The following is a 144179-nucleotide window of genomic DNA, read 5'->3' as shown; positions in this document are numbered from 1 at the left end:
GGAAAGAGTCCCTCAAAATTTCTGCAATAATAAAAAAGTCATAAAACCCTGAATAACCTGCAGTTCTAAAACTGCATTGTGTTCTATATCATTATAGGCGCCGACTACACGGGGCAAGAGGACGCGTGACCCGAGAAACTCACCGCTGAGTGAGTCAGCTGCCTGACGCATGATAAAATTATCATCCTTAGAAGTAGTAACCCTAGGGCCTGTTACAGTCTCCAGCCATCTTTTATGAGGTCTTCCAATGAGTCTTTTTCCCTCGTGGTGTATCGAGAAGCATCTGTCTGGGTCAGCCGTGGCGAAAATGTGACTCACGAGCACATTGTGGCTCGCAATGATAGCTGTGCAGTTCTCTTGCTTTCTACTTCCCACAACCCCCTCTCACTCACTGGAGTCGAACTCCGTTCCATTTGTTTTTGTCTCTGACTTGCGAGTACCGTATCGTCGCAATGTCTCTCTCGAATACATGTACATCTACAAAAACGAAATTTTCAAGTAGGATGGGAGGACGCATTTTTTTTTGCCAATATGGTGAGAATATTAAATGTATGATTTGTTCACAATTATTACGAGGAAAACGGTTGTATAACATAAAACGGCATTATACTATATGTTACTCATGAAAAAATAAAATATTAAGTGTTGTTATTATTATTATTATTATTATTATTATTATTATTATTATTATTATTATTATTATTATTATCTCCTCTGTACGTCGATCCTTTTTCAGCAGATGTACGAATAATGTGGTTAGATCTTCAATTTAAACTCACAGATTTACAATGGGATGTTAAATGAAAGCTAGATGAAAGGAATTGACAAATGTTGAACTTTTCAAATCTTTGCCAGAAAATAAATATCCGAAGCTTCGTTCTTTCGCTTGCTCTTTTGAAGCCATGTTCGCTACAAATTATGTTTGTGAAAAATTGTTTTCAACAATGAAAATAGTAAAAACCAAAATTAGATCACAACTTATAGACAAATACCTTCGTGATCAACTACGACTGGCAGTAAGTGACATTATTCCTGATTTTGAAACTTTGTTGCACAGACTTTCTGAAGACAGTTAATTTTAGGTTGTGATAATGTGTCCTATGTTTCATTGCTCATTTCTTTCTTCGTTATACGTACTAAAAATTAGTTTGTAGTCTTGTACTGTATAAAACTGTATTTATGTACTTGACGTAAGGAAAATGAAAATCCTTTAATAAGTCAGACAGTTGCTTCACTTCCCCTTCGGGTGTCCGCCTCCCTCCACATGTGCTACGCACGTTGCAGGTTACACAGTGGCTCGGCGCACGATGCCATTTTCGCCACGGCTGGTCTAGGTAGTCCGGTGCGCTACATTTTTTGCACATGCTGAAGTCAGTCTTGTCCGCATTGTTATAGCTATTGTACTGTAGGTGATATTTCTAATTCGTCTGCAATGCCAGTGTTTGTCTTGTGATCTAGAAGGCTATAGCCAGCAGTTCTTCGTAGAAATTTTATTACTGCAGCTGTGAATCGTTGGTCATCTTGGAGTCGAATAATCCAGGCTTCACTACCATAGCAGATAACTGGTTTTGACAATTTTTTTACAATTTAAGTATTGTTTATCTTTGTACTTTTGTGACTGAAAAGACTTTGTTCATGATTCTCAAAGATTTATTATAATTTTTGGTTTTTATTAGAAATATCACACTCTTCAAGTATCTTAGGGTGTAACAAATATCTGAAGGAGTTGGTTGACCTGATCCAGTATGAAATTATCGATGTAAATCTTACTTCTCACGGGTTGTTTACTCTCAAAAGCCATTTTTTTTTCTTGTTTAAATTTCTAAATTGTAAGTTTTTGTATAATATATAGGTGATTAATAGAGTATTGCAATTCATCTTCGGTATCGCCAAAAAGAACTTGATTAGCATATAACAGAGTATCTAGAGCAGGTCTGGGCACTAATAACTCATTTGATACACTGCAGATTTCCCCTTAAGTCTCCACTCCACCTTCTCCGGCTGAGACGAGTACACAGGAAAGTAAGCATTGCTCAATGACGGATTGTATAAGGCTTTCAAGAAATTTCGGCTTTCGCTGGTCGCCTGAAATCCTTCATGATTCACAGTGCCTGCTGCCCGTTTGTTTATAAGGCAGTGTAATCGAAAAGCACATATGCCGGGTTTCTGAGTTACTTTTCACTTCTCCGTTGTGTCCAGGGCTGATATAGAGTGTTATTTCCTTGGAGTGTGATGGATCCATGTACTGTCAAACGCTAGCGTCGAATGATTCAACTGATGTATAATAGGGGTGACAGAGACCAACTTTGTCGGATACCACGATAATTAAAACATTTTTCTTACGTAAATATGTAAAGCTACTCTATATGAAAAGAACGCGGATTAATGACCATTTCATATTATAATCGGAGTCATGTTCACTCTGCCCGTATTAGGCTTATGAGTGCACAGGACAGAGGAAACAAACCGTCTGTAGCTGCATAACAATCTAGAGACATTAAACGAACCTTAATACGTATGAATTTATCTAAATTAATACATGAATGTAACATATTCATAACGTAAATAGAATAGCAAGATTATATACTTAATTTCAGAATGATTGAATTAATTTGAATTTTCGCATGACGTAACTATGATTGTTGGCCTCTCGCATTTCCACTTAACTCGCCAGCTGCTGGGGGCGCTCGAGTTGGCTAGGGGACTCTGCGGACAGCAATGCAGTTGTTCCAAAACTGTGTACCGGTGTAGTAGTGCGTTGCGTGTTGAGTGTCGTTTGCCGATAGATACTTTCAGTGATGCATAGTATTTTCTAAAACTCCAAAAACGTGTTGCAGTCATGAAGCTCTGGTGGGAATTCAACAGGTATGTCCAGTGTTTTTTTTTATTTTTATTTCAGTAGGTTATTTTACGACGCTTTATCAACATCTTAGGTTATTTAGCGTCTGAATGAGATGAAGGTGATAATGCCGGTGAAATAAATCCGGGGTTCAACGCCTAAAGTTACCTAGCATTTGCTCATATTGGGTTGAGGGAAAACCCCGGAAAAAACCTCAACCAGGAAACTTGCCCAGACCGGGAATCGAATCCGGGCCACCTGGTGTCCAGTGCTTCAGTGACCACAGGTAGTCTACTGTGTAACTCACCTTCTCCACTCTGCGCCGTCATAGAACTTTATTCTTTGAATATACTCCGTTCCATAATGTCTGACAATAGATGTAAAAGTTACCGGCAGAGGTGGAGAGAGGTATAATTGCTATTCAACCAATGGCATAGGTCTGATTCCATTGGTTGTGTAACAATATACGTCCCTCCTGCTCTGTTGGCAATGTTTACTTCTCCTGTCAGGCATTATGGAACGAAGTATAGGCGCAATACATCATTCTGTCGTGTGATACAATAGGCATAGACTCCATTCCCAAATTTAATTCGTTAGCAGCATCGCAAAAAGAATGGTTGTAGTGCATGTGTGTGTTTATATGTCAATTTATAGCTTTAGAATGGAACGCCTTTATTACATCCTAGTGAACACTCTTATTTAAGTATGTCCATATGCTTTCAGTTTGTTTTGTCACTGTGCTAAGTTTTACTTATTGTTAGATTAACATAGTACAGGGAATTCATTTTATTTTTACTTCAATTTTTATTGTACCTGAGGTTTTGAATGTACTTCACTCCCACCCCTTCTACTAATGAAGATCAGCCTCCTCCACACAGATCCAAGACCGCATAGTAGCCTTACGGTCATAGTAAACAGGACGTTCCAAAAATATGTTCGCGCTTTTCAGTGACGAAAGAGCTTTCAATATTGAATCATTTTCGCACAGGTACTGTCGTCCATTTGCCTACGTCGTATCCCGGTTTCCCAAACAGCTTTTATTCGCCAGCTAGTGGCTGGGCTGTCTTCGCTCTTTTCTGAGAACATTAATTTCTGTTAGGTTTTGGACGTCTACGTAATATTATACAACTGTTTAAAATTACTGAAATAAAAGGGCCTCGTTAAGTAATTAACTGTCACGTGATTTCCTCCCTTTCTACGACCCTACGACATAACTTGGACGGACAGTAGATAGTATGTCTGAGTAATTTTGTCTTTTCGGATCGGGCAGAAGTGAAGATTGAATTTACAGTACGTACGGTACTCTTTTATAGAATAGGTACAGAATTATTTCAACATGAGTTACTAGTACGAAGAACGAAACTGGTAATTGGGATTAGGTGCAATAGTCTATAGTGCGATAATATGCACATTATAACTGAAGCCTGTATCGAAATGAACGGCCACCATTTTCAAAAATGTGTTTAAATATCCACATTATGATTATTTTTCAATTTAACTTCATTCTCTATATTGTACGCTAATGTGCTGTAGACAGTATAATATACACTGCATAATGAATACGTCCACATGGAAAACTCAGTTCGTAAGTAAAAGCACTCATTGTTAATACTGTACTGTAGTTTGATTAAACAAAAACCAAATGAAAGTGATCAAACTCAAAAGCGCAATATTTCCTAGTTTACGTAAATGGATGCACTGCTTTTCTTCCCTCCTATACTTAGTAAAGTGATTTGTTTGTATATTACGCCAGTATCATCGAACTCCAATCGTGGAAGGGGGTAACAAACGGCATTGATCCAGAAGTATAGACAAGTTAATATTAAAAATGTTAGTAAAAATAAAATGATGTCCCTGTACAAAAAATCAAAGCAACTTTTTCAGTCTAAGAATATTGCAACAAATTATAATAATTAATGAGCCATTCAATGTGATGTTAAGGCACGTAGGTTCCATAGCTTAGGCTAATTTTGATTAATATTCGCAGCGTCTGTCGACAGAAAACTTGCTGTAATTTATCGAAGGGTATAAACACACCATAAGCTTGGGTTTCCAATATCAGCTATAATAGTTGTAGTTGTTGTTACTTGGGTAACTGTCCGAAGACAGGTCTGAACCTCATGAGTGACACCGATCAGGAATCACTCAAGAGGAAACTAAGCCAGGAGATAATGGGGTAGGTATATAAACTATAGGAGGGTCAATAATGTAATTTTTTATATTTTCCTTTTAATACCAGCAATACTAATTTTGCCTCTGATTGAGGTTCTGGCTGATAGGCTATGTACATCTATTAACAGGCAGTACATCTCACTTGACGATTTCAGTCAGAGAAATAAAAATTGCTTGTATGCATCTGAAGTCTGATTAGTGTACTAGACTTGTAGCTAATCGGTGATGTACTGTATGTAATGGAGGGGGAAGGGAACTGACCATCGTACCACAGTCTGGTACAGGCCTGCGCAAGGTTTCCGCTCTCCGAGCCGGCTCACAGCTCATGAGCAGAATGCAGATATTAGCTGCGTTCAGTATAGGGTGGACTGGAAGAAGTGGTGATCTCGTACAAAATATACACAAAAGGGAAGTACTAGTACGAGTGTTTATGAAATGAATTCCCGTTCAGTGTTTGCAAAACTATTTTGGACTTATTAATTAATACAGAAATATTTATTTTACAGAAATAATAGACATTTTATACATACTTAAATGTACAATATCATTTTGTTATATTTTTATTTATCAGTACATGAAAACGAGGTTTTATGCTGTTGGCAGCTGAAAGGAACAGTAGCCTACTGATCATAATGAAACGTCAATTACAGATGTTCGATGTCTGCCTTTATTAAAGTTGACTAGCTGTACCCGTACGCTCCGCTGCACTTATTAGAAATAAATATAAAGTAATTACATAATTAAAATAAAACACTGGGTCCAGGGAACATTCGTGTTTGATAGAAGAATAAATCGTTTAATATGCTACTTGATTTAAATTGTATTTAAATAATTAAAATGCTATCATTTTGGTCCAGAGACCACTCATTTGGTGCAAAGATAATTCGTTTAACATGTTTTTAAATTAGTCTTGAATGCATCCTTTAATAAATCACTCCAAGTTAATAGAGTTGATTGTGTATGAAGATCATTTTTGTGTTAACCTTACTGTACATCTTTTTTTTTTTTTTTTTTTGTTAAGTTTATTTTATTCACGCTTAACATCTGTGGTCATGTCGCGTGTTTAGAATGAGTGGGTATATCAGCAGGCCGTTTTTACTCTTGTTGAGTTTCTGTTTCTATTGTGTGTTGTAGATTTCTTGTGTTCATGTAACTGATTATAAACTTTGATTAATGTTTTTGGTATTGGTAATTGAGGCGGTGATGAATAATGGCATGTATCTTTCCAATCCGGCATTTGCCTTTATGACTAAGGGAAATCATGAAAAACCCCAGTCAAATTGGTCGGCCACGGGATTTGAACCCGGGACCCCCGAATGCGTGTCTCAAATGCTACCGCCTGAGCCAATTCGCTCGGTTGTATATCATTGTTTATGCAAATAAAAAAAATGAGGTACCCTACATTAATATTATTTAAAAAAAACACAGGAAATGAATATGGGTAAATTATGAGCGCAGGAACGCCATTTCATGACACCTTTTAAAATAACTCAGCTCCAGTGATCTCTATGGTAAAATGAGCGTATAAAATTAGAGTATTTTATGTGGACCAAATAAAGTTGCAATAATCAAGTTATACAATATTTCGACACAATATCAAGTTTTCTGTGCGTACAGATTTCTTTTCATCTTACCTCAATCCTCATTTGTAGCATTACATCAATCTAGAGAAACTACAAATTTCAAATAGTGACGATTAATTAGCTTCTGAGATTACATCATACAAACACACAAAATCTTCTCTGTATATTAATATTGATAAACGTCAAGGCCGCCTTAAAAAGACGGAGTCATTTGTTTTGATTTCATTGTAGCCATCGTCGTCGTTCCTGCAATAACTCCTATGTCACATATCGATTTTCAGATTTTTGCTCTATTAAATAACTTAAATAGTGATGCACCAAATAATACAATCTACTATATATAACTTAATTATATTTTTTTCTTTCGAAAATGTAAGAGTTCACGATCTCCTATGCACTACTGCTATAGAATGAATAAATTTGTTTTTCTTCCTACTAAAAATGTAATATTTTGCACATAGAAGTTACGGAACAAGGACACTGTAATCTGAGGCGGCGCGCGGTGGAAATGTATTGTATTGTTATTTTAAAACTCTTGTATATCCTTAAAGATCAGTCCTATCAAACTTTTGCCTGGGATAAAGAAACTTTTGTTATGTAACATTTTTCACAGAAATCAATAATAAGCGAGATATTTCGGTTTATTTAATTCAGACCCCCTTATAACTCCCCTTTTGAATAAAATATTTTGAATGCCATATAGCCTAAAATCTAAGTTACAACGAACTTAATTTATATTCCAATTTTTCATCGAAATCCGCTCAGCCATTATCGCGTGAAAAGGTAACAAATATCCAGACAGACAGACTTAAATATCAGTCCTATCAAAATTTTGCCTGGGATAAAACTTATCAGAAATCATTTTTAAAGAAACTTTTGTCATGTATCATTTTTCAAAAAAATAAATAATAAGCGAGATATTTCGATTTAATTCAGGCCCCCTTATAATCCCCCCCCCCTTTTAAATAAAGTATTTTGAATGCCATATATAATAAAATCTAAGTTACGACGAACTTAGTTTATGTTCCAATTTTCATCGAAATCCGTTCAGCCATTATCGCGTGAAAAGGTAACAAACAAACAGACAGACAGACAGACAGACATACAAACAAAAATTTCAAAAAAGCGATTTTCGGTTTCAGGATTATTAATTATACATGTTAACACTAATTATTTTTGGAAAAGCGAAAATTACCAGAAAAATTTCGCTTATATATTTATTATTAGTATAGATTATATTATATTATATTATATTATATTGTATTATATTATATTATATTATATTATATTATATTATATTATATTATATTATATTATATTATATTATATTATATTACATTACATTATATTATATTACTAGCCGTACCCGTGCGTTCCGCTGCACCCGTTAGAAATAAATATAAATTAATTACATAATTAAAATAGGACATTTGATCCAGGGAACATTCGTGTTTGATAAAATGAATGTCTACATAAACATTATTTTAAGAAATACAGGAAACGAATGTACAGAATAGCCTATCAAGTTTTCTCTGCATAAGAAGCTATTTTAATCTTACCTGTCCTCGATTCACTCAGAAGTTACTGTAATAACATTATAGTATTATGTCCATCTAGAGAAACTACACTTTCAAATGGTGAAATAATAATTAATTATACAAATCGGTTAATTTAGCTTCCGATATTACTTCATGCAAACACAGAAACATTCTCTGTAGGCTTTGTTTCATAACTTTCGATTGTTGTTGTCCAAGGCCCCTTATAGACGAAGTCATTTGTTTTCATTTCATTACACCGCCTTAGATTGCATTGTATTTTAATTTTAAAACTCATTTATCTCATTAAATATCAGTCCTATCAAAATTTTGCAAAGAATAAAACTTATCGGAAATCATTTTCAAAGAAACTTGTGTTATGTAACACATTTCACAAAAATCAATAATAAGCGAGATATTTCGATTTATTTAATTCAGGCCCCCTTATAATCCCCTTTTAAATAACGTATTTTGAATGTCATATAGTCTAAAGTCTAAGTTACAACGAACTTAATTTATATTCCAATTTTCATCGAAATTCGTTCAGCCATTATCGCGTGAAAAGGTAACAAACATCCAGACAGACAGACACACTGACAGACATACAAACAAAAAAATTTCAAAAAAGCGATTTTAGGTTTCAGGGTGGTTAATTCTATATGTTAGGACCAATTATTTTTGGAAAATCGAAAATGACAAAAAAATTTCGGCTACAGATTTATTATTAGTATAGATATATTATATTATATTATATTATATTATATTATATTATATTATATTATATTATATTATATTATATTATATTATATTATATTATATATCAGAAGTTACTGTAATAACATTATAGCATTATGTCCATCTAGAGAATCTACACTTCGCAATGGTGAAATAATAATTAATTATACAAATCGGTTAATTTAGCTTCTGATATTATTTCATACAAACACAGAAACATTCTCTGTAGGCTATCTTTCTTAGCTTTCGATTGTTGCTGTCCAAGGCCCCCTATAGACGAAGTCATTTGTTTATTTCATTATACGGCCTTAGATGGCAGTTATTTTAATTTTAAAACTCATTTATCTCATTAAATATCAGTTCTATCAAAATTTTTCAAAGGATAAAACTTATCAGAAATCAATTTTAAAGAAATTATTGTTATGTAACATTTTTCACAGAAATCAATAATAAGCGAGATATTTCGATTTATTTAATTCAGGCCCCCTTATAACCCCCCTTTTAAATAAAGTATTTTGAATGCCATATAGCCTAAATCTAAGTCACAACGAACTTAATTTATATTCTAATTTTTATATAAATCGGTTCAGCTATTATCGCGTGAAAAGGTAACAGACAGACAGACAGACAGACATACAAACAAAAATTTCAAAAAAGCGATTTTCGGTTTCAGGGTGCTTAATTATTTATGTTAGGAGCAATTATTTTTGGAAAATCGAAAATTACTAGACAAATTTCGGCTACAGACTTATTTTTTTTATTTATTTTAGTAGGTTATTTTACGACACTTTATCAACAGCTTTGATTATTTAGCGTCTGAATGAGATGAAGGTGATAATGCCGGTGAAATGAGTCCGGGGTCCAACACCGTAAGTTACCCAGCATTTGCTCATATTGGGTTGAGGGGAAAACCCCGGAAAAAACCTCAACCAGGTAACTTGTCCCTACCGGGAATCGAATCCGGTCCACCTGGTTTCGCGGCTAGACGTGCTAACCGCTACTCCACAGGCGTGGACTACAGATTTATTATTAGTATAGATATTATATTATATTATATTATATTATATTATATTATATTATATTATATTATATTATATTATATTATATTATATTATATTATATTATATTATGTATCAGAAGTTACTGTAATAACAATATAGCATTATGTCCATCAGAGAAATTACACTTTCAAATGGTGAAATAATAATTAATTATACAAATCGGTTAATTTAGCTTCCGATATTATTTCATACAAACACAGAAACATTCTCTGTAGGCTATCTTTCATAGCTTTCGATTGTTGCTGTCCAAGGCCCCTTATAGACGAAGTCATTTGTTTTTTAATTCATTACACGGCCTTAGATGGCAGTTATTTTAATTTTAAAACTCATTTATCTCATTAAAAATCAGTCCTATCAAAATTTTTCAAGGAATAAAACTTATCGCAAATTATTTTTAAAGAAACGTTTGTTATGTAACATTTTTCACAAAAATTAATAATAAGCGAGATATTTCGATTTATTTAATTCATGTCCCCTTATAACCCCCCTTTTAAATAATGCATTTTGAATGTCATATAGCCTAAAATCTAAGTTACAACGAACTTAATTTATATTCCAATTTTCATCGAAATCCGTTCAGCCATTATAGCGTGAAAAGGTAACAAACATCCAGACAGGCCGACAGACAGACAGACATACAAACAAAAATGTCAAAAAATTGATTTTCGGTCTCAGGGTGGTTAATTATATATGTTAGGACCATATATTTTTAGAAAATCGAAAATTACCAGAAAAATTTCGGCCACATTTATTATTGGTATAGATTATAGAAAACAGTTGCTCACAAATATAAATGTTGAGCCAAACATAGCAATCATTTTCACAGCCAGCCTGTGTAGTCGTGGATATTATTGCTAATGTTTAGTTTGGTAAAACTCAACCAGGCTAGTAGTATTATTCAAACGATCTTTAGCCCTTAGGCCACATTGAAGATCATTAAGTCCGAGCTGTAAATCGTTAAATGTTATGTTTTATTTAACGACGCTCACAACAGCCGAGGTTATATGAGCACGCTTAAATGCAATCGACCTGGCCCGGAATCGAACCCGCAACCTCGAGCATAAAGGCCAGCGCTATACCCACTGCGCCAACCAGGCCCACCTGTAACTTATTGGCATTGTTTCAACTGGTGTTGAAGAATTTATTATGATAACTTTAAACTTCTTTCAAATTAAGACAAGATTTTTAGTAGATTATTTTACGACGCTTTATCAACAGCTTATGTTATTTAGCGTCTGAATGAGAAGAAGGTGATAATGCCGGTGAAATGAGTCCGGAGTCCAACACCGAAAGTTACTCAGCGTTTGCTCATACTGAGTTGAGGGAAAACCCCGGAAAAAACTCAACCACGTAACTTAACCCGGGAATCGAACCCGGGTCACCTGGTTTCGCGGTTAGACGCGCTAACCGTTACTCCACAGGTGTGGACCTTAAGACAAGATCTTGGAACCTAGAATTAAATTCATTTTTAATTTCAATTAATATTTGCACATAATCGTTTAACATGGCTTCATCACGAGCAGTTTCTATCGTTCGAAAGTAAGCCATAGGCTTTTACCTTCCCGAAACTGACTTACGAAAAGTGTAAGTTTACGACTGAAATCCCGTAATTTATTCAACATATCAACACTGAGCTGGCCTTTTCCCTGAAGAGAGATATTTAAATTGTTGAAGATTAATATCTTTAGTATCTTTATGTCTGGACTCGTAATGACGCATTATGTTACGTTTCTTTCTACATTTCAAAATATTATGGCAGATAAAGCACTGAGTATTTACTCCAGCAGCCATAAAAATAAGCATTTTCCCATGCAACATTGAAAGAATTTGCCTGATCACTACTTTTCCGTCTTTCAGATTCCTCCATCCGTACTGTAGCAGTAGGTAAGCAACGTGAAACAGTTACTGATAATACGCACTGCACTCCACTAGATAGCTGAGTGGTCGTTTCCCTCTCCTCTATCTGTAGCAGTTATGTCATTCTGATGTATCTTCCTCTCCGATTCGGCGAGCGGTAAACACAGCTCTCCCGGTCGGAAGGAGCGCGCGCGCTCGTTGAGCGCTGTTTGTGCAGATATGGTCTAGTACAGCGGTTCCCAAACTTTTTCAGCCACGGAGCCCTTTTTGAAGCAAAAGTTTCTCGTGGAGCCCCAAGAAACGTTTACTTTTTAGCTTTATCTTGTTACGTTCTATGAAGCATATTTCAAACGATACATAAACGGAAGTATGAATAGATATACTATATGGGCACCTTAGTACTATTTCGGGTACAATATCTCTCGGTTTTTTCTAATAATTAATTTTACAGCTGGGATATGTTCTTAACAATTTAGCTATATTATATAAGAATCCTGACTGCTTACTCCTAAACGTATGCAAGTAAAACTGCAAAATGCAAGTTAATGTGTTTTGCCCGTATTCCCCTGAGTGTGGGGGTAAAATGGGCATTAACGATGTGAATCACAATCAACTGAAAGAAGTGAAAAAACACTTAAAATACTTCAAAATATAACTATTAACTATATTATATATTGTATATGCAATTTGTGATGGTTACTGCGTCAGGCCATTGGCAGATGAATGACGTTTGGAGATTCTAAGACATTTGAATCAGTGGAAGGAATTGTATGAACTGTAGGTTTGTCACCTGATGCTGCAGTGCCAATGTAAGCATAATCAGGAATGACACTCATGTGCAGTGGAAAAGGGCCTGAAGCTCGGAAGGCATTTACAGCCAGACATACATTGACAGATCTGTTCCATGCTTCTTTGACAATGGAAGCAAACTCGACCTTCGTAAAAGGTCTCCTATTTTGCCTGAAAAAATTTGTAGCACCACTGTTGTAAGCTTTCTTCAGAGAACCAGACAGACCACTATCTGCTGATTGAAGCCAGGCTTGGTGTGTGGAGGAAGACAAAACATGCATAATCCGTTTTCTACTGCAAAGTTAAGAGTGTCAGGATTACAACTATGTGAATCACGTCCACCTACTATCATAATTGCAGGTGCATGGCTTACTGATGTTGAAATAAACAACTAAATTCTTGATTATTAAGAAAAATGTACGAGGTATGATCACTAAATTACGAGATTGTGTCTGCTGTGGGCGAAGGGATCACGTGATTGACACGCGTGCGCAGCAGTGACACTAGACGACCTTGAAGAGATACGACACAAAGTTTCGAAGCGCTATCTTCATTGAGACCTGTGTTACACAAGATTTTGTTAGCACGTGCATCCGCTCATTTGCGAAATCACGAAACTGGAGCAGAGAGTCAACGTCAAATTCTTTGGGAAATCTGAAGCCGTAACCCATGGAATGTTGAAGCAAGCCTACGGGAACGAAGCAGTGAGTCAGGCGAGGTGTATTGAGTGGCATCCGCATTTCAGAAATGGGAGAACATCGCTGAAGGACGACGAGAGGCCAGGTCGACCACACACGTGCAACACTGCCGAAAATGTCAAAAAATTATACAAATTGTGCATAATGATCCTCACGGCCATTTTTAATATGAACGACCACAACTCTGGACAAAAAGAACGATGACACTGCGCCAGCTCACGGAGCTCTCGCAACACTCCAGTTTTACACCCGTAATAAGATAGTCGTCGTTCCTCACCCCCTTATTCACCAGCTTTGGCCACCTGCGACTGTTTTGTTTCCGACGATGAAATTCAAGCTAAAGGTCACAGTTTTGGCATTGTGAAGGAGATCCAACGCGAATCGCAGAAGGTGCTTGACAGACTTCAAGAACGCGACTTCCAGGAGACATTCCAAAAATGGCAGGCACGTTGGGATCAGTGTATAGCTGCCCAAATGGACTACCTTGAAGGGGATGGCAGCCAAATTTAAATGAGGTAATTTTATTTCCACTTATGGGGCAGGACTCGGAATTTAACGATCACACCTCGTATCTCCGTTAATGTAGGCAGAGTGCTTGTTGAAGTACACCTTACTGACAGCAGGCGGCTGTTCTTTTAGTCATGATTGTCCTCGCTCCTTTTATAATGATACTTGGAGGAAAGTTGTTCCCTGCTGCATTGAAGCCGGCCAGAAGGGTAATGGGTTCTCCTTTTTCTTTAGGGTAAATGCAACGCACCACTTTGTGTTCTTTGGTTGCAATGACATCTTTCGCTCTTGTAATCATTTGTAGGCCATTTTCATCAAGATTGAAGAGTCATTTTTATGAAGTGTAATGCTTGCCCATATTCCCCCGAACATTAGCGCCCATATTACCCTGACATGTAGGGTTTATTTTCAACAGTTGGCTCTACCGTAAACTATTCACAAAACAACGTCTGACGGAATAGAACGGCAGTTAAAGATGTGTATTCTGTATGTATACTACTAGATTTTTAACTATTTTCTAAAGTTCATGTGTAATCTATTGCATATAACATAGCTAAAATAAGTATTGTGAAATTTTAGTATACTTTGAAGTCAATACTCACGTTTTAGATGGCTGTTTTAACAACAATACGAGACAATACTGCACAGCGCACTTCCCACAACAACCATTACGATACTCTCACTTTATACTAACCGTTATTAGCGAAGAAACATAATTCGTTGCAAGAGTTTCGACATGAAAACGTAATATTGCTCATATTCCCCACGTGCCCATACTCCCCCGAATTCCCCTATATATTAATAAAGGAAACAATAGTAAAAAAGTACTGGATATAATTTATTTAAATCTACAAAATGATATTCACATGTAGTTGAGATATTCAAAAAATGTTACAATATTACATGTAAACCCGAAGTTAACGTGAAGAATGTGCCTGTTTCTTGCGACAGAGTTTGACAATGTCCGGTGTCTTAGAAGTCAATTGAAGAAGTATATCGTCTTCTGTGTCCAAACAAGTTCGATATTTTGTTCTTGTAACCGTGTACCTCGGAAACGTCGTTTCACTGAGGTACACAGTAGGCTACCAAAAAGCAGTGAGAGAAATTTAGCTTTTGAACTTAATATCAAAAGATCCTCCCCTAACTTAACTCAAAATTCGGGAAATGGTTTGCTTTTAAATTATGCCCGACAGTGGCTGTTCGAAACCATATCTGAAGCAGTGAGGGCTGCTGGTTTTGACATCACTGGAAATGGATCTACAATCCACTCATATTTCTTTAGAATCGATTCCTGAGTGTCCCTTGGAAAGTATGAATTGATATTTTGAAGCAAATTGTCAAGGTGTTCTTTCATTATTGTTATGAATGAGACATTCATTGTTATGTTACGTTCTTCTATAAAGTTTGAAGTCAATGAGAAACGTAAGATCCTTATTGTTGACGCTTTCTATGTAGAACGCTATCTTTTTCTTCAGGGCGACAATTTCGTCATCAGCATCGGATATAGTCTTCCGTTTACCTTGTATGTATGTGCTGAATTTATTTTTGAAAAATGTCTGCCAAGTAACATAATTTTTACAACCATTCCTGATTATTCAAATAATCTGCTAACAAACTGTTCTGGTAATTTAAAAGTGAAGAAACTTCGGTTGGAAGTTCATGTAATCGGGACAAAGCTTTACCGCGCGACAACCATCGCACTTCTGTGTGTAATATTACTAACAATGACTTGTGTATACTACCCATTTCTTCACACAGGATTTTAAATAGCCCACACTGCGAAGGTCGTGCCTTAACAAAGTTGATCATTTTGACGGCGTTGTCTAGTACCTGCTTTAATAACGCTGGTATTTTTTCGTTGCGAGGGCGTGTCGGTGTAGTACACAGTGACTACTTGTCCAGTTTTTAAAACTTTCTTGATCCTTGTAACAGCGCCAGCAACAGGCCTTTGCGCCATCTGTGCACACGTCAATGCAATTGTCCCACGGTATCGAGTTTTCAATGAAGACGAAAAAATTTGAGTAGGCCTACCGCTTGTAGAGGATGGCAATGGCTGCAGAACAAAATATTTCATGAGAGAACCTGAAAATTCATACCGCACAAACATCATTAACATAGCTAATCCGGCAAAGACCATGGATTTGTCAAGTTGTAACGAAAATTTCGTTTAACTGATACGGGAAACCATGATATTTTTTACGTCTTTTCATAGATTCTGGGTTCGATTATGCAGTGTTATTTGATAAGGACACACTGGAAATCAAGTCTGCAGTTTTCCCGTCCACCATGCACTTCACTACCTTCACTAATAGTGGTTTCATAAGAGTTTCAGCAAGGATGAGGTTTACCACCAAGAGTCTGGTCATGCCAACGTTTTCAGTGTTTTCTCGTTGTTTGTTTTACACGAGGTAAAATTTTGTCTGAACTGCATAGAGTTCGTCACTTTTTCTTTCGAAGTAGTCTGCAGTTTTATTTGTGAATTTTTGAATTGAGAAATGCCGTCTAAGCTTGGCAGGGAACATAGAATTATTGGGAAAAAACTGTTACATATCACACATTGTGGACGTTCATCAGCAAATTCAGTGAATCCCATGTCCAAATATATATCGTAAAGAAATATATTAAAGGTGATATGTTACAGTTGTATGAACACTAATAAGTAGTGTTCAAACAACTGTAACATATCACCTTTAATGTATTTCATAAAATCAATGAACACTGTATTATTAACCTAACATGTGTGTTTTATCATTAAATATAAATCACAATATTTTCGTTTGTTACTTTCAATACCTCTACACTGGGCATCGCAGACTCTGAGACAGGATCATGTTCAACATATTCCGAACTCAATTCCCAGGAATTCGCACTATCTTCTTTGAAAGTAAGGTTATTATAGCTGTTGTTATCTCCCTTTGACTGAGCACTGGTTGATGGCTAATGACTCTTACGTCTTAGGGACCCCGTCTTAAGCGACAGTTCCGGTTCAACGAAAGTTTAGCTAACACATCTGCTATCAAATTAACATGCAGGTATACAGTATATATATTTTTTTGAGGTAACTTAACAGTTAATAGATTGTAGATTCCACGAATAACAAACGCTGCCTGCCCAGTATATAAAAAATAAAATAAATTTCGAGAATCATTGAGTACTTGGCAAGCAAGAAAGATCGAGATAGTTCCAGTGACGAGTAGATTTATTATTAATGCTTCCATGTAGCAAGAAGAACGCAAACTACTTTCCCAGAAAGTATTTTTCGCTTGATGGAAGAAGTTTCCGTTTTCCCCGCTAGAGACTAGATGGAATTAGCAATTTTTGTCATCTTCATAACTTCCGCGGACGGAGCCCCTGAGAATCATTCGCGGAGCCCTAAGGGCTCCGCGGAGCACACTTTGGGAACCGCTGCTCTAGAGCAAAGTTAAAAGGTTAAGGTGCTCTCCTTGCTTAGCCCACAGTGAATTGGAAACGCATCTGACAGAAACTGACCTATACGGACTCTGCTGTACGTTTCACTGAGACACATTTTAATTAATCGAACTAGTTTCTTGGAAATACCAAATTAAATAAGAATATAATATAAAACTTCTCTCTTATTAAATTGAATTCAATTACAAATAATTTTACGTCATTGAGGTGTTTGATTCTATTGTCACTGTTTACTGTAGTGGTAAACAGCCCGCTTAAGGAAATTAAAGCGAGTTATTAATCCCAGTTGATAGAGTTGGACAATTTTATTAAGGAAATTCTGTCTTTTGAGGTGTTTAGGATTTTTTTATTGTCTTTTTTGCTAGCTGTTGCTGTTGATTGATATATATGTTATATCGATAAAAACATATTTGGATGTGAATTATTAAACTGCTTAGTTAAGCAGTACTGTGGAAAGCTTCGCAGGCATTTGTTGTCCGATCTGATGATAAGTCCTGTGTTGTCCACATGGCCGGTGGAAAAAGCCCTTCGGAGTCGATATAATTCTCCACTAAATAATCGGCGACTGGAGTAGCCGCTTCAGATAGTTCTGGCCTTCTGCGAATGCAACTTGTTTCTCGCTGGGAGGCAACAAACACAATCCGAAACATAAACGCAGCCATTTTCCGCATTCTGAATCTTTGTCCTTGTAAATACGAGGCTAACCCGATATGCTGTATGTGCCAGTGGCGGCTCCTGCATATTTCTTAAGAGGAGGAAAGAAGTTAACAGCACAAAATGACATATTCTTGAGAGAAACATGCTACAAATTAGCCTACATGCACACATGTAAGACCAGGTAGTGTTCGGGTTGGCCTTCCCTTTTGTATGGCAATAATCTGTTTTTGTAAACTGAGTTTCCTAAATTGTCCAAAATATATTATGTTTTCACTTCCATTCATTGTTGAATAATTACAGAAATTAACAATTACAAGGAAATTCACAACTTCGCAGCATTTTTCACGCACACTACAGCATCACGCGCGTTGGAAGAGACCAGCTACTAACACGTAACCGGAACCGTTTTACGGAAATGGAAATGGGAAATAATCTGAGGAAAGCGAGAACACTGCACCCACTCACGTGGTCTGTGTTGCCACATGTACATTTTACAAGGTCAGTATCACATGCTTTTGAAGAATGTCAGTTCTTGTAAAGTCATACTACCATTATTGTTCAAAGCTGCCGGTGGCCGATTAATTTTTTTATGTTAAAAATAATATAGTTTGCAGTACTTTCAATTTCAAATATATTTGTACAAAACTGACAACTTGGCTGTTGTCCTGTCTAGTAGATAATGAATGGAAGTGAATTTCAGGGGCCAAAAATATCTGCGATACTAACGTAGAACTACTTCCTCTTTGTTTTATATAAATCTAACTTCAGCTTTCAGATATCCTCGAAAGTTTCAAACCATGAATAGTAGCTTATATAAAGTGCAATGAATAATCTTATTTTGATTTATGATTTTTAAAAAGTTTATATTATGGTGTCTTATATAGCTTTGCATTAAAACTGTTTTTATTGTGTCTCCTCCTAGATGTGTTATAGTCTGGTTGAATGCAGCATCGTTAGATGGCAGCGATAGCGAGCTTGCTGCAAGACCAGTTGGTTTCTATTTCCCGCCCATGCGCTGATTCAGAGGAGGATCTCCTCCCTATCCGTTCATTTACTAGTACTTGCTTTAAAACTCTGCTTCTTTCTCTAGCCGCTAGCGCGCTGTTGTCTATGTGTGTTAACTGCAGTAAAGGAGGAAAGGATTGGCTCTCCTCCACACAAACAATCTCGTATCTTTCTCACAGTTTTCTAGCAACACATGAGTGTGCGTCGTTTAAAACTCGATCAACCGAGGTTTTCTTATAGCTGTGAACTTAAGAATTATCGAATCTTCCTCGAATTTCAAGCATATATTTCATTTGGTATTTACTTTCAAAAGAAGAAAAATGTGAGGAGGACGTTCCTCCCTTCCCTCCATCAATGTGCCTCCAGCAAGCTTGGGTTAAATGGAACCTGCACGTCACGATGGTCGCGTTTATCCACATTTGTTTCACTGCATTGAGCACGGCTATTTAAAAAACAACCACCACCTTTTTAGGACTTAATGTTTCGTCAGCTAGGAGACACAAATTACATGACATAGGTGATTTTTGTCGGACAACAAACAAAATATCAACGGTGTGTTGTTACCATTCTCAATCCCGTGAATTGTGAATAGGCCTAGCTGTAAGAAATTTCTGGCACAAAATTGAAATGTTCCATCCATAAAAATACTTTTGCTTTGCACTAAATATCTTAGATTTGTTTCACAGCCAAATATTATAACATTATCTGTGCAATCGTTCACCAATAAAAACTGTTCGGATTTATTTGTGACAATAGAAATTTCATTGATCGCAGCATGTACAGCTGTCAAAAAAAAAAAAAAAAAAGTGGCCGCACTCGTGAACAGCGAATATTTTCAAAGTCCACTTCGGGTCGCGGCGATGTTACACGATGCATGTGCTTGTACAAGCAGTTCCGGAACTATGAAAGTGTTCCATATCTGCGCCTCGTAGACCAGCGGTAGAGTGCTTGTTTAATGATTCAAAGGTCGTGGGTTCGGGCCTTCTTCAAGTTTTCATTTTATTTTTTAATCGTTCTTTAGCGATGTAAATGATATTCAAATTATCATTTATATCCAGTTATCGTTGTTTATGGATATCACGTTATTTATATTTTGTTATCGTTCTTTAGAGATATGAATAAAATTCAGGTCATCATTTGTATTCTGTTATCGTATTATAACGATATGAATAATAATCATTATTGTATCTCCAATGGGGGTTACCCCTATTTTACATATGTATGTTAGGGCTATAGCTTTATACACTAAAAAGATAAGCATAAAGAGAAATGGAAAAGAAAATTAAATTAGCTTACGCGATGTAAACAAAACATAAACAATCCGTAAATTAGGCATTGAGATTGCAAAACAAATATCAGGTATCAATTTGAAACATACAAAAACATTAACAACACACATACGTAACACTTCTATAACACAAATATGCAGCTTTCCGTACCATACATCATAAATTAATACACAATAGTCACCCAAACACAATCAAACTATAATTACGACATTGCGACATCAAGCATCCCATAACTGACTCACATACATAACAAATCAAGCATCCGTTACAACACATACACTTCAACATAGTAACCACACTTTTGAAAGTTACAAATTTGGCTCCAAGAAGAATAAATAGGACACTGTTACTAATTAATATTCTTCTACAATTTCTTAAATACATCTGTAATAAATCTGTGAAATTCCTATATGAATAATATTCACGTTTTTTATATTGTTATCGTTCTTTAGCGATTTAAATAATATTCAAGTTATCATTTATATTCTGTTTTCCTTCATTAGCATTATGAAACAATATTCAAGTTATTTATATTGTTATTGTTCTTTCGTAATATATTAATTAAACAAACCGATATTTATCATTTATATTCTGTTATCGTTCTTTAGTGATACTGTATAAATAATATTCAAGTTATTTATATTGTAATCGTTCTTTAGCGATATAAATAACATAAATTTAATATTATGTTTGGAAAAATCCAGTTGCATAATACTGGTATTAGTTTTTCTTTTTGTATTATTACATTATACTATCTTCAACCACAATAAAATGAAAAGGAGTAACGAGGAATTGAACCTGAGACGTTGACATCTAAATTCCGACGTTCGTCCGCTGAGCTACGAGAGCAAAAGTGTGGAAACATTTTCGGAAAATTGGCCCAATCACACTCTAAGATTTTCTGATGATTCGTAGAAGCTAGTCCAGGATGCGGGGGGGCAAAGGCTAATTGAGATTTCCCGGTCTCTGACCGGGTCAAACATCCTGATAGAATTAATATTTAACCCTTGCCGTGACTTTCGGTGAAGTCCGGAGGGCCCAATTAGTCAAATCCACTCTCCTCATCTCCACGCTTGGGCCCCCTGGAATTTAATAAGATGCGAAAGAGATAGAGGTGTGCGGAAAGCAACGGGATGTTACCGCATTTAGGCCTATCCTTCCCAAGAAAACTGCAAACATGAACAAAGGAAGCTTTTAATAGAAGAAGAAGGATCTTCTGCGGACCTCTGGAAAAAGAACTAAGGAAGAGACTAGTGAAGTGCTTTGTGTGGAGTGTGGCATTGTATGGGGAAAGAACATGGACATTACGAAACGAATTGAAGAGAAACGAATTGAAGCATTTGAAATGTGGATGTGGAGAAGAACGGTGCGTGTAAAGTGGACAGACAGAATAAGAAATAAAATTGTGTTTGAAAAAGTGAGTGAAGAAAGGATGATGCTGAAACTGATTAGGAAGAGAAAAAGGAATTGGTTGGGTCTCTGTTGAAAAGAATAATAGACGACATTAGGATACGTGGATCATAAGCGGAGACTAAGAGGAAGGCAGAAAATAGGAAAGATTGGAGATTGCTGGGTTTGCAATGAAAGACCTGCCCATGGACAGAACATCTATGTGTGTATGTTCAGAATGCCTGGAATATCGTGTCTAAGAACAGTCACTATTTGCAAAGACTAGTCAATTCCATGCCCACTCGACTGCAAGATGATCGAGATAAGAGGAAGATAGACTAAATATTGAATTGTGGCTTTTTGTTTTGTTTTTTGAACGCTTAATTGTTTGAATGTTTTAAGGCCGACGCCAGTAAATTTGTTATGTTTATGCCACGAAAGATATTTTATTGAGAATAAAATCTTTTTTCTTTCCATTTGCAGCCACAATATCATAATGATAATGATAAAGTCATGGCATAATATATTAATGAACCTGATGTTAATTACTAAAATAATCATAAAAGAGAAAGGAGCCACTATGTCTAGTTTGTCTCTCTCAAAAACAGAACAAAAAAGGACATAAAAAGCACGAGGTTGTAGTCGAACGCAGGACCTCATGAATAAGAGGCTTGAACGCTACCATTATGCTATCGAATAACACACAGCATACTTCAATTATAACTGTAGATATCAGGCAACGTGGTCCAACAACATGTAACATCGCCTGTCTCCGAATTGTAGCGAAGATACCCGAAGGGAACATTGTTTCAGGAGAGCGGCCACTTTTTCTTTTGACAGCTGTACAATAAGGTTAAAAATAATGGACGGCGACAAATGTCTTAAGTTCTAGAAACAGAATAGTGCGCATGTCCGTCTCTTCAAGCTCAGTTCACAAGATGACACAATCAAACCATGTAAATGTGCTGTATTTTGTTCTAAAATATGTTATAAAATAAAACGAAGGGTTGATTCTAGCTGCATCAGGAACTCTGAAGAGTGAAATAGCAATAAAATTGATAAATACTAAATCTATCGAAACGGAGTTCAACGAGAAAGCTACGTAATAAGGTGGATTAAAAATTGCTTTGAAAATGCTTTCCATCACCCTCACCTGGGACTCCATTTAATTCGTCTGACATAACAGCAGCTCCGTCGTAAGTTTGGGCAATGAGTTTATTTCTGCAATCAAATCGGTCCAAAATGTTAATTAAAAATTCGCAAAATTTGCTGCACTTCTGTCAGAACTAACGTCACTGAACCTTAGAAATTTTTCAACGAGTGTCATTATGTTTGTATCGCAACACAGTAGATAATTGTGATAAGTTAGTAATATCTGACGTTTCATCCAACAAAATTGAAACAAATTTTGTGGTTATAATTTGTGATTTTGTTTCCTCTAGCATGACTGCACCAATGGATTGAATCAAGTCATTTTGGATCGAAGGTGACGTACCCGTAAAAACACTTGAAATAGCTAAATGAATTCTCAATTTACGTCATATTTGACAAGTAATTTTAATAGTTACACATAGTTGCCGCGATTATTTTAATCTTCCCTTTCTTTATGACCGTGGAAAGCTAGTTTCTGTTTGTCTTAATAACACGTTATAGATGCCAATGTTTTCAGAATTTGGTGTTCTTTAACTTTTCCATTGTGTCCAATAACGCTCTCCCGTTTCTGTTGATTAAAATTAAATTATGGTTTATTTAACGACGCTCGCAACTGCCGAGGTTATTTCAGCGTCGCCGGTGTGCCGGAAGTTTGTCCCGCAGGAGTTCTTTTAACATGCCAGTAAATCTACTGATATAAGCCTGTCGCATTTAAACACACTTAAATGTCATCGACCTGGGCCGGGATCGAACCCGTAACCTCGAGCACAGAAGGCCAGCGCTATGCCAACTGCACTACCCAGGCCGATGTTTCTATTGATAAATTTGTAAGTCCATTCTTGTTATTCCGAATGTTCTCAGAGTTATGAGCGCATGCATATGAGAGTCAGATTTCTCGTGCCTTGAAATCGCAGTATTGAGGTCTGAATAACCGCTCCAAATAAAAGGCGGGGCCAGCAAAATAATTTACACAATACTTCAGAATCGCAAAGTCAAACAGTTTTGTTATACAGATCGGGATTAAAACTTCGCACGAAAGTTTTATTTCCTGATTTTAAGTCGCATTCGATAAGTAATGGCAACAATATTGTAAATCAGTGAGCCTAGCGGTGACACTGAAATCTTATACTACATAATAGAGCAGCGATTGTTTCATAAATCTTCAATATTGAAAGTCTCGAAATAGCCATATTTTGTAAATACAGTGGCTGTTTCTGATCTGTAGTAAACAACACAGTCCTAAAGGTACGAAAAAAGGTGCCTAATAAAAATCCAAGTTGCAAGAGAAAAACATGCAACTCAGTGCTTTAGGGCATTACAAGAAGCCTGTGGGAGAGAAGTCCTAGCATACTGAACTATTGCAAGTTAGGTGGAAGCGAGGCATTCGCTTTCAATCGAGAGTTGATATCCGAAGAGCTTTAGATTGATCAGTGAGACAGATATCCAGAAATGCTGCTGTAGATGGAGTTCCAAGAATTTCACAACGTATTGTTGACATGACAGGAGACTATTTGAAGTATATAATGTCAAAAGTAACCTAAATAAATAAGTAAATAAATAAATAAACAAATAAATAAATTATTTATACTCTTAAATAGACAATATGCTACTTCATTGGAAACCCTCTTCGCCATACCTTCGTCAGCAATAACAACAAACTTCATTTACCACTTAAGTTAAATTTTCCTCTAGCAAGCAAATTGAACTTAACTGCACTCTGCTTACAACAATGGAAATATAGATTGGACAAGAAAAATAATGCAGATGCCAGCTGCATAATCTACTGCTTACAACAATGGAAATAGATTGGACAAGAAAAACAATGCAGATGCCAGCTGCATAATCTATTAATAAAACACGCGAAACTGTAATATGTTAATGACAGAATAGCTAATATTTTTGTGAGCTATCTCAATCCTTTCTTTTAGAAGCAATATAGCGTAACTTTAAATGCGATAGGAAGGCTCCAACAGAAACACAATAAACTCAGTTACGCTGCAGGCTCATTTTAAAAAATATTTATCATACACTTACACTATTTTGACAGTAAACGTAATGCAATCCAAAGAGTCTAGAACAATCATGTCAATTGATGCCCATAGGAGCAAGCGCGCGCTTTAGAGCTCAGGAGAGCCTGAGCGCTTTACAGCGAAAAGGAACAAGACAGACGAAAGAGGTAGTATTCGCCGCTTGGTCGAGCTATATTCAGGGATGGCCAGCACTGATTCAATAGGTTAAGGGAAGAGAACTTATTAAAACTGTATCCATGTTAATTTTTAGATTTATCTGAGAAGTATAAGTGCATTATAAGAATGCAAGTTTTAGTTTTAATGCTCATTTTTCACAAGTTTGAATTTTTTTATTCAAAAGAAATATTTTCTCAACTTTTTTTTATTGAAAAATGAAATTTTCAGATATAGGTCTATTTATTTAGTAGCCTTACAGAATGTTTTCGTAACTCTAATATACCGTAAATACGTATACTGAAGATAGTGTATTGAACATTTTGAAAATATTCGCATGGAAATTCTTTGTAAGGAAATGGATTAACAAAGCAACTACTGTTACATCTTAAGCAAAAGTATACGCGCCCATGTGTTGTAAAAATGTCAGCTCTATAGCTTCAGCACATTTCGAGAAAATAATTTAATATTCTGATGATAGAAAGTTGCTCACCAATATCACCTTAAAAGCATAATGCGGTAAGAGTTTTGTTATGGAATATTAGTTACTTTTAAAACATATACAGCACCGAGGTAACTTTGTTTTGTACTGTAATATTGTTTTGATTAGTTTATTGATTACTTTTATAAGGCCGAAGGTATCATCAATATAAATTCCAACTTATTATGCCATACTCAATCTCTTTCTTTGGGATATCACTTTCTTTATGAATGATGTGTTTCATCCACTTAGTACAGTATAGTTGTACTACTATGGAATTTATGTGAATATTCCTTCATAACTCTTTATTATGTTATTAACATTTAAAACACAACTGCAATATTAAGAAATTGGTATTAGTACTTTTGTTTTATAGACAATATGGATAATATCAAACAGAAAGAAGCCATATAAAAATAACGACATAACATTTCACATTCCGATTGAAGTTTGTGCACCACTGTTTTCTTAATCCAATAGGCTGCTTATTCATATACACAACCCTTCCTCTTTCCGTACTAAGCGCTTGATGCCCGCTCACGACGTCAAGGTCAGAAAAATGCGCTTGCTTTGACATCACTGGTCTAGAACGTTAAATAGCCTACGCTATTTTAGCCATTTTTGTAGATACGCTATTCTGATCCTAAGCCGGCGCCTAATTTACGATACAGAATAAGGCAGAAAATAGGAACGATTGGAGAATGCTGGATTTGCAGTGAAAGACTTGATCTTGGACAGAAAATAATATATGAATTAAATCTATTCCCTCGTGTTACATATTATCAGGGAAATTCGAGCTAATGATTTTAAAATCTTCGTCCTCGGTCTTGTTAGAGGTTCCGAACCTTCAACTTACTAATAGGAAACGTATTAAGTATAAAACCATACCAGACCAAGAGTGACGTAGGTACGCTGTCTTTACCTTCAAAACAGTTTTTCAAACAATACAAGTTCCGGGAAGTAGGTAACCTCCTCATTTTTTCTTTGTGCGTTTTAAAATGTCTATAATATGACAATGTGACAGGGAAGAGTAATGGATACACAGTATAGGCTATTTCCGAAATCCGATCACAGAAATCAACGAGAAAATAGTAGCGTAGCATTTCGGATTGCTAAATAATCCTTCTATTGTTGCTGGAATAAAATAATTACTTAAAAACAATAAAGTTACATACGCATGTGTAGTAAAGTACGGTGAAAATTCGGTGGACATCAATGTTTTGTGAAACCTTTAAACAATTAATTAAAATTAATTAAATACTGCAATGTTTAAGGCTACATCTTACACATCTGAAACATTTCCGTGTTTTTATTAATTATTTTTGGTTCCTGTATATTTAACAGTTTTCACTTCAAATTTTTAAAGAATATTGGAAGGGAAACTACATTAAGTTATTCATCAACCTCTTTTTGGTTCCTGTATATTTAACAGCTTTCGCTTCAAATCTTTAAGAATAACAGAAGGGAAACTCCATTATTCATCAACCTCAAACGTCAGCAGTAATAACAAAGACATCTCTTTGCATAGTTCCAGAAAAACGATTCGAGCCGCCTAATTTTACAAAGTTCCAGACAAAATGCATTGCACATGTGCAGTAAACAAGAGCGTCTGTATATATGCTACTTGTGGACAGTCTTGTGAAACTTGTTGTCCACATAGAGGAGGACTGCCATCAAGACTCTGCCAATTACTTTTTTCTGGTACTGTACAATACAGGGATGCAGTGGAGGTGGAGCGACGCTCCGGCACTGTGTTCGAAGGTGGAGCGGAGCTCCGGCACTGATTTGGAATTTTAAAATCTGTTTTGACATCACAGTACTTTCCCAGCTAACGATATCTCAATTAATGTCAGAATATTTAGTGATTATATTATCTGTGCTTCCTTTAGAAAATCGGAACAAATTTGGAAGTAGAAGGTCGCGAGACTACTAGAAGCGTAGACGGGGTGTGTGATAAAATGGAAGAAGAATCAGTGACAGGACAACTACCAAACTAAACTTTAGTACGCCTGCGCGAAATGATCCCATTCCTAATTCACTTTAATTTCGTATCGTATTTCGTTAGTTTTCGCGTCTTTGTACGATACAAGAGATTGTCTATGGTGTTACTTACCGAAATGTGTTGCATTTGCTTCCCAATTATTTTACGAAGTGAATTTTAAACAGTTAATTTACTGCCTATAACGTGACTAAAAGATTGCTTGAAACTTTTGTTTTTATCTATTGCCCTTCAGTAAATATGTAACAAAATAAACATAGACAAAAAAAAACATTAAATTCTTTCTTTTCTCGTGCCATTGCTGTTACCAGTGGAGTTACAAAAGCTTCCTCTTCTAATATTGTTGATATCTAAGCCCATCGCTTCTATTTGATGAACCTAGTAATTCAACCAGAGATACTGTTATAGAAGATACAGTTCCAGTATGACTGCAAAGAATATTCAACGTCATAATGTTCAAAATAGTGAAAGACAAAAAGTCGGCCTGCAAAGTGAGTGGCCGAATGTATGGAATGAAGAAAATATGACGTGATCAAGAAAAAAAGAAGCTTATCCGGGATTGATTGTAAGCAATGTAATAAGCTAGGCTGTAAGTGTGCAATGAAGTAACTACATTAGGTGCATTAAAAAAAGAGTGTATTTCTGTATCTAATGAATGGCGCTCATATTTAGTAAATTACTACGGATCGAACAGATCAGCTTAAGTCACTGCGAAAAAAAAGTCATTGAACACAAGAAATCCAATGCTCATAATATAGCACAAAAATTATTGATACGTCTGAAAAGCAATCAATTGAAAATGTTGGCGAATAAACGAGTGCCCACCGTGAAGCAACAAAAGCGAAATTTAGATCAGTTTATTACACTGCGCAGAATGATCACCCTTACAGTGACCATTTCGGTTTACTTGAGCTTCAGAAGCTAACTGGAGTAGGTATTGATTGGTGTTGCCTTGCATTCTCCTTACAGTCTTACTTTATGGCATTTCTTTCTCTGTCTTATTTTTTTTTGCATCCAAAACTTCCCCCTTCCCCAAAGGTTAAAAAACAGAGCTCCGGCACTGTAAAGTTTGGGAATACAACCCAACCGCGAAACCACCGATATAGCCTATTCAACGGTTTTGAAATATTGTCGTAATTTTGCCATCTTTATATGACAAGTCTAACTTATATCGAGTTATTTCGTATTTAAATTATAATTTCTATTCGAATATTATACAAGATATTGGATAGTTCATATAAATAATGGGATCAGAAGCACTCTTCTTCATATCACAGCCACTTGAACATGGACAATTTAATTCTATTAATTCAGACGTATTCGGTACAAAATATGCAAATAAAAATGGAAACTTCTCACACTTAAAAAAAGGGGCGCCATTAAAATGCATGCGTGCAACTTTGATAATAATTTATTATAATGTTTACATGAAATATATTTTTAAACATAACACTCATTCATGTGGAAATTGATTAATATAGTTAAAATGTATTATAAAAAATCAATAAAATACTTTGCATCTCTTGTTCACATTTCACTTGAACGAAATTCAGCGGTAGCTTCAAAAGCAGGTCTACCTACAAATGTGATGATTCGGGTCTATCTTTAAGTGTACAGGTAGGCCTACGGACATAAAATTTGGAGCTCCCTTATTGTATAACTTTCGCTTACAACACACTGCGCATGTGCAGTAAACAAGAGCCCCTGCATATGCTACTTGTGGACAGTCGTGCGAAATTGTTGCCTACATACTGGCGGACTCCCGTCAAGACTCGCTCCAAGTTTTAATTCCATATCTATAGGTCTGCAACATCTTGAGAGTTGAGAGATGAGTCTCATTTGTCTATGTTCTTAGGCCCTAATATAGTAATGTCACAATTAAAACTCAATAATAATAATAATAATAATAATAATAATAATAATAATAATAATAATAATAATAATAATAATAATAATAATCACTGCCGTAGCTTTGGCGGCAGTGACTTTGCCTGCTGATCCGGAACTGAGTTGAGGAATGGGTTCGATTCCCGCTTGGGCCGATTACCTGGTTGGGTTTTTCCTGAGGTTTTAGCTCAACTGTAAAGCGAATATCAGGTAGCCCTTGGCGAATTCTCGATCTCATCTCGTCAAATACATCTCGCTATTACTAATTTAATAAAATGTACACAACCCAGTTGTTGATACAGCGTCGTTAAACAAACGACTAAAATAATAATAATAATAATAATAATAATAATAATAATAATAATAATAATAATAAGATATCCATTATAGCTATATTATACACCCATGTTTCCAATTATCGAACTACAATCTCAACTTGATTGTCCCAGACCAGACACATCTACTATGGAAGTAGCGGTTGATATTAATCTCAGGGTAGAGTGGAAGGAACTCCGCATATTTTTTCCGCTTCAAAATGGAGATCAGAAATATATTTTAACGGACGTCTAGTGAAAGGCGTAATACTATGATAAAGGCTTCCGTTAAAAAGGGCTGACAGTACCTATTTCAAATAAGAAGCATTTTTAATTGATTATTTTTACCAATTTTCCCATCGATAATGACTGAGATAATTTATAAGAGATTTTATTATTATTTCATGTATTAAATTTTTAGCTATGCGGTCTGATCCTCCCTCGGGCTTGGATGGGTGTCCTTCTTTAATATTCTGTCCTGTGCGTATCTCTGTGGAGGTCTCTATGCTCTGCTGACCTCAGGCTTAGGGAGGCCCACATGAGTCGATGACTAGTGTGTGGTACAGAGAAAATCATTCCCTCCCCTGTAGACATTGGCGTGTAAGTCCTACAATAGGAGGTTAAACGGGAGAGAGGGAAGGGAAAGAGGCCAGAAATTGGTCTGCCTTGTCGCTATGCGCTGGGTATACGTGAAACGAGTATTAGGACTAAGGACTAAATTAAATCTTTTCGTATGAAGTAACATGGTCAAATTAAGGCCTCTTGGGGTTTCATGCATACAACCTCTACACGTCTACAAAACAGATGTTCAATACATTAGTAGCCTAAGCTTATTCGAACTGTACCTTTTAAACCAGTTCTATCTTTGAAGTAGTGTATTATTTGTATTCCAACATTGTAACAGGAACAAACTGTGCATTGTAAGCTTATAATAATTATCGTCACTTATACACGAATGTTAAAACAATAATTGTAACATAGTAGGCCTATACAACAGTGGCGTGCAGTGAAAGTTTTCAGCTGTAAGGGGACTGTTATGCACTTATGAGTATGACACTTTTTAACAAATCTGCACAGAGAACAAATTATAAAAACGTTAACCCTTACCACTTAGTAGGTCATATACAGGGCCGCCGACAGAATTTATGGGCCCCTATGCAATACTGTACTCGGACCCCTTGAAAAAAGTAACAGTTACAAGTTACCAGTTATTCTAACCATAATAATTATTGCAAAATAAATAAAAAATAACCTCATACACAGATACGAACTTAAAAGTATACACTTCTATTATGTTGAAAACGTTTAGCAAAACTTCATATTAGGACAATAACATTATTCTTAAACACCTGTATTTTCTAACTTGCAGTCCAACATCAACAAACAACTCCCCTTGACTTCACTGATGAAAAATCATCAACTACGGTTATGTCATCAAAATTTAAAGACCTAGCAAGATCGCTCTCCAGACTAAGAAGACAAGGTTACTCAGTAATTCTTGACACATTGTTTATCTGAATAAAATTTTTATTTCCTTCATTTTGCTGAAGGATCTTTCAGCATCAGCAACTGTCACAGGAATTGTATAGAATATTCTAATGGTTATGCAAATATTTGGAAATAAATTATCAAGTTTTAATTCCCTCAGACTATTTAGGAGATTCATAGGTTTCAGTGGGGTTGGCCCTAAATTAGAGGCATGAATTGATTTTATATATTTCGGCTCATCACTGATCTCTTTATTAATACGAGTATCTTCATAATATTTTTCACGCAGTCTAGCACCCATATTAATATCTTCCAATTTTTTCTGTCTCTCCTTGTGGTTCTCAGCTCCCGACTTATGCCTGTACTTGTCCATTGTGCAGTTAAACTATAACCAGTAACACTAATGAACAGAATTTACTAGACAAACGACAATGAAGAGATGAAAGTTTCGACACGAAACATACAGTGTACTGAAAGAGAAACGTATCCTGTGACTTCGGTTTGAGAGAGTCCACTAGCATATTGTGGTGGGCAAGCTGGGGTTTGATAGTTAAAAAGGACAAGCCAATAAATAATTGAACGTGTTCAGTACAAGCGACGGAACGTAGTTCAGGCAAATGCCGGGGCCCTCAAGTGTCGTGACGGTGAACGTTAATGCGGGAAACCGATCTTCTATTATATACATAAAAGTCAAATATTTATATATGAAGTGGTAATTTGTATTAATTCTACTGTTGTTGAGTTAATATGTCAAATTTATGTAACAAATATTCTTACAAAATTTTATACTACCCGTATATATCTGTAAATAATTATCCGTGATAATAAAAAGTAAACAGACTCACTTAATCTGACGGGCCCTTATTGGTCACGGGCCCATATGCACTCGCCCCTTTTGCCCCCCCCCTTCTCGGCGGCCCTGGTCATATATGCCATATTACAATTAGGATTTTATCATGTTAGTACAGTATAGGCTAGGCATATGACACATATCAGTTTTATATTCAAATAAAGTATCTATTAAACAATCTTGCAATTTGTACATCAATTGAATGTTTGGTGCTATGTTAACATGAAAATGAAGTGAAATACTAGCGATATGTCAGTGTGGTAAGGTTTCTGCCGTCAGGAGTCTCCCATTTTGAGGTGACATTCAAATATTTGAATCTTTATCGAATGGTAGACCTAACCTTTTAGGGCTGTCCCGAACTTTTAAGTGAGTTTGATCCGTTCCTCGATTCATGGCTCATTATATTGCGAAGTACGAGAACAAAGGAAAAGGCAGTTTATCTTACCTTTCTTCCGACGTTCGTGATGAATTTATAAATATAATGAGAAAACAGTTTTCCAGAAAATAATGAGAGAAATCAGTGATGCTCACTACTCCTCACTAATCATCGACTCTAATCCTGATGTATGAAATACAGACCAGCTGACATCTGCACGATACTCTTCGCTCAACGATTCCTATGCCAATGAACGTCTTTTAAAATTGTGACCAGGTGTTTGTCATAAACGTGAAAGTTTGAAAAAGGCAACTCTGAGTTTACTTGATGAACTTACACTAGACATCAAACTGTGTCATGTGCAAAGTTACAATAATGCCTCGGATACTTCAGGTGGTCTTCAATCAAGAATAAAAAGCAAAAATCAACTTGCTGAGTAGACCTACGTACCACACTCATTGAACTTAGTGCTGTTGTGCGACAGAAAAAGCCTCCATGGAAGCAACAATTTTTTATCGTTTTTCCAAGGGTTGTACAATTTTTTTCATCATCTACCCATATATACAGCATAGGCCTTTTTAAGAAGTGCATCAAAAGAGGCACAAAGGAAAAAACCGAACTTAAGCAAACACGAGTGACACAAGATGGTCTGCAAGAGCTAACGGCTTTCGAGCTTTAGTTTCTGGACACACGGAAATTGAACACGCTCTTGAAACTCTGATGAAAGATACCTCTCATACATCTGTGACCTGACACTAGAATGACAGCACAGTCTAGTACAGTAGTGTCAGAGTTATAAGCTCCAAAACCGGTTGTGGAGCTAGAGTCGGAGCGTGAACTTGCTTATGTCTGTGGAAACACCGGAGCACGCAACGAGTCTAGTGGAGCGCACGGCTCCGTTTAGTCTCTGTCTGACAACGCTGGTCTAGTATATACAGTCACGAAGCTTGAGTTGTGAGGGTACTAGGAACAATAGACTGTGCCGGTACTATTTCGCATTGTCTGTGATGAGGCGATAGTAGCGATCCTAGTGGTTGGCAAATATCTATGGATGCATATTCCCTACGTATTAAGCTTCGTGACTGTATATACTAGACTGTGATGATAGCTCGTGGGATTCGTAAAAAATTCAGCTACTTGAAGACTGCTCTGTTTGCTGTAGTTTGGAACGATATTCTACAAAGAGTGGACAAAACCAATGAAACATGATGAAAACAAGAAATAGACTTAGTTAACGTCAATAAACAGTTACATACTTTACAGTTATTTTTAAAAGAAAATAAATTCCTAGAGTATTAAAACTCAGCACTATAACTGTGTGGACTGCCATTTGCAAACCAAGAACGGAGCAGAATACGAATATTGTTTGTGGTTGCCGACGAAAAAACGAGGACTTAAACCAGAAAAGGACCTGAGAGGTACATTTCGAACAGGGTCTTCCTATTATAGACACTCTAATTGTGCAACTAACAAAAGAAGAGATTACTATCAGTCACTTAAAAGCAGATTTTGAAATATTTTGGAATCCTCATGAGAAGGAATCATGTGACTTTACGATTCAAGCAAAAAGGGTAGCTCAAATCTACCAATAAGACATAGACCTGATGGATTGTTAGATAGAAACGCTAGGGCATGAGTCACAGCAGAGGACTATGCTTACGGAATGTCATCTAGTTATTTAGAGAGAGTAACGTAGCCTGCATGATCAACTTAGCTTCGCAGACGAGTGTCTGCACTTCGGAGCCTACTTGAGATTGAAGAACATACGAGCAATTAAGAGATATCTATTCGTATATCAAAAGAAATCTCTTGGAAAGCACATTTCCAAACTCAGAAGTTGTAATTAGGATCTACTTGACTTTGCCTGTTACAAACTGCACGACGGACAGAGGATTCTTTGCAATGGAAAAAAAAAATAATAAATAAAAATGAAAAAACGTCGATAATGGTCTTCGAAAGCTAAATACCTTAATGTTATGCACGCAAAATGACATCACTTTAAAAATGGACTTTAAGGATTTGGTGGACGAGTTTGCTCGTTCCATGCTCAGAAAGAAGTCTGTTATGTAATTAAATAATAACGACTTCAAAAACTGAAATGTGTAGCCTAAAGACGACAAAATTGTATTGTGATAACTAGTCTAAATACTATATTTAAATGTCAGTATAAATAACGTTTTATTTTATCGTTAAAAGTATAAGCAAACACAAATATAAATGTAAATCAATTGTAAATGTCCCGCGCCGTGGCGTCGTGGTCTAAGGCATCCTGCCTAGGACTCACGTTACGGAATGCGCACTGGTTCGAGTCCTCATGGGGGAAGAAATTTTCTCATGAAATTTCGGTCTGTGTATGGGACCGGTGCCCATCCAGCATCGTGATGCACTTGGGGAGCTACGATAGGTAACGAAAGCCAGCTGTAACGGCTGGGAGGATCATCGTGCTAACCACACGATACCTCCATTCTGGTTGGATGATCTTCCACCTCTGCTTCGGCATGTGGGCGTGAGGCCAGCAGCTGGCTGGTTGGTCTAGGCCCTTCATGGGCTGTAGCGCCACGGATTATTAATTTGCAAATAGTTTTAGAATGAGATAGGTGGGATGCTGTAAAATATTCAGTTCTTATGCACATCTTAAAAGAAACACTAATTTTTTTTTTACAGTTACCGGATGACAGTCCAGAATACGGCGAATTCATAGGTGGTGATAAATGGTAAGGCTCTCTGATGGGGGATTAAGGAAAAAATCTCTCCCGAATCAAAACTGGTATAAAATGAATTGGGAAGGAGGAAGTACTTTGCTTACATGGTGCCCAGGGTACCACCAAAGTCAAATACGAGTCTGGTTCCAGCTTCTAAAAATACTCGTATGACGATCATCTCGTAGCGTTGTTGATCTTGGGTGACCTTGGCCACATATTCTGTCAACAGTTCCAGAATCCCGAAAGCCTCTTCATTGTCTACTGACAACACTAAAATCCTAGCTTATATGCCACTTCCTGCTGCATTGTCCTGCTTGCAGCATGCCAATGTCTCTCCAAACTGAATCTGGTTGCAAATGACGACGTTGCTCCATGTTAAATCTGTACACGGTCGACCCTAGTAGACAGATTTCAATTCAATGGTTTACGGTATTTACAGTACTACAATGCATATTATTTTTAGCAATATTAGATGGTGCCAATATCGGGATAACCTCTTTTTACCAGTGTACATAAGTATTTTATATGACCAATGATACCCCTCTTTGTTATTTATTTCTTCCATCTGTTATTCAGAAATCGTATAGGCCTATAAATAAACTAATTTTCTATGTATCTAAATAGACGAACACAAAATCACTTGATATCTCAAAAAGTTATGAGTTGACATTTAACTTCACATATAAGATACAGTAGATGTATGCATTCATTTGGCAGCAGTTCACATATAATAGGTATTCGTATACTACATACTGGACATCTTTCTGGATCATAAAAATCCGAGGCTAATTCTGTACACTTATTTGTTTCCTTTTTTTTCCCCTTATTCACGTGGCTCATACCTACAGAAGGCACGATTTTGCAGGGTCAATGTGGGAGATGATAGAATAATAGATAAGAAGTGATGGTGAAGGGTTAAGTTACTTAGTATTCTGAAGGGGTCTGGTCGTGGCCCTCTAGTTAATACGGTATTCTAACAGCATTTGCCCGGACAGACTTGGGAAAGTACAGAAAACCCAAGTCGGTACAGCCTGTCCATGGAATCAAACCCCGGATCTCCCAAATACAAAGCGAGAATAATAAATCCTTACTTCACGTGTACAGTTCGAGACAATCAGTAAGATCACCTGCAATGAGCACAAACACTTAGAATGGGTAAAGAGTACACTACGGAGTACGGAAAATCCAAGTCAGTATAGCCTGTCCATGGAATCAAACCCCGGATCTCCCAAATACAAAGCGAGAACAATACATCCTTACTTCACTGTGCACAGTTCGAGGCAACCAGTAAGATCACCTGCAATGAGCACAAACACTTAGAATGGGTAAAGAGTACACTACGGAGTACGGAAAATCCAAGTCGGTATAGCCTGTCCATGGAATCAAACCCCGGATCTCCCAAATACAAAGCGAGAACAATAAATCCTTACTTCACTGTGCACAGTTCGAGGCAATCAGTAAGATCACCTGCAATGAGCACAAACACTTAGAATGGGTAAAGAGTACACTACGGAGTACGGAAAATCCAAGTCGGTATAGCCTGTCCATGGAATCAAACCCCGGATCTCCCAAATACAAAGCGAGAATAATAAATCCTTACTTCACTGTGCACAGTTCGAGGCACTCAGTAAGATCACCTACAATGAGCACAAACACTTAGAATGGGTAAAGAGTACACTACGGAGTACAGAAAATCCAAGTCAGTATAGCCTGTCCATGGAATCAAACCCCGGATCTCCCAAATACAAAGCGAGAACAATAAATCCTTACTTCACTGTGCACAGTTCGAGGCAACCAGTAAGATCACCTGCAATGAGCACAAACACTTAGAATGGGTAAAGAGTCCGCTACGGAGTACGGAAAACCAAAGTCAGTATAGTCTGTCCATGGAATCAAACCCCGGATCTCCCAAATACAAAACGAGAACAATAAATCATTACTTCACTGTGCACAGTTCGAGGCAACCAGTAAGATCACCTGCAATGAGCACAAACACTTAGAATGGGTAAAGAGTACACTAGGGAGTACTGAAAACCCAAGTCAGTATAGCCTGTCCATTGAATCAAACCCCGGATCTCCCAAATAGAAAGCGAGAACAATAAATCCTTACTTCACTGTGCACAGTTCGAGGCAATCAGTAAGATCACCTACAATGAGCACAAACACTTAGAATGGGTAAAGAGTACACTAGGGAGTACTGAAAACCCAAGTCAGTATAGCCGGTCCATGGAATCAAACCCCGGATCTCCCAAATACAAAGCGAGAACAATAAAGCCTTACTTCACTGTGCACAGTTCGAGGCAATCAGTAAGATCACCTGCAATGAGCATAAACACTTAGAATGGGTAAAGAGTACACTAGGGAGTACTGAAAACCCAAGTCGGTATAGCCTGTCCATTGAATCAAACCCCGGATCTCCCAAATAGAAAGCGAGAACAATAAATCCTTACTTCACTGTGCACAGTTCGAGGCAATCAGTAAGATCACCTGCAATGAGCACAAACACTTAGAATGGGTAAAGAGTACACTAGGGAGTACTGAAAACCCAAGTCGGTATAGCCTGTCCATTGAATCAAACCCCGGATCTCCCAAATAGAAAGCGAGAACAATAAATCATTACTTCACTGTGCACAGTTCGAGGCAATCAGTAAGATCACCTGCAATGAGCACAAACACTTAGAGTGGGTAAAGAGTACACTAGGGAGTACTGAAAACCCAAGTCAGTATAGCCTGTCCATGAAATCAAACTCCGGATCTCCCAAATACAAAGCGAGAACAATACATCCTTACTTCACTGTGCACAGTTCGAGGCAATCAGTAAGATCACCTACAATGAGCACAAACACTTAGAATGGGTAAAGAGTACACTAGGGAGTACTGAAAACCCAAGTCAGTATAGCCTGTCCATGGAATCAAACCCCGGATCTCCCAAATACAAAGCGAGAACAATAAATCCTTACTTCACTGTGCACAGTTCGAGGCAATCAGTAAGATCACCTGCAATGAGCACAAACACTTAGAATGGGTAAAGAGTACACTACGGAGTACTGAAAACCCAAGTCGGTATAGCCTGTCCATTGAATCAAACCCCGGATCTCCCAAATAGAAAGCGAGAACAATAAATCCTTACTTCACTGTGCACAGTTCGAGGCAATCAGTAAGATCACCTGCAATGAGCACAAACACTTAGAATGGGTAAAGAGTACACTAGGGAGTACTGAAAACCCAAGTCGGTATAGCCTGTCCATTGAATCAAACCCCGGATCTCCCAAATAGAAAGCGAGAACAATAAATCCTTACTTCACTGTGCACAGTTCGAGGCAATCAGTAAGATCACCTGCAATGAGCACAAACACTTAGAGTGGGTAAAGAGTACACTAGGGAGTACTGAAAACCCAAGTCAGTATAGCCTGTCCATGGAATCAAACCCCGGATCTCCCAAATACAAAGCGAGAACAATAAATCCTTACTTCACTGTGCACAGTTCGAGGCAATCAGTAAGATCACCTGCAATGAGCATAAACACTTAGAATGGGTAAAGAGTACACTAAGATTTTTAATGAAAAATTGATAATCTAGTTGCTTAGTAATTTCCGTTAATTCAGCTGAAATGAAAGTGATGAGTCAACGAAATGTTATTCTTCTGCAGGATGTGTGGATAGGCTATCAACTTCCTAGTTGAGATTGTAAAGATGAGAACCACCGGAAGTTGCAAGCCGTTACTTCCTGTGATTCAGAAGTCAATGCGTGAGTCCATCTGCAGTAATAATTGTTGTCAATTTTGAAATACACGCCTCCTACTGTGATATTTGCGGCCTTACGTAATGGCTCTGTTTTGATAAGTTGCATTATTCGACCCTCGAAACCAGATATCCCATACTTTTCACCTATATCTGAAGATATGCATGCATCTTCAATTCTATACCGCAGATTGTTAGAAGTCTTCAGGTGAGTGACCGGAATTTGAAAGAGTTTTCTTAAATTTCTTCCAGACGTTTTCAATTGGGCTCAGATCTGCTGGTTTTGGAAGCATAAAATATCTTAACATATTTGTTTTCGCATAAAAAATAAGGCCTGAACCATTTGATCATAGTGCACTACGTGACATTCTCAAGATATCCAAATATTGTACTTGCCCTCGTTCTGCACTAGAACACATGAATCTTTCTTCAAGATCCACGCTAAATATAATATGGATACATGCCTGATGGCTCTCACGTTGAAATTCATCTCCCAGCATGTCGACAGCTGTCTTGATGGTAGATGTGAATGAGCTCTTCTTAAGCAGTTGGTATTGTAAACTCGTCTGGGAGGGCAACTTTCTTCTAGACATAATACATATTATCAACAGAATTAATTATATGATCAATGGCTTGCTCCTCAGAAAGGTGCTCCTTAGAAGATTCCCTTCTATTTCTCTGGTCAGACTATTTCGAACCATTTGCCAATGTCTGAGAACTCAATCCATGCTTTCAAGGAAGTGGCCAACAAGAATGGATATCCTGTAACAGCCTCCTCTATGGAACGATCTTGAGTGAAACTGGAAGCTAGAGCCAATGGCGCAACGTCATTTTCTTTTGGGGAAGGAGGGTAAGAATTTTCTCGAGTGCAATTATCAAGACAAATCTTAGTGGTGACATAATTGTGTTGGATGGATTAACTATGCTACCAGTATACTATCAACTGGCTTCAAACTATACATTTAACGAACTAAACCAAGGCAGCAAAGAATTATACAATATTATCGTCATTAACAAATTTTATTTACTTATTATTACTTCTATTTTTTGCTTTGTTTTTAAGGACATTTGTTGATATACGAGTATGTATTGTCGGACCATCAGATCTGTGCCCCTTCAGCGCTGTCATCATTCTTGGAAAAGTTAACCCCTGTACCACAGTCTAATACATATATTAGACTGTGCTGTACTCACTCCATTTCACCCTTTTTCCACCCACCACGTCAAACAACAGGTCACGAACCTTGCCGAATAGGGAAGTTACCAAACTTCCGTCAAATGATGTCATGTTTCTTGAATATTGCTTATTAATAATGTGAGGTTAATTTATTACTTATTCATGATTTAATTTAAGTAGGTCTAATGAGGCTTATTAACTTCTACGATTATTTGGAGATAACTATATGATTACAGTGGATATTTGTTGGTTAAATGAAAATTGCGTGAATGGAATCTATTTCGTTTTTAAACAGAAATGTTTTCGTTACAAATACTCCTCCTTCATCTCATTATCGTATTTTGTTAGGTTTGGAACGTGATCTTGAAGTCCTAATAAAATTATAAAATTGTAGGAATGAATGAACACACAGTCATGTGTCATAGTCTTTCTCATCCGGGCTAGGGAACAGCTATGATGAAGTTGCTACATGCTGCGATCTTATTTACATACTATATAACATAACATATTGATAATATGCAAGAGTTCTAATTTATGCCTATGAAAATAATTTACAATTTACATATTTACAAAAGACCAAGACTAATATTATGCATGAAATTACAGAGGGCATATCCTGGACATATCTGAATCTGAGTCACTACTATAACTGCTGCTGCTGTCTTCATCCAAATTGATAGCAAATCTAGCCACTTCCTCTTCTGTTAATCCGTCCTTCTCTCTATATTCCGCCTCTAGTTCCTGTACATGTTCACAATGGCGCCTGCAGGATCCAATCTCAGTGGTAGCAAGATGGTTAGAAAAGTATAGGAAATGGATGGACGAGGAGAGAGAAAATTGAACATGAAAAATAGCCAGTTCTGAAATCTAAATTACTTTGCATATGCATTCATAGTTTAAAGCACTCGTTCTTGTTGAACTGTTTACTGAGGGTTTGAGAAAACATGTATCATGCACGTAGAGAAAAAAAAAAACGCGTAAAAATAAAAATTGTTATTGATGAAATAGCATCTTCTGTGATAGTTTTTATCTCACTTAAACTACATTTTATGTTTTTACTTGCAACTTTTTGTTTTACCGAACCCCACATGTACTCAATAGGACAAAGGTCGCAATGATATGGTGGCAATCGCAACACTGTATGACCGTGGTTGTGGAGGAGGCCGTCAGCTATATAAGTTGGCTCAGGTTTATTCATTTTCACATTTCCAACAATTCTGCTTTTGTCATATCATCCTCGAAGGTTATGTGAGTGCGCTCCTTGTATAATGACAATTGACTTAATATAATATGTCAACATAATATATGTCGAACATGGAGCAGTGGCGTAGCGTCAATGTAAGCTAAAAGCTTAGCTTCCCCAGTTAATAATAATTTCATAATAAACCGGCACTTTATGGAGAAAATTATTTGTTAATTTTAATAGAAATTATATTTACGCATTAAATATTGTTATGCGGCAGCTCAGGATGATTTGTGATGCAGCAGTAAACAAGAAGCCTGCACACACCAGCTTCCAAGCAAACTGGTTTCTTCTGTGTAATCCACCCTGCTGATTTTCCATCCCTTTCTAACTAAACTACCCTGGTCGCAAGGCTCGCAAGAAGCTAGCTTTAACATTTAAAATAAGTAGTTTCCGAGTTATCCCTTTTCGTCAGTTGTGTTCAGTTGAAGTGTTAGTGTGCATTGTGGCTGATATAATAAATAATGAGCAAAATAACAGTTCCTGACACTAATTTACTTGAATTTTTTTTAGGACAATTGTATTATCAAGACTGACTTACGAACAAAAGTGTGATTTAAAAAACAAATGACCGACTCTCTTGCTGTCAATGAAGGACACAACCAAAAGACAGACGCATACTTACGTAATGATACTAATATTGTGATTTCTCTAAGTATGACATGGAGTGAGCTAATGTTATACATATACGTGTCTATTTGTTAAGAGATATGTGTAAACTGTGAAATCATATTTTACTACGTATCATTTGAGGTCATGCCTTATTGGTGTTACTTACGATGTTCCAACCAATCTTCGACTGTTGACTTGAAATCGACTAATATTTGTTTTAAGACTGTATTTTTGTAATACGTTTTCTCATATTGCATGAAAGACAACTTGAGTTAGCTTCCCCTGCTCAAAATTTCATGCTACGCCACTGACATGGAGTAAGGCCACAAAGGGAAAAACATTAGAGGAGGATTAGATCCGGTGCCATGGATTGAACTTCAGCATGGCTCAGTGGTATGTAGAATCAAGGATCTGGGTTTGATCCCAGGTGCCGGAGCGAATTTTTCTCGTCTAATAATCAAATTATCATAATGTTAAAGCACAGTTTTTCCTGTATTATATACATATATATATATATTTTTTTTCATTTTTACGTAAGCTTTATCTTTAACAAAGTTTCAGCTACCAATATTTCAAACGTTCGTCTTCTAAGCAGGAAGTGTGCTAGCTGTATCCTGGGTCAGTATTCCCTATAAGTACCATGACTTCTTGACCTTGGCATTATGGTCCGACCAACTTTCACCCTCGAGAAAGACCCAGTACTCAATTTGGCAGGATCCTAGGGTTGTTCTAAAAGTTTTGGCTAAAAAAAAAGAAAGCCACAAGCAAGAATTGAACCCAGGACCTTCTAGTTTGTAGCCAGTTGCTCTACCAATTGTGCTACCTGGACGCTCAAGGCATTTTATGAAAGTTGCGGTTATATGTTGTTTTGGGCTTTCTTGGATAGAATCTGTATCGAAAGTGATAGCATAGGGGAAATTACACACACAACACACAATCTCGCATAGACAATGTTGACTCTCAGAACGTCACTAAGTAACTCTACAGCCACATTGCAGCACTTTCATAAGAAGGCCTTGGAAAGTTGGTTTCAGAACTCGAATAAGAGACAGAAGGAAAGAACGATCTACAGAGTTTCTCCAAGTGCGTGCCGTTTTTGATAACTAATGCGCTCACAACCCTGATAGGGAACATTGCTTCATGGCCTTGAGAGAAGTCAGTTTCTCAAGTACTACTAAAACATCTTGCACAGTGCTGTAGTTGGGCCGGTACACCATACCGTCTAAAATAAAAACTCGCTGTTATCATATCGGCAAAAAATAGAGACTCAAAAACATTCATTATGTTCAACTAGTCTTTAATACACTTTGAAATGGAGGATTTAAGATGTTTTAAAATATTTAATTTTGATATCTGGTATAAAAGTAACGGCTGACATCTTATATCCTTTGCTTAAACGCTTGTAAATTCGTTATTTTATCGAAAAACCATGCTCTGGCACCTCAAGAATAGTTGTGATCTGTTAATTTAAAGCTTGCAGACCATCGTGATATTTCTAATTAATAGGCCTACTAATCTCAAAACATGGTGCCTCAAGACTGAAGGCTCCAATAATAAGTAAAGAAATTCTAAATACGCAAGTTCAGCTAAAATTATGATATCTGTTGATTTTGTTCAGAATATGGCAGTAGTCTGTGATGATCTTATTATCAGAGATCTAACAATTCCAGAAGTTTAAAAGCGTATTGTATTGTTAAGATCTTTGAATCCATGGTACATTCACCAGGATCTTATGATGAGAAGGCATTCTCTGCTTCAAAACAGAAAGTTCTCAAAGATAGTGAGCTACACAGCAGGACAAAGATAGCTGAAATAAACCCTAGTCAATTTTACAGAAGTCTGGCAGAAAACTTCAAGCAGGGGCTTATCAATCCCACACAAACATCCTACTTAAATTGACAATCTAAGTTTAGTAATACCGTTACAAAATGGAAGACAGGTAAAAAAAAGAGACTGTTGAAAGATTTGACTTGTAAATACAAACGTACTGTAAATAACCTGTAGTGATAATGCATATCAAACTTCCATGAACATTTTCATCTCGAAGAAAATAGGCCTACATTCAGGCCTTCAGGGAATATACTGACTTCAGTGTGAAACCACCAGAGCTTTGTAGTTTGTTACATAGGCCTATAATAGATTCTATTCAAATTTCAACTTCAGTGCGTTAGTGTACTGAACGATATCTGGACTAAGAAAAGGAATACTCTTCTAGTAAAGAATTTCTAGGCTTTCGTTTCCAAAAATGTGTTGGGCTATCAGTGTCGGCACTTAACCCCAAGCCTTATGTGTAATTGTGGTTGCGATCTGGAAGGAGGTCTGCAGAGGAGACTGCATGCCGATGAAATAACCTTGAAATAGAACTGCAGTACGAATCCATATGGAGTCTATTCTAATCAAGGAGATTTCAACAGTACTCCTTAAAATTTTTTTCCAACTACAGCACTTATCTTGCAGAAACAACGTAGAACAATCCAGCAGTCAACATTGACCCATTCCTTAAGAAGACATTACTAATAGGCTTATAGTTTGTTGAGGAGTATCAATCAGGAATTGTTTATAATGTCATAGCTTTTATTTTTTTTATGTTTGTACACAGTGTTTAATTATATTTTATGGTAATAAATATTCTTATTTCTTTTATATGCCTTTTATGTAGAAAAGTGATAACATTTGCCTGTTTGTGATACTTTTTCTTTTGGTCTTAGAATGTATTGCATTAGCTTACATTATAAATTCTGTCTCTAATTAAGCTGTTTTGAATTACAAACTCATATGGCAGAACCTAACCCCAGCGTAAATGGAGGGTTACTTGTATACATTTGCTCAAATAAAGAGGCTTAAATAATAACTACATTTCTTGACAGTTTCATTCCAGACGTAAGTTATGCAGTAAAAAAAACAAGTATCAACACATTTGTAAGCACGAGAAAAAAGAGGGAAAACCCCACACTATAAACAAAGAGCAAACTAAAAAAATATATAAACCGTGAATTTATGGCACAGTTTTCTTTTGACAGGATGTAAGTATGCAGAGCCTCATTTCACATATTTACTGACTATTTGAAAATTCACAACTGCTGCTCTCCATTACCACCGCATTTTCACTATCAAGTTGCCACTAATTCATAGTTGGATTTATTCCACATTACTAGAAGAACACAGATCACACAAATAAGCCACACATTACCAACGGATCACTCATAATTAATTAAAGCTTTCCATTTTGATGTTATTTTAAAAAATGAAACAATTTAATTCCATATAACTGTTTCTTGTTTACAGATGCTGCATGCAGTCTTTCAGCTGACAGCTGCCTTAGAGTTGCAAAATACAACCGAAGTCGCTGAGAACAATGAAAAATGTAACACAGTATCCCTAGAAAAATCGTGTACTATTATGGAGTCCAACAACAGTATAAACAATTTAAATGAGGAAACAATTGATATCGTACAGTGCTTCAATGCGAGTATTTATGAATTTGAAGACAATCTGTTCAACATAAGCAATAACAATAATGTTAAAGAAAATCTCACATGTGCAATATGGAAACTACAGAACATTCTGAGAAGAAATGGAGTACAATCAAACAGTTTCAAGATATTTTATCAGATATTTTTAAGAATAGACGTAGATAGCTTACTGAACCAAGTTAAAACTGAATCTAGATATGATTGTTTGTATTGCATCTTTGTTCAATCAGTTTTTGTCTTAAAGTCATCATACATAGAAACCAAAGAAATGAGAATGGAATTCTTGAAAATGTTCCTGTTTTTAAGAAAATATTTAAATCTTACACTTGAGAATGAATCATGGGTTCTTCATTTCTTTAATGTTGAATCATGGACAGAGTTATTCAATAATCAGAAAAACACAGAAGATTTAATGGAGTTAAATGAAGATGTTGAAAATGAAATGGAGAACAGCAGTACGAGTCGACAATGTATGTTTAATACGGTACCAGTTGTGTTAAACTTTGTGGATTTAGTTCAGACTGCGTATATAGGCCAGTATTACTGCACTTGTTGGAAATGGTCTTCTGATTACAATTTTTGTACAACATCGTGAAATGAGGTCAGAAAGAAATAAGATTTTCCTTAATCTTGCAATCTGTGATATTCTGTCAATTGTGTGCAATGCCTGTATTCAAATATTGTACATTTACGGAGGTTCCTACCATGATGTGTTCATATATTACAGGATTATTGATCTAACATTTGAAGTCATGATAGGTGTAAGTATATATACCATTGTTGCTCTAAGTATCCAGAGATATCTCGCTGTGTCTGCTGTGAACAAATGTAATGAATGCGGAGTTACAAGGTATTGCAATTCTACCATGTTCATTTGTTGTCTGTGGTTTATTGGATGTCTGCCACAGATCATCGACATTGCCACTGATGTAACTCCTCGTAGTTGGATTCTACGTAATCTCATACTATACTGTCTGATACCCATTGTTGCTACAGCAACGTTTTATGTAATGACTTCTGTGAGGCTCAGAAAAAGTGTCCACAAAATGCCTGGCAAAGTTACAGGTCAGGAGTCTGCAAGAAGTGCATGTGTTCGCAGTTCCAATGTTCTGATTGCTTTCATAGTAAGTTATGCTCCAATACAGCTCTTCAGATTTTTAGAGATCTGGTTTTATGGTGGTGATTACCTCTTTGATTATGTTGACCTGCTTGCATATTCCCTTCTATCTCTCAATTCTTGTTTCAATCCCATTGCTTTGTATGTGGCTAGTGGCACATTCAGACGCTATTACAACACGTATCTGTGTTGTACTAAAGAGAAACAAGACACAAATCTTTCACGGTGTGACCAGAAGCAACAGTCTGCAGTTCATACTATTGTATGAAGGACATCATGAAGGTGGACGACTGGAAAGTATAGAGCAACATGCTTTCATGGTCAATGTAATATTTACCTCAAGATGTAACAGTGAGTCATATTGTAAAATTATGATTACTATTATTATTATGTATAGTAGTTTCAACTGCAAAGTCATATTGTAACCATCTGTTGGATATGGTACATTGGACTTCCATTTTGTTTGTTGCCATCCAGTTATCATATCTGAGACATATCCATAAGTAAGGTCTTGTAAAATAGTAGTGAGTCACAATGTAAAATTATTATTATTATTATTATTATTATTATTATTATTATTATTATTATTATTATTATTATTATTATAACAATTTTGAATGATTTCATTATGCTTAATATAGTTTTTTTCTCTCTCTTCATGAGTAGTAAGATATTCGCCAATTCAGAGCCACCTATGAATACACAATGTCGGAGTGAGAAAGAAACACTTGCTCACATTCTGTGAACCTGTCCTCATAGAGAACTACTGAGGAATAGTCGTCACCACAAGATTCGATCCCTCCTAGCATCGGCCCTACGAGGAAAAAAATACTAAATAGAAGAGGAGGTCCATGGTTTGTCCACAAATGGGTCTTCAAGGTGCATTGACATCATCGCTATCCCGACAAGATCAACAAGCGGATTCATAATTGATCCAACTGTAAGAATGGAAATGTATGAAAATCAACCTGCAGAGGTACAGTTACCCTTAAAAAGAATGAGACGATTCTTGGTTGTCGGAAGTTAAAGTTCTACAGTGCAGTTCACTCAATATCGACGTATAATGATAAGTACCATGACAAATAGAACAAGAATTGTTACAAGGACCACAACAAGGACAAGGATCGAATAAGGATCACGAAGAAGACAGCCATTTAAGGCCACGATTTCACAACATAGCTCGGGTAACAAAATATCATTGCTTCTCTGTACCGAATGGCAAATGCCTGCTATCGGATTTACATTCTGGACTGGTGCTGTTACTGTCTTGTCTCGGTAGCTCATATAGTAGCGTGCCGGTTCCACCGTATTACCGAAATGTTTCGTGTTCGATCCCAGGTAAAACTCTTTTTTTTTATTGAGGTGTAATTAATTTGTTCAGAGTTCCTCGACTGTATAATTTGTCGAAAAATATGGAGAAATGAGGGATGACGATAATACTTTAGTGTAGACAATGACTATTTAGCGTGATATAGAATTATTGAAATAAGGGGCATCTTGTACAGTAAGAGTTAATAAATGAACCCTAAATTAAATATTTAAATAATAGGATATAACAGGAAGTCCAATTATTGTTGCGAAACTAATCAAATTAAATCTAATTACGTTAAGTAAACAAATCCCAAGTTATGACACCACATTGCTACAGCTAAATTCTATGTTATTAACATAGGCATTGAATAGGTCCGTGCTTATGCGTTGGACGACAAAACCAAACATCGAAAGTTCGAATGTTGCCGCGGAATGTAACTTCTTGCTTTTTATAATGTAAATCAGACTTCTAACTACAATCATTCATATTTCTTACATTATTTATTAATATTTATAGCCAACATTGAATTTGTAAAGAAAAGACTTTAGAAATCTCATATTGAATTTGTGATCTGTAGTGACATAAACATAGATTATCTCTCGGAATTTTTCCGTAAAAGTAAATTAAATTCACTCCTTGAAATTGGAAACCTTAGTCGTAGAGCCATTTTCCCACCAGCATACAAGCTGAAGTAGCACAGCTATTGATAAAAGTTTTGTACACAGAATTAGACTGAATTCCTATTCGACAAAACCTATAATCAATGGCTTGTCTGAACGTGATAAATAAATCCTAAGTGTTTCCAATGTCACTGAACAATTTCAAAATATTAATTTAAAAACTAAAAAAGGGTCGTAAATGCTGTATCTAGTGACTGTTCACGTTTATGTCTACAAAATGAATCTTGGAAAAACGTATATGATACTGGTACTACTGATATTAAGAGTAAATGTATTGTATTTTTCACTTTAATTTCAGAATCACTTTAGTGGATGTTCTCCACTCAATGTTGTGAAAAAATTCAAAAGTAAAAACATGTAGATAACGCAGGGACTTCAAAATCTCATGTATTAAAAAGAAGAATCCATATGTAATGAGTTGCAATGTAATGATCCTCATGTTCTTAAATACTACAAGAAGTACGGTGTAATTTATCAAAAATTATGAAAGAGGGAAATAGAATACATTCGAATAGAAAAGTACAACATTCAGATAATGCAATTAAAGCTATTCGGAATATTATTGAAGTTAAACTTATAGATATTCTAAGAAAGAAAATATTTTTTCATTAAAACCAGTGATTATAAACTAGAGGACCCCAAATCTATTGCAAATTCTTTTAATGTCTTATAGTATATAGTACAGAAATATTATTGACAACTTAAACATTCAAGATTTTGCAAAAGATACTGCAATTGGTTATTTAAGAGATGCATTTAATAATTAGTATTAATATATGTAATTAGTCAATAACTGCAACAGTGCTTTTTCATTCAATCATAACATAAATAAAATTGAATTCACATTAAATTAAACACTATTGCAAACACGTAGATAAAATAGTTAAAATCAACTGAAGTGGTGAGAATGAAATAATCCAAAGCCACACTTTTAACAAAAATTGTTTTGTGCGAGTGCATTTCTTACACATATGGGAAAGCTACTAATAAAATATTGTAATAACTACTCAACAAATGACATAGCCTAAGGACTCTAAACCTTTGTAAAAGTTTGTCTGTGTGGCTTAGGAATATTTTTTAATTTCATTTTAATTGTTAGTTTTTAATATATATGCATTTACATTGTATGTGTGTATGTATAAATACATTCATTAGAATAACATTTACAATATTATAACTTGTAATTTTGTATTGTCTGTGTTCATTAACACTTAAAACTTGTAAAACTCTATTTCAAAGTTATTTAAACAAAAAAAAAAAAAATCGTTGTGTAGAGCAGGAATCGAACTCGCACTCTTCTACACGAGACGCAAAAGTCTTAGAGTCTGAGCTATGGAAACGACACGAAAGCTTTCCTTTCTGTGCGGAGTGTCGATCTAGTCATGAAGTTCCATTGTCGATTTAACTACACGATTTATGTATATATTTATCTTTTATTTACGTAATATTATCATATTTTTGCAGTTTTTCAAGTGAATTTCGGAACGATGCTAGTAAGGAACCAAATAGCCTGAATTTAAGTAACTCCATATTCGTTATCTTGTGTAACAGTGCTCTGGTCTCCGATCATGCGCAGTGTCTTACATCTGAGACTTAGGAATATTCAATCGTCTCATCCTTTTCTAGGGAAACTGTACATCAGGAAAAATGCGACATATAGACCCCACTATACCATATTATAAGGAAAAATATCATCTAACGTCGATCGAAGTTATTGGATTACTGATTGGGGCTAGAGGAACCATCACAAAAAGATTCGCGCATTTTTGTAAGCAGTTTGGTCTAGGACAAACTCTTGTCACTGAAGTATCTATGTCTGCAGTGAAGGGATCTATAAAAATCCTAAGAAACCATCTCTACAGTTATATAGAGTGATCTCTTTGCTATGGCGATCTGCTCACTTAAGTTGGGTCTTGCAACTAGTGCTAAATAGATGACTGTGATCACCCAAAAGCTAATAGATACTAGGAAATTTTATGTTTATTCTGGAATTAATGATGTTTTGTTTAGTCTTTTCCAATTATTTCTTATTGTGCTATTTCTTATTCTTTTTCTTCTCCATTGTTTTCTTTTTTTTTTTCATTATAACAAAAATTTTATGGTAAGCTTTGTCTTCTAGGCAGCCTTCACTTGGAGGAAGCTGAATAAAATTTATTTGAAATAAATATTATGCATATAGAATCCAATATTAAGACTCATGACATATAGGTTTCTTTTCCTGGTGCTCATGTGTAGTTACTCCTAAATGTTATGTCATAGTCATATTTGGATGCATTATGCATCAATAGGCTATGCGACATTGTTAGTTTCGAGAAAAATGTGTTAGAAGATTCTGAAACCTTTTTAATTGTTGCAGACTTGATAACCACACATATAATAATGTTTCATGTAGTGATTAATACTATGTGCATAAAAGTGAGTTATACGCACTATTATGGACGATATTCCAATATTGCACTTAGCCGAAATATAAACGGTCACATTATAGTTATGCATCAATCGGTTAAATGCCAAGATACGACGCTTACATTGTTGATTCATATTATTGTGGCATATTTTGATACACATCAGTCATTTAAGAGCAGAGAAAGGGCGTGTATATAGTTGAGTCATTATACTCAGGCATATAAACAATAAATTAATTAATGCCCAAATGCACTTTAATAGTGCAAGAAGCTTCATACAATGTAATTGGAACAATAACACCAGCAGGACAATATTGTGAACAATTTTATAGTAACGAACTTTTGATAGGCCTATAAATGAAATATTTTACGATATATAGTAGGCCTGTTTTCTGCAACTCCACACTATATTCTAACGAACTGTACACTCTACTTTTCTTCATTTCCACTAAACAAAACAACATAATCGTAATGGAATGTATTACTATCAGTTTTAAATAACACGAAATCCTACATCAATGACATTTCCTGTGAGACACCAGTTGAGTTATTATGCATAAGTAATTTTATTCAATCCACTCTGCACTAAAGGCGATGTTAGTATGTGTTTTACTCGCAACCCATTCTTTTATACGGTGGACTTATCTCTTATTGCATTCATCCAGCCATGGATATTGCATTGGTGTGTCATTGAGGACCTTGACCTTGATAGAACTTATCTTGCTATGCGGCATCAGCTTCTTATTCCCTTTTCCTTCCTACTCTGTCTTCTTACCAACTCATATAACAATAGGTGTGGGCAGATTAGAATATTCAATATCAGTGGTGACACATGGCTTATCAAAGCAGTATGTACGTACGAGCTAAAAACGACTATATCATGTGAAATGAGAAGAAGAGTTTTTTTGTTGTTTAAAGGGGGAGAACATGCATTGTATGTTATGCTCGAAAGTCCTTCTGGGCATTAATAAATTTAATAAAATATAACTACATTACGTTACTCCTTATGACATGTATGTAATCGTGAAAACTTTGTAACTAATTCAACAGTTCATAGCATAAATACACGTCAAAAAATGACTTTCATACTCCATCGGCAAGTCTATCGTGCTATCAAAAAGGAGTGCGTTATATGGCAATAAATTTTTTTAATAGCCTCCCTACCGATATAAAAAATGAAACTCAAAACATAAGATTATTTAGGGCCAAATTAAAGAAGTACCTAATTTCTCACGCCTTCTATTCTGTAGGTGAATTCATGACATTCAATACCACTTCATGAAATTGATACTAAACTATGTGTTGTACTAGTAGACTATATTGTAAATCTCGTCTGTATATATTTGATCTAGACTGTGACTATAAATTAAGACTTTATAATAGTATTAAGTTTTTTGACTTGTTCCATATTCTAGCTGTAAAGCAATGTATGAATACCATGGAATGTTAATAAATACAATACAATACAATACAACATGCTGAATTAAAAGGTATGAGAAATTAAATATTGTTTGTACGTAGGTCTACTATTTTCAAAGAAAATGCTTGAACATAAAGTGTAGAATACTAAATATGATTTTTTGTAATTATCTTATTCCCAGAATGTATAAATCTCTTACATTACCAGTATCTTAAGAAATGCCAGACAGTTCACGAGAATAAATGCAGACATGATGGACTATTACTGGCTAGTCATGAAATTTCTTAAGAACTCGCCCAGGATCCAAAACAGTTCAGTAATGGATAACAATAAAGAAATGCATGATTAAAGCTGGCAAATTAATCTGTCGAAGTGAAATAAACAATTCTAGAGTATTACAATATCCTGGCGTGCTCCTAAAATCTGCCACTGATCATATTAACGATTACAATAAGGTGGCATACGTCACAGTACATATTATCCATTCTGCTCTGCCCTCCTAGTAAACAAAGTAGGGCCCATTTACTTCATGTAAAGGAAAATTATGTAATAGTTGCAATGTACATACTTGTTGGAAGTTTCTTTTTCAGTTCCAGGGAGATTCTTAATTAAATGTCTATAATATTTTGTGCTCTGCTTGTCATTATTAGTTTAGAAATCTGTACTCCAGTGACTACACTTCAATACTTGTAATATTAACAAAGCATTGACGATCTTCTACACGACCTTATTCAAGTAACTAACTCCACAATTAAAAAGTATGTCAGAGCTGCATTAACAATGTATGCATCAGGAACATACCGCTTAGCTGCTTGATGCAGAACTACGTTCAGCATTTATAAAGATTTAGCGCATAGTAATTTCGGATTCGAGTAATAGCGCATGCATTTTTCTTAATAATAAGGGTATATTTCAAGGAAGAGCGACAAAAGTGTGCATACACTTAGTTTATCTTCCAGTAAGACAGGTGACATAAAAAATCCCGATTTAAAAACAAGTGACGCTTAGCTGGTTGATGCATTTCGCCATTCATTTCCGATATTTGTTTTACTGAACTAGACGTACTACAGGCAAAATGGCTAGCACATCTGTTTTCCATGCGAGAAACCTGTTTTAAATCTTGGATAGCCCAGGTGAAATTTGTAGTAGACAAAGTCGTTGTATGAGGCAGGTTTTTCTGGGATACTCTGTTACCCATTGTAGAATTTCGCCAAGTTTCTAGTTTTCGTTAATAATAATAATAATAATAATAATAATAATAATAATAATAATAGTAATAATGATGATAATAATAATAATAATAATAATAATAATAATAATAATAATAATAATAATAATAATAATAATAATAATGTGTGGTATACCTCAGATCCATCTTTCCATAGCGCACAAATGACAATATGGAAAATGACAGTGATGTATAATTTCAGTGCATTGTTCTTAGAAGTGAATGTTGTCATTGGAAGAAATAAACTACTGAGAAAGTTGTATTTTAATGTCTGCCAAATTGGACCAATTAAATCTCAGGCCCAGTTCTGGTAAATGAATGGAACATGTTTTATCTTCAGAGATATATTGCAGAGTTGTCTGATCCAGTTCTTACGGTTAGATTAATGTAAGAAAGTGTGATAATTAGAACATATTTTTGAAGATGTGTGTACAGTATTTGCAATTTAATATGTCACATTTCAGTTAGCAACTTTTCCATCCAACACTACATCCAGTATTCCAATTATGTTCTTTATGACCATTTTCAAATGAGAAGGATCTGTAAGATAGAAGTTCATTGCTGGGGTATATGTGTGTGTTTGTGTGAGTGAGAGTGAGAGAGAGAGGGGGAGGTTCAGAGGGAGAAAACGTCTGCACTTGATTTATAGCATGTGACACCAGTCATCTACATTTACATCATTAGGTTGCAATTATTAATTAAATATTCTCGTTTACAGTGGGATCATGTTCTAATGAGTGAGTCTTAAGTCAGATATACAGTACACATTACCAAATCAGACATACGTCCACAGTATTGACTCCACACATTTTAAAGTTAATAATATGCAAAATTACAGCAAATACATGTTACTCAAAATATAGTATAGTAGATATATGAATAACGACAGTACAGTTCTACGGAGCTTTCACCATAAGTGAGAATAGTTGGAAGTTGAAAACTGTAATACCGGTAATATGTAAATTGAGTTGATACAATGTACCGGTATATAATTGATATGTCTTCACACCATATTGTTAAACGAATCGAAACAACGACTGTAACACAATTACTCAATTTATACTAGTCTAAAATAAATATATTTGTATTTTTTTATCCTAACTTAATGAAGAAGGAACATACTTCAATCTTTTCCTAAATACTAAGTTTTTAAATACAGTGAAACCTGTTCAAATCGGAACCTGAATAATCTGGAATCCTGTCTATTTCGAAACAATTTATTGGTCCCGGCGAAAGTCGTATGTATTATGTGTAATTTTTCCTGAATAAAACGGAAACTGTCCAACGTGGAAACGGAAACTACCTGCTACTGTTCAAAACGAAAATTATTTTGGACACACTATATTTTGTAACTATATTCTGAAACAGCGTGTAATTTCAAGGAATATACGAATATATGTAGGTCACTAAGATAAAAACAAGTTTTCTTTGCAAAATTTTAGAGTGTGCGAAGATGTGTTGGCCTGTTGGTCATAAATTTTATTACTCTGTTGACTAGGCAGACGAGTCCCTTCAAAGATTTTCAATGCTTCACACCTGTAAACTGTTGTAGCTGGATAGAGCGCATGTGTAGTGATTTTCTGGTAAAAAAAGTTGCGTAAAATGTGGCATTAACATTAAGTGATGAAGTGAAAGTTATCGAGTTAAAGGAAAATTAGAAACAAAGTGTATGTCAAATAATGTTGAAGTTCAGTTGTGTAAAACTCAGGTGTGACACTTTAAAGATAAAGATCATAGTGAGTAAGTGGCTTGCGCCGATATTGGTGACATACTATAAAAGAAACCAAAAACAACTGTTTATGTGGAAATAAACTAACTGTTGTGGGAGTGCGTTCTTCATGACCTTTCAAAGAACATGCCCATTTCTGGATCTGTTCTGCAAAGCAAGCCATGAACTGGCAAAGAAATTAGATAAACCAGAGTTCAAGGCTTCTAATGGATGGCTCCTGGACCAATTAGTTAATAATGTGCAGTGATATACAGTACAGTATTATAGTATAGTGTTGGATATTAAATTGAATAAGATTAGTAAACTTCAGTAATGTTCAATGACTAATGAGCGAGTTACGATAACATTTACACAGAAAATGAGATTTTAATTAAGATGATTCACCAACGAAATAAGCGACAGAAAGCTGATTTAATGTGAGAAGTGTTAAACAGAATATTTTGTACTTCTTGCAGTTTGCGGCATGCCATTTTGTTTTTCATATATATGAATGATAAAATATTCCATTTTAATGTAACACCTGAATAATACGGAAACCTGTCCACAACGGAAAAAAAAATTAGGACCATGACACTTCCGTCTTGAACAGGTTTCACTGTAATTTCTATTTGATTTTCATTCCTCTCCTCTTCTCATTGATTCCTCTCCCAACTGCTTAAACCGAAATTACTCAATTCTCAGTCTCAAAGTTTTGTACCGGTACTGATAAGATATGAAGACTAATAAATATGTTTTTAACATCTGAATTGTCTCCTAGGATTCAAGTTAACATAATAAAATATGATGCAAACTCTGAGTCAGTAATGTACTGTATGCTACTCTAAGTTACAATAATAAATTACACATGATGTTCTGCATGTCAACTATTCTGTCTTAGATATAGATAAATAAGGTCAAATTTTCATAGTGTTCACATCAAAATTACGAAACAATTCTATAAACAACTGAATGTGTTCGGACAACTGTTGTTTATATATAACTGTTTATTTTATAATTTTAATGATTAACGTAATTACATGTGAACACTGTATGAAAAAAAAATTGACATTATTTATTTAAGACAAAATAGTTAACATGACTAGTGAAAAGGCATTGGTCAACCAATACCATGACTTACGATTGAAAACAGAACTTTCAATCAAATACATAGCACAAGAAAATGGATATAACCCCAACATAATAGACAACATAATACGTAAGACAAAACAAAACCACAAAAAACAGAAGAATACAACACAAACACAAGAACACAAAAAATACATCACACTAACATACGAAAACAAAAACACACATAAAATTGCAACTTCATTCAAGAAATTAAACTACAACATCGCATATAGAACAAACAACACTCTACAAAAACATCTCAACACACAAACAACACAAACAAACAAATACAACCACACAGGCGTACAACCACACAGGCGTATACAAACTCAAATGTAACACCTGCAACAACTTTTACATAGGACAGACAGGCAGATCATTTCAAACACGTTACAAAGAACACATCACAGCCATAACAAAATTACAAAACACCTCCACATATGCAGAACACATCACAAATGCCAACCACACCTACAGAGACATCAACACAGACATAGAAATACTGCACATCCAACCAAAAAGCCAGAAACTCAACACACTAGAACAATATGAAATATACAGGCACACGAAAACACACCCCAACGATATTCTCAACACACAACTCAATTTCAAAACACATACACTCTTTGACTCTACACTACGAACACACCTACACAGGAAACAAGAGGTGCCAAGACCAACAACGACCAGTTCCAAAGATGACCGAAAATAGGTCGAAACATGTTAACAAGGTACGTTAATAATATTTAACACAAAAAAGTTCTTATCATACATATTAAAAAAAAATGTTCAGATAATTGTTGTTAATAGATTTTTTTATAAGTTTAATGATTTATGTAGACCTTGTATGCTAGGCACACTAAACTACATTATTAGTGTTGGAATTTCCAACATACAGAGGCAATAACTTGAACATGTTGTTGAGGATATTTTTACACGATGCCAGGTAAACCTCCATTACAGAGTCATCACTTCACTTTGAGATTGTATTGTAAGTTAAGGTCCATTGGGATACAAGTTTTCTGTTCAGAAAATCAATCAGCAGTTTACCTGGTAACTGCATACCCTAACATAATAGACACATTAATAAAAAAGGCAAAACAAAAACAGAACAAACCAACACAAACACCACGTGAGAATAAATACATAACATTAACATATCACAATACCAATACTCACAAAATTGCAACTTCATTCAGAAAACTAAAATACAAAATAGCATACAAAACAAATAACACAACACAGAAATATCTAAATAATCACATTAAACATTCAAATAAATATAATTCGACTGGAGTTTACAAACTAAAATGCAATAGTTGCCCACATTTTTACATAGGACAGACAGGAAGATCCTTTCACACAAGATATAATGAACATATTAAAGCTATGACCAAACCCTACATCACATCAAATTATGCAGACCACATTATCAACAATACCGTAATCATGACTACAATAATATAGAAACAGATATGGAAATTTTACACATCACACCAAAAAGTTCACAGTTAAACACCTTAGAACAATACGAAATATATAAACATACAATAACATACCCACAACATATACTTAATACACATTATTCGAAATCATGATACGTCATAACCAGGGAAAGGATTTATATGTAAATACATATTTACTTATAAAGCTAATATAATTTATATTTTGCATTATCTTTATGTTTCACAATGTGTAGGGTTGAAAAATCCTACTTTTATTTTCCATATTTTTCCATATTTTAGAGTTTAGTACATATTTTCGTTAATTTCCATATATTTTCCATATTTCATATAAAACAGTCCATATTATATTAGGTTTAACAATAAAACAAAACAAAATTCCATTAACTTTTAAAAATACATTTCAACAATAGAGATTTAAACACATGTTCAGTAATCCCTTTAACATCAGAGTTATTTGAAAATTAGCAGTCCTATCAACAATGGGAAAGTAAGTTACAAAACTGTATTAATTTAATTTAAAATTTTTAACAGACTTCAGTTGTGCAGCTCAACAGTTAAATGCCAGTCAGAGTACACATAGGTTCAGTTTTGTAAATCATACTATAAAGACGGTAAATATGCCAAAAGTACGTCATTCAGTCAATTTAAAATCAAAACTAACAAGTTACATTTCAGAATTTAAAGAAGATGGTTTATCAACTGACAATAAAATATTATTTTGTAATTTGTGTCAGTGTGCAGTATCATCTACACAAAAGTTCCTGGTGCAACAACACATTACAACTAGTAAACATCAGGCCAACAAACAACTAAATTCCAAGCAGAGACAATTGTTTTTAACACAACCAACAACATCGAATGTAAGATCTGAGTTTAACATCGACCTGTGCCGTTCTCTCATCTCTGCTGATATTCCTCTCTACAAACTAAAGAATAAGATCTTCAGGGAATTCCTTGAAAAATATACTCAACATACAATCCCGGATGAGTCAACACTTAGGAAGACGTATGCTCCATCCATCTACGATGAGACAATACAGAAGATAAGAGATGAAATTAAAGATAGTTCAATTTGGGTTTCCATTGATGAGACTCCCGACAAAGAAGGTAGACTTGTTGGTAATGTAGTTATCGGTTTGTTAAGTGAACAATATTCTGAACGAATTCTTTTACATTGTGATGTTCTAGAAAAGTGCAATAACAAAACTATAGTTAAACTGTTCAACGAAGCTATGGGTATCCTGTGGCCAAAGGGTATTATGTACGATAATGTGTTATTCTTTATTAGCGATGCTGCCCCTTATATGGTCAAAGCTGGACAAGCATTATCTGTTGTATATCCTAAATTGACTCATTTTACTTGTGTGGCGCATGCATTTCATCGTGTGGCAGAAGTGGTCAGAGACAATTTCCCTAAAGTAGATTTGTTGATTTCATCAGTGAAAAAAGTATTTCTCAAAGCTCCCAGTAGAGTTAACGTGTTGAAAGAAATGTACCCTGAAATTCCATTGCCACCAAAGCCAATTTTAACTAGATGGGGTACATGGCTAGAAGCAGTTGAATATTATGCCGAACATATAGACTCTATTAACAATGTTCTCCTTGCATTGGACTCTGAAGATGCAGTCTCAATTGATACTGCGAAAACAGTTACCTGTGACATAAGTGTGAAGAATGACTTAGCTCACATTCAGCATACATTTTCATGCATCATAAAAACGCTCAAAAGTCTCCAAAATAGGCACCTTTCACTATCTGAAAGTTTTGAAATTATAAATAGTACTGTGGAACAACTGAATCGTGGTAGAGGTAAAGTTGCAGATGCAGTAAGAGCTAAGGTGGACACTGTACTTTCAAAAAACCCTGGATATGAAGAACTACAAAAGGTTGTTGCTGTGATGAGTGGTGAATCAACAGTGAAGATTAACTTGGACTTATCCCCAGCAGACATTGTGAAATTGAATTATGTACCAGTTACTTCTTGTGACGTCGAACGCTCTTTTAGTCAGTATAAATCTATCCTCAGAGACAATAGAAGAAGATTCACTTTTCAGCACTTGAAAGAAATGTTTGTAACCTATTGTTATGGTAACAGACAATAAAAATTGTGTTTTGTTGAAACTACATTGGAAGATAAGGTACGTCCATTATATTTTTTGTTTAGTTTGATTAAAATGTACCAATATTTAACGTACATAGTCATTTTTTTATAATTTTAAGTCCATATTTAATTCCATATTTTGGTAAAAATCCATATTTAATTCCATATTTTGGTAAAAATAACTACATATATATTTACATATTTCATATATTTTTAGTCCATATAAATCCGTTCCCTGGTCATAACACACAAACAACCAGCCCCCACCATAAGAACAACACACCCCCACCCCTACAATCGACAAATGCACATCGCAGAATTCAAGATCACCAGTAGTTCAAGAGACACTGATGAAGATGTAACATCACGTCGAAACGGATCGTCTGTCCAAGGTATATACCTTTTTTAAAATTTTAACACTTTTTAACGTGTGACTAAACAATTTAATGTTTTTAACAAAGTGTTAACGTAAACTTTAATCAATGCATACCTACTACTTTACAGCATCGAGACAGCTGCTCGTGCAAAAGGAATCACTTAGTAAAATAATGCATACCAGTAATAAAATATGTATAACAAATCCCATAACAGATAAAAAAAAACCGATATACGATACAAACTCTCGTAGCATGTGCTAGAATTCATCATTTAGTCACAGAAGAAAATCTCGATCATTTCAGTCTGACTATCCCCTGAGAAAAACTGCATCACCTCAATGGGCAAACAACTATAGAAGAAGAGTAACCCAGAATTCTGACCATTCTAACCATAGATACGTAGAGGACACTGTGTAATCAACTAATATGTTGGTAACAGGCACCTACAGGTAATGGCGAAGCTGAAAGGATATCTGATAGTCTCTGGTTATACAAACTAATACGTATAAGGATAACTTATGCAGAGTAAGTCAATGTGATGTTCAGTGGTGTGCGGTGACCATTCAGACAGCCGAAGCAATGAATATTATAATTGTTAGGTAAACAATTGTAAATCAAGGGGCTTGCCTTGATAAAATCACAACTGATAATAATTTAAAAGAACAAATATTAAAATAATTAGACCTAATATCAATTTAAATTTCTTAAATCTACCATTAAACAACATTTAATATAAAATAACAAGTTTCTGGCTTTAAACTCACCCTTGGCACTTCTCACAGCAAGATCAACGGAAATGAAATTCAATCCTTCTCTCCTGGGAAGCAAATTTGGTAACCACCTCATCAAAGAACTCTTTCTTCTTCCTGAGTTCTCCTAGCAGGCGTGCTTCAATTGAAATAATTCCAAGATGAGATAGTCTCTCTTCTCCAGTAGAATTTCGAGAGTAGCTTTTGATTCTCTTCAGTGTTGAAAACGACCTTTCTACTGAAGACGTACTCACAGGAATTGTACACAGTAATGTCACTAACACATTAAACTGCTGAAAACTTTTTTTCAGCATTGAATTAGTACTCAATAGTTTTGCAAGTTCACTCACGGTTTTATTTCTAAACTCTTCACTGCTGTACACTACAATCAGCTCATTTTTCAATCGAATGATGTCGAAAAATTTTCCATAAGTATCTCTGAGACTCTGAAAGCAACTTTCTGCGAATTGGTTAGAATATTTTTCATAGTTTTGAGGCGACAATAAATTTCAGTTTAGAATAATCTTGAAATCTTAAATCCAAGTGGTTATCAATATTATCTAACACTTCGCAATAGATGCGTTTATAGTTGATATTTTTTCTCTTCGAAGGCTCACCTACTTTAGACACAGTTTCTTGGAAAACTCCTTCATAATCGTCACGTAATGCGGCTATGGAACGGCGAGTTTCTTGTATTTTCCGTTGACAGTACAGAATATAATTTGCTTGGTTCTGTAGGATGTTGTACAACACATCGGTGAAGGTAAATATTTTGTCAAATGTATTTAAGAGAAAAACAAATTTGAAATCTTCCAAAAGTGTCAAGAAAACATTAATTGGTGCTAAAATATCTGACTCAATTTCTTGAGGGTGTTCTAGCATAGCACAAAACACATTACAAAGTTGAATTCTGTTCCTGCACACAGTATTTACCAGTCTTGATGAATAATTCCATCGCGTTGGACAGACATGTGGAAGACGACGTTGCAAAAATTGATCCAAAAGTGAGCACGTTTCGGCGATCTTGAAAAAAAAGCTGCAAGTCCATTAAGCGTACTAAAAAATACTTTACACTCAGGTATTTGGCTGGTGCTTTGAGACAAAACGAGGTTCAGTACATGGGCATAACAGTGAAAAAATATGGCTTCTGGATGTGTGACTTTAATGCTTGTACTCCATTCAAATTTCCCGCCATCGTCGCTGCACCGTCATACGTTTGTGCAATCAATTTTTCATTACATCCGAATTCTGATAAGAAGTGCCGGATAAGTTCTGCAATAGCTTGGGCATGTTTGTCACTACTTATATCACAGAACCCCAAGAATCTTTCCTTTATCTCTCCTTCATGTACATAACGCAGGACAATAGAAAACTGTGCTTTATTTGCCACATCTGAAGGTTCGTCAACCATGATGGCTACAAAAGGAACATCAGTAATTTCCTGCTTTATAGCTGATAAAACGGTTGAACCTACAGCTTGGATTAGGTCATTTTGGATTAAATTCGAAATCCCTTTAAACACAGTAGAAGTTTCTAAATGCTCCGCTAAAAGAGGATCATATTCTGCAGTGTACTTCAGCAATTCCACATAATTGCCCCAATTAACAGAGTTTTCTGTTTCATCATGGCCTCGAAAGGCCAACTCTTGTTTTCCCAGAAAACACACTGCATTAATGAGCCTTTTAAGGATGTCCCTGTTGCGCTTTACCTTTTGATTATGTAGAGATATTTCATTTTTAAGTTGGTGATCAAGTGCAGTTTCTATTCTATTTTCCCCAAAAGCAGCTATAGCTTCAGACGATCGTAGGTGGTTAACAGACAGCCCGTGCTCGGCTTTAGATTTTACTAAATTTCCCAGTTTTGGTCCAACTAGTATTTCTATCCTTTCCAAACAACAGACAGTACCAGCAAAACACCGCATTTAGCTCAGCGCTACCGGCTAACCAGTCACATTTGCTATACCAATTAGACTGAAAATGTCTGGTAAATTTACTGGTCTTTTGAACCAAGTTCGGTAGTTCTGGTGTTGGCCGTCCATTTTTAATTATCTCATTTTTTTCTTGGAAAGAATGAGTGGAAAAGGGCTTCAACACAAGCTCTTTTATAATACATGTAGACATTGTTCTATATAATATATTGTATTGTATTTTTAGTTACTACCTGGTACCTTCACGAACTAAAATATTTTCACACACATTCGACAAACATGTACACTGAAGAAAACATAACTGTTACTGATACACTTTACACTTTCTATATACAACTTCTCACATGTGATTCGAAATTACGGAGAATGCTTCTCAGCGCGACAGTCTGAACAACACTACAAAAAAAAAAAAAATAGGGGCGAAGTGTGGCATCTTACTGCTCTAAAAGAAAGCAACACACAGGTATAGTCGGTGACTCAGGATAAGACGAGCGCAGAAGGGAACAGAAGAAAGGGTGGTAAACAGATATCATTACAACAGTGCAATACTTGTACTACTAGTAGACGGAAATAATGTTTCCACTCACTAGTAGTACAAGTATCGCACTGTTGTAATGTAATCTATTGTCCACTCTTTCCCCTCACTCCATGCTCGTCTTCTTCTGAGTCACCGACAGTACTCGTCTCCATGCTCTTGCAGGCATTCTCTTAGTTGACACGTGTAAGTGACGTCACAACCCATGCTAGCTTCTGATTGTGGGGTGCAGACGCACATAGCCCGTGGCCTTCATCAGAGGTGCGCGCGCAATTCCTTCACTGTTCAGCCGAAGTAGAAGTGACAAAGAAGTGACAATGCTTCGTTTCGCTCACAATGCTCATACCAATAATGTAACGTATTAAGCTCTAAGTTCTATATGTTCTGAAGAAATCTGAGGATTTTATACAGATATTATTGAATAATCGTGTAATTATAATGACATAATATATTGTTACCGAAGCAGTGCTTCAGTAGCTTACCCTGAATGCACGCCACTGGTGATGTTCCTGATTTCAATAATTATACGAAATCTGTTGAGTGCATTTGTTATGATTATGACATATTTACTGTTTTAAACAGTAAATTCACAGTTTCATCCCCCACGTTGGATTCACTGTGATTCTTCAGAACAGCTACGAAAATGGCGACCAGTGGGAAACATGCAGCATTCTGTGTTCATGATTTTCGTGTAAATAAGTTTGTCGTGAGTGTTCAACAGCATTTTCAGAGAAAATTTTGGACAGACCTACTCAGTGGTGTCAATTCGTAAGTGGTATGTACAATTTCAAGACAAAGGCTGCATCTGAAAGCAAAACGTCGACACGGGAAGAAGGAGTGGAGCATGTCCACACAAGTATCATAAGAAGCTCTCAGAAATTCACCTACCAGGCAGGCCGAGGACTTGGCATCCTGCAGAAAACTACTGGTACATGGTGAGTCCTGTGGAAACGTTTGCAAATGAGGGCTTACCATTTGCAGTTGCTTCAAGTTCTGAAGAACACTAACTTTGGCTTGCGAGCATCTTTCTGACCTGATATTATCGGGATAATGGAAGAGAATGGTTTCCCTGAAAAGTTGGTCTTTTGTGACAAAGCAACATATCACATTTCAGGGAAAGTGGAAAGACATAACGTGAGGATGTAGGATGCTAACAATCCCTACGAATTCTTGGAACACGAACACGATTCCTTCAAAAACTCCACGTTTTCTGTGCTATTTCCCATTAAAAGATTTATGGGCTCTGCTTCTTCAATGTAACCACTGTGACAGAAACTATATATATCTTGATATATTGCCAACAATGACTCCTCCCTCAGCTGGAAAAAGACAGTCCTGACTTCCGTCATTCAACAAGATGGTGCTTCTGCATTCTCCTGTTTTACCATAGCTCAGTTGTGGGATTAAAAACCGTTTAACTGACCTCGACACATTATAAAGAGTTTGGCAGGTACAGATTTAATGTATGCCACGTTGCTCATGGAGCACACATTGAGCATTTGTAATGTGTCTGTAAAATACTTGGTGAGTTTTCCTTTCCTACCTGCATTATAATAAACTTGAGTAATAAATTACTGAAATCAAAAACTCATTTTGACTTGCTCTGTACAAAGAGAAGTCAGAAAATAAGTTTTCCAACTCATGCACTTTTTTCATACTTTATTTTTACTTAAATAAACCAAAGAAACATCCTTACTCATATTAGGGGAACAGAGAGGTAGAACTTAAACTGAGAAGAATTCAATCCGAAATCAGAATTCGAATCCAGTGTGGCTTAGTGGATAGCGTCAGCACATAGAGCTGAAAACCTGAGTTCGAGTCCCAGTGCCCGAGAGAATTTTTCTCCGTTCTACCCATTCTTTATCATACCCTTACTTATGTTTATCGACATACTCAGATTACTCACTCTCTATGTTGAGGCACTTGTCTAGGATAGAACTCCACTTTTCAAAACCCTATCAGTAGAAGGTGGGAACCTTTTATGCAGCTATGTTTGCCTCATGCTTGACATCATTATGTCATTCAATTCGCTTGCCACGAAGATGTTCATTTTGGGAAAGAGATGAAAATCTGAAGATACCAGGAGCCTATTCCACAAAGGTATGGTATTGTACATTACAAATTACTGATGAAAAATGTTGTAAAGTATGGAGTTGTATCTTTCTGTTCCACGAAAGCATTATAGTGTGTTGTACATTACCAATGAATTGCTAGTGACATATCAATAAACATACGTCATAATGCGTCATAAACGAGAATGCGGATGCTTTAGCAAAGAAGGGCAGCACTGTTACTTACAAACCTGTTACTAAATCTACGTATTACTCTGTAAAAAGATTTATTAAATCTACATACTTAGACTTCAACAAACAAAATTTGATAACACAATCCCAAGGGAAAAAATGGAACTCTCTGCATCAAAATCCACAGTTAATTCCCGATTTACCACGAAAATCGTCTGTAGCTGCATTTAGATTGGCAACAGGCCATGATTGTTTGGCCAAACACCTGCATAGAATTGGAATATATCAGTCCCCTAACTGTCCATTGTGCAACTCAAACCAAGAAATGGATTCGGAACACCTCAAAATCTGTGCTTCAGTGGCTGGTCATGATAATATCTTTGAAAAATATTGGAGTGCAAGAGGTCAAATGACTTTATTGTCAAACGCCTGGCATTAGAAAATAACAACAACACAAATGTCATAACATGAAGCAGCTGGTTATCTTCATATTTCATTAATCGAATTAGGTTATGTTTGTCTCTTTAATCAAAATGTACTTTGAGGTAGGTTATGCAGCAAATACTTGTAGTACAGAGAAAAACATTTATCGAAATCCGAGGTAGCAACCTGTTATTTGGCAGAGGACCTGCTTGGCACTAGTGCAAGGTGTGGGTGCAGATACATGGACACTGGTGTTTTCAAATCAGTTGCAAGTAATATTATGCCGGTAGTGAGAGTTGAAGCTATTTTTCTTGAAAGGATGTTCTGTTCAGTGCATTTTGTGGTAATGCCATATTCGTTACATGAAAGTGGATCTGTACAATACATACATACATACGGAAAAGAAAATCCTGTGCAGTAACAAGACGAAAATTTCAAGTAAAATTTTCTGACAGTCCTGTGTCTAGTACCTATATAATAAAAACAGCACTCTATAAAGTATTTATGCGGTTCATAAAAGAAAAAAAAAACATAGAAAATGGCATATTCTTACAGAAGAAAAATTAGAAGAGATTGGCGAAAGACTAGAAAACATCCTTAAAAAATGTCAGGTGTTTGGCGCAGACTGGAATAAGCAAATGTTCTGCTGGTAGAGAACAAATTTACCTAAATTAAAGCCATACAGAATTCCCGAAGTCCAAGAGTTAAGACCCTATTAAAAGAGACTAAATTCTTGTACTTGGATCTTGCAGAGTCAATTCAGGAGAAATCTATCCAATTTTTTTCTCTAAAACCCACACACCAGAAACGAACTTACAGACTACATAAGAGCTGTTATAGAGTCAGTCAGTGTCGAAGAACCTGTGAAAGTGAATAATAAGAACATAAAAAGATGTGAACAATGCATTGCAGCAAATGGGGGACATTTTTAGCAACGAATGTGAGCTAGATAATTTAAAATTCTACAACTGTTATTGTAATTAGTGTCGTATTAGTGAGCGGGATATGGGCACAAGTCTCAGGGTAACCAAGCCATAGCTTGGCACCACTTATTTTCGGATCATGATAAATGCTCCTCACTGTATATTTCTTTAGATGTTACTAGCAGTAACTCTCCTTTACCCACAGAGACCTCCAGTTTCAAAAGTTAAGAATATTTTAATACAAACTAGTGAAGAAGATTTTGGCATACAGGGACAACGATCTGCAATAGCTACTAATTTATTTTGTGGACAGCCAAGGTAAGCACATGATGAAGAGAGAGTGGAATGGAGAAAAATTCTCTCCGGCACCGAGATTTGAACCCGGGTTTTCAGCTCTATGTGCTGACGCTCTATCCACTAAGCCACACTGGATTCCCATTCCGATGCCAGACAGAATCCTCTTAGTTTAAGTTCCACCTCTTAGGTTCTCTCTAGTGGCCAACCCTCATGCACTGTGTCACAGATGTGTGACATGGTATCATGTACACACAGTGTGCAGAGGTGCACTCTTATGAGTGACTAAGCGGCCAGCATCCGATGGAATAAGCGCCATCTTTTAAATCACATTGATTATTTTTCGCATATCATATATTACGATGTACCGAAGTACATATGATATTTCCATGCAGAAATTCTGCGTCATCATATGATGAAGAGAGAGTGGAATGGAGAAAAATTCTCTCTGGCACTGAATCTTGTGCGGCTTAGTGGATAGAGTGTCAGCACGTAAAGCTGAAAACCCAGGTTCAAATCTCGGTACCAGAGAGAATTTTTCTCCATTCCACTCTCTCTTCATCATATGATGACGCAGAATTTCTGCATGGAAATATCATATGTACTTCGGTACATCGTAATACAAGGTAAGCATGTCTAAATCTGAATTTAGGGAAAATGGAAATTCCTCTATACTCTTAAATTGTACTAGACGAAGCAAGGAATAGTACAGGGCGAGCCATACAAACATTTGTCATTTTAATCACTAATAACATTGACCAAAAAACAACACATAGGTGCAACCGTAGACCACTTAAGTTCAACATTGCCCTGAATTGAACAGTAACTATGTTGGAAATGTCTTCCATCTATAGCCAAACACAATAAGTACCTATATCTATTAAATTAAGAAAAATTTGTTCCGGCACCAGGAATCGAACCCGGGACCTCTCAGCTCTGCGCGCTGAGCGCTCTTTCCAACTGAGCTATGCCAGGACACGATCCATGGTGCCGGCCGAACTCTTCTCATTCATATTATCAATAGAGACCTCATATATGAATATACATGTATACAATAAATACCTGTCGCACCATATTCTGTGACATTTTTCGAAATGTATCCTCGTGAATGTTATCTTCGTCCATAAACCACATTATGGACAGAATGTCTGGGCTTACAGTAAGAAAAGCCTGGAACCATTGACAATAACACACTCGCTGTTGCAAGTCTTGGTCCTTCAATTCCTGCATTACATGCACTTTGTATGTTAGTAAACGGGATTTATTTGCTGCCCTATGACTTTTTTTTATTTTAGTAGGTTATTTTACGACGCTTTATCAACATAAGGTTATTTAGCATCTGAATGTGATGAAGGTGATAATGCCAGTGAAATGAGTCCGGGGTCCAGCACCGAAAGTTACCCAGCATTTGCTCATATTGGGTTGAGGGAAAATCCCGGAAAAAACCTCAACCAGGTAACTTGTCCCGACTGGGAATCAAACTCGGGCCACCTGGTTTCGCGGCCAGACACGCCGACCGTTACTCCACAAGTGTGGACGCTGCTCTATGACATGTGCCATATGAGTAGCCTGTCTTCTGGCTTAATCAGCGCAACAAAGATAATTTTTTGGATGAATTTGGTCAAAACATCAGAGAACTCATCACTTAAACTGCAGTATTTGAGAAAAACAGGCCTAGGATATATATTTTCAAGTGTTGAGACAGTGTTGCTATAATTGAATCTCATTTTACTGTGCATCAACTGTTCAAGTGAAAGGTCATTTTCAGTCCTAAAAAGGATAAAACAATTGATTTCGAGGTAGCATCTCATAGGAGAAACTGTCTCTCTTACAGTTAGTCTTCTGTGTATTGTAAATGATTTAATGAAAGCACTGGACTTCAAACATTTATCTGTTAAGTAACGAATTCTTCAAAAATAAGTAAATACTCGTACATCATGGAAAAACATAATTCTGGGTGAGTTCTTGTTGTTACTGTTATTGTTGCTGTTCAGATGAGAAAGAGAGGAATGGGATGAGAAAGAGGATGATGATAATGATGCTAGGCAAATCAAGCTTTCAGATATAACTCCCCGTAAAGTTGATTTGAATAATTTTGAGGGAAAAATTGTTCGGGGCCGGGCATCGAACCCGGGACCTTTGGTTAAACGTACCAACCTCTACCAACTGAGCTACCCGGGAACTTTACCCGACACTGATCCAACTTTTCCCTCTATAGCCACAGACCTCAAAGTGGGCTGACAACCGTTAAGCAACCAACATTGAGTGCACACTAACTCTGTGTGACTTAAATTGTGGTTTTCTGTTAACGAACAGTGATGTGTATTATGCAAATCAAGCTTTCAGGTATAACTCCCTGTAAAGTTGACTTCAATAATTTTGAGGGAAAAATTGTTCCGGGGCAGGGCATCGAACCCGGGACCTTTGGTTAAACGTACCAACGTACATAATGCATGTGGTGGAGTTTAAACAAAGGTCCCGGGTTCGATGCCCGGTCCCGGAACAATTTGTCCCTCAAAATTATTCAATGATGTTAGGGTTACTTTGTTCCATCAGCTCATTAGTTATGTTTAAATATAAAATATGTCTAGTTGTCATGTGTGAAAAGAAGGTGCCTCATGAAAAAAATTATGCTCCAGGCCTATAAAACTGTAAATCAGGCCCTGCTGTCAAGGACCAAGAAGATGATAATCCAAATCCGGACTGTAAGAAGGATGAGAAAGAACGGACCATCTTATTTTTGCAACTGCTTTCCTTGTATGCAAATTGATGTGAGGTCTTGCATTATAATGGAGGAGATGGATGTCATTCAAATTTCTGTCGAGTTGAACTCTGCAAATGTAATTTTTCAACTTGTTTAGTGTTTCCACATATTGTTGTGAGCTAACTGTATGTTTCTTTCCATAAAATTTACAAGGAGTACTCCATATTTGTCCCAGAACACAGTTGCCATAACTTTACCAACTATATCTTCACCTCAGGCTCATAATGGTGGACCCAGTTTCATCTCCTGTAATGATGCGTGACAGAAAAATATCTCCTCATTTGCATAATACTTCAAACAAATGTCTTTCTGGACCTGTCAACATTTTCTATATCCACCGGAAGCAAACCTTTCTGTAACCAAGCTTCTTAATGATGGCTATCAAAGCTGTTTTCTTATGCTTACTGCATCACATAGCTCTTTGATTTATAGAGATATTGAAAACATCCACCATTTTTAACAGCTACTGTTTTGCTTTTATGTGATACATTGCATAGTTGTTCCATGTGGTGAAACTTAAGACATCTTGTGGCTACTAAATGAAATTCGCAACATTATGGGTTGCCAGGTTTGCAAGACAAAAAAAAGAGGAGGCATCACTTTTGTACCAACCCACATAGGTACTATGCTTGGTTCGAGAAAGAATCAATTTCATCTGGGACTTTTCAAAAAGGTTCAGCATCTTTAAGAAGCTTCAAAGCGATGTAGATGATGGACCATCAAAGAATTTGCATCCTTTATGTCTAACTCAGTGGACAGTCTGATTTCATTCTCTGTCATCAATTATTTCCAATTATAAGAATTCTCTAAACTTAATGAAGGACTAAGTAGAATCAGAAAAATCGGATGCTGGTGGAAAAACCAATAATTTTATCACTCAAATAACAACTTTAGATTTTTTCTTCCATCTTTCTCTATTTCGTAAGGTTTCGACCACTACTTCCGACACTACACTTCAAGCACAATCATTTTACTTCCAGCAGGCCACAGAAATGATCTCAACATTGCTTCAACTTTTAAAAGTACTCAGAACGCAGTATAAAACTTTCTTGGACATCTTCAATGACAAATCAGAGAGTCTGTTTCACAGCCGACTAAACCAAGAAAAAGAATTCCCCACCGAATAGATAATGCAGAAAACAGAGACGTTTTTCCTTCCAACACCCCAGAAGACTATTGCCAAGTTTTCAATGAAGTTGTTGATATGATCATAGTGTGTTACGACCTGATTCAAGTCTGAATACTTCCATTGTTGTTGAAATTCGTTCAATATCTACTAACAATCCCTATACCAACTTCTACAGCAGAAAAGTCATTTTCGAGTCTGAGAAGACTGAAAACCATCTCCATGAGATCAACAATACTCAGATGTGCTTAAACCATCTTGCAATCCTGAATGTTCATTGCGAGGAGTCCAACTCCTTGAACATGAAATCTGTAGCTAATGACTACACATCTAGCACAGAAATATGTAAGTCAACTTTAGCTGTAAAAATGTAAACTAAATTTTATTTACGAACAAATGAGTGTATACTTTATTATATCAACATAGGTCTGCAGTGGTGTAATATTATCAAGCAATTGAAACAAATGGCAAAATGTTTATTCATTGTCCACTTATTTCTTTGAGTATTTCCTATTAACAAGACTATGGAGAAACTGAAAACCAGCCGAAGTGGATAGGATCAATGCTTATCTAGCTCCCTTCCTCCTAACATTTTCAAGTTAGTGGTCCTGTGCTCTCGAAAACTGAAAGAGAAATTTGGACCTAAAATTAAATAACTTTTTAGTAAAAAGATATTCCATTCAATGTCACAGTCAATGTGAGTTATCCCAGCAATCTGATATAAAATTATGTTGTTGTTGTTGTTTGTTGTTGTTGTTTCCTAATGCCAGGTGTTTGACAATAAAGTCATTTGACCTCTTGCACTCCAATATTTTTCAAAGATATTATCATGACCAGCCACTGAAGCACAGATTTTGAGGTGTTCCGAATCCATTTCTTGGTTTGAGTTGCACAATGGGCAGTTAGGGGACTGATATATTCCAATTCTATGAAGGTGTTTGGCCAAACAATCATGGCCTGTTGCCAATCTAAACGCAGCTACAGACGATTTTCGTGGTAAAATTATGTGAGAAGATGGTTAAAAGATGTATTTACCCTAGATGTTAAGAAAGACTCACAGCTCCCTCTGGATTCATAGATACATCATTTCTACTGACAAAGAAATAAAGAATATAATGTATTGGTAATTTCATTATGAAACCCAAATCATTCAATCTGTCTAGTATATTTTCACAGACAATTTTGTGTCTGAAATACTGTTTTAGCAGGGGTAGAGTTACTCGCATCCGTAGCATCCTTAAGCTACATGTGCCCCCTGGATGGTGCCAAATGAGTGTAACGGAATATTAGTTTGATACTCTGGCTGGAATATATGATTTAGTCTGCCAATAGTCTTCCATTCTTGACGGAAGCATAATCTGCATTCAGAGAGGTTACCTGCCTAACCCTGAGGCTAGGCTGGGTATCAGCAAATACTCTACAATGATAATACTGTAAAAGTGGCGAATGACTCGCCAGTGCAGTCTAGCGGCAGGGATTGTAGGCAGCGAGGATGACGTGACGAATGCTGTGTTGAACTGTGATATGAGCTTTGTTATTCAAGAACATATGATGTCCTAAGGATTATTCTCATTATAGTTGTAGCCTACACAATGTCAGTTAAATGTGGAAATGTTTGTTCTATGTTTTGTAAAAACTATGCCTAGTAAAATATGCTAGATCTTTCTTCAGATTTCCAGAAGATAGAGATTGGGAGTAGTAATGTAATCACCAGTAGAATATTACTTTTCTGTTACAAGATGATGATTATGATGATGATGATGATGATGATTATTATTATTATTATTATTATTATTATTATTACTACTACTACTGCTTCTACTACCAGTACTACAGTTATATGCTTTCGTCTTTCGTGCCATGCTCATATAGGTAAATAAACATAGACAGACTTTAGTGAGGTTTAATAGGGCGCGTCAGCTACTATCGCTATTTGCGTCCTTATCTAAACTTCTTTAAAAAACAAAACACAAACAATATCATAAGGAAAATGCGAGCACTAATTAAAAACGCTATCAACAGTTCTAGACGAAACGTTTAAAATTAGAGGGATAGAATATATTATGCACAAAAAACAAAAAATATACTCAGATCACTTTTGATTATCGGACTTCAATAACCATAATTCGAAACATTAGGGGTAAGTAAAAATAGAGTGTAATAAATTGGAAAAGTATACCGAAGTTTGAAATCAGTCGTAGGACTGTAAATTTTTAATACCTTGTTTTTAATAACAGACTGAAGATAATAGTTATTCCTTCACTGAATTTAACAGCTCCTACTTCTGAAAATATGAGTCAAAATCAAAGCACAATGAAAGAATCGCGAAGATCCCAAATAAACATATTAGATCTTCCATTGAGGAAGCTGCGGGTTTTCTGATATTAGACAGAAACAACAGACCATACTCCTCCATCGTGTAATGAGATAGTACAGTAGCAATGACATATTCTCTGTGTCAACTGAAACTTACTAAACTGCATAAATCTACTTTACATTGTTGATATAAAACACAATTTCTTTATAGCCTAGTTTCTCCATATAGAAAATTGAAAGTCTTTACATTTTTTATTCAAAAAGTGTGTCTTGGGATGCGTAACATAAAAATGTGAATTGTTGATTTTGTGAAGAAAGTGGACTCATGCTTTTTAATAATAAGTGATTCAGGTAGTTATTCGACAAATAATTTGCCTTGTCCTATATTTTAAAGGCATTATTAATATTTCACTAAATTAAGATCATTTTTTTTATGATGCAAGAAATCCTAAAAGATAAAAGCTGGCTCAAGAGGAAATAACAGCTCTAAACACAGTCCAAATGCCGATTTAATTAAAATTGTTGAAGATGATGAATTCATTAGTCACAAGTGTGCTTAAAAAAAGGAAATGGAGAAACTATATTCCAGTTACGATAAAAGTTATGCCGCAACGTTCTATTAATGTTCACCTCAAGACAAAAGATTTCTAAGAAGAAAATTATGTTTACCAACAGATCTCTCAACAATTGACTTCATGAATTTGGTATAGGCCCGGTATAAATTGCACCATTCTACAATTAATTATTAAAAATAAAATCCGATATTGTACCATTGAATGAAAAGGTTGTAACTATTATTGTTGAAGAAGGAAAACATTACTTATAATGCTAAAACAGACACTTTGAGGGATTCAATGAATTAGGCATAGATAGGCCTAATCAACAAACTTCAACTGACTTAAAAATTTCAGAAGTACCATTTGCAAACCAAGCACTGGTTTTCATTATTCGAGGAATGTGCAAAATTTTAAAGCAAAGTACGTAGGCATATAAGTTATTTTCTATCAAAAGTTACAATGCCTGCAGAAATTTTAAAATCACATCTGCTTCATGTAAAAGATAAAATATAAGATACAGACTTTATCCCTAAAGCAGCGACTGTGCCAGTATCTTCAGTGACTAATATTTCAATGTGCTAATAAATTGTTACATAAAAAATTAAATAGATAACCATTAGCCAAGGAACGAAATATGCAATTTATGAAAGTTTCTAAAGTAATGCACAACTCAATCATAATTACATTTGAAAATACGAGAATTGTTTCATTTCATTTCTAGTCCAATAACTTTGTAACTTCTTATTAATTTAAAATGTTGTGAATCTTCTGATTCTAAATAAAACTATTGATTTGCATTTTTTTAATTGACATCATATTAACACTTCTCCGTTTTTCCTCATGTAACCTAGCATGCCGCAAGGAGTGTATAAACAATCCAAGCTGCTAGATAGCAGCACAGTCACTTTTCACCGCCTCTTGCAATGCTAAACAGGCAAGCTTTCCAGTATTATTGTTACAAAGTATTTGGTATCAGTTGAAAACTTTGATTCCAATAACTTGATTGAACATGACAGAGTGATTTTCGTGTTTTATGTCACATAGGTGAAGGAGAGTATTTGGTTTTTATTAACTTTCAATCCACTACAATCTATATCTAATAATTTGTTTCTCCTTTCATTTGGTGCCAAACATTAAATTTTCGGTAAATCATCTTGGGCCGACTGAACAATTTGCAGATAAATATAACTTGTGTGAATCTTGTACAATATTATTGTCATCTTTCTGATATTCTGACTCAGGCATCATTTTGTACTAGTTCCCAGTACTGTGTACATTCGAAGAATTAATGTTATGAGAGTTAAGACAGTTTTTTCGTTGTTATTATGATTATAATATCATCTCTGTTTATTATTTCAATACCATAAAACAGCCACGACCTTTAATATTGTATTGATTCACTTCTATCAGTTAATCATATAAATATTAGTTAATACATTTAATTTTAATTCTAACTGAGCCTCTTGTGTGGGTCAGTCCAGCTATCAATCTGTTGTAGTTAGCCTTGGTTGCGTATCTAAGTCTACATCAAGGGTGTACACAAGGGGGGTGGGGGTTACCGGGTTTGAATCTCCCCTCCTTGAACTTAAAAAAAAAATTACATATAGAGATTTGAGTATTTTTTTTATCCACAATCGTTTTCCCTTCTCTAATTTTTCACTGTCAGAGCAACAAAATCTACATCGACATAAGGCATAGTCCTCCTACCCATCCTTCAATATAATCCCTATGTTTGATGCTGCGGCACGATAGGTAGGCAGGCAGGCAGGCAGGCAGGCAGGCAGGCGGGCGGGCGGACGGACGGACGGACGGACGGACGGACGGACGGACGGACGGATGGATGGATAGATATTAGCCTTAGGAAATACAATGATTTCATGGCATCGTCAGAGTGAATACATAATAAATATGCGGTTACATACATGTTATTCCGACATACAAGATGTCTACAATAATATACAAATAATATACAATCAACACATTCAGTAATGAAGTCAATTCTCCACAGTTTTCTTCAGACCATTACCTGTACAAGGTTCTTGGTTTCCTTATCTTCTTGGGCAGTCTCACCCCAGACATGAATCAGATAGAAAAGAAGAGCAGTAAACACAAAAGGAGATACTAACTACTGTAAGCTAAATTTGGAGTGCTAAACTAAGATACTCATTGACAGTAAAAGGCATGTGGAAAAGTAAAATATGTTTCACTGACTTTTTAAATCTAGCATAGTTAAGGGCTTTAGTTTCAACAGGGAGTTTGTTGTAAAGTCTTATCCCTGTATGTGATAAGCTATTGAGACTTTTGGATAACCTATGATGATTAAAATGTAAATTATTGCATGTTCTTGTGCTGTAGTTGTGATAATCAGAGTTTATTTTAAAACTATCATAATTTTGGTGGATGAAACAGACTGTTTCAAGAATGTAAATACAAGGTAGGGGCAAAATATCAAACTCTTCGAATTATAAAAATGCTATCTTTATTATAGAGAGACCTACCATGTGCGCGTGCACACGCACACACGCACGCACGCACACACACACACAAAAAATCCACTGCAGAAAAAGGAGAAATGTTATAATTTTCTGAAAAATTAATTTGAGGTTCAATATTATCATCAAAGGAAGATGAATATCATAAACTATAATACATACTTATGAAGTTTTGAAGAAGTGTTATACAACACAAAAATAGGTAATGTCATAAAATCACGTGTTAATAGATATTTACTTTTAACTGGAACACAAACTATTCAACTTTCGAATTGATAAGCAACACTGACAAGAATAAAATAGAAAATTTCTCAATATCATTGTCGGAATCAGATTCCAAACTTTTAATATGGGCTTCACTATTTAATTCAGTTCTATTTCTTTAAAGAAACTTCCTCCTGTAGATTTTCGGATGTCTGATGCATTCATGCAAGAGGAGACATATTTGACTTCCATTGGAATACCAACTTGCTTTTTGAACAAAGTATATAGCAATGCAATCTGCATGGCATATTATTAAGGGGAGTTGGTCATTATCGCATGCAAAATAATGGTAAAAATAGCCTATTTTCTAGCAGTCATAAATATAATAGTCTACTATTTATCAGTGGTCTTTCATTTTTGTTAGCTATGTGTGTATACATATTAAGCTTTAAAATGAAAAAGAATGGTGAGTCTAGAGTAAATCTGTATCCTTGAATTAATTTTTTTAATTAAGCACAATTTTTTTTATAAATTCACTACATGTCTATGATTAGGTACACTATTCACTTATTATAATAAATATAGAATTGAAAATTTGACCACTTACTGCTAATAGATACTAAAACATACCCTACTAAAATTATTCATATATCTGTAATATTATGGGCATAGGGCTTATAGTAATCATCACCGTCAATAAATTTAAAAAAATTGAAGATTAGTATAAGCTCTATGCCAATAATATTACAGATATTTTAATAATTTTAGTAGGGTATGTTTTAGTATCTGTTAGCAGTAAGTGGCCAAAATTTTAATTCAATGTGTGCTATGATAAGTGAATAGAGTATACCTAATCACAGGTATGTAGTGAATTTATATAAAACATATGTTTAAATTCAAAAATTAATTTAAGGGTAAGATTTACACTAGACTAACCATTCTTTTTCATTTTAAAGTTTAATGTGTATACATATATCACGAAAAAAATGAAATAGCTGTGATAAATAGTATTACATTTATGACTGCTTGAAGATAAGCTATTTTTACCATTACTTTGCATGCGATAACGTCCAATTCCCCTTAATCTCCTTTTCTTACCAGTAGAACCTTCAAGCCCTCTGCTATGTGTACCAATCAACAATACTTTTTTCGCACAGTTTTGACTGAACACATTTTATCAACAGTAATCTCACTTGAGGTTTTGATTTATCTAGAGAAAATCTAAACTCGAGTGGGATTTAATTGACTATTACACGATTAGAAGAAACTATATAAAGATTAGAAGTAACGAAGTACTCCAATATAATAAAATATTAATTCACTTACGAAAATACAAAACTGTCTTCAAATTTGTGCCATCTCAACATTATAAATATTACGCTAGTAGATGGCAGTACTGTGTTATTATTAGCTGTTTTCTTGGTATCAGTTGTGCCAACTATGGAATCTTCATTGAACTCTTTGGAAGGTTACTGGTCAAGAAAGCTTTGTTGATTCAGTTTCATTTTCATTAAAACAGTTGCATTCCACTTCAATTATCCAGATCCCAGTAATCAATGTCACTTGATAGATGATTTTCAATAAATCTTAGTATTAAACAATCTCTGATACGTGACTATTCATAATATCATATAGCAGAAGCTATAACATAATCTAAATCGTATAAACAAGTGTTAGAAAAGTTTTAATTAGGGATGATGAAATAAACAAGAAACGTTTTAATTAATGATGATGAAATAAAAAATAAACATGAATAATTTTAAAAGAAACAATTATTGAAAGTATAATTTTCACATTTGAATGTTTTAGTGGTTGGTGGTTCAGTTGATGTTATATCGGACGTGTGTGTAAAAAAAGTGAACTCGTTGATGTACAGTTTCCCTGAAAAAGGATGAGACAATTGAATATTCCTAAGTCTCAGATGTAAGACACTGCGCATGATCGGAGACCAGAGCACTGATACACAAGATAACGAATATTGAGTTACTTAAATTCAGGCTATTTGGTTTGTTACTAGCATCGTTCCGAAATTCACTTCAAAAACTGCAAAAAATATGATAATATTACGTAAATGAAAGATAAATATATACATAAATCGTGTAGTTAAATCGACAACGGACCTTCATGACTAGATCGACACTCCACACAGAAAGGAAAGCTTTCATGTCGTTTCAATAGCTCAGACGGTGAGACTTCTGCGTGTTGTGTAGAAGAGTGCGAGTTCGATTCTTAGTCTACACAACGATTTTTTTTGTCTAAATAACGTTGAAATAGCTAAGTAACGTTGAAATAGAGTTTTACAAAGTCCTGAGATTAAGTGTTAATGATCGCAAACAATACAAAATTACAAGTTATAATATTATAAACGTTAATCTAATGAATGCATTTATACACACACATATACAATGTAAATGCATATATATTAAAAACTAACAATTAAAATGAAATTAAAAAAAATATATATAATAATAGACAAACTTTTACAAAGTTTAGAGTCCTTAGGCTATGTCATTTGTTGAGTAATTATTACAATATTTTATTAACAGCTTTCCCATATGTGTAAGAAATGCACTCGCACAAAACAATTTTTGTTAAAAGTATGGCTTTGGATTATTTCATTCTCACACCTTCAGTTAATTTTAACTATTTTATCTACGTGTTTGCAATAGTGTTTAATTTAGTATGCATTCAATTTTATTTATGTTATGATTGAATGGAAAAGCACTGTTGCAGTTATTGACTAATTACATATATTAATACTAATTATTAAATGCATCTGTTAAGTAACCAACTGCAGTATCTTTTGCAAAATCTTGAATGTTTAAGTTGTCAATAATATTTCTGTACTATATACTATAATACGTTAAAAGAATTTGCAATAGATTTGGGATCCTCTACTTTATAATCATTGGTTTTAATGAAAAAATATTTTCTTTCTTAGGATATCTACAAGTTTAAATTTAATAATATTCCGAATAGGTTTAATTGCATTATCTGAATTTTGTACTTTTCTATTCAAATATATTCTATTTCCCGCTTTCATAATTTTTGATAAATTACACTGTACTCCTTGCAGTATTTAAGAACATGAGGATCATTACATTGCAACTCATTACATATAGATTCTTCTTTTTAATACATGAGATTTTGAAGTCCTTGCGTTATCTACATGTTTTTACTTTTGAATTTTTTCACAACATTGAGTGGAGAACATACACTGAAGTAATTATGAAATTAAGTGAAAAATGCAATACATTAACTCTTAATATCAGTAGTACCAGTATCATATACGTTTTTCCAAGATTCATTTTGTAGACATAAATGTAAATAATCACTAGATACAGCATTTACGATCCTTTCATAGTTTTTAAATTAATATTTTGAAATTGTTCAGTGACATTGGAAACATTTAGGATTTGTTTATCATGTTCAGACAAGCTATTGATTATAGGTTCTGTCGAATAGGAATTCAGTCTAATTCTGTGTACGAAACATTTATCAATGGCTGTGCTACTTCAGCTTAAATTTAATTTGATTAGTTTCGCAACAATTGGACTTCCTGTTATATCCTGTTATTTAGATATTTAATTTAGGGTTGATTTATTAACTCTTACTATGCAAGATGCCTCTTATTTCAATAATTCTATATCACGTTAAATAGTCATTGTCTACACTAAAGTATTATCGTCAGCCCTCATTTCTCATCGTAATGGCGAACCGACGTGACATGAGACAGTGAGTTATAGCTCTAGTTGAGGCTGGATATGGGGCTAGATCTGCTGGCCATTTGATTGGTGTTCCTGGAAGTACAGCCGCGAGGTGGGTTATCGTTACCAAAATTTAGGGGAGGTCGAAAATCGCCCTATTCATGGGCGTCCGCGGATTTCTTCATTGGAAGAGGATGTTCTCTTATTTGAGACAGTTCGACAGGACCCCTTTCTGATTGCTAACGAAATAAGAGCAGTATCTAACTTTCCCGGCTCTTCACAGACTATGATCAGCAGGTTGAGGAACCGCGGTATTAGGAGCTGGAGGGCTGCGCAAATGGAAATATTGGGGGAAGTACAAGCTGTCGACCGTCTTGCCTTTGCTACCAATTGAGTGGATTTCGATTGGAGAAATGTAATTTTCTCCGATGAAACAACCATCTCGAGTGATTACGAAGGTCCTGTCCATGTCTATCGTGAGGATGGTCTCCGACATGACCAGCGCTATGTGCACCGACGTGAAAGATCGGGGCGCTTTAGCATATCGTGTTGGGGGTGAATGTCTTACAATGGACCTGGCGTTATAGAACGCATCTATGGCCGGTTTAATGCGGGAACTTACAAGCACATTCTGGAAAATATATTCCTTCCCTCCGCCCAAGAACGTTTTCCCGAAGGAACATTGCTCTTCCAGCAGGATAACCATCCCGTGCCCTATGCTGCAAGCATTCAAAGATGGTTTCAAAGGGGACCCGAGATCGAAATCATTAATTGGCCTCCGAAGTCACCTGATTTGAATGTCATCGAAAATTTATGGGCGGAATTGAAAAAGAGAAGGATAGCTCCTATGCCCACCAAAGCCCTCGAAATCGAGACGAATTGTGGGATCAAGTTGTTGACACCTGGGAAGATCTCGCCGGGGATCAGAACTTATTCCACAATCTCGTGACATCCATGCCGGATCGACTTAGAGCTGTACTAGAAGCTGATGGCATGTGGACAAGATTTTAAGTTAACAGGTCTCTTTTTGTTTCTTATGATTTTTGTTTGAGGAAGAATACTTTTAACTTCCAAGTAAGTTTTATTTTTTTTGACGAGGTTCGGCCAACTTGTAAAACCCAGAAATTGGGCATAAATTATTCCATATTTTTCGACAAATTAGACAGTCGAGGAACTCTGAACATATTAATTACACCTCAATAAAAAAAAGTTTTACCCGGGATCGAACACGAGACGTTTTGGTTATACAGTGGAACCAACACGCTACTATATGAGCTACCAAGACAAGACAGTGACAGCAGCAGTCCAGAATGTAGATCCCTTAGCAGACATTTGCCATTCGGTACAGTGAAGCAATGATATTTTGTGACTCGAGCTATGTTGTGAAATCCTGGCCTTAAATGGCAGTCTTCTTCGTGATCCTTATTCTGGTCCTTGTCCTTGTTGTGGTCCTTGTAACAATTCTTGTACTATTTATCATGGTATGTATTGTTACGTCGATATCGAGTGAACTGCGCTGTAGAACTTTAACTTCCGACGAGCAAGAATCGTCTCATTCTTTTTAAGGATAACTGTACATGGTGTATCCCTCAAATTATTCAGAATTTCCGAATGGTGCTCTTCATTTATTTGTAAACAGGGTTTCAGGGAAGATGCATAGCTATGACCAGTGATCTTTATTAATTCTTGTTCTTGAATGCCAATGCGAGTCATATTTGAAAGTGCTGTGCATCGACTGGAGTGGTTTGTAATTTTCTGTTTTTTGACGTTCAGACCAGTCCAGTTTGAAATGTTGGCAAACAAAGAAACAAATTCTAGGGTAGTGATAAAAATAAACAAATGCTAGGGATGCGATAAAATTAAACAAATGCTAGGGACGCGATAAAATTGTGCGATAAGCAGCCATGATTGGTTGAAAGACATCCTTTCGTACCGTTTTATTGGTCAAAAGTAGTGTGACGTAGTAATCTGCACATTATTATTCTGTCAAATGGTATGCACTGTCCTGAAAAACTTGACTTGAGCAGCTGTGATATGATTCATTCCACCAAAAACTTTCTTCTGTCATTGCATTTCTGATACCTGAATCCCATATCCATTATATTCATTATTCAGACCGAGTCCTTCCATCATCGTTTTCTCTGCAGCTGGATATTTACTGTCTCATACCTTTAAAATATCTTGCGCCCCAATACATTTTTGTCGAAATCATCTAAATTGGAGACATATTTTCTCTCATTTTGCTTAATTGCCGGGATAAGAATTTGACAATACCGGAATATTCATCACTCTTATCCACTTCACCTGCAATCTGCTACACAGTCCGAATACTGATACTACAGGCTGCTGTTCTTCTGGACACTTGGCAATGTTGATCACTGGTAGACCAGTTTCTGCCACATGGCACACAAGCCTCCTCGTTTGACTTTTCAGGACTTCTCTCTTGAAATTTCCTTCAGCCACCATTAAACTATTACTGCATAACACTAACAGTATGATACTGTCATAACTTAACACAAAACTAACTATAATATAATAGGAAAATAGAAAAACAATAGAATAAACCGCTGCACGAGTGAACTTTCCAGTGGAAGAATAGAAGTTGGACTGAATATGATTGGTTCTTATGGAGCACGTGACTACTTTGTTGCTATGGCATACTCATAGTCGCATGCATTCTTATGTGGCAAGGATAATAGTAGAGTTTAATAAATATAATAAAGGGAAAAACGGAAATAATTTAAGTGTATTTACTATCTTAAAAAATACATGGGTTTAATGAAAACTATATATATTTTACTATGTTTTTGTTTATTATAAAAATATAACACTACTGCTATCAATTTATTGAAGAATGAAGAACAAGATACTCAAATCAAATACAAACAGGGAGTATGAATTAAAAATCAACTCTTCTTACATACATATGAGATTATGTCAGTTCAATTTTAAATTATTCAAACGAATTCTGCACATTATTTCCTTAAACAATATTTCCTCTCAGTGCTAATTAATATTAACAACCCGAAACTCTAAACAGCATAACATTCTAAACATAATATGCAACTAAAAACTCACGCTTATATCATTCGCTTCACTTGCCACTATGTTTCTGTGGTATTAATTTTTCTCACACATATTCTCTCATTTGCTATCAAGTACAAAATTAGTCTTGCTTCCTGAGAAAAATTTTCAGTTTACCTGGAACAGAGAAAAACACAGACATTATTGGAGTAAAAATAATTGATTCAGGGACCACCAGTGGCGGCTCGTGATTTGAAAATATGGTGGTGCACAATGGATATCCAAGAGAAGTTAAACATACTTCAAAGTTTAAAACCGTGTATACCTGAGGGCGTATACATATAAAGCTAATTTATATGCAATTAATAAGTAAAATTACTAAATACAAGCATACCTATTTATACAGAAAGTCCAAAAGTGGAAGGGTTGTGGGCAGAACTCTCTATATTGCAATTTACCCTCATGAAAAACATTTGAGTACAGAATCGTCATCAGAATGCTACCAAGTACCAAGTGCAACGTTTTCGTTCATAAAATTCAAATGCAGCTTTCGTAGACTGTCGGGAGTTAGCAGCACTTATTGTCAGAACAATAACTCTTAGAACTTTAAAGAAAAATACAAGCTCCTTTATGTATTGTGCCATTTGTGTGCATGTAGATTGAGAGAGTAATATGCGAAATATGCGACTGTTCGTTGCACAAGCCGAATGAATACATTTTTCACGCTCATTACTTCGGACAAATGTCTAGTTGAAACAGATACTTTCCCAGTGAATTTAGTTTCTTCTGCACTGACGTTGATGTCCATGCCAGGGAGTGCGACAAACCGTTCTCAATGAGGAAAGCAATAGACCACGCCTCTAACCCCCCTGTCCCCGCATTAGCCGAACATCTCTATAAACTACCTTTCCTAGGTTTTCAACATCTTTGCAAACCAAGAGGCTCGGAGGCTCCTGCAGACATACAAAACAAGATGCCAGCTGCAGACAGTCATGAATTAAAATTGTAAAATAAAATTACATTTTTAATAGTAACAAAGCCGGAAGATTAGGAACATTACTGGGGAGTGTACAAACCTGCAACGCCTTTGAGAAGCCACCACTGGAAAACACTAAACACGAATATACTAGAAAATTACAAAACATCAATTAATCAGTTGTTGGTTGTCCAGCATTGTTCTTCGGAGTTCCTTTATCGGGAATCAGGAATGGAGAGCCATTTATGTTTGTCAAGTTCAGGTTATTTGATAATTCAAGGAAGTGTGAACAGTTCCAAGTTTTCACTATAATCAATGTCTATGTTTTGGGGATCATTTTTCAAATAATTTTTCCATGTACAAGTTTCAGTTTTTGTTATAAGTGTAGGAATAGCTTTTACAAACAAGATTAAATAGGAATTGCTTCATAAAGAAAGGGCATCAGTCACATTTTTTTCGAAATTGAATTAACATTGAATTTCCCATCTTGAATGTTCAATGCATCGTTTTATCAAGAAAGGAAGTCAGTTCAACGTTTCCTTCATTGTTATATTGTGATTGGAATGTGAGCATTTTGTAAAGGAAGGGCATCGGTTCGGACATCTCCCACAACTTAGCTAAAGTGGACTGATGCCCTTTCTTTATGAAGCAATTCATATATGGGGTGTGTACACATGTGAAATATTGATTGTAATTTTACAGTTTTAGTTTCACCTGCCACCTGCTCAAACGCACCCGATGGCTGCTTTTACTGCCTGCTCATAAGACCATTTTAACAATGCTTTCACTGAAATAGTGTATATCCAAATTCCAATGGTAGGTGCAGCACCAACCAGCTCATCTGTATGTGTGCTTCAAACTATAAAAAAACGTTGTTCTACCTACTTTGTGTCAGTGTGACATAATGAAGTGGGTTACAAATAATAATCATCAGAAACTTGTGTTAGAAATCTTGTGAATAAATTCGTGAAACCTCGACTTAGTAATGTAGAAAGTTCTACACAGAAAAAAGTTGTCCAGTTTTCTTGTTTGAAGAAACCCCTTTTTTGGAAAGTACTGAAGCTGTAATTTTCTGGGGCACTCATTCATTTTTTTTTATTGAACTGCTTAGTTGGAAGAGTCCCTAACTGAAAAGTTCATACATTTATTTGTAAATCACCAAAAACTGGCAGCACATGAACAGATCATGGTCTCCTGCAGTTTTTTTAAAAACAAAAATATTTAATTAACCTTACAAGTCCCATAAAATGTCCTCCTAGTAGTTAATTTGCAAGTTTAGTTTGAAAACTGTTCTTAATTCTGCCACATACGAGTTTTATAACTGACCAGCTCATTGGCTTTCATATTTTAAATTTTGTTTATGCACGTCTAGTTGTATTTCCTTTTGTTTCAAGAGCAAGAAATATAATGGATTAACGATGCTATTAGAGTTGCAAAACAAAGTAATATTTTAATTACACAATACAAATTTAAAGCATAAGACCTATGTCCACAAGCGACTTCATAGGCTGTTAGGAGCTACCATCTAGTGCAGACCAGGACAGGATACAGCACTGTGACATCACCTCTCTCCGCTCTGCCGTCTCGCATTCGACATCTGTGCAGGGTCTGTGAAATGTGGTCAGCAGTTTGCAGGGAGGGTGGAGAGGGTATTTGGCGTGCAGGTAGCCGTGATATAGGCGATAAATAAAAGTGATCTGCGTTCATAACACAGTTTAATGCCTGGATATCCCAAAGGTAATGTTAACTCAATTGCACATTTTGTGTACTGATTATAAATAATTCAATTTCTGCTCTATTATGCGAAAATCAATCTGTAGCAAAGACAGTCTCATATGCTGGACACTTTCCTGTATCTAATAGTCACGTAGTATTTCATTTCAGTTAATTTGGCGAAACAAATATATACTAAAATAATACAAGTTTTTATTATGCACGTTCATTTGTACGTCAAGATATTCTTTATTTACAATGACTGCAATCACACAACGTGTTTAAAAATAATTAGAAATAATGAAACCTTTGCTGTATTTTATGAAAAAATACATACAAACTACATTTTCTTTTCTCTGTAATTTGGAAGATGGCACAGAATGATTAATTATGTTGACATTTTTTCTGCATTTTTTGTTTCTTTTTTCTTTAACTAATTTATCAATATTGGAACACAATGTCTGGGCAATATATAATTAAGACTGTATGTTAGGTTGTGATCTGACAAGATACTTCTTGATTTAGATTTAGCAAGTTTCATAACAGAAAAAATTGTTCGCATACAACCATACGAACCAAACATACATAATACCTGTGCAGCAAATGCATACAATCACGGGAATTTGGCTTGGTAGAAATTCCTGTTAAAGTCAACCAAGTCCTTGTGTTTATATTTGTCCTTCAACAAATCGTCACATTGTAAATTTAACAGTTCCAATTGGTACCTGCTAGGAACATCTTTGACATCTGGGGAATAAGGGGTTGCAAAGAGCTGAAATATAGTAGAAACGGTTCTACATCTTGAAACTTCGACTCAACTGGCGAAGAAGATCTTGTAGAATTTGAGCATATTCTTATGAAAGACTAATGTCCGGATCATGCACTTGCGATAATTTTGAAAAATGCACAGTTTCCAGCCAGCAGTTGATTTATCCATAGAGCCAATGACAATTTCAACGCTTCAACTTTATAATATATATCTGTTATGATGAGATCCTTGCCCTGAAGTAAGGTATTTAAATCATTTAACTGATCTATTAAATCCGCATGGAAAGCCAAGTCACAAATTCAGGTTTTTTCTTGCAACTCGGGGACAGGCTGATTTAGACTAGTCATGAATAATGCTATTTCTTCTCTTAACTCAAAGAAACGCCGTTTATGTAGGCAACTTTGCATTACGATGCTCTCACCTGACATCACACGAAATGAGGGATGTGCTCTTCCTCCACGAACGTCACACAGTCTGAAACTGTCTTCCGCTGATCTAGTGGCAATTTTTTCCTATTCATGTTATGTTTGACCACTGAATAAGCAGGCAGTATAAGCAGCCATCGGATGCTGTGTGTTGTGATTCAGTCATTGAGCAGTACAGGATGAGACACCAGTCCCCTGATATCTTCTGCTCGTCCTGTACTGCTCAATGACTGAATCACAATCATGTGAAAGCCGACTTCGTAGAACTGATTATAAACAGAAGACACACGATATCAGGGGACTGCAGAAGTCGCCCTCAGCCCATCTTGTTGCGTACCGTGAAGCGGGAGATTTTAAATCGAATCGATCTTCAAACTTATTTTGCATCGAAATTATACATTTCCGGACATGGGTTCCCAAACAAAACTTTATCTATTTAGTCCCCTCTACAACCCCTAGAAGTTTGTAATAGGAATTATGAAACACCCTATATATATATATATATATAGTGTGTGTGTGTGTGTGTGTGTGTGTGTGTGTGTGTGTGTGTGTGTGTACATTTTATCTTTCTACACTCAAGGAAGGTAGAAAGTTAAAATATATACATATATACATGCACAGGGGTAGGCAAATCCCTGGCACCAGGTCACCCTATGGCACCAAAAACCTTGTAGGTGGCACCTGAGTTTTCTGAGTTCAAATTCTTTCGAGACTTCAATTTCTTCAATCTCACTAATATATAATGTTAACAAAAGCAGTCTTAAGAAGTTCGATTGTGTAATGTGTTCTATTAATTAATTATAACATTGTTTAATATATTTTGGTAAATGTATCCTTATCTTAGCTCGAATGGTTTAAAATGTGATGATGGCTCCTGAAGAAAAAGGGGCTAGCACCTGAAAATTGTGTTTTGTCTATCCTCCTCTATGTGTGTGTGTGCGCGCGTGCGTATGTGGACGTGTATGTAGAGATAAAAAGGATGATTTTCAATTACCAACTTCAATATTGAATGATTATATAACTCTTGTCATACTTACTTGGCCGAGGCTCCACACCTCACTAATTGCCTGTCCAATATTCATCTAATGGATTAAACTTCTCGATCTCCTCCTAAAAAAGTTACATATAATGGTAAAGATCTTTATCAAAATACTACTAATTAGTAATTTATGACACAGAAAATATAATAAAACCCCTTTTCAACAAATCTCTATGGAACTAATTATTTTTCCTTAAATGTTATTTTTCTTAAAAGGGAGTTTTCACTTAATGTAAGCAAGGAAGCGCTAAAAGCAGAAATTGAAACATCCTTAGACCATTTAACTATTTTATATTTACAGTTTCTTCATACCCATTAAATGAATTAATTAATCAAATGCTCAGAACATTGGAGTTCTCCATTTGTTTTCTGATATGTCAGTAAATATGAGGGGGGGATCAAAAAGTAATACACAACAACTTTGTGTGGCAATGTATTTAATAGGTAAGCAAAACGAAATAATCAGAAAAAAGCTACAGGTTTTACCTATTTTTCAACATAGGAACCAAGTCTCTGAACACATTTCCCCCATCGTGACACCAGATTCAGTACATCTTGTTCATAAAACTTCCTTTTCTGGGTGTATAACCACTTGTACATGACTGATTTCACTTCTTCATCCGAACCAAAGCATTAGCCACCTAGGACTTTTTTCATTGGGCCAAAGAGGCGAAACTCAGACAGTGTGAGGTCTGGACTGTAGGGTGGATGACTGCCACCTTAATGCCTCTGGCATTGGGTGGAGTTGCAGCGGTCATTGGTTGGCCGGAACGTGTTTTGTCAGTAAGATTTACTTGGACCTCTTCGAAGAATCTGCACCACCTGGAGATGTTGCTATGGTCCAGACAATCAGCATCATACACCTTCAACATTTCCCTGAGGATTTCACTTGAGCTTTTTTGTTTTGCTCAGAAAAAACGGACTACACTTCACTGTTCTTCACAAGTAGACGATGCTAGCATACATTCCATCTTCACTCAGTAGTTACCGCTCGTTCCGCCAGGGTGACACCTACTCAAGCCATTGCTGTCTGTAGTGCAAGATTCAAACTAACTAGGCTAACTGCCAACTTTGAACATCCTAACCAAAATAATATATTATAAAGAAATTGTTGTGCGTTACTTTCCAATCCTCCCTAGTATATGTGATGTTATTGACACTTTTATTTGAAATGTTGTAGTGTAGTATCTGCTGCAAGTTCATAGCTGAATCTTCTTCTCTGCAGAGAATACATTCTGGTGACATATAAATTCCAATTCTAAAGAGATGCGCTGCCAAACAATCATATCCAATTACTAGTCTGAAGACGGCCCCTACTGTTCTTCTTGGAGAATTAGGAATCAAATTTATAGTTTTAAAAATTTGCAAAGAGATTTATTGTCACTATCATTATCATTTAATCACTGATTAGCTATTAAGTTATTTAAATTAATAAATAACGACTTCACTGTGTTAACATTTTAAATAATGATGTCATTGTATCCGAATGACTAGTTTCGATGTTATTTTCAGCATCTGTTGAATCCTAGTCCGTGGTTTCTGAATAATGCAAAATTTCAGAATGAAATCTTTTTTGGATTATGGTTCCTTTCCTTGTAAAAAAAAGTCTGCATTTTCAATTCCTTTCAATACACAAGAAGGTGTCCACTGTGAAGCAACTATTTTGTCTGTTTTTGTAGAAACATAATTTTGGTATAGATTTCTCTCACTCTGTTAATGAAACATTAGCCTGAATTGCATATTTTGAATCACAAAACATGCTACTTTGAAAAATGAATTTGTTCTGTAAATTAATTAATGTACACTGGTATCAATAGCTTCTAATTCACAATCGTAGTGTATAGTGTGTTTTCCTGCTGTAAGGTGAAGGAAAAAATATCACAATAAGTATCCCCTCCAGCAATATTATTTTGCTGCAGAGATTCATGAGTGCAAATGTGTAACCACTATGATTTTGGATATCTATAGTTTCTAATGCTTGCAATTTCATTATTTCTGTATTCATATTCCTTTTTCTTTATATTTTACGACAGTTCAAGATTATATTCCAAATAAATGTATTCAAGTGAGGATCGTGGTGTTAACAATTTTTTTGGAATAGATGTAGTATTTTAATCCATTTGTTTTTTATTTTCATATAAAATAGGATCATTTTCTGTAATAATTTGCATGACTTACTGTCCAGTGATTATTCTTTGATCTTGGACAGTTTCTAATTCTTGCAACCATGTTGCAGATGTAGTAAGTGCTTTGCTTCTGTATAACAATGGAGGTTTAATAAATATATAATCTAATTCTGAATATATGAGGGGCAGTCAAATGAAAATGGGTAATCATCCGTATATCTCATGGCGGGTAAGTTGGTACCACTGGAATTTGATTGCTGAACTGACATCTGGTAGTGACTCGCGAAAGCACAGTTACAACCTCTGTTTACACACTAGTCGTTCGTTTATACTGCTGGAAGTGAGGTTAGAGATACGTGTGTTCGTCCAGCATCACTAATGGAGGCAGGTAAAGAAGAACAGCAAGATCTAGTGCGATTTTTTACTGCTAAAGGAGTAAGAGGACGAGAAATCCACCATCACATATCTGCTGTTTATGGCCAACACAGCATGTCATGTTCGCGTGTACTGGAATGGCACAAGAGATTCCAAGAGGGATGCATGTCACTGCAAGACAATGGTCACCCAGGACAGGCTCATCGTGCCATTACTCCTGCTGTTATTGCTGAGGTGATGGTCTGATATTGGGAAATCGACAGATCACTGTGGAAGAACTTCGTTGTATGGTGGAGTCATGGTTCCATACATGTCATTGCTACGAAGCACCTGCATTATTGAAAATCTGCGTGCAATGGGTTCCACATCAGTTGACGGAGGAACAAAAAACAAACAGAATGGCTGCTTCACTGAGTTACTTGCAATGATACCACGAGGAACGAGGAAGAGTATGCATTTCTGTCCCGTATTGTCACTGGGGACAAATCATGCTACCGCTAATTTGAACCGGAGAGCAAACAGCAGAGTCAAGAATGAAAGCACATGAATTCTTCTCCACAGAAAAAGTTCAAAGCAATACACACAAATCCCGGCAAAAATCATGTTGACATTCTTCTTCGATTCTAGGGGGTCTCTCTTGTTGAATTTCTCGAGCATGAGGTCAAAATCAATGTACAGTGTTATGAAGAAACTTTACAGAAACTAGCCATGCCATTAAGTCTAAATGCCCTGGAATGCTATTGAACAGCGTTATTCTTCATGATAATGCTCGCCCACATACTGCCAACTCCGTGAGAAATACAATTCAAACATTTGGTTGGGAAATGCTTCAACACCCCCCCCCCCCCACTTCCCTACAGCCCAGATCACTTCCCATGCGATTTTCACATCTTTGGAGAGTTGAAGAAAGACATTCATGGATTTCTTTTTGCATTGGACGAAAACGTGTGTGACTGGGTAAAGAACTGGTTCAGTAGACAGCCCACAAGCTTTTTCAGTAATGGGATTGATCGTCTTGTCTCGCAGTGGGAAAAATGTATAAACAGTTTTGAAGATTACTTTTGAGGCAATAAAGGTTCTATTATACTTTTTGGCATCTGACTCATTTTCATTTGACTGCCCCTCATATACCCATTAAATTTGGTATTAGCAAACACATTAACAATAAACTTTCTCAAACACACAATATATTTTCACAACAATAATATTGTTTAAGTATTGTAATTAAATTTACAATTTGAACACACAACAACTTTCTACAAACTTACTTTCAATTCAGATATAAAATGTATACTACTGTATCTAATAAATATCGCATATACCAGTACTATTGCTAGTGCCACACTGGTATGATCATACCTTGTAAAAAAGATTGATTACAAACATTTAGAATAGGTGGGAATTTTTCTAAAACAAGTTATGTATTAGCAAATACATTCAAATGTATTCTTCTTAGAAGAATTTTCTTTAAAGGAGGAATCAATTATATTATCTTATGGTAGTTCTCCCAGGACTTTCGAAATCACTCCTTAAAAGGGGAATGTTAAAATGAGGTTTTACTGTATCAGTATAATGTTTACAGCTAAGGAAAATACCGAATACCTTTACACCAATATGATTACATTTTATGCAATATGATCTTGTACTTTTTTGAAGACATACAATTTTCATTATTTCATGACAGATTAATATTAAATTAGTGGAAGAGCCTATATTGTAAACAACTGAAACATTACAAAGGGCAATCTTCGGTCAAAGTAATTCTGTATTTTGTTCACGAAGAAAGAGTAAAATACAGACTTTTTTCTATTCCATTTCCGATTATTCTTCAATTACTGGAGTGGACATGATGTTTATAGTAAACTTCAAAGTAACAAATTTGTGTTACATATCAACAAGTGGTAGAAATATTACATGTGACTATGAAGACAATCCTTTGGTTTGCCAGAAAAAAAAGAAAGCCTATGCTGGTAACCAAGATTCTTGGTTTTCTTGAACAACGATTTTCCTGTATATAGACTATACAAAACTAGAAGGATATTGACAGTTCTCTCTCTCAGACATGGAAGAGGAACAACATTGTGAAGCTGTGCAGTGTGGCTGATTATGCAGCCTGCCTGTTGTGTTGAAACTGAGCAGCTGATATGAACTCGTAAATTCATAAATTTGTATCATGCAGTACTCTTTGACTGGACTAATATAAATAATAATAATAATCTTGTAGTGTAGGCTTTCACGGCCGGAGTCTATAGATCTAGATTCATTTTCCGGGCTGAGAGGCCGTGGTCTGTTGGTTGGTTTTCTACCAGACGTTTCGTCTGCAACTGCGGCAGACATCTTCAGTGGAGTGGTATCCGAGGTCGCAAAACTCTTCTCGGCATACCTGAGGCAACTGATCCTGTGGCCCATCATGGCCAATGAAAACTCTGATCAACAGGGCCAGGCGGGTAGCCGAGCCACAACACATCCAACAGGAGCTGAGCCATGTATCGACAGCACTCATGGCAAATGGCTACTCAAGGCCGGAGATAAAGAGATCCATACGACCCAGAGTAACACCATCTATGTGGTCACAAGAATGAGCGACTAAGAAGGGCACGGTCTTCCTACCGTATTTAAAGAATGTGACAGACTGTATCAGCAGGGTACTGAAATGACATGAAGTGGAAACGACCTTCCTGCCGAGTAAGCAAATCCAGAGCATGCTGAGGTCATCCAAGGACAAACGAGATAAGCTGCTGTCCGCCGGAGTTTACAGGATTCCATGTTCGTGTGGGAAGGTCTACATCGGTACTACACAGCGGAGCGTCAGGACGAGACTGACAGAACACAATAGGAATTGCCGCCTAGGACATATCGACAAATCGGCAGTGGCAGCACATGCCTATCAAGAGGGCGATCACAATATACGATTTAAGGACATGGACATCTTGAGCACGACGACACACTTCTTCTCCCATCTACATAGAGAAGCGATCGAAATCTATAAACATGACAACAACTTTAATCGCAAGGAAGAAGGCATAAAGGTAAACAAATGTTGGTACCCGGTCCTACATAGAACAGATAAGCCACTACAACAGAAGGACGGAACCCGGAACAGGAGCAGTGAACAAAGCGGCGCGGACTGCAGCGACAACAGGCCTCGGTCTGCTAGTTGCACTATAAATATGCCTGCACAACCAGCCACAGGATCAGTTGCCTCAGGTACGCCGAGAAGAGTTTTGCGACCTCAGATACCACTCCACTGAAGACGTCTGCCGCAGTTGCAGACAAAACATCTGGTAGAAAACCAACCATCAGACCACAGCCTCTCAGCCCGGAAAATGAATCTAGATCAATAATAATAATAATAATAATAATAATAATAATATTATAATAATAATAAATGAAGAATGAATGTGAATATGGTACATAATGTGCAAGTGATATATATATAATACAAACCGTAATCAGGATTTCATGCTAATAAATTTAAAACTCTTCGTCCACCACACATAATCAGCCAATAATGCTTCATGGAGAAGTGTTCCCTATTGTAATGAACATATGGCGCTGATGTCTGATATACTGCCACTGTCCACACAACTCTCACTATCACTAAGAGAAATGTTAATCTCTTTCACACAGTTTTCAATTAATCCCTCCATTTCCCATGCTTCTTTTATAACATGTTCCATGCGGTTCACTACTTTATTCAAGTCTTCTGAACTGACATTTTCCACATCATCTAGTAATAGTTTTTCCACTTCTTTCACTGTACAACGAACATTGCTCGTAGCAACATGTCTTTTAATTTGGCCCATATGATTTCAATACAATTGAAGTAACAATGGTATGGTGGCAACTGGCTAACATTATGACCGTATTTCTTCATCACTTCGTCCGCTACATACTTTGGACACTGTGGTTTGTGTTGTGCTGCTAAATGTAGGAGTTATGCTTTCTTCATGTGCTTGTTGACAGATATTTTGTGTGAGGCAAACCAATGGGTGATTCCTTTCTACTGGCCATAGTCATGGAATGATGTGGAACATTGTCCATTACTACTGCCAACGGTCTCTCTATGTTCTTCAATAAGCACCTTTCGAACCATTCTTCGAATTTTATATGTTCATCTCCTCATGGTAGTCGACAGTTTTTGTTATCTAAAAACATGAAGGCAGTTTTCAACTAACCCTTTTGATGTTTCTCAATGCAGTACAATAATTCTCCCCTCCTTTCCAATAGGTACTGGCATCGTACTTTCCAGTGTGTCATCTGTCCCACCTTTACTTAGAGTGTGGCTGTCATTCAACTGTGTTTCATCCAGCCATACAACAGTAGAAAAATCCTTCTGCATCATGCCTCTCAAAAATTCACATCACCAGGTAACAATGTAAGTTCTCTCCAATAACACATGACCACTGCTTTTTTTACATTTAAAACATAAATTCTATATGACAGTGAGCAGGGAAGAAACACTGCCATGGAAGAGATCCATATCTCGTAGCAAAGTTCGCAGCTAGCTTTTTAAAATAAGATGCTCCTTCCATCAGTAATAAAAATATGTTGTCGTTCAAATGCCTAGACATTTGTCAACGAAGTCCTTAGTCCTCTTGCACTCCAGTATTTTTGAGGTATAGAATCTTCTTTTTGCAGGGTTCTATATCTTCCTAAACATTCTAAGTTCATGGGTTCATTAGAAATGTATAACAATATCTCTACTAATAATAAAATTATAACCAAAAATTTTCTGGTAATTATCGCTTTTGCAAAAATAATTTGTGTAAACGAGTATAATTAACTATTCTGAGACAGAAAATCGCATTTTTTAAATTTTCGTTTGTATATCTATGTATTTGTTACCTTTTCACTCAAAAAATGGCTGAACCGATTTCTATGAAAATTGGTATGTAAGGTAAGTTAGTTCCCACTTAGATTTTAGGCATAATGTTATTCAAAATACTCTCTTAAAATGGGGGTTATAAGGAGGCCTGAAGTAAATAAATTGATTATCTAGCTTATTATTGATTTTTAGGATGTTACATAACAAAAGTTGCTACAAAGATCTTACCGATAACTTTTGTTCTGTGCAAAATTTTGATACAATATATAACGAGATATATGAGTTTTAAAATAATAATGCTTTTTATGTCAGTACCACCTGTCAGACTAATATACGAGTAATAAAGATAAAACAAATGACTTTGTATTTATCTAAGGCGGCCTTGCACAACAATTGGAAAATATTAATTTAACAACCCTTTTTATACAGATCTCATTGTATTCTATGACATTCATGTGTTTATCCATGACCATAACGAAAAACATGCCTTTACTAAATACTTTTGCGTTTGTAAAGTAGGCTTTTATTCAACATTACTTTATTCCACTAGTGAGATAAAGACTTTACCTCACAGTTTGAACTTTATCCCACAGTTCATTAGTATTTTCCTAGTACCTGGGCAACTATTACCCAAGAAGTTAATATATTAGTTACTAGATGTCACTACCTCTACTTCTTTATTACCATTTTTTAAATATACATACACTCAATCTCCTTCTCTTTTCTCTATCTACTACGTCGTAATTTGTGCACTGCATTCATATCTAATACGTATTTTTTTTAAATTTGTAATAATTTACCTTCTGGGAGGTGAGGAGACTTGAACCTACGAAGTTGCGTTTATAGAATTTTATAACAACACGCGTTAGTCAACTAAGCTAAACAGACATGATGATTAATTACGTTTTAATATTCCTCTTAAGTTTACAGAAGTAAAATGTGACATTATTTTAATCACATTAGTCCCGTGAACACTTCTAAATAATCCCTGAAATTTCAAAAAGACGACAGTACACGTTTAAAATGAAAAAAATATATATATTAAAATTATATAATTAATTATAATTTGTTATTTATCCATGACCATAACGAAAAACATGCCTTTACTAAATCCTTTTGCGTTTGTAAAGTAGGCTTTTATTCAATATTACTTTATTCCACTAGTGAGATAAAGACTTTACCTCACAGTTTGAACTTTAGCTCACAGTTCACTAGTATTTTGCTAGTACCCGGTCACACATGTATAATTTCCATTCAACTATTATTCAAGAAGTTAATATATTAGTTACTAGATGTCACTACCTCCACTTCTTTATTACCATTTCTTAAATATACTTACACTCAATCTCTATTACGTCGTAATTTGTGCATTGCATTCATATCTAATATGTTTTTTTTTTTTTTTTTCTTTTTGTAATAATTTACCTTTTGGGATGCGAGGAAACTCGAACCTGCGAAGTTGGGTTTACAGGATTTTAAAACAACACGCGTTAGCCAACTGAGCTAAACAGACATGATGATAAACCACGTTTTAATATGCCTCTTAAGTTTACAGAAGTAAAATAAGAAATTATTTTAACCACATTAGTCCCATGAACACTTCTAAATAATACCTGAAACTTCAAAAAGACAAAAATACACGTTTAAAATGAAAAAAAAAAAAAATATATATATATATATATATATTAAAATTATATAGTTAATTATAATTTGTTATTTATCCAACGCCTTAGATATCATTCTTCACTAATCATGGCCTCCTACATCATAACCTACCTAGTACACGTATCGATTTTAAAATCCATGCCATGATATGTGATTATATGAGAACTTATTTTCAACATATTTTCTTTTATAAAACATAATTTTTCGTTATGGTCATGAATAAAATTACGTATGGTACTTGTGAGCGTGATCTTTATTGCAGTCATGTAACTTAAGCACTTGGCTAATGCCTCGTGCTTAAATCTTTCCACTCGCGCAATAAAGATGCACTTACCTCACAAGTACCATAAATAACTATTATCCAACGCCTTAGATACCATTCTTCACTAATCATGGCCTCCTACATCATAACCTATCTAGTACACATATCGATTCTAAAATCCATGCAATGATACGTGATTATATGAGGACTTATTTTCAACATATTTTCTTTTATAAAACATAATTTTTCGTTATGGTCATGGACAAAATTATGTATGGTACTTGTGAGCGTGATCTTTATTGCGCTCGTGTAATTTAAGCGCTCGGCTGACGCCTCGTGCTTAAATCTTTCCATTCGCGCAATAAAGATGCACTTACCTCACAAGTACCATAAATAACTATTATCTATACTAAATTCAATTATAAAAAGAGGGCGTTTGTGTTTTTGTATGAGGCAATCTTAGAAAACTATTTAACCGATCTGGAAAGTTTTTTCATCATTGGAAAGTATAGTTCCTTTAGATGGACATAGGCTTTATTCATTAGAGAAGTGAATTGAGGACAGGGCACAAACGCATCATAAGGAAGGACTAAAAGAGATTTTTAAGCACAGAAAACTTTATATACTGTTGAAACTAAAGGTGAATGAGCGATATGTAGTTAAATCTAATGCTATTTGAAGGAAATAAAATTTGATGTCTGATTTGCATTGTGTTTATGAACAAATGAAAGTCAGAGATGAAATAATTTTACAAATACACACACGGCACATATTTAGTATTAATTATTCAGTAAGATACCGGTACATATTTTTATTGCTTAATTACACACTTGAGTGAACTACGATAATGTATACTTAAACTTTATTTGGTCCACATCAAAGATTAATTTTTACTGCATTTTATTTTTTTGTCCATGGAACATAATCGAAATTTTACAAATGTTGTCGTAAAAGACGAGTATTTTCCCTGGATCAAAATTAAAATACAAAGGAGTAAAAAACAGTATTTTACCTTGGAGCTCACTGGAGCTGTTCATTTTCTAGATCATCAATGTCATTTTACAAACTATCAAGAAATGGTGTTCTTGTGATCATCATTTACCCACATTTGTTTCCTATGGTTCTTAAAAAATAATATTTGTGTATCATGTCAACTTTAATGTCTTTTTATTTATGTAAACAAAGATGTGCAATGGGACCAACAGAAAAAAATTTCCTTCACACACAATCCAAGCTATATTCATATTGGTTTGGAGTGATTTGTTAAGGAATGTATTCAAGACTAAATTAGAAACATGTTAAAAGAATTATTCGTGCATAAAAACGATACCATGGTACCATGTAACGCCAAGATGAGAAGGCCACAACCTCTGAAAACCTCTACTGCACACCTTTCGTATTAATGTCTCTCACTGCAGCAAATAGACCGAGAATAGTTTTCACATCTATTCCTACAGATTTCCAACATGTTGAACATCATAATGAACAAGCCTTAGCCTTCAGTTTAACATAATTTTTAAACTATTTTAATCTTACAACTTTGGCACATTGCTTGCCATTTTAATATATTGTTTACATTATAACTATATTTACTGGAATGTTTTTTATTTGAATGTTATTTTAATACTATGTACGCCATTTAACTCCTAAAAAAAGCAAGCAAGATTAAACTTTTACTTGTGTCTTATATGTGTTTTGTATCTTTATATCTTTTTCACCTACGTTCAATTGTACTTGTTTATTAGTAAACTATAAAAAAAGTCGAAAATATTCGTGATGCTTATTAATATATTGTAATTTGATATAACAGAATCTACTTCTGCTGCCTTAACCTGATAAGTGATTGACTGAAAATAAAAACCAACTATTTGATATTATTATCCATTATTTCAGTATGTTTTTCCTTCCGTGTGTGGTGTGGGAAGATATCGAAGTTTCACCTTATTTTGTAATGAATATTACAAAATTGGATTGAATTCGGCGTAGCTCAGTGGTCAGAGCGGTTGGTACATAGAACCAAGGACCCGGGTTCGATCCCTAGCGCCGGAACGAATTTTTCTCCTCAAATATTAATTGTCAATATCGCAGATATTATTCTGTAGGACAAATTAATAAATCTATAATATGCAAGTGTAGATGGCAGAGCAATGTGCTTTCACAATAGAGACCTATTTCAAGAATGATTTTTAAACTGCTACACAGCATATATTCAGACGACACTTCAACTTTGGTCACCATGGAAAAGTGCCAGATGCTTGCACCATTGCAATGTGAGTTAGTTCCTTTAGAAACACAGCATCTGCCTGTAATCATAAAACAGGGCGGAGGGAAAGGACAGTACAAAAGACCTTTTCCAGTAAGTAATTTCTCGATATGATGACATCTTTTGACCATTCCGGTCCCGGATCTGACATCTGTCAACTTCTTCTCATGGGGTTTGGGGGTGCCTCAAGCAAGAAGTCTTCCAAACACGTCCTATCACCAGCTTGGAATTGAAGAACCTTATCAGAGCTGCAGTCAACACTATCCCTGGCTATATATACGAAGGGAGTAATTGACAACTTCCAACATTGCTTGGAAGAATGTATGGTGTGGTGAGTATTTGCCAGTGGTCATATTCAAGCACTGACACGTAAATGGCATTCTTTTCTCTTGTATTTGACACTAAGAGAACTAAATAAATGGCAGTCAAAAAACTTAAAATTGTTTAACAACACGTTAAAAGTATTAAAATTTTAAGTTTTTTAAACAAAGTGTTAACGTGAACCAGAGAATAAATACGTAACATTAACATATCACAATACCAATACCCACAAAATTGCAACTTCATTCAGAAAACTAAAGTACAAAATTGCATACAAAACAAATAATACAACACAGAAATACTTAAATAACCACACTAAACATTCAAATAAATATAATTCAACTGGAGTTTACAAATTAAAATGCAATAGTTGCCCACATTTTTACATAGGACAGACAGGAAGATCCTTTCACACAAGATATAATGAACATATTAAAGCTATAACCAAACCTTACATCACATCAAATTATGCAGATCACATTATCAACAATAATCATGACTACAATAATATAGAAACAGATATGGAAATTTTACACATCACACCAAAAAGTTCACAGTTAAACATCCTAGAACAGTACGAAATATATAAAAATACAATAGCACACCCACAATATATACTTAACACACAACTACAGTTCGATACGCACACATTATTTGACGTCATAATACATCATAACATACAAACAGCCAACCCCCACCATAGGAGCAACACACCCCCACCCCCACCATCGACAACTGCACATCGCAGAGTCAAAATCACCAGTGGTTCAAGAGAGACTGAAGACGACGACACATAGCGTCGAAACGGGCCGTCTGTCAAAGGTATATACCTTTTTTAACAATTTTAACACTTTTCGTCGAAACGGGCCGTCTGTCGAAGGTATATACCTTTTTTAACAATTTTAACACTTTTAACGTATGACAAAGTAAATTTTATGTTTTTAACAAAGTGTTAACGAGAACTTTAATCAATGAGTTACTATATCGAATCTAGTATTTGAAGAAAGCCGTAGATCTGTATTAACTTATTGTCAGCCATTCAAACTATCAAACAGCAGTCAGCCAGCTCTTTAAAACTATGTGAAATTCATCAGTCATTAAAACTATTACCACAACTACAAAAACAAATTGCTTTGCAGTGGACACTTCCACATTGTAGATTGGAAGGAAATGAGAGGACAGATATCCTAGAAAAAAAAAAAGACCCAAGAATAAAACATACAACTAGTCGTAAAATTTCCTTCTATTCAGCTAAGAGATTGATTAAAAACAGCAAAAAAAATTCATTTACAAGAATCCCTATAACTTGCCAGTGCAGGTAAATCATAGCAGAATATAGTCAATGACAGTGTCATAATTCCTGAATTCCCACACAGTGAAGCAGTAGCCCTCTCCTGTTGCATATAGGACATGATTGTTTGGCAGCCCATCTGCATAAAGTATTCATATTTATATCTCCACATTGCATACTATAAAGCAGGCGTCTCAAGGCCAACACATAAAAGTTGTTACAGAGAGCAAATGTAGATAGCGTAGTAAGTTTATACTATATCTAATAAAATAAAATTCAATTAAAGAATAATAATTAAATTACAATTAAACTTGTTGGTTAAGGTACGTATTCTTACGATACGTCAATATTAATATATTAATTACAGTAATAGTTAAATAATATGTTTCGTAATGTTTTCAATAATTAACAATAACCAAAACATCTTAGAAATTCACAATTATTTTAAATTAGAACTATCCAAATCTTAAATCTGGTCTCAAATTATTTTCTCAAGTCCTTCTGTACTTCATTATATTTGCTACACTGGTCTTGATTCAAAATAGGTAACAATTTTAGATTAATAAAGCGGTAACAGTTTACCCACTGAAACTTGAGACTCCCGCAATTTCACTTTGTCTAATAAAGCTTTTAATTCTTCATACATTTGCGGTAATAAAGACATTCTTTCCTCGGAGATGGAGACAACATCGTAGTGGTAGATGTCTATTCAAACGTCGCAGTCAATGATGTCATCCGGAGATACATGAACTGCTCCCGCATCTTGTTCCATTCTTACATTAAAAAAGAGAGAGAGAGAGAGAGAGAGAGGAGGAGGAAGTGCTCCGAGGAGGCCCTATTGAGACGTCAGCTATAAAGCAACACGACAAGGTCCACCTTTCTTTCTACCCTAATATAAGAAAGATAGAAGGATCAACAATTTGAAAATGACAAAATATTACTAGGATGCTCAACAACAAATGGAGATCATCCAACTGCCGAAGATATAAAATATATTACTACTGCTACTATGTGAAATATGATCTCAGTTTAATATTAACATAATCAAGTTTAAAAGTTGTTTATTTAAATAACTTAACAGATCATTAGGTATAATTATTTCAATAAATGTGTTACGAAGTTGTTCAACTTGCGAATACACTGTTAATGCTTCACCAGAAGTAGAACACTACAATACAATATTCAATAAGAATGCCAAAATTTAAATTTCAGAACTTAACAAATAATTCATTTTATTAGTATGGAGCAAAGCTACTGCTAATATGTAAAAATATGCAATTTAATGGAAATTTTCTATGAATAATATGTAGAATACACCCAGCAAGTATTGTCTATGTTAGTATCTAAGGCAATCCTTTCCTTTAAGAAAATATTCCAACTTTCTGCACAGCATTTTATTAATAATTGAATGGCTAAACAGAAAGATGTTGCAAGAGACAATTTATTTCCTACTGCAATATTTTAATATAAACATGTTGCATGTACTCTTTATTATACTGTGTGAACTCTGTTGATTGAAAATTGAAATGCAACCTTAAATATAGTCTGTAAAATCTAGGAGGTTATAAGAAAACGTTACAATGCTAAGCATAAATATTTCTTTTTCTGTTACTGTAAAATTTTAATTTGGTGCTTCCGACATTTTTCCATTTAGCTATTCAATTATAAATGCAAACTCTGCAATGATAATGAGGAAGAACGTTTAGTGGACATAATACTATAAGTACAGACCAGATATGAGAGGAAGTGAGTTCTTATTTTTAAGGACTGTTGTACCAATTCTATTTGTATGCCACTTGATATCATTATGGATTGGTACAGAGTTATTCTGATCGTCAATATTCCAATAGTCTGTGTGTTTTGAATAATACGTAGTAGTTCACTTTTACGTAATTTCCCTTCTTTCTTGGTATGAACTTGCCTAGCTCAAATTTTTTTTTCTTTAAATCGATATATTTAATAATAAGTATTGAGCATTCATAAGAGTTATAGGAGCGAAGAATTCTGATATAGTATATGTGATGCGCTAGATAATCATATGCTGCATAAATTCTGATTTTGTAGTTTCTTCTTTCTGCTGTAGTGTGAAAGGTTCTAGAAAACTAAAGTAGACACTGGAGCTGTTTTAATAATAGATTATATAACATGATTGAAAATAAACATACAGAATGTCAATTCAACATTATATTCACAACTGTATAATTCTGCATGTGAAGAGCAGTCAATCATTCTGAAAATCACTATTCCAGAAAACTGAATAAAATGTAAGAGAAAGAATGTGTTAATTGTTTAGTGATGGAGTTACATAATTCTAAATTCTTTCTCTGTTAGAAAGTCAGCAACTTCAAAAAAATTAAACGGCAATAATTGTTAAAAATCATTAAAATTCTACTTATTACGAAACTTCAGAATTTGTTGCAAGAGAGTTACCCTTTGGACTGGGGGTGGTGGTGGCTGTGGCTGTCTGCTTGTCATAAACTGTGCCAGTCCTTCACGTTCTAACACATCATTGATGTGGATATCTTCTGGACCACTAGTATCTACCAGAGCTACTTCCACCTTATGTGCCTGAAAAAAAAACATGCACATTTACAGTTAATCTATTTACAGTGGAGAAAATCTAATGGTTTAATACTTTCTGCTTTAAGACTTCACCAAGGAAAATATATAACAAACTAAGGAAAGTCAAGTGCATCCACAATAATGCATTAACTTAAACAGGCAAAAGATATCAAGAAAGTATATAAAAGCATGGAGACAGATAAAAGGTTTTCCAGCTGTGAATAGCTCATACTTGCACCACCAATTTAGTACTGTTAATAACTTGCTGAAGCATATACAACAGTTACGATATGCAGTTTCAGTGTTTCACGACAACCTTCCTAGAGGAAGTGCAAAGAAAGCTTGCCCATTTGACTGATGCACAGAGAACGATATTCGGTCCTCGTGCCGTCATGCTTGTCACAGGGCTGCTATGAATGACGTAATACTGATTACAGGGCACATTTGAAAGCGCGGTCTTGAGCTGTTTGTATCGTGAAATGTATTGTGCAGAGCGGGTAGAAGCCAGCGTATGCGTTACATATTCTGCGTTTTATCCCTCATATCAGGATTTTTATATAGTTTAAAGTGTGTTTGTAAAATAAAAGAGTTCTGTATAACATTCTATGTACTTAACAATGCCCCCCGTTGGCTCTAAATTAGGAAGTGCTAATAAAACGTTACACAAACTAGGGAATTATTTATAACGTTTATAAATGTATGAAAAACGAAACAGGCACCGCTCATAACGTAAGGAGTATATACAGATTAAAATAAATCGACCATAGTACCACGCTAGTTATCGGAACATTTTAATAAAATCACATAGTATTAGTTATTAGTATTTTATTACAATGTCAAATATCAATTATTACACGATCACATATTTCTTATAACACCTTTGTAATTTCATTCAGTGATTTTATATGTAAAAGAATTCGTGCTTCTGTATTTTCAACAATGTTATGTTATTAGCTACTCTGCAACAAGGTTTAGGTTCCATTACATGCGCTGTGATAAATCTCACTCGAAACATCAAGCCAGCAGACGACTGAGAACTGTCGACAGTTTGCCAATCAAATCGAAGCGAGGTCGAGTGTACCCGAACATTTCCAGAAGTTCGTGCAGCTTTCCGTGGCAAGCTCTTCTTGCGTTTACTCTACCTAGGATAAAAATGTTTTCTTCTATTGTCAATATACATAGTACCTTCTTAATGGGAGGCTGTGCATCATGCGGGCCACAGGTCACAGAGTCCCACAAAGTGTCCATTTAATGTCAGCTCGAAAAAGCACCCAAATGAGTTACAGTAAATTTAAAAAAAACCTTAAGGATATAAAAAATTCGCGACATACACATTGTTTGTTACTAGATAAGAGGTCCGTAATTCGTGCAAGAGAGCAGCACAATGTTATTCCTTGCCTAAAATCAATTCGAAAATACTGTAATCAATATTTTGGTTCTGGTTACCCAGTGACATCCCAACAAATCTCCATCATCATCTCATCTCATCACGGTGTAGCACAGATCAATGTCCTATGGTGCACCCTGGGCAATAATTCTGCTGGTAAATTGGTCTATACAACTGCCTTCACATGGGTGTATGATGATCAGTCAAATACCTGCCATTAGTTAAAAAAAAAAAAAGCCAGAGACTTACTTTTCTTAAAAAGAGACTTTAACTTTGAGTGACATGACATCACTGTCTAATGAAACAGTTAACAAACTTGAGACTAATAACACTAGTGCAGAAGATAGGTAAGCTTGGCCAAGTGGAAGTATGTGTGCTTGAAGAATTGAAAGCGTAAGTTCGAAACTACGATATCCTCTTTTATACTATTCACTGTGTCCATGTAATATTTCCTATTAAAATTCAAAGTAAATATTGTACTGTATTTTGTCATCTACAGTTCCTGTATGTATTTGTTATTTAATAAAAAGTTATAAATTTTCTTATGTTCTGAATAAGATTGTAGTTTAATTGAATTGTTATGTGAAATTGAAAGGAAAAAGAAAATTGATGCACCATAAGGGCCTGAATATAATACAAGGTTTTTTACCTTAAAATATACCGGTACTTATAAAAATTATACTCGTCTTAAAATGCAGCCTAACATTTAAAATACTGTTAAGATACCCTTAAAAAAATTCAGGGTTGTCTTGTATGTGAGATCATCTTATATTCAGGTCAATAGAGTAACTGGGATTAAATATGTACAGTAATTGTAGCCTACAAAATATAGTACAATAAATCTATTTGAAATTTCAATAAAATACACTATAAGAATGCAGTAAATAGTATTAAAAAAGAGCATCCTGGCTTCAAACTCTCGAATTTCTACTTTCAATTTTTCAAGTGCACACAATTCTTCTAAATTAAGATTATTTACTTCTGCATTAGAAATTTCAAGTCACATTCCCTAGTGGTTAGATTGAGACACATTAACACATTGATTAAAAAGGAAATGTTAATATTCAGGAAAATTACATTAGATCAAAATGTTGACAAGAGTATTTTCGGCTTTTTTGAACAAGGAACAATGCCATGCTATTAGCTTCAGCAAATTACAAACGAAGTTGTAAAATTACCATAAAGAGCGTTTAAATATGTAAATTTTATGCAGCAGCATGTGATCTATATTTACATTATTCAACCGATGTTGTTCTTCCAATTTTCAACTACTTTATTTTTATACTATCACCAAAAAAATACTTAAACACTTTTTTGTGAACTTGTTTGATTATTAACATTAGAGGAGAAAAATTCGCTCCGGCGCCAGGGATCGAACCCGGTGCTGTGGATTGAATTCGGCGTAGCTCAGTGGTCAGAGCGCTTGGTATGTAGAACCAAGGACCCGGGTTCGATCCCCGGTGCCGGAGCGAATTTTTCTCCTCTAATATTAATTGTCAATATTACAGATATTATTCTGTAGGACAAATTAATAAATCCATAATATTGTTTTATTATGCTTACAATATGAACAAACAAATTTCATGATTTTTTCCTTACTGATTGTTTTCACTTCTGAGAGTTCTTTGTAAGTTGTTGTTACTGAAAACATAGTTCATTTTCAATGTACTTCACAAATTAGACAACCTCTTCCATAATTGTTCAAATGTGCAGTGATTTTTTGGATGACATACTCAGTCAATTATGAGTGTTCACCCCTCTTGCTCTAATTACAGCCTCCATTCTGCTTGATCAAATTCATTAAAGCATTTCATGCTGTCCACTATGAGATATCCTGTCATTGTTGCAGTAGTACGACTCTAAGATAAGCCAGTTTTCAAGGACACAATTTCGATGACGGATTCTCTTTCCAACATGTACTGTATGTGCTCAGTGACATTGAAATAGGGATTATGTGCATGACAATTCATACAGCGAATACCAACTTCATCCAAAAACAAATACACACAACTTGCTCACTCAGGATCTACAGTAGATGCTCAGAAAAGGAGCCATTTTTAATGATGGCAAGCTCTTATTTGCCTCTGAATTTGACTCATCCCACACCATAACTAAACCTGCATTGTGGGCTATCTTGTCCAACATTGTGCATGGTGAAAATCATTTGCATGTCCTCCTTCAAACTCTCGCCCTCGTATCTGGCAATCTTAAGCAGAATCTTGATTCAAGAGTGAATAATAGATCATTCCAGTGCACCAATGTCCGTCCTGCTGTTGATCTGTAAATCCAAGTCATGCAACGTGATGTCTTGTCAATTGCGAACCTGTATTAGGTCTTCAGGCCTTCAAACGCCATTCATATAATCTTCGTCTTATTGTTCATTCACTTACACTGACTTCTGACACTTGGAGACAATTTTGCAATTCAACTACTGAGTTGTATTTCGATCCTTCAAAGCCTGCAGTTGAATAACCTATCATCTGTCACTGTAGTGCTCTACTACCATCTCAACATGCCTTCTGCAATTGACCTGAAGTTCCCAATACTGTTTTAGAGTCCACTGGATGGAATCTAATGATGCACCAAGTGTATGAGCGACATATCTGAAGCTCCTTCCATCCTCAATTAATGCAACTGTTTTTGCAGCATCTTCAGGACGTAGAATTATTTCAAGGAAGCGATCACTTTAAATTGGCTGAATCTGTGACAAAATGACAAGACAGTATTAACAATAACCTACGACTTCCTTACATTCTGTGTGATGCAATTCATACAACAATTAAGGTTCTCCATCACAAATGTTTATTGTTACTGCTTTATGTGCAGTATCCATAAAAACCATGGGAAAACAAATGAAACCATTACAACAATTAAATGGATATATCTGTTTATAAAAGGACTTCCCCCCTCCATTTAAATATTACTGGTAAACACAAAAATAATATGAAACCCACAATTCACTTATCATTATGATACGAACTGATACTTTTTTTCTTTTAGTATGGTATTTCACCTTATGCCAATGAGTGTACTTGATTTTCTTATAGTTCTGACATAAGCATATTTTTCCAGAAGATTTCACAACTGTAAAGGTCCCATTATATTGAACATAACTTACTTACAAATGGCTTTTAAGGAACCTGCCCGCAGGTTCATTGCCACATTCACATAAGCCTGCTATCAGTCTCTATCCTGAGCAAGATTAATTCCTATCATCATATCCCATCTCCCTCAAATCCATTTTAATATTATCCACTCGTCTACGTCTCAGCCACCCCAAAGAACTTTTTCCCTCTGGCCTCTCAACTAACACTCTATATACATTTCTGGATTCGCCCATATGTGCTACATACCCTGCCCATTTCAAACGTCTGGATTTAATGTTCCTAATTATGTCAGGCGAAGAATACAATGAGTGCAGTTCTGCATTGTGTAACTTTCTCCATTCTCCTGTAACTTCATCCCTCTTAGCCCCAAATATTTTCCTAAGCACCTTATTCTCAAACACCCTTAACCTCTGCTCCTCTTTCAAAGTGAGAGTCCAAGTTTCACAACCATACAGAACAACCGGTAATATAATTGTTTTATAAATTCTAACTTTCAGCTTTTTTAAGAGCAGACTGGATGATAAAAGCTTCTCAGTCGATTAATAACAGGCATTTCCCATACTTATTCTGCATTTAACTTCCTCCCGATATTTGAATTTTTCCACCTCATCAAAGGATAAATCTCCAATTTTTATATTTCCATTTCGTACAATATTCTTGTCACGAGACAATCATATACTTTGAGTCCACACCTCTGGAGTAATGATTAACGTGTCTGGTCGCAAAACCAGATGGCCCGGGTTTGATTCCTGGTCGGGGTAAGTTACTTGGTTGAGGTTTTTTTCGGGGGTTTTCCCTCAATTCAATATGAGCAAATGCTGGGTAACTTTCGGTGCTGGACCCCAGACTCATTTCACCACCATTTTCACCTTAATCTCACTCAGACACTAAATAACCTAAGATGTTGATAAAGCGTCGTAAAATAATCTAATAAAAAAATATTCTTTGACTTTTCAGGATTTACTTCCAAACCTATCTCTTTACTTGCTTCAAGTAAAATTTCCGTGTTTTCACTAATAATTTGATATTGAAAGTAGCAGCAGCAGCAGCAGCAGCAGCAGCAGCAGCAGCAGTAGTATACTCATCATCGTCGTCAGTTATTCCTGACAGAATTTCTTTGGTCTTTCTACTCTTGTAGTTCCAATGAGTTGATAATGAAGCAGCTTTAAAGACATAGAGCTTTGACCCATTCTCTGTAAATGCGTATACCATTCTGAAATATTAATTATTATCAATGGTTTTCCATTATGCTATTAGTTTCTAATTCCATTCGAATATTTTCAATTATAAAATAATAATAATAATTTTTGTTCTACCAGTATCTTTGGTGGGTTCCTTATATCAAGCAAAAGCAGAAGCAACAGCAGCAGCAGCAAAAATTAATAACAGTCAATATTGCTATTTTTATAATTCAAAGCATGGCTAAATACAATGGTCAATTTAAAAGATGATCTGCAATAGACAGCTGCAGCATATGTTGAAAACAGGCTTGCCACTCATACTGATTTTGACTTCATTGTCTGGAGCCCACCAGAACGTCATTCAGGACACTAAATGCCCCTATTTCTGGGACTTTTATAATTTAATTCACTAAAATAATTTCCCCCATTTTATTACATGTAATTTATTTTAATACATGAATACTGTTCTTTATAGGGCATATATAGACCTACTCATAAGAAGTAAAGCTGACTCCAATGTTATAAAATCACCAGAAAGTGATTTTGTAAGTTTAGGCCTAATGAAAATGCTATCTTCTATCTTCAGAAGAACTTCGATTTTTCTGAAAACAACTCCCTACACAAACTTGAACCATTATCATTAAAAGGAAACTATCGAATTTCTTTAAAAACGTTCAAGCAGCAGCTACTGAACTGCGAATTAGTGTCAATATGAAAGCCCTGTTTGTGTAAACTATAGTGTCTTAAAAACGTACTGTCAAACGTTTTAGAAGGCAAAGGGGGCAACAATGTGGGCTTGAAGTGGATGGAGAATTTTAAGCAGTGCCACCTGCCTGCTTTGGTAGAGGTGGTGTCATGTGTCTTGCCTTACCACCCTCCAATGCCTATGTAGAGAGGGTTTTCTTTCATAAGACTTTAAAGTGAACAAATGTTAGGAACAAGTGTTCTGTTGATTCGATCAAAGCAGAACTTCTCATCAATACAAACATTAATATGACTTGGTCTCTGGATAAACTTCGGGGCTTATACCGCATTGTCTTGGTGTTCGTGACTGACGTTTCGACTGCTGTGTTGTGTCATCTTTCAGAGCTGAGCAAGTTGGATAAAGAAATAGTGTGCGAGCTTGTGTGTATATATATATATATATATATATATATATATATATATATATATATATATATACATATAAGCTCGCACAGCTCTGAAGATGACCACAACACAATGGTCAAAACATCAGCCACCAACACCAAGACAACGCGGTATAAGCCCCGAAGTTTATCCAGAGACCTGTACACCAGCTCCGGAAGCCTATGCGAACACTAATATGACTTGTTCAGACTTCATACACAAGTTAAAAACTGAGAAAAAACTGTTGGAATCTGCTAGAAGCAAAAAAATAAATAAATAAATAAAAAAATAAGTGGAACCACTGTTAAATGAAAGTACAGATGTTGCATTATATCTCTGCCAGCAACTGGCTGTTGAGTTTCAAGTAGCTTATTTTGGTCGTAGATGTCAGAGTACTAAAAGCAAAACAAAAAATACCTGGTTCCTTCATTCCAATGCTCTGGTCACTGATTGCCTGAGTGTAAGGTGAGAGTTTAGACATACTTTTTCTCGCAGATTAGTACAACCTTTTGCCATCTCTCATCCCCTCACCACAAACTGTGACACTGCACAGAGGCAGAGATTAATGTGTCTCATAAAGTTCTTTGCATTACCTATTAAGACAAGAAGTAATTTGATGTTTTGTGTAAAGCAGTACGCAGCTATTAAGTTAAAAAAACTTGGGAGGGAGAATCCATAAATTTTGTTTCTATTTCTGAAAAGTAAAAAGTGGTAACCCGTGTTGGAAATGATGGCCATCTGTTTCAATGCACTTTTCCACTAATTGATTGGTTACTATTTATAACATACACATATAAAGTAGAAATATGCAGGGTGATTCAGACCACATGTAATAGTAATTTATTTCAGAAACTAATGCATTAAAATTTTCGAGATAAAAATATTTATTACTAAAGCACATGTGAACTTTCACTTGAGCTTGATTTCATCAATCAGCCTTAACAGGCAGTAGAGTCAGTGGCGTATTACTTTAAAATTTCAAATGAGAGTCGTGGTCAAATATGGTATCATTTGATAGAGCTCTTCAAAACAAACAACTTTCATAAGATACGTTTTTATTAATTACTACTCTTTCAATGAGAAAACGTACGAAAAGACAATGGGTGATTCAGATCACCTGTAAGTCATTTATTTCGGAAACTAGTGCATTAAAATTTCCGTTGTTAACAATTTTATTAATGACCACACCCCCTTCACAATATTCTGCATATGCCACTGCTTACGGCATTCTGGTAGGCATTGATCATGAAATGATGCTGAGCGAACTTAAGCAGGTTTACAGTTGACAGCACACATAGAGGTAAGTGGTTTTAAATTGTGTCCATTTTGTGCGTGCAACCACCCTCATGGCAGCTTGACACTCTCGTAGTGAGTTTGCTTTTGCAGGAATCTGAAATGATGAGCCTCTCTCCATACGAACTACAAAATATCTTTAAAAATCGCCAAATCAGTCAAGCCATTTTTGGAGTTTGTGGTTGTCCCCACTACTACTCTGATAGTCGCGTGGTGGAGCCTCGGCATGCTGCAGTGCTTGTCGGCGCACTGGCACAGCTAAATAGCGCACCTGGGGCTCAAAGACTGGACAGGCCTGATTTAAACCCTATGTAATGAAGAAAGATTTTTATTTAATATTTTTTATATTCTGAAGAAGGGGTGAAGAATCATGGCGTAAAAAATACTTCGAAATTTTCATGGCAACACGTGTCTCCAGTATTCCTGATATCTAGAATGAGACTTTAGCATGCGATGTGCAATCATTAATCCTAAATTACTGGGCAGGTTCTGTTCACAGTACGTACCAGTATTCAAGAGTCAGGGACTAATATTATAGAAGATAAACAATCTATTTTACTACAAAATTATAGTTTTTTTTAAAGATAATACAGAATGACAATTTACTCCAAACTGACTATAACATAATTTATAGTTAGATTTCTTTGATAAGGCAAAGTGACAAATGAAATAGAATATTTAATGGGTTTACATTTTTTTTCTTCAGTAAAGTAAAATATTACTTAGAATGTAGATCACGAATGTAATTTCAAGTTAATTATGGCACTTCTTATACACCAATGACTATTCCTGTAATGAGATACTTCCTTCAGGGTGAACTGAATTATAAACTGGATAAACAATAAACAAAGGAGACATTGACAGCTGATAACGCTACGGACATTTTGTCGATCTGTATACAGAATTTCCTTCTACATCACTGAGCAAATGTTACATTTGCACAAAATGTTATTCTACTCAAAATTGGCTTGGACAATTTTCTTTTCAAGCTGTTTTCGTACATAAGATATGTTAAATGACGCAATATAAATAAAAAATTCTGAACATCTGACCTGTTATGGCACTAAAATCGTCCTCCAGTGGCTTAAGGAGGGAAAGCTGGTGATCAACAAGATCTCCCAACTAGGTCTAGTAGACCCGTCGACCAAAAGCAGATGTGGTCCTCCAGACATACTGGGGGTTGTGTGTGAATGAAGTAGCCACCAAAACGTTAAAATATGGTGTTCACTTAAATCGGCTACAACATGCTATTTAACCTCTCCAACAACATTCTGAACATATTTCGTCACAGAAATAAGTTACCATCTACAAAATGAGGAGTCCAATAAAACATTCCTCACACACAATTAATATATTTACAACTATCTACATGAATTATTTTTCAGAAAATTAGTATTATACGACAGAGCAAAAAGCAGCATATGTCCAATGTTAGCAATCTAGAAGATAAGGCAAAAAGTGGTGCATTTTTCAAAATCATACTGAAATAGTGGCAATCAACTTTGCACCAATGTTGTGTGTTAATCATTATAGCATTAACAAATTAAATGATATAATGTTCAGTGTTTTGTTTCTGAAGTACGCTTTCTGTCAGTTTGGTGCACACTAATTCACTGTTTCTGTAATTGATGTCTAACATGAAAAAAATACATTTCTTCCCAGATACATCAGATGTCCCATAATTTTTCATAAAATTTCCTTCAATACTAGTAGGTTTATACTTAGTAGCATTTATGATGATAAAATATATGCAATTTATATCACACTGTTACTTATGCTTTTAACACAATCACCAAAACAGCATTTTCATTAAATGAAGTACAAAAAAATCGTAGTAAATTTGTCAGAATGCATGTGAACGACATTTTTGACAGTCACGAAATATCTTGTTCAAAGATACAGACCCAGAAACAAAATTTGAGCCACCTGAATTTTCCAAGTTCCAGTTACAGAGCACTGCTTACTGAGCTGAGCATGCGCAGTATATTATAACTGGAACTTGGAAAATTCAGGTGGACAAATTTTGTTTCTGGGTCTGTACAATCAAATATTCATATCTTGTTAGAATAAGAAAATGTTATTCTCCACTTCATCTTTTCAGAAGCAGCGCATAACTTTAGACAATTAATAACAAACAAAAAATGAAACATGAAATACATACATACAGAGCACATCTTGTACTAACTCTCGAATTACCTTAAAATCCACTGCAAGTACAATAGCAACCAGAGGCTTCATGCTGCACAATCGGCCTTGCTTTGTCTACGAAAGAGGGTTAGGAGTTTAGTACATTAAAAAACATTCAGAAGAAGTTATTTCGTTATCAAAGCAATAGATTCATACTGAAACTAAAGAAACTTTTTACAAGATTTAATTTAAAATGTACATTCCATTAAAATATACAAACAAATATAAAATAAGCTACATTATGCAGTCAGTCACTTGACATTTGTCAGAACCTAGCTTTGGTTTACATCAGTCACCATCACCACAGTGTGACGTGCCGCCTGCTACACTGATGCTTCGCTGCAGCGGGCACTGTGCTGATAAGCTGGACATGGGTGGTTTGCAGTAGCAGCTCCTTTTTTGTGATAATTGTTTCTCAAATTTATCACTTTAAACTAAAAGTAATGTAAACGCCTAAAACAAGTATTTACATGTATGAAATCAATAGACTGTTACTTTAGGAACGAAATGAAAGTCGAATAAAACTAAATACTGCATTTTAGATTTCCACTTTTTCTTTAATACTGTTACATCATAAAATACAAAAAACATATATTAGTTTATGTATTTTACATATGTGTGCTTCATTGCAAAATATGTGATAGAAAAAGTTACAAAACATGGCAAATGAAAGTCTATCCCAACTTCACGATATCAGTGTTACGGAATTGATGTTTGGAGCAAGAGGAATGATACCTAACTTCTCTTCCCAATTCTGTAAGACCATAGGACTGCACAAATCGTTTCTGAATGAACTGGCCCTCCTCATAATTAAAGAGTCAGTCAAACTTTTACGGAACCATCTATATGGACTCTTAATTCAGTGTACTGAAAAAACTAGCGCAACATTATCTTTTTTCTTTCTCTTATTAGCTTTCATCGCTTCTTTACATGTAACTTTTTTTTTTATTCTGTATACTGCCATTGTTTGTTTGTTTGTGTACTTGTTTATTTTTTTCTTACTCTGTTATCTTTCATCATCTATTTGTTCTTGTATTGTTTTGTATGCTTTGTCTAATGGCAGCCTCTAATTTGAGGAAGCTCTAGTAAATAAATAAACATATTATTGAACTCTGTTACGGTGAACTGCACTCCATCTTTCATTAAATGATATTTATATAATACTTAAAATAAAACAAACACAAATGCATTAATGGACCATTTAGTGAAAATATTTACTGATCATTTGTAATGCTAGTTTTGCGGGATTGTTGGGCCCTTTCTTGCATATTAATTGCTCAATATTAGGCATTATGATCAGGGTAGTGCATGAACTGAGGAAACCTTGTATACTGTAGTCAGATGAATTACTTCTGTGTTAAGATTTCCTTATTTTCATTAACAAAAACAACTGTTCGCATATGTAGGTGGATCCAAACATGTACAGTATGCAGGTACCACGTAACTTTAACTCTGTAATTTTTAGCTGACGCTCAGCAGGAGCACAGTCTTCATTCACAATGAATCGGTATATGATAGAGATAGGGTAAAATAATATAACAGTAATTTCGGAACAGTTCCGAGAAAAAAACAGTTCCAAAAAAGGAAGAGCAGGTCGACATGTCCTGGGAGCCTGCCCTTATGGCGAAACATTGCGTATACATAGGCACCATGCAATTAGAACTAAATTGGCCGATGCCCTCAGAAAACTAAAATACACCGTCTATGAAGAAGTCCACGGAACCGCCGACAATGGCAGTAACAGACGAATTGACATAATCACCATTAGCGAATCCCTGTCTCAGGGTATGATAATCGACCCCACCATCAGGTTTGAAACGTACAAAGGACAGCCCGAAGACGTACATGAGGAGAAACGAGCAATCTACGTTCCAACCATCCCGTATTATAAAGATAAATACCAACTTCACAATATCAGTGTTACGGGATTGATGTTTGGAGCAAGAGGAACGATACCCAACTTCTCTTCTAAATTCTGTAAGACCCTGGGACTGCACAAATCTTTTCTGAATGAACTGGCCCTCCTCATAATTAAAGAGTCAGTCAAACTTTTACGGAACCGCCTATATGGACTCTAATTCAGTGTATGGAAAAAATTGACGCACCATTATCATTTTTCTTTTTCCTTCTTAGCTTTCATTGATTCTTTACTTGAAATTTTTTTTCTTCTGTAAACTGCCATTGTTTGTTTGTGTATTTGTTTGCCTTTTTTCTTACTCTTTTAGCTCTCATCATCTATTTGTTCTGTATTGTTTTGTATCCTTTGTCTAATGGCAGCCTCTAAATTGAGGAAGCTCCAATAAATAAATAAAATAAAAAATAACAGTAGGAGTTTCTGACGGACTGTTCCTCATGCAAACTGAGCACTATTTAACATACCTTCCAACCACTTTATCTGGAATGCTCCAAATACTTTCTCAGAGACCATAATTTTACTGTTCCAGCCAAAGTGTTTTCCTTGGATGTACAGTAGTTGCTTCACAGGTGAGTATGATGGGGAGAGCACGGAAATCTTTAATTCCAATGAACTGGCAGGGTGCGTTTCAATATTAAACAATCACTCCGATTGGCCAGTCAGCTTCCTTTACATGGTCTGCTATTAATATACGTAGCAACAAGAATAAATAAAATTTTAAACTGTATTTATTTTAGTAGGTTATTTTACGACGCTTTATCAACATCTTAGGTTATTTAGCATCTGAATGAGATGAAGGTGATGCCGGTGAAATAAGTCCGGGGTCTAGCACCGAAAGTTACCCAGCATTTGCTCATATTGAGTTGAGGGAAAATCCCTTTAAACTGTAAGATTCTGTCTGTTATTATTCCAAAGTCATTGTTTTACTATATCTAATGAAGAAAAAATTATAAAAATGTATATGGCAATAACATAAGAGTACAAATGTAGCTCAACTAGCCTCAATGTTTATTATAAATAAAATTAAAAGACTAATATCACAGAATATTAACATTCTTTATTTAACAGAAGGAATGATAAAAAAATTAGAAAGTTTTCTAGCTTCTATAATTTACTGCACACAAATCTGACTGTAACAGTGTCGTGGTTTGAATTGTATTACGATCTGGGATTTTGGAAACTGAACTACTTCCAAAACAACATAACATTTTGGTAATTATTACATTCTGTCAGAAACTTGCTGTTATTTCGGAACTGTTCTTTGGAAATAGTACTGTCTTTGATCCTGGATACTCGAAACAACTCTGGAAAAAGAGCTACTTTTCCCACCACTAGGCTATGAAATTCTTAAAACCTAATTCCATATGTTCTATATCATGAAATCATGAATGAAATTCCTCCTTCAGGAGGAGATGACGCAACAGTTGTATGGTGGTCTGAGAACTTGTTGAATCCCATACAATGGCTTGTGTGTTAGGCATCACAGGAACCATTGGGACTACACGACCAGGGCCCTCAAATCCCTGTTGTGTTTGCCTCCTCTGAATCTGGTAATTCAAAACGAAGCCATATTAGCTGCCTCTGGACTCCAAGGCCTAGACCAATGGGTAGGGCAGGATGGAGAACTAGGCCATAAACATATTTGGAAAATGGCAACAAGTATCAATCCCGTTGAAGGCATGAGACAGGATAGTATTACCCCTGCTCAATATGTAAATCCTCCTGTTTGTATTATTCCTGATATAGAAGAATTAAAAGGAGATTATCTTAATCAATTCCCATCTATTTGTATGGTATGGTTATGATTACCCTATTCTGAAATCCCGAAATGAGGACCACCTTCTCCAACGGCACCAACCAACTTATTTTTCTGAATACTGAATGAAAGAAACTGTAATATATTATACATTATCCAATTGACAGTATATTTTATTTCTGATACATTTTAGTTCAATGAACTGAAAGCTTCTTACAATAATTTAAAAAATCCTGGACAAACATTTTAGTATGGAATGAATGTGACCTAAAACATATGAAGACACATATGACTCAAACATTAGAAAGATAATTTTTACAATATTGCATTATTTTAGAGCCAAGTATATTTCTCACTGGATTGAATTTTTTTTAACAATTCCTTGTATTGGCACAAATAGTCAAAAAATGTTCTGCACATCAAATGCCTGAAGTTAAATTTTACTTTCACAAAATCAACAGTCAGTCTATTCCTCTCCTTTGTCCATTGTGCCTGTATTACAGAGAATAATCAAATAATCTTTCAACAGAAGAAGCATTATGAGCTGACACTGAAAAAAGAACTGCACTATCTTAACAATCTCATTGAACTGTTCTTCACTCCTAGATGAGTCAATGTACTGGCACCATTTCTTCTGGTTCAATATAGATTTCCCACCGTATGTGACTATGAATTTCTTCAAATTTCAAGAACACCTTTACCCAACAACTTCATAGATCATCCCACATTTTCCCAAGGTACATCTTCTAGTCAGTTAAAACAAGAAAATTCATTTAAAGGTTGCATCCACATATTCTCGACATCCTTCATAGAGGATTTCAACATTGCACTTAAAAAATTCCATTTGGTTCAACCTCTCTTTTATTCTCAAAGACTTGAGATTACCAGCTTTTCTTTCTTGAAGATCATTAATATCTGACTGATACACAAATGAAATATACTAAGGACTGAACATAACATAAATGTATCTCACTAAAATGGTCCACAAAAAATTGTTAGGACTGCTGGAGGTTTGTTCTGAGATAGGAAGGACTCAAGAGCAGGAAACATTTCTGTTAAGTCTCTGAACAACTGAAAATACGAACAACCATCCTGTCGATGCGACAGAGAAGTTGCTAATACTCTATTCCACCAAATTCACAAAATTCTTTAGGAACTCAATATGGACAGCATAAATTGAAAAGCAATTCACTATTCTTTGTAAGTCAATACGAAGTACGTCAGTTCCATGCTGGATGCAGTTTTTCGGTATATCACCAGGCCATACCACACCAATTAATGACCTGTTAATCAACATCTTCAGGTACTGTAGCAAAAACATCATTGCCAACACCTCTTGTAAGACCACCAAACATTGTGGTACAGTTATCACCCCCAAAAGCCACGCACTTGTTCTGTATTTCCAAATTGTTAAGAGTCTCATTGATGTAAGTTGCAATTCTGTGGCTGGGAGGAAAAAGATGTTCAGTCAATTTTTTGTGAAAATTAGATTTTTATATATTCTGAAAACGGAAACAATTCTCTACAATCTGATAAAATGGCTAAAGTCAAATAAGACTCCTGACTGGATTTATAGAGTGTTACCAAATGTCCTAAGTACTTTTTGAATCGAGCACACACAGATTAATGACTTAAGTATATTTAATACTTTATTCCTTACAAACCATCACATGTTTACTTTCCATGCTTCCCTATTACAAAGGTCTAACTTGTATTTTAGCCATTTTATCACATACTGATGCCCTTTCCTTTTAAAACTTTAAGCACCAGGGTAAACAGTTCTATAATTGTTTAAGACCCATTTTGCATTCCTAATAATTTACATTTCTCATTTATTTTGACATGAAAAAGGTCTTATGTTTAATAGTCCCTTCTGCTCAGTTTGGCTTCTAGTCTTCAAAGGGCTTAAGTGTGGCTATTTTTGGAAATAATCAAGAAAATTATTAAATGAGCAACATTATCTATTTTAGAAGAAATATAAACAAATAATATCGAGGAAACACCTCTTAATTAAAAAAACTCTATAATTGACACAAATTTCAATCTTTCTACTGCTTTCCTGAAAAGTATAAAATTTTTACTTAAGACCTTTTTCCTCCTGGCCACAGAATTGTTTCTGCCGTTTGATTCGACCTACTTTCAAATACTGACTACTTTAATTTCAAATTCAATTCTTGTGATAAAAATAGTGAACAATAGTGGGTTAAATTGTTCTCCCCCCCCCCCGATGCTTTATTAACTGTGATGATTATCTAGCATCTGAGTGAAATGAAGGTGATAATGCCAGCGAAATGAGTCCCAAGTTCAACACCGAAAGTTACCCAGAATTCGTTCTAAATGAATTGAAGGGAAAACCCTGGAAATAACCTCGACCAGTATTTGAACCCATTCCCATTTCTTTCACGGTCCGACATGCTAACCGTTACTTCACAGCGGCGGACTCATAATGGGGAAGATCTTCAAATTGTCATGGTTGATTGCATCTGTCAATCTACACGAACAAAGGGAATGTCTTTGAGATCTTTAACTACACATTCTACTGCATGAGGAGCAAAAACTGAGTTTACTATAGCTTCAGTTTTGATTCGCCCATAAAATATTTTTGTAGATATTTTGAAGTCAGGGAAAATTCGTCTTAGGAGTACAATCCATAGTATGCCACGATATGGAAATTTCTTGGCTTAAAAATCGATAATGTGTTAAATTGGAAAAATCATATTAAATAAATTACCCACAAACTAAATTCAGCTTGTTTTGCTATTAGATCTATGCAAAAGATAGTAAATATCAATACTATAAAAACAATATACTTTGCATACTTCCACTCGGTAATGAGTTTTGGAATAATATTCTGGGGAAATTCCACAGATAGTAACAATATATTTCTGAATTTAACATCAACGGACGTGTATACGTCACCAAACATCGTAAGATGAAGAATATATTTCTATTACAAAAAAGAGTAATTAGAATAATAGTAGGTGCCAAATCTAGGGAATCGTGTAGGACTATTTAAAAAAAACTACAAATAATGCCCATGGCTTGTCAATATATTCTTTCATTAATAATCTTCCTCATATGTAATCGTGAAAACTTTGTAACTAATTCAACAGTTCATAGCATAAAAACACGTCAAAAAAATGACTTTCATACTCCATCGGCAAGTCTATCATGCTATCAAAAAGGAGTGCGTTATATGGCAGTAAAAATTTTTAATAGCCTCCCTATCGATATAAAAAATGAAACTCAAAACATAAAATTATTTAGGGCCAAATTAAAGAAGTACCTAATTTCTCACACCTTCTATTCTGTAGGGGAATTCATGACATTCAATAACGCTTCATGAAATTGATACTAAAACTTTGTGTTGTATTAGTAGACTATATTGTAAATCTCGTCTGTATATATTTCATTTAGACTGTGACTATAAATTAAGACTTTATAATAGTATTAAGTTTTTTGACTTGTTCCATATTCTAGCTGTAAGCATGTATGAATACCATGGAATGTTAATAAATATAATACAATACAATACAATAAGTGTGCTTTCAGCAGCACTTATATTATCTTCCAGTTCGCAATTGGGCTTCACAAATAAAAAATTTATTGTCACTTTAACCGATGAATTTGCACTCCTAACACACTTCATAATATATTTCTCTGTTTTAATGTTGAGTTCAAATCACTGGTGGCATGATTTGCAATTAAAGCATAGGTGTCTGGGCAGCAAGTCATACATTCTGCTTCCCATTATAATCTTCTGGGATGAAAACATGGATATTTTTCTCGGAGTTTATCTGTAAATGTCATGTCTCTTCGTCATGATGAGAAATCACCTTAAAAACACAAGATAAAACATGTTTTATTCATCTATAAAAAACATAAACCTATTAAAAAAAAGTCCGTAATTCATATTTTAATGATTATTAAAATGTTATTTCAACTTACCTAATAAGACGAGAAGAGAGCACGTAATTTAATAAGATGCAGCTGGATGAATAACAGCACTTGGAAACCAGTTCCGAACATGCTAGTAACACACACAAACAGCAAATGAAAAGCTCCGTCGCTAGTCTCATAAATTGATTTTAAGTAATATATCTTTGTACTCTCGCTAGTCTCATTGATATACTGTATGTGATACATCTATAATAAACGAGAACTGCGCACAAACTGTGCAAAGAGTGTGTGTGTATCTAATGCTCTGGATTTAACAATGAAATCATCATCCTTCTTGCTTCCCAATATTTTGATGGAAGGTCCACAAATGTCCTAAGAGTTTCACAATTAGCCAGGTGCTCCATCTCTATGTCCTCTTCTCCGGTGCACAGTAAGCATTTAGGTGAATTCAATACTCCAATACGATGGAGGTGTTTACTGAGGCAATCATGACCAGTAATCAATCTAAACATGGCCACGGCAGATTTTCGAGGTAGATCGGGAATTAGTTTTGGATCTTTGAATGATTCTTTCCATTTTGAATTTTGATGTTTTGCCTGTTCGCTGTAACTTATTCTTTTTATGACTCGCTTTATTGATTTATATGGGAACTTGAAATTTTTTTTTAAGTTGATATAAGTTCCTTTCTTTGCTAACATGTCTGCTTACTCGTTACAGTTCAGTCTGCAGTGGGCCAGGATCCTTTGGAAGACCACTTTTTTATTTAGCATTTGAATTTGTTTTACCATGCAATGAATTTCTTTTACTTTTTCCATTTTAGGGGATGTAGTTGAGCTGATGGACTGGATTGCAGTTTTGGAGTCAGACAGGATGACTGTTTTTGCACTGGTTTAGCCACACAAATACATTTTGAAGTGATGTATAAATGGCTTCAACTTCGCCATCAAAATTTGTTGTGTACTTGCCAACATTTTTATAAAGAGAAAAATATTGGCAAGTAGCTTCTGCTCCAGCTCCTTCATTTTGATCCATGAGAGATCCATCAGTGTAAATGTACAACCAGTCCTTTTGTGGATATTTTCTATTAATTGTTTGTAGGGCAATGGCTTTTGCTATTTCTGGATTTATATCTTTTTTGTTGAAGACTTCATCAAGATCAAGGCAGCAATCTACTTTGAAGTTATTAAGTGGATTATATCGAGACATCAAGTTTTCCTTTTCACTTGGTATTTCTAGAATTTGCTCAAGCTTTTCTACCTCTTGCATGTATCCATTTTGGGTCCTCAATGTAAATTTAAAATCTTTGTATTTACTCCATTTATCCCAATTTGGAAGCCTTCTTAATTTTTCATAGGTTAAAAGGGCTTGTGTTACTGTGCAAAGAGTAGATGTAAATATAATCTTAGTTGTCCTTGCTATAAGGAGCGATAGGTCTGCAGCATTTCTTGCACTTTAATATATGGCACTTTTCACATTTTTCTGAGCACAAAACACATATGCACATATCATCCAGATCGTTGAATGTCTTATTGGAGCACAGCTTGTGGTGGAAACCATAGATTGCCAATCTTGTAGTCACATGTCGCATTTCGTAGTTCGTCTGAGTCCAGCTTCTGTCTTGCATCGCACAGGTTGCATAGAATTCCGGTGGTATGTCCCTTTTCTTTTCACGTAGGTTCTGTAAGCTTCACTACATGGCAGCAGTAGTGTAGTTCGCAGATCTTCTATGAGGAAGGTCTCCCTGGTGAGCTCGTACACCAGTCTCGATCTTGTACTTTGCGATACTCCTACCACCCTCTTGAGGTATCTGGCTTTTACTCTTTCTATCTCTTCCAGCTGCTTATATGTGAGATGTTCCCATACCAGATCGATTTCATACGTAAGAACAGGTACTATCTTCAGCCTGAATAGGTCCATAGCGGTGTCCATTGATAGCAGTCTGATGTTCCTGATCTCGTTCATGGCCCTGATTGCAGCCACCGTTCTCGTTCTAATGTGGATTCTGAAACTCTTCCCTGTTGTGTGTATTGTAAGACCTAAGTATTTGAAGTTGTTTACTCTCTTTAGGAATTTATCGTTGCATTTTACTTGTTCTCCTTCGGTGAGCCTGCCTCCTTTCCTAAATACTACCATTTCCGTGATACATCTCAATACTGAATTCACATTCCCAGAAAGCCAATGCCTGCCTTCCAAATTTAACACTAGATGTCAGCAATAGAGAAAAATAGAAAACTTGAAAATGTGGACTAAAAACAGGAATTGTAAAATTATATTTGAACCTAAAATGTAGACATATGATAATCCTAGATATAGTTCACAGAACTAACAGTAGTGCTGGAGCAGATCTCTATGATGTATGTATCTTTGGCATCATCAAAGACTCCTTAAGCATTTTGAATCACCACCTTTATTTCAATTCTTGATTTGTTACCTCTTGTTTTATATACGTGAACATTATTAAATAAACTACTTTCTAGGTTTATACATATTTACTAAATATTTTATTATGTTGATTCAAAATGCTGAGTTTCTATTTTATTCTTTCAATTATAATTTCGTATTATATTTCTTATTCAGAATATTCTGTTTTTCAAAATTCAAGACCTTGTGGTCTACAAAAATCGTTGGTCTGATGTTTTCAATAAAAATCTATCAAGGGCTAGAATATTTATCCCACTTGATCAATATACTACTGTTTTCCAAGCTGAAGTGTTTGCGATATTAGCTTGTGTTCAGGGAAACCTATTTAAATAGATCATGTAAAGACATGAATATCTACATCTGCTCTGATAGTCAGGCTGCATTGGGTGCACACCAGAGTGCTGCATTGGAGTTAAATCGCTCGCTTGAACTCGGTCGAATGTCGCACTCTAGAGTGAGGTAAGATCGATCGTGATACGCTCGTAATAAATAGAAGCACAGTACAAGGTCATCTCACCGACATGTCTTATCTTAAATTACATAAGTTAGGTCAGATGCAACAGTGTTCATGAGTAAGATAGTTATATATAATAAAAGTAATATAATACAGTTATATGAACACTTTTTTTTTCATATAACTGTATTATATTACTTTTATTATATATAACTAATGTCTTATCTTGTATGGAAGGCGACAGATAAGATGCACATATGTTTTGCTCATATGGTAAAAATAAGGCTTTATTTCCTGCATTTATGACAAACGTCTAATGGAACAGTCTAATGGAATGTACCAAAACAGTAACATGAAGTTATAAATAACATAGTGTGAAAAACTTGGATATACAGTTATTATTTCTAATTAATAATTATTCAATATTTGATTTACCACATATATAATATGACAGGTCCACACACAGTGTTCCGCCTATATACTGCGACAATGTAGAAACGTTTCACAAAATATTATTGATATAGCAGTAGATTAATAACAATATTAGTACAGAGACGTCACAGGAAATATAATAAAACGAATAATCATGCTGCACAACTGTTACAGACGCAAAGATTGATACATTAATTATTAGAGATTATTATTATTACTAGAAAACTTGATACGGTTCTTGCATTATTGTGAGTGTCTTCTCCGTTTATAATAATTACATTTACATCCAATAACATCTAACAGATGTGGCAAAAACAAAATCACTCCTGTGTGTGGGGGGGGGGGGGGAGGGAACATTTACCTACAACATTTATATTACATTTTAAAGCAAGTTTTGTAGCTGTACTATTGAGAGGTTAGTTAAACACTGCAAAGTTTTGAAATGATAAACATCTATGATGTTACTACACAGTTCATCACTGTAACAAGAACGAATGTCTAACACTCGGCTTACACCGTTCGAGGATTTATCACTCGTGACAATTTTACCCATCATGCATGTACGCTACCTACAGATTATGCTATGAACTACTTGGCGCTCGAGCGAAAACATTTGATACAGACCTCTGGTGCACACAGAGTTGATTGAAGGCTGGTTGAAGAACGTAGAATTGCCCTGGAAAGCTTATTCAGAAGAAATAAAGTATAACTTGAGTCCCAGGACACAGTGGAGTGCAAGACAATGAATAAGACGACCTACTGGCCAAGCATGGAACTACTATCCAATGCTATGGCATCTCAAAGTATAAACGGGCTCTAAAGAACAACCTAACGAAGGATTTATTAGGAGCATGGAGATCTAAACCAGCCATGAGACAGACCAAACTTCTCATTGGAGAACCAAAACTTAATGTAACTGAATAGCTCCATTTTAAAAAAAATCATTTATTCCCAATTCTACCACCTGCAACTTTCCACATTTCGAACTTTTGACAATTACCTCTGCCCACTGTTCTAGACAATATACATTTTGATAGTAACGCTGAACATTATTTTCAATTAATCCAAAATTCGTATCAGATAGTAACATGGTGTGACCAATCTGTAGAATATGTGCTGAACTGAATCAAAGTGGCCCTTTCTTAGATACAGCCAGAAAGAAACTACTGTCCAATTTTTGTTTTGGCAGCAGCAATTGCCACTAAAAACAATAATTTTTAACCTGAAGAGAGATTTCTTTGAAGTACTTCTTTTAACAGCTTCCAATCTCTTCTGAGCCCCTACTAGCTGTTGTTTCGTCCAGAAGAAAACATGTCCCAGTATCACCACAATCATGTATATTAAGATTGTATGTAAAATATTTACTACAATAAAATTCTGAACCTGCTAAAAGTTTAGGAGTATGTAACACTGCTGTGTAGATCCGGATCTTGCATGGCTTCCTCTTTATAGTCAGAAATGGCTTCCTGACCAGATTCTGCCCTTCTTTGACGCAACTTCCATTGCTTCTTAAGCATACTTACTTACTTACAAATGGCTTTTAAGGAACCCGAAGGTTCATTGCCGCCCTCACATAAGCCCGCCATCGGTCCCTATCCTGTGCAAGATTAATCCAGTCTCTATCATCATATCCCACCTCCCTCAAATCCATTTTAATATTATCCTCCCATCTACGTCTCGGCCTCCCTAAAGGTCTTTTTCCCTCCGGTCTCCCAACTAACACTCTATATGCATTTCTGGATTCGCCCATGCGTGCTACATGCCCTGCCCATCTCAAACGCCTGGATTTAATGTTCCTAATTATGTCAGGTGAAGAATACAATGCGTGCAGTTCTGTGTTGTGTAACTTTCTCCATTCTCCTGTAACTTCATCCCTCTTAGCTCCAAATATTTTCCTAAGCACCTTATTTTCAAACACCCTTAACCTATGTTCCTCTCTCAGAGTGAGAGTCTAAGTTTCACAACCATACAGAACAACCGGTAATATAACTGTTTTATAAATTCTAACTTTCAGATTTTTGGACAGCAGACTGGATGATAAGAGCTTCTCAACCGAATAATAACACGCATTTCCCATATTTATTCTGCGTTTAATTTCCTCCCGAGTGTCATTTATATTTGTTATTGTTGCTCCAAGATATTTGAATTTTTCCACCTTTTCGAAGGATAAATCTCCGATTTTTATATTTCCATTTCGTACAATATTCTGGTCACGAGACATAATCATATACTTTGTCTTTTCGGGATTTACTTCCAAATCGATCGCTTTACTTGCTTCAAGTAAAATTTCCGTGTTTTCCCTAATCGTTTGTGTATTTTCTCCTAACATATTCACGTCATCCGCATAGACAAGCAGCTGATGTAACCCGTTCAATTCCAAACCCTGCCTGTTATCCTGAACTTTCCTAATGGCATATTCTAAAGCGAAGTTAAAAAGGAAAGGTGATAGTGCATCTCCCTGCTTTAGCCCGCAGTGAATTGGAAAAGTATCAGATAGAAACTGGCCCATACGGACTCTGCTGTATGTTTCACTGAGACACATTTTAATTAATCGAACTAGTTTCTTGGGAATACCAAATTCAATAAGAATAACATATAATATTTCCCTCTTAACCAAGTCATACGCCTTTTTGAAGTCTATGAATAACTGATGTACTGTACCCTTATACTCCCATTTTTTCTCCATTATCTGTCGAATACAAAAAATCTGATCAATAGTCGATCTATTACGCTGAAAACCGCACTGATGATCCCCAATAACTTCATCTACATACGGAGTTAATCTTCTCAAAAGGATATTGGACAAAATTTTGTACGACGTCAACAAAAGTGACATTCCTCGAAAGTTACCACAGCTGGTTTTGTCCCCCTTTTTAAAAATAGGTACAATTATGGACTCCTTCCATTGTTCTGGTACAATTTTCTTTTCCCAAATAGCAAGTACAAGTTTATAAATTTCGCTATATAATGCACTTCCACCCTCTTGTATTAATTCTGCTGGAATTTGATCGATACCTGGAGACTTGTACTTTTTCAGATTTTCTATCGCAATTTCGACTTCTGAAAGCGTGGGTTCGGGTATAAATGGCTCAGCAGTTTGTATTTCAATTTCGTCCCGATCATTTCTATTTGGCCTATGTACATTTAGTAGTTGCGCAAAATAGTTTTTCCATCTGTTTAGGATTGATGGAGAGTCTGCAAGCAAGTCGCCATTCTCATCCTTGATCACGTTTACTCTTGGCTGATATCTGTTCTTAAATTCCTTTATACCCTTATATAAATCTCGAATGTTTTTATTCTTACTATTTGTTTCTACCTCATTCAGTTTTTCCTTCAAGTAACCTCTCTTTTTATTCCTACGTGTACGACTTGCTTCCCGTCTTTCATTGAAATAATTATCTCTCTTCTCCTCAACTGGATCCTGTAAGAATTTCAATTTTGCCTGTTTCCTTCTTTCTACTACCATGCAACAATCTTCATCAAACCACGGTTTCTTTTTCTTAGTTTCATAATAACCTATGCTCTGCTCAGCTGCAATTTTGATACTATCTCTGATATTTTCCCACACGCTATTAACATCTAATTCTTTCTCAACTTCGTCAGAACTTTCTAAAGTGGCAAACCTATTCGAAATTTCGACCTGATAATTTTGCTTAGCTTCCTCGTCCTTTAATTTCAAAATATTGAATTTAGTAATATTAACTTGTTGCTCTACTAGCTTGGCTACTGATAATCTTTCTCTTAATTCTCCAATCACCAAATAATGTTCAGAATTACAGTCTGCACTTCTGCAAGTTCGAATATCTACTATACTAGTATGTCTCTGTTTATCTATCAAGATGTGATCTATTTGGTTGTGTGTCAATCCATCTGGAGAAGTCCAAGTATATTTTGTGAAGTGCAAGACAATGAATAAGGCGACCTACTGGCCAAGCATGGAGCTACTATCCAATGCTATGGCATCTCAAAGTATAAACGGGCTCTAAAGAACAACCTAACGAAGGATTTATTAGGAGCATGGAGATCTAAACCAGCTATGAGACAGACCAAACTTCTCATTGGAGAACCAAAACTTAATGTAACGCGCCATGCCGTGGTGATACGGACCCACAATACATGGGCTTCTTAAGCATGCTCTTCAATTTTCATGCTTTGCATTTGTCCGTTTTGGAGGATTTGAAATATTGTGTTCTTCCATATTTGTTACTAGAAACAGGTGCAATATTCCTTTTGTTGCAATAGTAGTCACAATAGTGTTCATATCAAGTTGTTACTGACTATTTCAGTAACAGATATTCTTTATTAGGGTTGTCCTTATGTCTGTAGCAGCTCTTGTTCCGAGGAAGGAAGAAAATATGTTCATTCACTGCTGTCACGGACTGACAAAATTTATTGAAGTAATTCTTATGTTTTACCTTTTCATCAGGAAATGGTGTGCTGATACCACTCTTTTCATTACAAGTTGTTCAACATTATCCCTATTAAGTCCATGAATAGTAAGAAACAATGTCTTTCAGACATCAATTACTTCGCTTCCACATTCCAGATTTAAGCAGTATTTTACAGTTTGACTAGGGCAGCGTTTCTCAAACTTTTTTGAAGTGGGGACCACTTTTTTAAGTCAGAACAGTTCTGCAGACCACCTTACTCTTGTTCCCTTCGAAAGCAAATTTATCATTTTTGTAGCATATTTTAATATCAATGTAGTTATATTTTAAAATAGAATTAATTAATTAAAATGAATTTAATTAATTATATATTATTATTAACTAATTAAGCTTATGTTAATCGAAGAAAATTCATTTTTGTTTCTTTAATAAGGCTATTAGAGTTAGGATAATCTTTAACTTATTAACCAAAAAAAATAAATAAATGTTGGTACTCATATTAATCAGATGGATGAGCCTTCCGATTCTTGTACAGTTGTTCTATATTTGGATGTATGCTGGTAAGCTTAAGTCAGAGATCATCACATACATCGAGTCGATTTTGGTACTTTGCTTTTATTAGAGTTAGTGATGAAAACCCTTTCTCACACAGATATGTAGAAGCAAACTGAATTATAATCTCTAAAGCACCATTGTACAGTTCACTATATTCTCTTTCCACTTGTGATGAGGTCCAGAAATTAACCATACCTTCCGCTTGGAATTTCATTTTAAGTCTGGTCTCATTTGAGAGTTCAATTACTTGTTCTCTTTCACTCAATGAAAGTTTCTTAGTTTCAATATCGCAAAGAAAGTGATCACAAACCCATGAAAATTCGTCATATTTACTTGGAAAATAAGTTTAAAATTGTGTACAGTATGCGACCATTTCAATGTGCAGACTGAGTGTCGGCAAAACTATTAAGAAAGTCATAAACACATGAAAAGGGTTTGGTCCTCTTATGAATTCAGGTGGTCCCTGGCTGAATTACAGGGGCGGCGCCAGATGTTCAGTGAAAAGATGGCGAGAAACACCACGTTCATAGTACTTTAAATCCCTCTTTTGTTGTTGAGAGTAGAGTGGGAAGTCAGTAGACGGATAGGGTAATAAATTTCATAAAATATCAGTACTGAGAGAAAAAGTGAAAGGCAATTGCCATGTGTCATTTCCAAACTCTGAGATTTTCAGCTATAGAGTGATACACAATTCGTTTGAATTTTATTTTTTCTTCTGCCTTTTTTGAAGGACCACAAGGGCAGATCTCGAGGACCATAGGTGATCCGCGGACCATAGTTTGAGAAACGCTGGACTAGGGTGACCAGATTCACATCAATAAAAAGAGTAGACAAAGCTTCAAAAAGGAGGACATTGTTCGAAAAAAAAAAAAGGACACAAAAATGTGTTTAGGTTTATTATACTTTAAATTACGTCAATATCTATTTTATTACAAAATATTTACAGTACAGATTTAGGCTTAAATCATACTTAAAAAGTATATTAATATCTACTTTATTACAAAATAACTATGAAAAAACTTAATAATTATGATTTTACAGTTAGCTACATATGAAAGTCAAGGGAACTACAAATATTAAAGACGACATATCTATTTAGATTTAGATTTAGACCTATATTATACTTAAAATTATGTCAATATCTATTTTATTACAGCATACTTATAAAACTTAATAATATAAAATAATACAGAATGATTTTACAGTAAGCTTACATATGAAAGCAATGACCATAACAAGTTGGAGCAAAGAGAGTTATGATAATTGATAAAGAGTATATTTTGTCGATGCTGTAAACATCTACAGGAAAATTACTTGAGAAAGGCATCAAATCAGATAATTTCAAAATATCAGGCATACAAATTATGAAAAGGAGGACATTTCTTGATTTTTTAAAAATCCACCCATACCCCGGACAAAGTCCTAAAATGTTTTTTATTAGGTTATTTTGCGATGCTTTATCAACATCTTAGGTTATTTAGCATCTGAATGAGATGAAGGTGATAATGCCAGTGAAATGAGTCCGGGGTCCAGCACCGAAAGTTACCCAGCAAAAGACCTAAAAAGGAGGACATATTCGGACAAAAGGGGACATCTGGTTACCCTAAGTTTGACTGCTTTCCTTGAATAGGCGTTGTACACCTTCTTTTATTTGGAGAAACACAAATAAGTCCAACAATGTAAGTATTCTGTTCATCATAAGAACCCAATTTCCAAAATTTAATAAATATTATTTTCCTTTTTTTCTCACTATATTTGTCAGAACATTTCACTGGACATCTGAAATCTAGACCCGCTTCTTTGTTTTTAATTATTTCACCTTTTCCTTTGTATTATCTTTACTATTTTTTCACTAGATGATGTTTGCTTCCATTACATTTACATTTCCTACTTCTCATCCCCATATCAGATTGCACATTCACTGGTCAACATGATTTTTGTCTCATGAGTACCAATAGTTGTACTTAATTCAGTTTTTTTATCTTGTTTTCAAATATGTATTCGGAATTTCTCCATCACCCACAGTTTTTTTTTTTTTTTTTAAATTTCAACTTCAATTTTTATAAAATAAATGTTTCTTCGTCAATTTGTCCATTGTCAAATAAAAGCTCCTAGAGCATTATTGGAACCAATGGTACCATTGCTACTGTTGTACAGGTTCACACATGTACAGACCACCACCTGCTGAATACGCATCCTCAGACATGTACAGACATGCACAAACGTGAACTGGTGTAGCACATATTCATCAGAATGATGCTAGTTGTGAGATAGCAGTGTACCAGTAAACACGTCATTGTGAATGCTTTGTGTGTTCGAATTATTGTGTATTACATATTGCAAATTTAATTCAACAATATGTGACTTTTTATTTCTAACTTTAACCACACACCTGTCAACAATGGGTATCCACTCAAAACAGTAACACAGTAATCGTTACTGCACTCCACAGAACGGCAATGACAATTCCGTGTATTATTGAGAAGAACAACAATGTACTCCTAATTTCAACTAATGTTCCCAAAGCACTATGTACAAAACAAAACTGTCAGTTCTCAGTTCACAGTTCGTTTGCCTTGGCTAGTTCCTCTAGCTCACTCACTCAAGTTCACGGTACATCGAGCCCCAAGCCTTCCAGATAAAGTTCACTGTACTTCGAACCCAAGACTTCCACATGCGTTGCCTTCGCCAGGACGCTGCCACAGTTACTCACTCAAGTTCACTGCACCTCGAACTCAGATCCACTGGATACGTCTCCGCTAACTAGCTCTCTCGCAGCTCACTGACTAACTACTCACACACACTCACCCCTTTTATTTATTAAATCGCACGTTCTCGAACCTTTGGTTCGGTTCATGTGGCTTTGCGAAACTTCCAGAGGGACACGTTTCTAGATGTCCCCCCCACCCCCGCTTCCTCTGCTCTGCGTTGCCCTGCGCCTTCCCTTGCACTAGATGTGTGCACAACTTTCGAGGCAACCAGATCTTCCAAAATGGCGCCACAATATTTACAAATTTATTTCTTTTAATTAGTCGCTAGTTACAAAATGCCTAGAGTTTGTTTAAATCATTCTAACAACTTTTGTTATATAATATGTAGTGAAGTGACGCTCAAGTCTCAAAGGCGAAACCTTACTCCATTAACGAAAAAGCGTTATGAACTTTATTTTGGGTGTAAAGTGGGGTATCAAACAAGGGCCTGGGCCCCACATATCTGTTGTTTATCATGTTCTAGGCTTCTCACTGTGGCACACGTCACATGCCATTTGCTATCCCTATGATTTGGAGGGAACCCAGATCACTCCTCTGACTGTTATTTCTGCTTAACAAACATATCTTCGAAAAATATTGGCGTGTAAGAGGTCAAATGACTTTATTGTCAAATGCCAGGCATTAGAAAACAACAACAACAACAACAACAACAACATTAAAGGGATTACGTCAAAATCAAAACTTACAGTGGTGTATCGTAACTTGCAATCTGCAATGAAACCAGCTCCATACTGCGAAGAATTGCCCATATCAAAGCCTCCAGAACATGCGACATTAGATGAAGAGAACTCAGATTCTGATGGAAGTAAGGAAGAAAAAGAAACAGAGTTTGGTGATACAACTTTTGAACAAAGCTGTTCATCTGAGCTTCATTTATTGACTCAAGAAGATCTTACGATCTCATATGAGATTTAAAGTTATCCAAAACACAGTCTGAAATACTTGCTTCCCGGCTAAAAGGATGGAATCTTCTTCAAAAGAATACAAAGATATGTATGTATCATAATCGTCATTCTCAATTTAAAGACCATTTTTTCTGAAGAAAATGGCTTAGTGTTTTGTAATGACAATTCTTCTCTTATGGAGACATTTGGTATTGAACATAACCTAACAAAATGGCACTTGTTCATTGATTCCTCTAAAACTTGTTCATTGATTCCTCTAAAGTTAGTTTAAAAGCTGTGCTTCTGCATAATGGTATTAAATTCCCATCAGAACCTATGGCTCACTCTGCTAGTATGAAAGAAACATATCAAAACTTTAAATTTATATTGGAAAAGCTTTGCACAACAATAAAACAAAAGCCTAAATTTAATTTCTCATATTCCTCAATAAAACACTTGATCACTACAAAATTTTCTCATTCATATCTACAAGAAATAGAATCAAATGCTAAAGACAAAAAATGGATTACACTACTTTCCAACCCAGATATAATCCCCCAGAGACCAAGGAAAACAGCAGTTACAGCTTTCAGACTATTGACAAATCATGACTGTCTAGTAAGTCATCTCTACAGAATAGGTATCTCAGCTTCACCAATACGTGTCCTGTGTAATGATCCAGCAGAAATTAATGAAGATCACTTGAAGACCTGTGAAGCATTAAGATCAGAAGAAACTACAGTTCAAAAGTATTGGAAAGCACGACTGCTAATGGCTTCATTGCCAGATGCAAGGCACTAGACAACAACAACATATTGGAAAAGCTTCAATATGTAGTGTATGAATGGAATATTTATGGTGATTTGAAGGTAACTGCACTTATTCTTGGTTTGCAGCTTGGTTACACAAGGTACTGTTGTTTTTTGTCACTGGGATAGTAGGGACAGAAAAAACCATTACATTAGAAAAAAGTGGCCTAAATGCGAATCATTCACTCCTAGACAAAAAAATGCGAAACATGACGCATTGTGTAATCCTAAAAATGTGTATCTACCTCCGTTACATATCAAATAGGATTAATAAAGAATTTCATCAAAGCCATGGACAATGCTCCTGGTTTCATGTACTTAAAACAGAAGTTTCCTAAAATTAGTGAAGCAAAAATTAAAGAAGGGATATATGTGGGTCCACAAATACGATCACTAATGCATGATGAAAAGTTTGAGGAACTATTGAATCCACTGGAGAAAGCAGCGTGGCAAGTATTCAAAAAAGTTACTCACAGTTTTTTGGGAAATCGAAAGGCAGAAAATTACCGTGATATTGTCAACAATCTTATAACATCTTATAAACATTTGGGTTGTAATATGTCCTTAAAAGTACACTTCCTGCACTCGCATCTAGATTTCTTCCCGGAAAATCTTGGCGCAGTGAGCAATGAGCATGGGGAACACTTTCATCAGGAGATTTCAGCTATGGAAAAGGGATATCAAGGCAAATGGAATCCTAATATGCTGGCCAATTATTGTTGGACCATCAAGAGGGATGTTCCACAGGTGAAATATAGCAGAAAATTGGGCAAAAACGTATTACGGCGAATGCCAGTAGGGGAAATTATCCCCACCCGCGCCGCTCGGCACCTCGCTCGCATGCTCTCTCTCTCTACTGTCTCTCTCTACTATTTGCCCCGCTCCGATGGATCACTGCCTACCGCAATTCAATATGCATTAGACAATACGCATTAGACAATATGCATTAGACAACTGTCCACAACCACAATGCAATACGCATTAGACAACTGTCCACAACCACAATGCAATACGCATTAGACAATACGCATTCGACAACTGTCCACAACATGTACTATTAACACAACACAACACAACACAATGTAATGTGGTTTTCATTAAACAACACTCACCTGTTAACTTTGCACTGTCCTCGAAGTAACCTGGGCAATTTCAGGAAGAAGTACACGTCTTTGGTATGGCTCATCACTATACGTGGTTACGTCTGTACCCGAAGCTGGACACGGATACAATGAAGCTCCGTTAACACTTATGCCACCCCCGTAGTCAACCCCTACCAAGCTACATTCACAAGCCCGCCAGTTTCTACCCACGCCATTCGGTCATTGTCCCCCCGCGCCATTCCATCATTGTCTCCCGTTATGAATCCTTGCAACAATCCTTGGACAATACTGTAAGATGTTATAGGCCCTGCTAACACGTGGCCGAAATGGATACGAAAGTTATTTTGGACGAAAAACTTGCACTATAAGCAAAGGTTCAAACTTGCCCTTTTCACTTTCGCGAATGGCACTTCACTTCCCCTATTACTCCAGACTCTCAGATTCACTAAAGCATTACAACCGAAACATGAGAGGCATTACATTTCCCTCTACGCGAGACTGGAAACTGATGCAGAATTCAGATCTCGCTATTACACTTTCGACTTGATTTTGCATAGAGTCGTAAGTTTGAGAGATGAAGTTTAGGAGTACATCATGCTCCAACACCAAACTGCCCTTTTCAGGGCAACAAAATACATATTAAGACATATCCAAAGACACACATTGCATTTCTACAATACGTTATGGCAGTTGCCTTAAACATAAATAGATTCATTTTCCCTTCTACCCCCAACTCGTCTCGGTAGCCGAGAGGTCTAAAGCGTGAACAAAAAGTGTGCGTTTAGGTTTAGTTACGAACTTTCTCGGATCGAATCTCCCCCCCTGCGAAGTCGTAAGAAAAAAAAAAGAGAGAGACATGAAGGAAGGAACAAAGAAGGAGAGGCTGGAGAGAGAGGGAGAGAGAGGAGACACAGACAGGACAAAGTTCCTCTTTTGCTTCGTAGATGTCGTTACTCTTTTTGTTCCACTTCCCTACACTAGATGTCACCCCACCCTAAACCCCTATTTCCACTCTTTCCCGCTAGGGTGTGTGGTGAGCTTGTAGGGGAAAAGTGGAAAGGGGACGTGGGCGGAGCTTTGCACTCGCCGTATTACGTTTTTCCCGAAAATTGTCATTTCTTACTTTCTAGGTGAGTCAGAATGTTTGAATATTGTGTAGTTAAGAGTGTAGAAAATATTAAAATGTTTGAAGTTATAAACGCCTGTCTCTCAGAAACCTTGCGTGATGGGGGGGGGGGGGAATATCATATTTGAATTCAGGAGAAAAAATACTATCAGAATCACATATTTTTCTTTCTGAGACAAAAAAAAATTCCTTTCTTGTTCCTCAGAATTATTAGTTCCTGACTCTGGTTCTAAAACCTAAAAATAATAGGTTAATATCAGTTATTGATGTATTTTCATACTTGCAATTTAAATCCAAAATAATATATCCATATAATACAAGTCTCCATCACTTATGTCATTACTTACCTGTACCATCACATGATCTATATCATTCACGGTACTATCGGTTTGTACATCATCTTTCCTTGGTAAAGATTCACTATTAACATTGTAAACCTCTTCAGCAGAGCTCTTATCAGAAAATTCATCATTATTTGTCACAAATAACTTCCTTCGCGTCCACACCTGTGGAGTAACAGTCAGCGCGTCTGGCTGCGAAACCAGGTGGCCCGGGTTCGAATCCCGGTCGGGGCAAGTTACCTGGTTGAGGTTTTTTCCGGGGTTTTTCCTCAACCCAATACGAGCAAATGCTGGGTAACTTTCGGTGCTGGACCCCGGACTCATTTCACCGGCATTATCACCTTCATATCATTCAGACACTAAATAACCTAGATGTTGATACAGCGTCGTAAAATAACCCAATAGAGAGACTTCCTTCGCAAATCACTTTGTTGCTTATTATTATAGAGAAGAGGTCATTACCAAGTTTCATATGAAATGACGAACATTTTCACAAAATTCCATCTATTGGTGTGAATACTATTAAATTCAATTTTATGAATGCAAAGTCCAAGGATAGCGTATCTTAACTAAAGCACAGTAACTAAAACCACTTTTCTCTACATCCAGCACCTTAAATTTGTACATTTCTCTTTTTAGTGCCATGTGGGCAGAAGAATCTTTACAGAATCTACTAATGGAATATAATTTATGTTGCTTTATCAATGGGGTGAGCTTCCCTCTCTTTTCGCTATATTTCACACAAACATTTTTTTCTGTCATGATGGATCTACAAATACTGGAAGCTCTCCAGATACAAACTGTTTGTAATTTGTGAGCTTAAGAAGTATAACACTCAATATGTTTTTTTTTAACCCACAAATCAAGTAACAGGATTGAACGGAATATCATATTGCCTTTGAGAAGCAACACTGTTTTCAAAGTTAATGTTCACAAATCACTGAATAATTACCACTTGCTATGATTGTTATGGATCTCTACTTCGTCCACCAGGCAGGCTATCAATAACAATACAAAGGGATATTTCGTTTTTCATGGCAAAAACTCGTATCTAAAAAAGTACAAATGTCTTACACTTAACTAATGTTGCAATACTAAATACTACACAACTAAATACAGTAACACATTTTATTTTCTCTTTGTATTGAAACAATTCAAAGCTACATTTTGGAATTCACCACATGAAACATTTGGGATCAAATGAACAATTTTATGCATCAGATTCGAAAGCTAACCACAGAAATACACCAAAAATAATTGTTAACGTTCCCAGATATCCCCTAGTGTAACAAAAATGTTCCTGCTCCGGGGTTCGATCCCAGGTGGTGACGGATTTTTTTCTCGTTTCCAAACTTTCAGAACGGCCCCGAGATTCACTCAGCCTCCTATAAAATTGAGTACCGGGTCTTTCCCGGGGGTAAAAGGCGGTCAGAGCGTGGTGCCGACCACACCACCTCATTCTAGTGCCGAGGTCATGGAAAGCATGGGGCTCTATCTCCATGCCCCCCCCCCCCCCAAGTGCCTTCATGGCATGTTACAGGGATACCTTTACCTTTACCTCCATCATCACAGCTGCTGCTAATGCTGATCAGTGTCGAGTGGATTTGGTTGTGTAAAATGAGCCCACCAAGTAGGGGATCCTTCCTACCCTTCCAATATTTTGTTCAGCTGAAGACGAAGGTAGACTCAGCCTTCAAAATATTTAGAAGCCCTATATTCAACACCAACAATGGAAGAAGCATACATAATACTTCTGTAAATTCACCATTGCTTTCTACCTGATTCAAAGTCCCCCCACTCCACCCCCTTCTTTTTTGCACTGGGAAGGTAAATAATGAAAAACCAACATCCAATCATCTATTGCCTTGTATCTGTTTCCTGCCTTGCAGCAAGCAAATTTACAAACTGGAAATGCTTTTTTCAATATTACTAATTTCACAATTTGTTGGATCTGTAGGCAACAGAGCAAGGAAAATTCTGCAAATACCTGCTCCACTAAGTGCCAGAATAATAATACTTCTCTTCAATTGATTTCTCTCTTTTTTAAGGAACAAATTACACATTTGTTTTGACAATTAAAACCGACTATTTTTATTTTGTGATACGTGAACTGAAATTTCTAAGTTGTTGAAATAATTATCTATAACAGACTGAATTAAATGGAAAGAGATTTTAAGCAAAAACGACCACCACCACTGCCACCGCCACCGCCCCTGCCATTGCCACCACCACTACTACTACTATAATAGCATTACAGCCCAATCTCGAGCATAGCTTCCTCACACATGCTTGAAATCAGTTTTTAAGAAAATGAAGTTTTATATAATGAACTTTCTACACACACAGTCGACAATATTAATAAAAGTACAACTGCATTAATTCATAAACATAATTCAAATCTACTATGTAATAAGAACATATTAATATATTAACACAGAAGACATTTCAGTATTTGTGCTACTACTATATTAAAACAAGATCCTAAAATAATGAAATAATTGATTCAATTTGATTATTTCACAGCATATTAATAAGAAAAACAGTTTCTATTTAAGTTTCCAATATGATGCAACAACTGTGTAATGTAAAGTTATTGCACAGTTCAAAATAGTTGGGAGTGGTAAATTCAAATTAATGACTGATGTTCAAAAATGCTCTGTTTTACTGCATACCGTATACCTTTTGAGAGAGTGAGGTGGGGAGGAAAGGAGAAGAAAGAAAGGTATCAAAAGAGGAGAGATAAAGAAATTCAATTTAAGATAACATAATAGCAAATTACTTCATATAAAATAAAGGGAAAATTGTAATTCAGTGTAATACTAAAATTATATGTAACTCTACCAGGTGAGTTTTGGATCAGGTCAATGTCACATCACAAGAACATCTTTGGGCAAGACAATTTCTTGTAATGATGATCCCAACAAAAATAAGACTTGCACAAGATATTTCCTAGCCTCATTAAGAGACTTAATATTAGTTATTACCAATGAACAAGTAATGTGTAATCCCACTACATTATAAATAAGGCAGTGCTGAATTACATTAAAAAAAGATTTACATGTTTAAACAAACGCAACAGGTTAGCAGTAATCCAATCAAGAATTTGTGTCACCTTAACATTGAATACAGAATTTTGAAATGGTTTAGTATAAACAAAGTTGCGCAATATGCAGTGCATCCACAGCTGAGAGACAGCAGGTCTTAGGTGGGTGAGGTGCAAGGATGGCTTGAAAACGTGCAAATGGGTATAAACACATGCAATTTAGTTCTATAAGGCCAAGAAACGTTTATTATTCAAGCAGTTATTGTAGTAGTTAAAAGCATAAAAAATTCAATGACTTACCTCATGATCTACAGATGAGACAACAGCAATGAGAGTCTTTTCTGACACCATTTCAAGAAACCGCTTATTGACTGCACAGGGCCATTTTTTCCCATCACCAGCTGGTATTAAATTTGCCAAACTAGCCTGGATTGCCTGCATTGGAAACGCTCCGAAGTCCTGGTGCATAAAACGCAAATCTTTCTTTTTTACTCTGCTTGTTGTTCCATAATCAACAAATAGCACCTGAAAAGGAAGAGAAATCATTCTAATTTTACAAGAAAAGATATAATTTAGTGATAGGCCTCTGGGGTGGAGGGAGAGAAGTTACAATGCTTGCATATCAAAAGCAAGATTTTATTACAAAAATATAACAATGTGATATGGAAATGTCACAAATGTACTATTTCTTAATTTAAGTTTAATCAACAACGCGTCTTTTAATTAGCTTTCTTTTTTACTAAATGGCAGGTATTTAACTGTTCTTCATTCATTCATATGAAACTAGTTGTATAGACCAATTTACAGACAGAGTCGTTGCACAGGGTGCACCATAGGAGGCTGGTCTACACTACTCCTGTGATGAGATAAGATACTTACTTCTTACTTCTTAATACGTCCAACTATAAGCTAATTACACAATGTCCACTGTAAATCTAATATGCAATTTTCCAGAGCTGTGGATTGGTGAGAATTTCATATAACGAGTGGTTTTTCATTCTTTCCTGCAGTTTATTGTTGGTGTTATTACATTGAAGTAGGATGTGTTCTATTGTTTCTTCTTCTGTTAAACATTCTTTTACACAATGATGATTCTGATAATTTAAAGTGATACAGATAAGTTTCCTTAACAAGGTGTCCAATTCTAGTCCGTGCAGCAAAAGTTAGTACCTGTCTGGAAAAATCACAGTAGATTTTAATATTGTTGGGTTGTTTCAAAATTTTCCATAGTGCTCTTCCTGTTTGTCCACTTTACCAATCTTCTGTCTATTGCTTATTTACATGTTATGAATATTATTTATTGTTCTGTCAAGGGAAACTGTAGATTGTGATATTGGTAAAAGGTATGTTGCAGATTTTGCTATTTCAACTGCTATCTCATTACCTTGCACTCCACAGTGACCTGGTATCCATTGACAGGTTATATATTTACCATTTTTAGAAAGCATATTTATTAATTGCACAATAGGTATAACTATGAAAGCATAAGCAGTTGGTGTATATTTGGTTATTGTTTGACGGGCTGTTTTTGAGTCTGTAAATATGCAGATCTGTCTATAATGAGAAGCTTTGCAGTATTGGAGAGGTGCATCAATAGCAAGTAACTCTGTGTCAAGGCTTGAAACAGAAGAGCATCGGATGACGTATTTTTCGTGTGTTGATGGGATGTAGAATCCAGCTCCAGACTTGCCTTCTTCAGATAATGATCCATCTGTAAGTATATATGTTGTTTTCTAATGCCAGGCATTTGACAATAAAGTCATTTGACCTCTTGCACTCCAATATTTTTCAAAGATATTGTCATGGTTAGCCACTGACACACAGATTTTGAGATGTTCCGAATCCATTTCTTGATTTGAGTTGCACAATGGACAGTTAGGAGACTGATATATTCCAATTCTATGTAGATGCTTGGCCAAACAGTCATGGCCTGTTGCCAATCTAAATGCAGCTACAGACGATTTGCGTGGTAAATCGGGAATTAACTGTGGATTATGATGCAGAGAGTTCCATTTTTTCCCTTGAGATTGTGTTATCAAATTTTGTTTGTTGAAGTCTAAGTATGTAGATTTAATAAATCTTTTCACAGAGGAATTCGTAGATTTAGTAACAGGTCTGTAAGTAGCAGTGCTGCCCTTCTTTCCTAAAGCATCCGCATTCTCGTTTCCAAGGATTCCACAATGGGATGGTATCCATTGGAATACAATTCTTTTATTGAGTGTCATTAGCTTCGAGGCTAGGGGTTCATTTCCCTTTCCTTCCTACCCTTCCTACTTTTCTCTTCCTAGTGCTGACCTGCTATGGCACTAAAATCGTCCTCCAGTGGTTGGTGATCAACAAGATCTCCCAACTAGGTCCAGTGGACCCGTCAACCAACAGCAGGTGTGGTCCTCCAGACATTCTGGGGGTTGTGTGTGAACGAAGTAGCCACTAAAACATTAAAATATAGTGTTCACTTAAATCGGCTACAACTTGCCATTTTCACTCCAATATGAAATGAGTACCATTAAGGTAAAATTATCCGGAGGTAAAATAGTCTCCCAACGGATCTCCGGGCGGGGACTACTTTAATGGTACAGAATCAACTAAACATCTTACAATGGAATGCTGGTGGTATAACATCATCTAAGAAGACTGAACTAGCCAAAATAACAATGGCCAACACCTCCCTAGGACTTATGAATCCAAATATCTTGGAGTTATTTTCGATAGTAAGTTAACATGGAACAACCATTTGAAATATATTTCTGAAAAAGCTCGTAAAAGATTCTCCCTTCTGAAAAGACTAGCAGGAAAGAAATGGGGTTGCTCTAGAAATACTTTGAACACTACATACAAAATGTTTATACAGCCAGTGCTGACGTACTGTGGAGAAATTTTAATTACTTCACCTTTCATAAACGAAATAGAATATGTTCAAAACCAAGCTCTCAGACTCATTACTGGTTGAATCAAAACAACTCCAATAGATTCTATGAGATTCCTCACTAATATTAAAAGCATCAAAATGATGATAGAAGAAAAAGCACTGATTCAATATGAAAAACTTATCAGATTACCAGGAAACAATTGGCATTCATACAGTCCTCTCCATAGATTAAAAACTCAAAAAAGTTTCATATCCATGGTTCAAGCATTAAAACAGAACATCAACGTCCCAAATTTAAAAGAAAACTTACGAATTAAACCAAACCCTTTAACACAATTAAATATAGAGTATAATCTAAATTTAACACAAGAAATACTGAAATCAGAAGTAAACACTGAAATAATGAAACAATTGTCTTTAGAGACAATTAATATTAGGTATCCTCCACAAAAATGGCTTCATTTATACACCGATGGATCCTTGATCTCCAGGGAGCAAGATGCCGGTGCAGGTGTTACGTGTTGTCTCTTCTCACTTTATAGATCTCTTGGATATGGAACAACAAGTTTTGATGGAGAAATCACTGCAATAAGTGAAAGTCTCAAGAATCTTCTCTGCCACATCAATAAATTTAAAAATGCAGTTATATTGTCAGACTCCAAAGCAGCTATTCTATCAATAGTCTCTAGACACACACCTTCATCTCAAATAGCAAAAATAAATGTATATATATATATATATATATATATATATATATATATATATATATATATATATATATATATATATACCCTGTGTACCCTTCATATATGATGGTCACTTTCGTATATATATATATATATTCTATCAATAGTCTCTAGACACACACCTTCATCTCAAATAGCAAAAATAAATGTATATATATATATATATATATATATATATATATATATATACCCTGTGTACCCTTCATATATGATGATCACTTTCGTATATATATATATACGAAAGTGATCATCATAGGGTACACAGGAAAAATGATTAAGGTCCATCAAGTATACCAACTTATGAACTTCAATTCCATGGT

The 144179-nt window shown here is 35.6% G+C and overlaps 1 protein-coding gene across 4 annotated transcripts; it reads right to left on the bottom strand.

The window, feature by feature from the left end:
* Nucleotides 1–83152: 83152 nt before the first annotated feature.
* On the bottom strand, nucleotides 83153–143864 carry LOC138705810 (tudor domain-containing protein 5-like). Of its 4 annotated transcripts, none has more exons than XM_069834467.1 (6): nucleotides 143811–143864; nucleotides 140545–140769; nucleotides 114356–114421; nucleotides 103932–104069; nucleotides 88369–88441; nucleotides 83153–83625 (listed from the first exon to the last, which is right to left on the bottom strand). In XM_069834467.1, exons 1-5 carry the CDS (start codon nucleotides 143814–143816, stop codon nucleotides 88391–88393), a joined length of 486 nt encoding a protein of 161 aa, XP_069690568.1. In that variant the 5' UTR covers nucleotides 143817–143864; the 3' UTR covers nucleotides 83153–83625; nucleotides 88369–88390. The 4 variants fall into 4 exon arrangements, with proteins under 4 accessions (XP_069690568.1, XP_069690569.1, XP_069690570.1 ...); XM_069834468.1 differs by lacking the exon at nucleotides 143811–143864 and adding an exon at nucleotides 143584–143776; XM_069834469.1 differs by lacking the exon at nucleotides 143811–143864 and adding an exon at nucleotides 143649–143771.
* Nucleotides 143865–144179: the final 315 nt, after the last annotated feature.

The sequence above is a fragment of the Periplaneta americana genome, chromosome 9 (genome assembly GCF_040183065.1).
Source record: "Periplaneta americana isolate PAMFEO1 chromosome 9, P.americana_PAMFEO1_priV1, whole genome shotgun sequence".
NCBI lineage: Eukaryota > Metazoa > Arthropoda > Insecta > Blattodea > Blattidae > Periplaneta > Periplaneta americana.
Note: the sequence above shows the minus strand (reverse complement) of the source record. Positions and strands in the feature narration are given on the sequence as shown.

Bases quoted from the DNA above. Each gene is read 5' to 3' on its own strand.
- LOC138705810 (XM_069834467.1), bottom strand. The intron at 114,422-140,544 runs GTAAGTCATTGA...CCTCTTTCGTAG, and splicing joins TCTCATCTGTAGATCATGAG to ACAAAGCAAGGCCGATTGTG. The intron at 88,442-103,931 runs GTAACTCTCTTG...TAACTTTTTTAG, and splicing joins CACCACCCCCAGTCCAAAGG to GAGGAGATCGAGAAGTTTAA.